The sequence below is a fragment of the Peromyscus leucopus genome, chromosome 2 (assembly GCF_004664715.2).
Source record: "Peromyscus leucopus breed LL Stock chromosome 2, UCI_PerLeu_2.1, whole genome shotgun sequence".
Taxonomy (NCBI): domain Eukaryota; kingdom Metazoa; phylum Chordata; class Mammalia; order Rodentia; family Cricetidae; genus Peromyscus; species Peromyscus leucopus.
In genome coordinates this window covers 135,938,860-136,060,755 of record NC_051064.1, presented here as the reverse complement: position 1 = coordinate 136,060,755, position 121,896 = coordinate 135,938,860, and the positions used below count along the sequence as shown (strand labels likewise).

The 121,896-nt window shown below is 54.2% G+C and overlaps 1 protein-coding gene across 1 annotated transcript; it reads right to left on the bottom strand.

The window, feature by feature from the left end:
• Positions 1-13,210: 13,210 nt before the first annotated feature.
• On the bottom strand, positions 13,211-72,014 carry Runx3 (RUNX family transcription factor 3). Its single transcript, XM_028875252.2, has 6 exons — positions 71,816-72,014; positions 38,885-39,144; positions 36,547-36,703; positions 28,819-28,923; positions 20,032-20,181; positions 13,211-15,841 (listed from the first exon to the last, which is right to left on the bottom strand). The coding sequence occupies exons 1-6, from the start codon at positions 71,871-71,873 to the stop codon at positions 15,309-15,311; spliced, it is 1,263 nt and encodes a 420-aa protein (XP_028731085.1). The 5' UTR covers positions 71,874-72,014; the 3' UTR covers positions 13,211-15,308.
• Positions 72,015-121,896: the final 49,882 nt, after the last annotated feature.

Genomic DNA, 121,896 nt, shown 5'->3' with positions numbered 1-121,896 from the left:
GCACTCTTTTTTTTTTTTTTTTTTTTTTTTCTTTCCGAGACAGGGTTTCTCTGTGTAGCTCTGGCTGTCCTGGAACTTGTTCTGTAGACCAGGCTGGCCTCAAACTTGGAGATCCACTTGCCTCTGCCTCCCAAGTGCTGGGATTAAAGGCGTGCGCCACCACCGCCCGGCCAGAAGCACTCTGGTCTCTAGATGGACAAAGGGACTTAATGCAGAGTTAGTTACTCAGGCTATAGGGGAGCTTAGGCCAAGGAAACGAGGAGACAGTGAGTGGACCTGGAGACGAAACTCTGGGGGGAGTGGCCACCATCATGAGGATGGAAGGACCAGGAGAGGTGATGGGGTTAGCAGAGCCCAGAGTCCTGGCTACTGGGGCCATCAGAGGCTTGCTGGGTGGGAGCTGGGACATAGAGGAGACATGGTCGCTTCTTGGGACCTGCTGAGGCAGGAGGGAAGCGGGACACTCCAGCTTCTCTCTTCATGCCCTCCCCTAGCTCCTTGCCTTGGCAGAACCCACTGGAAAGCAGCTGAGAGCAAGCCAGGGAAAGGCAGCATGCAGGTCAGCCCCCTGCGGTACAGGAGAAACGTAGTCAAGGCTGGAGTCCATCACGGTCACGCTGACTTCCATTTAAGCTTTGGGCATTGGGAAGCTCACTCTCCTAACTCCAAAGGCAGCAGCCAGGGTCCATCAAGTACAGGCCAGGCCAGTAGAGCGTGAGGATTTGGCTGCAGTGGTAGGCAAGCATGGACCTCTATGCAGTCCCCAACGTAAAGCCGGGCTTGCCTTTGGAGCAACGGGTGTCGCCAGCCAGCCACGCCCTGTTCCCCTGCACTCCGCTAACCTTCACCCACCAAAGGAGATGCAGGAAATTTGCAGTGTTCTTTCCCAGCACCAGGCTTTCTTCTTTCCCGCATTCAGGGTGAATTTCCCTCCACAGTGTCCAGCATGGTGCTTAGGGAACTCGACTCTGCCTCCTCACATTTCCACCAGCGGAGGCACCCACCGTGTGTGGGGCTGCTGAGCACCGTGTGAGCGGTGTCTGCTGGAGTTCTCCGGGAACCTGGAAGCAGATGATACCATCCACGCTGCTCACCAGCAGAAGCCAAGCTTCAGGGAGGAGGGTGCAGAGGCAGCGGTGACTAGTGGGGACAGAGGGCTCAGGCCGGAGACGGCCTGGGAAGGCCACATTGCTTCATCACAGGCTCAGTCACGTGGTCTCACCCCCACCCAGCTAGGCAGCAGGGGGAGCTCCCAGGAGCCATTTCCATTTCAGCTGCTGGAGCCTGGTTCTGTGTCCCAGGTCTATGTCAGCCCTTTGAAGACTGGAATCATTCCCACAGCCACTTCTCCATTCTGAATGAGCAAGACGACAGGCCGGGATGGCAGGTCTGACCACAGGGCAGATGTTCCCACATGTGGAAGTGGGCTCCAGCCTGCCACACTGTTCTCAGGGTGTCTCCTACCTCAGCCGTGGGTGACATGTCCAGTCGCTGTCTGGCTGTCCCTTCTGCATCTGCGTCACATGGTCTTTCCACACTGGTGGAGCACTTTTCATTAGCGTGCTTTGAAGGGGGACTGGGGCTGTGACAAGGGCATGTGATCAACCATCCTGCATGTGGCGTCTCACAAAACCTTTACCATAGCCCTGCGGGGCAGAGAATAGTGTGACCTCTATTTTGGAAGTAGGAAAATGGAGTTTCACAGAGGATAACTGATTTGCTTCAAGTCACGCAGCACTACACACCTGGAACCCATCTCTTAGTTTTAACTCCAGGCCTAGCGTTTATCCAGCTCTTGAGAGCACCAAACAAAACAAAACAAAAACAAATAAACAAAACAAAAAACTTAAAGGGATTTATGGTTCTATTTTAATAGGTCTGCAATGTCATTCAAAGTAGACAGACCTCTACTTTACATGCCCTAGGAAGCAAAAACTCTGTCAGTAAAATTATAATTCTCTGTAACTTAGAATTTTTTTTTATCTTATTCCTAAGAGTTCTTTTAGGTTTGTAAGTGATGTGTGTGGAGAGTTTACCCCATGGGAACTGGCAAACATTACAGTTCAGAGTTCTGATATCCGGCTCACCCGTTCATCGGGCTCACCAGTTCATCGTGGAGTCTAACTTCTCCCAAGTCAGGAGGGAGCTGTTGGCTCACAGCAGACAGGCGGACAGAGCTCCATAGCCCATCTTTACTTGGAAAGCTTTTGCTTGTGTTGTTTCTTGTTTTATCCTGTTTGTTCTGTTTTTGAGACCCTGTCTCATGTAGCCCAGGTTGACCTCGAACTCCATATGTAGCTGAGGCTGGCCTTGAACACCTGATTCTCCTGCCTCTTCCTCCCGAGTGCTGGGACAGCAGGCGTGAGGCACCGAGCTGAACTTGGGTGAAGTGCTTTCCGCAGAGTCCTCAGATGGCAGACAGCCGCTGGCAGGAGTTGTGCCATTGTGTGGCCAGGGTCTGTGACTCCCCGGTGAGGAATGCTGCCGAGCCCGCCTGCTTCGCCACCTCCTCCACCCTGTGCCCACAATGATTTGGTTCCTAGGACTTGAAGGAACACTCCCCCATTGTCTCTGAGGGTTCTCCCAAGCCACAGAGTCCCCTACGAATGTGATGTTCAGCTTCGGCAGGCAACGAGAGAGCCCCGCCAGCCGCTGTGGTGGGACACACCCAATTCCAGAAATATTGAAACAGGACAAACCCAGCCTCTCCAAGATGCCCAAACACAGTGTCTCCCCACTGAACACTGTGTTTATAAAACAGGGGTTATGGCCTTTGAGAAGCAGCACATTTCGAAGGCTGAGCCTTACAAAGCGGCCAGGCTCCTCCTGGTTAACGCCTTTCCTGGTCTCTCCTCCCCTCCACCCGCAGAGATGGACCTGTCTGTGCTGCCATTTTGGTTTATGGCAAGAAGACAAGTGATTCAGACTCTCCTCACATCGGGCTGCTACAGGTGGTGTGGTCTGCGCCATGCCTTCTGGGGACCATGCACAGGGAGCTTGGAATGTGGCCTTGACACCCTTCGCAATGACCAGGCCAGAGGTACCTTCACCACCTGGGAGCCCCTACAACTGGGTTTAAATTCCAAACTGTGTCCCCCAAAGCCAAGGATGTCTCAAACAGGTCAAGAGCCAGGCAATGTTTGGAGCCAGGAACACAGGGAGGGTCACTTTCTGTGCTAGTGACGGCAGCTAGAAGCCACCAATGTAACACAGCCTCGAACAAGCTCCATGGAACTCACTGTGAGAGTCTTTAGTTGTTTTAAGTCAGGGTCTGTTCATTTTACCCAGGTAGGCCTTGGACTCATGATCCTCAGCCTTCCTAGTGCTTTGGTTATAGGTGTGGGCTGTCATGCCCAGCTGTGACTGTTTTTAAATGACTCCTTGGGAGACCTCAGAATCATGCCTTCTGTGGCTTGGTTCAGACTGCCCCATCTTGAGTCCACCTGCTGGGACGCAGGCCAGGTTCCCAGGCTGAGTGTATCCTGGCTTCATTTTAATGGCTGTGATAAGATATCCTGATTAAAAAGTAGCTTAGTGGAGAAGGGGTTTATTTCTGCTTACATTTCCAGGTTCCAGTTCATCATTGTAGGGAAGTCAAGTCAGGAATTTAACAGCAGGACACATCTCACCTAGTTGAGAGCCGAGAGTAATGGATGCATGCACGTTCACTTGCTTGCTGGTGCTCAGTCTGATTTTTTTCATTCTCACACAGTTCAGGACCTCCTGACTAGAGAATGGTGCCACCCACAGTGGGCTGGGTCTTCCTACATCCATCAATTTAATTAAGACAATTCCCCACAGACACGCCCACAACCCCCCAAGACAAGACAAGACAGTGCAGACAATCCCTCATTGAAACTCTTTTCCCAGGTGATTTTAGGTTGCGTCAAGTTGACATTTAAAGTTAACAGTCACAGAGTGGGAGGATGTCGGTGTGGGGGGGAGGCACACTTCTTCTCCAGAGAGAGGGGAGAGAGGGAGAATGGCGGAAAGGAGAGAAGTATATCCTGAGCCAGACTGAGTTGAAAGGGTGGGGAGATGGAGACTGGGGTGAGGGCACAGGGCTGGTGCCCTCCCTCCCCCAATTCTGGGACACATCTTCAAACCAGAGTCAGAAGACATGCACTTATGCTCCAGCTCTGCCTTGTCCCACCCTCCTCCCAACTACCAGTAGCCACTGCTTTCACTGAGCCTCAGTTTCCCCAACCGGGGGGCAAGCGCATGGTGGCACACGCCTTTAATCCCAGCACTCAGGAGGCAGAGCCAGGCGGATCTCTGTGAGTTCGAGGCCAGCCTGGGCTACAGAGTGAGTTCCAGGAAAGGCACAAAGCTACACAGAGAAACCCTGTCTCGAAAAAACAAAAGCCAAAAAACCAGTTTCCCCAACCGGAAAACCGAGACAATGGCATACAGGAGTGTCTGGCTGTAGGGCTCAGGGCAGTGTGGCACAGGACCCCGAGTTCCCCTCAGTCTAGGATCAGACTTGGGGTTGTCGGCAAGTGCATTTCTGCAAATGTCAGCACCAGGAAACTTACCAGAAATGCAAATTCCCAGCCTGCACCAGCCGAGTCAGAAGCGTCCCAGAGGTGGCTCATGTTTTAGCACACACTCTTGGAGAGCCTAAGGAAGCCTGTGATCTGAGAGTGGATGGTTAGCTCCCGGTTCCGGTGACAGTCCTGTGAGACAAGGACAGTCACCATGTGGAGAAAATGTGTCTCTCATCCTGCTGGACCCCAGCTTCTGACTTTGAGATAATTTGATTTTAGCTTTTGTTTTGTGGTGGGGGTGGGGTGGGGGTGGGGGTGGGGCATGTGTGTATATTGGTGCCCTCAGAGGCCAGAGGCATCAGATCTGGTAGTTGTGAGCCATCTGGCTTGGGTGCTGGGAACCAAACTCAGCATCAAGCACTCTTGATCACCGAGTCATCTGTCCAAGCCTTTATTATTATTGTTGTTGTTGTTGGGTCTGGGGGGGCGGGGACAGGGTCTCGCGTAGCTCAGACTGATCTTTAACTACCTCTGTAGACCAGGCTGGATTCAAACTCCTGATTCTCCAGCCTCTGCCGCTCAAGGACTAGGACTACAGGTGTGCACCCCCATGCTTAGCTTATGCACTGTTGGGGCTCAAACCCAGGCCTCAGGCAGGCTAGGCAAACAGTCTACCAATGAAGCTACCTCTCCAGCCCCTAATTAACCCACACATTAATTAGTGGCTGGAAATGTGGCTCAGTGTAGAGAGAGCACTTGCTGTCATGCCCACGGTCCGGGGTTTGATACATGCATGCATCGGTAGCATTTATTTATTCAGTAAAAGGTCATCCAACCATCGCCACTAATTGCAGAGTATTTTTGTTGCTCTCCATGGGAATTTAGACCTTTCACAAGCATTCCCCATTCGCTAGTTGCTGGCCACCAGTAGTCTACTTTCCGTGTTTGGAGTTGCCTGTTCTGGGCATGGCCACACCAGGATGGCACAATGCATGTGGTCTTATTATTCACAGAGAGTAACACTTTTAAGGTTTATCTGTATTGTAACATGTGTTGATACATGTGTGGATGATGACACATGCAAGCTACAGTCTGTTTCATTCATTCATTCATTCATTCATTTGTTCATTCATTCATTCTTACTCACTCCAGAGTCAAAAACTTAGACCCCCACAAAAACTTGCCGATGGATGTTTACAGTAGCTTTCATCATAATCCTCAAAACCCAGGAAGAAACCAAAATGTTCTTTAGTGGGTGAATGGATAGAAAAACTGTGGTATACCCAGAAAATGGAATACTATTCAGCACTAAAATGAGCCGAACTGCCAGGCCATGAAAAGAAATAGGAAACTGCCTGTCCCATAGCTCTCTTTCAGTGTGAAAAACAAAGTTTTCTTAAAAAACAAACTGCAGGGTGGGAGCAAGATGTTTCAACAGGTAAAGGCATCTGCTGCCAAGCCTGGTGACCTGAGTTTGATCCAAAGGACCTGCACGATAATAGAAAGAACCAATTCCTGCAAGTTGTCCTCCGACCTGTGCGCACACACACTGAAATCAAAATGTGATTTAAAACGGGAACACTTTAATCCATACTACTAAGTCTAGGAAGGCTAAATAACGTGAGGCATCAGACTATCTGACACTCTAGGAAAGGAAAACTATCCCCAAGATGGGTGGGGTCAGGGGTCAAGGGTTGGGGGCAGGGAGCGGTGAAGTGGAGTGTCTGGCCCACAGAGATGCGACATGTCATTGTGTGCCGTGCCAACCCACAGACGGTCCAGCCAAGAGCAAACTCCAAGGACAGCCACGGAGGGAATGGAACTGCTGTGTCCTCCTGGGTTCCTCAGCAGGGACAGTTTCATGGCTCTGGTGGGGATGCTGCTAAGAGACATGCTGTGTTTGTGTTGGGGAAAGGTGTGTGTGTGTGTAGGGCGGGATTCTGTATATTCCTCTCAATTTTGCTATGCACCTAAAACTGTTCTTTAAAAATCATTGAATTAACATTTTTATTTTAAAAATGGTTAAAAATGACTTCCAACAATCTATGTGTGCTCCAACTTTGCTCTTTCCTGTCAATTATTCTGGGCCATTTGCAAGGCTGTCTAAACATTAGAATCAGTTTGCAGCATCCACAGTAATATTCTAGCATTTTGACTGGGATTGCATTGGATCTATAGTTAGAAAAAAAACTGACATTAAAAAAAATGTTGTTTAATTTTATGTGTGTTTGCCTGCATGAGTGTATGCGCACCATTTGTGTGCAGTGTCCATGGAGGCCAGAAGAGGGCGTCAGATCCCCTGGACCTGAAGTTACGGGTAGTTGTGAGCCAAAGGTGGGTCCTCTGGAGTGCTCTGGACCACTGGGCCATCTCTCTGGGTTGCTCTGGACCACTGGGCCATCTCTCTGGGTTGCTCTGGACCACTGGGCCATCTCTCTGGGGTGCTCTGGACCACTGGGCCATCTCTCTGGGGTGCTCTGGACCACTGGGCCATCTTTCCAGCTCCCTCTAGAACACTGGCAAGCAAACAGAACTGAAGTCATTTTTAAAGACATGCATGTGCTGTATCTGAGGGGTGGCTCAGTGCATGTCTGTAGCGTGCTTGTCTGATGTGTGCAGAGTCCTGGCTTTGGCTCCCAGCACTGCAAATAACAGTACTGATGCAGACTCTGTCGCTTGGACAACTCCTGCTCTAGCTCAGTGTGGCCTCACCCTGACTGAAGGCATCAGCCATGACCCTGTTTCCAAGTCAGGACACTTTCTGAGGTTGCCACAACACAAATTTTGAGAGGCACAACGCAATGCAAAAGACAGTGCCAAGTGTATAACCAGGTGGAAGGTTCAGCTGATGCCTCACACACACAGGCACACATATCTATATACATACATGTACATGAAAACACACGTGTACACAAGTGGGCACACACATATATACAACACTTATAGGCATATTTGCATATAGGCACACATACATATGTGCATACACACATGCATGCATACTCCTGCACCCCTCCCCACACATGCACACAGACACACACGACCAGAAGAACCTGGGTTTTCATGTCACTTGGGACCACCCTAACATGGTGTGTTCCAAGGGGTTTGTCTACAGCAGTGTGAAACCCTGCTCACCAGCCTTAGGGCGGGAATGAACCCTGAAGTATAACTTACACTCCAGAACTGTGTCAATCAGGTTCTAGGGCCTCCCCCACTCCTGTGCATCTGCTTGCTCGGGCATCAGCGTGTCCTAGAACTGATAAGAAATGGTGTCCACAGAGGGCTCGAATACCACCTGGTATGACAGTTAGGCACAAACTTATATTCCGGACAAAACGGGTCCAAAGAGGGACAGTGAGGCTGGAGAGACGGCTCAGTGGTTCACAGCGTTTGTTGCCCAAGCATGAGGGCCTGAGTTCGGGTCCCACCAGCCAGCTGGATGGCTCGCAACTGCCTGGAACTCCAGGGAATCTGATGCTCTCTTCTGGCCTCCAGGGGCATCTGCATGCATGTGCACACATACATACACACATAAATAAATAATAAACTAGATCTTTAAGTCAAAAATGTTGAAAGTTAAAAAAGTGAAATTGTGAAGCTGTGTGGTTACAGTTGGTCATTGTGGGCACTCACTCAGTTTTATTCCTGGTCACCTGAAAAGCCACCTGCCCTTTTCACTTCTTTATTCTTTATTATCATTATTATTATTATTTTGTTTGCTTGATCTTGGTTTCATGTAGCCCAGGCTGGCCTCAAACTTGCTACATAACTGAGGCTTGGGCTGGGATTATGGCATGCACCACCACACCTGGCCTGGCTACTGTCTTTCGATGAAAGGGGTCAAAACCCCAGGTGGCTCAGCAGCGCACCCAAAGTTCCCTGAAGACCTTGAGAGACTTACCGTTCACAAATGCAGATGCACAAAGGGCGTCTCTTCATGTGTGGGGAACGTCTGGGCTTTTATGACATGTACAAAACTTACAAAGTCAGTGTGTCGCTAACTCATTTCCCCAGAGGCACCAGGGCCAGGGGTCTCCAGCTGGTGTTGACTTTAGATGACAGGATTTTAGTGGTACCCACACTCCCGTCCTTCAAGGAGATACAGGCTGTGAGGGCTGGGCCCATTTTACATGGGGAAAAACAAGAAGCAAAAAACAACCAGAGCTCACCAGGCTCTGGAAAGCTTCCACGGTCTGGAAGCAATGGGCCAATCAGAGTCATGGCTGCCGTTATTCCACTAATGAAATCCAACTTCTCAGGTCTCCAGCATTCCCAGGGCTGGGCTGGAAGGTGCTGCTGTTCAAGGTCACTTCTCCACTCCCAGGAGAACTCCAGTTCTAGGATCCATTTTATTTTATTTATTTATTTATTTATTTATTTATTTTTGAGGTTTTTTTTTTTTTTTTTTTTTTTTTTTTCTTTCCAGAGACAGGGTTTCTCTGTGTAGTTTTGGTGCCTGTCCTGGATCAGTAGACCAGGCTGGCCTCGAACTCACAGAGATCTGCCTGGCTCTGTCTCCCGAGTTCCGGGGTTAAAGTTGTGTGCCACCACCACCTGGCTAGGATCCCTTTTATGATGAGATGGACTTTGTTTTTTTTTTTTTTTTTTTGGGGGGGGGGGTTTCTTTCGTTGCTGTTGTTTTTAAATTTTAGGCATAGGTGATTTGAGCCTATTTGAGGCTGGAAAAGGCAGTCATCTTGGTAGAGACTCCCTGTGGGAAGAGGCCTGAACTTAAGGCCAGAGTGTTAGAACAGCTGGGGGTTACCAGGAATTCAGGGGGTGTGAATTTACTTCCAACTTCATGCTTTGTGAAATAAAGATAGACAACTTGTTTTCTAAGGTGGAGAAGGGACTATAAATAGCCTTTTTGCATCTTTATTTATCTTTCTTTCATTATCTATCTACCTATGTATCTATGTATCTATGTATGTATCTATCATCTATCTATCTATCTATCTATCTATCTATCTATCTATCTATCTATCATCTGTCTATCCATCCATCCATCATCTCTCTGTGTCACCTATTTCTATCATTTGTCTTATCCCCATTATCTGTCTGTCTGTCTGTCTAGCTATCTCTTTATCTTCTCTCTTTCTTCTTTACTTTTCTTTTTGGAGACAGGGTCTCATGTAGCCCAGGCTGGTCTCAAACTTACCATGTAGCTGAGACTGACCTTGAACTTCTGAGTCTCCCGCTTCTGCCTCCCAGGTGCTGAAATCACAAGCCTGAGTACCCCTGCTTGGTTTGTGCAGGGGTGGGCATGGAAACCAGGCCCCAAGCATGCTGGGTAAGTGCTCCTCTGTGGAGCCTCATCCCCAGACTCAAGCTGTTCCTGCTTCTGCTTCTAAGAAAGGATGTTTTCTCATCTCTACTTCTTCCTTCTCTGATGATGATGGTTTTTATAGCAAAATTATGTCATGGGAGGCCCAGCACAGGAGAACGACAACTGTCTTGCTTCCCCTCAGGGCTAGTTGCTAACCCCTTAAGGGACTTCCTTCTGACTTTGAGGCCTCACTACATGGGAAACTGGAACTCACTCTGTAGACCAGACTGGCTGCAAACCCACAGAGATCTGCCTGTCTCTGCCTCCTGAGTGCTGAATGTGTGAGCCGCTGTGCCTGGCTCTTTATCTAGTTTTGAAACGACATTGATAGTTCTAGGACAGGCAGGATTGTTGCACAGAGAAATTCTGTCTTGAAAAGCCAAAAAAAAAAAATTGATAAACAATGCACAGTGTAAATGACTAGAAAGATTTATTTCTAAAAAGTATTAATATATTTGATAAAAGACAAAGATCTGAATGTGAGAAAACTCAAAATATTCATAATAGCCACCTTTGGAGGGACTGAAATTATCAGTACATTTCCTTGCATTCCTTTTAGGAATCTGTATTGCTCTATTTTTTTCCTTCCATGATTAAGAATTATTTAATGTCACTTTAAAAAGCATTATTTAGCCAGGAGTGGTTCACACCTGTGATTTCAGAATTTGGGAGGTGGAAGGAAGAGGATCAGGAGTTCAAAGCCAACCTGGGCTACATGAGACCCTGCCTCTTGAAAAAGAAGTATTTAAGATGTAATACATAAACATGGGGACCTGGGACTTGTCTCTCATAACCTCCACATCCTCAGACTCCAGCAGACGGTGGATGGCTGGATCAGACTGAGCTACACAGGACCTTGGTGGTGGTCAGAGGCCTGTGGTGAGGAAACCCACACAGGGATGGGGAAGTCCCAAAAGAGCTAACTGAGTAGGAACAGTGACTACTCCTAAGACCTTGTTCCAATGATTCCGTTTAACACCATTCACCCTGGCCAGGCAAGGTGGTGCACGCCTTTGATCTAAGCATTCTGGAGGCAGAGACAGGTGGATCTCTGTGAGTTTGAGGCCAGGCTGGTCTACGAAGCACGTTCCAGGACAGCCAGGACTACACAATGCTAGCTTGTCCAAACTCGACAACGGTCGTGGCATGGAGTCCTTCTTGTGACGTCAGCACTAGAGGTATCGATGACATCGTCCAGCTCTTCCTGCTCCGATGCTCACGGCTTTTCCCCTTCCTGTGCTCAGACCACTGTGAGACCAGCAAGCACGTTTCTCTCTGTGGCTCTCACTTTCTCCCCCACACCCCTCAGCTTGGCTCCTCTGTGCCCCATGACCAAGGCCAGCCCCCCTTCTCCACTCTCCTCTCCAGCTACCCCAAGCCGATCCCCAGACCTTTACATACAAGGCTATGGATGGAGAAGGCTGTCTGCCCGCCCTATGATCTACTCATCCTCCATCTTGTCTGAGGGGGAGAGACACCTCCTCCTCCTCCGAGCCTTGGTGCTTGTTCCAATCTGCTGTCCCCCTGTCTGTCCTGAGAGGAGCGCTTTGCTTTGCTGTACCTTTGCTCCTCTGCAGATGGGACTTGGGCAGTGACTTCGTAAGCTGTGGCCAAAGCCTTGAAGATACTGTCCCCAGGAGCGGAGCAGGGTTATGTGGCCGATGGCAGCCACCCATCAGAGTACCAAGGAGTCTTGGGCATGTGCAGCATTGGGGCACAGCAGGGAGGTGGCATCGACACCAGGGCCACCCACCCCTCTGCATTCTGGCGGGCTCGGGCAGGCACTCTGTGGTCGATATAAATATATAAAACAAACAGCCCACTCTTCGTCACAAACTAAAAATAGGAAGCTTGGAATCCGGCTTCCCAGACTTCCCTGGCCAGGACCACACAGGTGTAGCAGCGGATATTGGGGGGACACAGCCCTCACTCTGCACAGCCCCCATGGGGAGGAGTCAGGGGAGGTCTGGGTTCCTGCCAGAGAGGGTTGTTCTTACACTCGGCTCCTCTGACAGCTCGTTTCATTTATGACCCTGAGATGAACGGAGCCCACTCAAGTGCTCCGAGCCGGGGTGTGGGGGGGGTGGGGGTGGGGTGGGGGTACAGCGGAGAACTGCCCCTTTCCGGGTCCATGCTGGGGGTCTGGCTGCTTGTGGGAGTGCAGTCTGGGGCAGGGAGGAGTGCTAGTTGAGAAGAGAGGCAGATGTGGGTCTGTGTCAGGTCATGCCACACAGCATCAGCTCCCCCAGACCTGTTTTCCCTGGACAGGATGTACACTTCTCAGGACAAGAGTCAAAGCCATCCCAGGCCTGATGTCCCAGGCTTGGGTCCTTTCTGGGAACTGCCTCTTGGTCTGCCACTAAGCCAGTCACAGATCATCAAGTCAGTGGATCCCTTGGCTCTCATCTGTCAGATGAGACGTGAGGACCTCGGGGTTTCCAGGCCGGCAGCCGACTGATGTCCTCACCTGGGCTGGCTGTGTCAGACCCTTTGATTCTGGAAAGTGCATAAAACTGACTGGGGCTTCAGAGTGGAGCGTTCCTACCCAGAAGTCAGCTCTTCCCTGCAGGTCCCTGTCTTCTGGTGGGAGCTCAGGGCCTGTGACTGTGACATGTGACCAGGAGGGTGTCTCTGAAGGGCTGAGGCAGGAAGCTGCTACTGTCAACTGCCACTGCTGGGTGGGGAAACCTGGGCAGGGCAAGAGCAACTATCCAGAGGCTGAGGAGTTCTTCCTAATATCAGCCCACATTCCTCTCCAAAGCAGGGGGCTGGGGGGAGTGGTGGAGATTTGGTGGAGTCGGGTAAGTGTTGCTCCACTCCTACCGCCACCCAGAGGCTGCAGAGGTAACTGCATGGTGTCTCCCCCACCCCCCACCCCGGGCTCTGCCTCCAGCTGGCCCAGGACTCCTTGGTCTGTTTCCTTTGGACATGTGGGGTACAGGGGACCGGAGTTAAAGTCAGGGGTCTTGTTCTTCAGGTGTAGAGGCCACCTTCAGGTCCACCCTCAGATAAACCAAATAAAAGACTGTGGGCTGGGAAGACACTGCTTCTAACTCAAGGAGAGGTCCTGCTGGGTGACCCACTCAGGGTGTACCTGGGGACAGGTCCTGCGGCAGCGGTGGCCAGAATCCTGTGGGCAGAGGTGCTGCTGGGTAGGAAAGGGTCCAGAGTCCAGGGTAGAAAAACAGGAACTTCCTGCTGGGGATTGATCTTAGGCAAGCTAATACTGTAACAGGGCAGGATCTTGGAACTTGGGCCAGGTCTCTGTAGCTACCCCGATGGAGCCGAATGGAGGACTTCCCACACAGCCAGCTCAACCTTGTCCTACAATCCCCTATCTCCTGCCCAAGAGAAGGCGGTCCCGCCCACCTTCACAACTCCAGAAGCCTGACACAGGTCCTTCAAGGCATCTGTTATATTATTGTAACAAATACAATTTTCATTTTACAGTTAAATAGTACCCAAGATGGGCAGTTGACTGTACAAGCAAGTTGTGCATAAAAAACAAACACACCAAGCAGCCTATAGTGCAAAGCAGGCCCTCCCCTCCCCCTCAACTTGGAGCCCGCTTCAGGAAGACCTGCTCACAGCAGGTAGGATACTTCAGGGTAACAATGTCACAAAGGATCAGTACCCACCCACCCCTCCCAGTGACATTGTATCAACCCCCCCTCAGCTTCCTTGTGCTTTCTTTCTAGCCAGTGCTTTCAAGTAGCACTTTAAAGTAGCCTTGCAAATAAGGAACCATTTTTACCAGCCCAGGCTGCCTGTATTCACTGTGGGACCAGACAACAGACTCAGCTGTCGCTGATAATCAAGATCAAGGATGGGAAAGAGGAGTAATGGTGTGTGTGTGTGTGTGTGTGTGTGTGTGTGTGTGTGTGTGTGTGTGTGATTTCCCATCTCCGCCTGCGTTTGGATGTCAGGAAGGGTAGTCGTCTGGGGTGGCTTGCACAGTGCTGGGCACTAGGATCCTGAAGGTGTCTTCCTTGGTAGTCTGGGCCAGTCTGTACCATGGGCCAGTAGTGAGGCGGGCAGGAGGGTAATGGGCTATAGCTGCTTCCTGAGAAGAGGTGAAGAGGCCCCTCTGGGTGCAGGAGCTGGAAGGCTTACTCAGCTACTTCCAAGAGACAGAAAATGTTTTGGGTTCTCCCCCCCCAACAAGGGTGGGACAAAAGAAATTGTAACAGGAGGTGTCTGCACAGGGTTGTCAGGTCCCCTGGCCTGCCGGAGTGTACATGTATGTGGTTACAGGTGTGGGCAATGGGGAAGGCCGAGCACGACCACAGAGACCATCTCTAAGGAGCCTTCTAGAGGAGAGTTCCAAGGCCACAGAGGTTGTGGCTCACTCAGTTTGAAAACCCACCTGCGGGTCAGCTCTGGTCAGAGCTTTTCAACCTATCCCACTGACAATCTCCCACAGTCCCCATGACCCAAGCCCTAGGCCAAGGCCTCCCTCCCTTCCCACCTGCCAGATCTAAGGGGGGCCTTGTCTAACCTCTGCTTGGACACTGCTCTGCCATGGCACACCTTACCAGAGCCTCCACAAGGCCTCCTGGAGGCCCTGGTCCCCTTCTGGGAGGAATGTGAGGTCCGAGGGTGGCAGGGGTCTGCTGATATCTCACTAGCAGAGGCAGCCTTTCAGATCGGCAAAACTTCACCTGTCACGGACCTTGTTTTAAAAATGCTCGATGAAGTCGCTTTTTTCCTTTGCTTCAAGGTTGTTTGCTTCTAGATACAAACATTAGGGAGTCAGGCTGCAGATTGGGAGGCAAGGCCTGGGCAGGCAAGGCCTGGGCCTGGGGCACAGCTGGGCTGGACCTAGTGAGCCTAGTGAGCAGGGACACTGACCATTCCATTGCTTCCCACCATAACACTTTCTGCCGGGACCTCTCTGCCCCTGAGAACCGAGCTGACCCTGCAGGCTGGAATGTGTTTGGAGGTGTTGAGGCCTTCCTCCCTTTAGGGACCTGCCACCAGGGACTGCTCTGGGGCCTGGTGTCTTTGGATAAGCTAGAACTGGTCAAGAACCGCTTGCCTGGAATAATGGGGAAGTCAAGTTTGGGACTGGTGTGGGTGTGTCCTGGGTCCTCCCTCTCTACAGTGAAGTCATCTCAGGGGTTGGGGTTTCCAGTTTGGCTTGAAGGGGTACCAATGCAGAGGGAAGGCTGGTCCCCAGGGTGCAGGGTGAGAGAGAGAGGAAGTTTGGACATCTCTGAGCCCGAGCTTCTCTTGCCAGCAAAGGCCTCCTTCCTCAGGGGCAGGGGTAGCCTCTGACTCAGGAGATAATCCTAGGCATGGCTGGAGACAACAGAGGTGGGTGTGGGCTGGGGCAGTGTCCTGGGGGAAGTCCCCACATCCTCTGTTCAAACTTGTTGCTGGACAGAGCTCTGGGAGCCGTCGCCAGCTCTGGCCCCTGGGACTAGGCCAAAGTATGTTTCTTGCTGTAGCCTGGAGCTGGAGGGCCGGTCCGGGTGGCCCTCGAGTCCCCAGGGTGCTCAGTAGGGCCGCCACACGGCCTCGTCCATACGGCCCGGCGTGCTCAGGGCTGTGGGCGAGTTGCTATGGCTGCCGTCAGCCTCCACGCCATCGGCCTGGCCCAGGCTGGGGTTCATGAGGTTGCCCGCGGACACCGAGGCGCCGCTGGGGCAGGAGGTCAGCATGCGGGTGGGCGAGCGCTCGCCACCGCCAGCAGCCGCCATGGAGAACTGGTAGGAGCCGGAGGAGGCGCCGTAGAAGAGGTGGTAGGGCGCGGGGTTGGCCTGGAAGGGCCCGCTCTGGCTCTGCGGGGCCCCGGGGTAGGGCGGCGGGAGGTAGGTGTGGTGGAAGCGGCTGCTGGCCGGCATGCCCGCCACGCTCAGGCTGCCCAGGCTGGTGCCCGACGGCGTGGCGCTGTAGGGGAAGGCGGCAGGCATGGCTCCCGGGTAGTGCATCCTGGGGTCCGGGAAGCGGCTCTCCGTGAGGCTTTGCAGCGTAGGGAAGGAGCGGTCAAACTGGCGGGGATCCGAGAAGGGGTTCAGATCTGAGGAGCCTGGGGACAGCAAGAGGGGGGAGGGGTCAGGTGCGCAGGCTAGGACCACCAGGGGACCTCTGCCACTGTGGGGTGACCTTCTTGGGGACCCCTTCCTCTGCCTGGGCTGGGCTGTGCAGGGCTGTGCTCTGGGAACTCTCGCTGCAGATTAGGTTGGGAGTGGAGCTCCGGGCCAAACCAGAGGGGACAGTCCTCCTTCGTCCTGAGTGTCCTTCCCGGCCTGCTAGGGCAGGCACTAGACAGGGCTCCCCACAAGCTCACTCTGAAGAGCAGGCAAGATCAAGGGTATGAATAGGGTCTATCAGGGGCCCAGTGAGACTGGGAGCGGGACCTTCCTCTGAAGAGGAAGAAACTGAGGCAGAGATAAAGGCTGATCTCCTCCCTAATGCACAGAAAGTGCTGGAATGCTCCAGATGGCCTCTATTCTCCATTGGGGTCAGTGTGTGTGTGTGTGTGTGTGTGTGTGTGTGTGTGTGTGTGTGTGATAAACAGCTCCTGTCTGTAAACTGCCCAGTCGAGGGGGTCAGGGCATCAGATGAAGGTCAGGACAGCTCTCAGCGGGACAGTGACACAGACATGGCACCTCTGATCTTGGGGACAGCCATGGGCTAAGTAAGCGAGGCTGGGCAGCAGCACACAGGCATCCCCATGCCCTCTGGATGGGCACACCTGTAGGTAGAGTGGTGTCCTGGCTGGGGAGAGGGCTCTGCCGGTCCTCACCCCCACTTCCTGAGCCTATGTCTTCTAAGGCTGCCCCACAGGCTGGAGCTACCTGGTGGTCATACAACTACATGCATGAAACACTTGCTGGAGGCACTTGGGGGTCCAGACCCCAGCCTGGCAGTCAGACCCCACACAGCAGCACCAGGGGTCTGGGTTTCTCAGTGAGCTCTAAGATGGGGTGTGGCAACCTGTATACCTACTTTTATAATCACAGGTCCCCAATCCCAGCATTCACACGGGCTTTGGGAACAAACCTAACCCCATTGGTGGGAAAACAGGACCCAGGCAGGGAGAGGCATGAGGGTCACGGAGCACACGTCCTGAGTCCCAACACTGGCCTGGTAGGCACTGCCTCTTTGTGGAGACAGCGGGACTTTCCACGGGACCTCTGGAGTCTGTCAATCTTCCTGGCTTTGACTCTCACTCCCTGTGTGCCCTTGGTCAATCACCTAACCTCTCGGTGCATCAATTTCCTGAGGACCTGGATCAAATTTGTTAACACACTTCAAACGCTGAGAACTGAGCCACGTCCAGCAGCCTGTGGTGCTGTGTCTTGTTACGGCCACCGTTACACTCTCTGGTCCTCCGTCCTGATAAGATGAGTCTGGGACCCCGATAAGATGAAACCCTGACCTGGAGCCCTCCTCACATCCTGGCAGCAGTGGGCACGCGACAGACCCAAGTGGTGGCCCAGAGGCTTGGCCTGCCAAGCCTCAGCCTGTTGTCTGCTCTATCATGGACAAAAGACCAGGGGAGGCCCTAGGGGTTGGTGTCCACTCCGAGTGGGCCCTCTGGCCATAACCAGTTGTGCCTGGGGATGGGGAGTTCAGGCCTCCTGCTTCCTGGGCTCTGTCGGCCCAAGGTGTCGGGTGACCTTAGGTATCTGGTACTCCTTGGGTCTCTGGGGTGTGTGCATCAGCATCTCTGGGCCTGGCTATGGATGACCACAGAGGCCTGCCTCTGGCTCCAGGTACAGAGAGAAGACAAGAGTCAGGCAGCTGGAGCTTTCTGAAATGAAAAGTGGGGACGCCCTGGCTGGTCTGGGAGGTCGAGGTACCTGATGTCCATCTACACCCAGGAGTCCTGCCGAGAGGATGTTCAGTGCCAGCAAGATGAGAGGACCCCGCATACTGCTGCCCGCTACCAGGGGACCCTGTTCTCAAAGCAGACTGAACGAGACTTGTGGGGGACAGTGGGACTGTGGCCCTGCAGTGGAGGAGGGACTGGGGTGCATGGGGCTGCCACTGCCCCCTCCTCCCCCTCTCCTCGTTGCTCCAGCTTCTCCTCCGGAGTGGTGGGGAAGTACCTGCCCTAGGAACCCCCTCGGACCCTCGGCAGCTTCCTCGGCCTCCACCTCCCAGCCCCAGGAAATCTGAGCTGCTGGGACCACTGTCAAGCAGCCAACCCAGCAGCGAGAGGAAATGTTTATTTTCTCCAAATTGCCCCAGCTGCTGCGTGCAGCTGAATGAGCCCTTTGAGCTGTGAGAAGCCCCCATTGTGGGCGCCTGCAGCAAGCGCCCCCCTCCCAGCCTTGGCATTGCCTGCAGTGACCAAAGCCAGGGGTCAAAGCTATTAACAGGCACCAAGGAACGCGGTGAGGCTTCCTGGGGGACCTTTGGGACCCGGTCCCATCAGGACGGAGGACCAGAGAGTGTGGTTCTTCGTATCTGAGCACGCCAAAGCCACTCTAACCTCTTTTCACTTGAGAAAACCGAGGCTCAGAGAAGTCAGGCAACTTCCCTAAGGTCACACAGCCAATGCGAGGCAGAGCTAGAACTGGTCAGGTTGACCTGACCACAAAGTACATGGGACCCTCTCCTGAACACCAAAGGCCCATTGGAGTTAACATGGGGTGTAAGAGTCCTATATCAATGTAGTAAGAGAAGGACTAGCCATCCATGCCACACTGGCCAGGTGAGGCCCGGGGCTGTGGGAGGCTGAGTCTGGCTCCTGGAGCATCTAGTCCCAAGGCCACACCCTCTCACTGGAGCAGGGCAACCATGTGCTCTTCTCTCATGGGAACTGATGGTCAGGAAGCACTATCCAGCCCTGTTGGACTTTGGGGTGTCTCTGGCTCCATCCATCCCTTTTATGTCAGGCTCTGTAGGTACCGGCCTGGGGGGTTGGGGCAAGGACAAGCTCCTGGACAGGGCTGGGCATGAGGTAGATGCAGGGCATTTACTGAGGCCAGAAATGAACCTCAAGGGCCCAGGGCTCAAAAGCCGAATCTCAAACCCACAAACCCATGGGCTCAGGCAAACTGGGGGCAGGGCCTTTCCTTACCTTGGGCCAGCTTCCTGATACACTGAGGGCTGACGCCATGCCCTGACACTGTATCATGCCTAGAACACATGGTTAACATCCCCGGCAATGCGTCCTCATGGAAAGACCAGTGTGGAGAAGGGCAGACGGTTGGCCAGAGAGGGGCCAGCATGCAGCCCACTCTGACCCTAATGTTCGGTCCCTTCTCAGACGCTTAGAAGTCCTCACCTAAGGACAGGCCCAGGGAGACACTGGACTCGGTCACCAGAAGGATATGTGGCCTAAGGGTGGCACCAACCCTCTTCAGCTTCAATTCGCTCATCTGCCACCTTGACCCCGAGACAGCACGGGTGATCTGAAGGGACAGGTACCACACAGGGCAGCAGCTAGCCCTCTGGCCTCTGTGGCTCGGCATCTGCTCCTGCCTGACCTGAGACAGCTGCATTCAGCCTCCTGTCCCTGACCCCTAGCAGAAGTACAATGCCGGCCAAGCACCCGTCATGGGATAACAGACCCCAGGGAGATCTGCTTGCAGCCAGGCACTGGGGACAAAGTCCAGCCCTAGTGCTCTCTATTCATGTGACACTGGGTGGAGGGGCTGAGCTAGGCGGTGCTGGCACCTCAGGTCACAGTTTCAGGTGTGAACAGCACCCAGCCCCAGAGAGAGATATCCCCAACACACTGGGTTGTGGTGGTGCATGCCTTCAATCCTAGCACTTGGGAGGCAGAGGCAGGCAGATATCTGTGGGTTCAAGGCCGGCTTGGTCTACAGAGCTAATTCTAGGACAGCCAGGGCTACACACACACACACACACACACACACACACACACACACACACACAAATACCCTGTCTCAGAAGAAAAAAAAAAAAAGAGAGAGAGATATCCCCATGGTATTTCCCCTCACCAGGAGAAGGCTGAGGCAGTGGAGTGTGCCAAGTGGGGGCAGGGAGGCCATGGCTTTATGCATACCACAGGATAACCTCCATGTCCCTAGGGAATAGTGAGCTTCAGAGGGAGGAATGGTCACGTCTGCTCATGCTCATCCCAGGGTCAGGCATGAGTGGACTTGGTAGTCTAGACTGCAGATTGCCCCGGCTGTCCACGAAGAAACAGCCAGGGAGCCATCTTCCCGGAGGACTCTCACACCTTGACTCCTCATCCGCACCCCTGCCTGGCCCCCACAGGTCTCTGCTCTTCCATACCTTGGATTGGGGTCTGGGCCTGGCTGCTGAAGTGGCTTGTGGTGCTGAGCGAGGCGCGGGGACTGGGGGTGCTTGGTGTTACACGCATGCGCAGGTCTCCGAAGCGGTCGGGGAAGGCCTTGGTCTGGTCTTCTATCTTCTGTCGGTGCCCTGTGGAGCACGGGGAGCCCGTCAGCCACTGCAATGCCTTGCCCTGCTGGGAAGTTCTTCCTGGAGTCTAACTTGGGCCTCTGTGGAACTCTCTAATTTTCTGAGCAAAACACGGCTATGTGCCACCTCAGGCTGCCTGACCTCTCCTCAGAATGGTCATTCTTATATCACACCCAGACCTCTGACTGAGCCAGCATGCTGTGATGTTAAACTCTGAACTACCTAAGCCTCCTCAACATGGTCTGACAGAAAAGAACACCAAGGCAATAGGCTTAGAAGAATGGGTCGGGCAGGCGGATTGCCAAGGAGTCAGGAGGAGCCCCCAGGGGCGATACTACCTTCAACCCTGCAGCATGCAGATCCCCACACTCCATGTACCTCCATGAGGGCATGAGGCCACCTAGCCCTGGCCAACCTAGCCACCCTCAAACCCATTTCCCCTTGGGGCCTCAGAAAGGAGGGCAGAGAGAGGCATGGTCATTGAGGGTATACATACAGGTTTCTGGTCCCTGCCCAGACACAGGGCCAAGGGACCATGTACCTGGTGGAGTGTCACTTTTTTTTTCCTTTTTTTTTTTTTGTTTTTCGAGACAGGGTTTCTCTGTGTAGCTTTGCGCCTTTTCCTGGAACTCACTTGGTAGTCCTGGCTGGTGTCGAACTCACAGAGATCCGCCTGGCTCTGCCTCCCGAGTGCTGGGATTAAAGGCGTGCGCCACCACCGCCCGGCCGGAGTGTCACATTTTGGAGACTGCCAGTCCTCTCTACCACCCTCTGAACAGCCACAGCCCACACAGGAGCTGCGGGCTGGCTGTGCACCTGCTGGTGGCTGAGGGACCCCGGGGGTGACACTAAGTGCCACACACACTCTTTCATCACCCATCCTGCATTTCTTAAACAACACACGGAGTTCCCAAAATAAAAAGAGGTGAACTCTGGCCACCAAGGAAGGCCCCTTTGTCACCATGGGCCTGTCCTTACCAACTCTCAAGTTTCTCTTTCCATCCTCTTTTGGGGTTTATGTGCACGGAAAAACAGAGGAGGAAGAGTCCATTCATGGAACTTTCTAGAATGGCCTCAGCCTGGGTATATTCTTCTATCACTCTCTCTTGGCGTGACACTCCTGGGAGCTCACTTTCCTCACCTGTGAAGTAGGGACAGTGACCAGCCTTTCTGAAATGCCCTCCCTGCTGCCGTGGAGAGCTCATGAGTGACAAGAACAGCCATGTCACGGGATGTCCCTTGGCCGTGCCTGTCAGATCCCCTGGAGGTGCAGTTGCCTCCTGCTCCTTTCCTTGACAGAAGCGATTCTGAATGTCTCCTCTGGCACAAGCTCACCTCTCAGAGGTGTGCAGGCTTGTCTGAGGTCAGGATGGCGGGGCTTCCTAAACCTGGGCATGCTAGGAAACTGTCAGAAGAGCGTTTAGCATGAGAAGTTTGCCGAAGTCTTTGTGTCTGGAGTGACAGGGACTTTTCTACATTGACAGAAAGGTGAGTGCTACACTAAGGTGTTTCACTGTCCTGCCTGAGACTGGACAGTGACTCCAGGCTTGAAAAGCATGACCACTGACCACTGCTGGGACGAGGGACCTGAAGAAGCTGTGGGCAGAACCTGATTCATAAAGGTGCCAGGTCCTCATGGATCTCAGAGCTCCCACACATGGCTGCCACAGGTCCAGCTGGACTCAGGAGAGCCTCAGAACTGAGCAGGGGGTCCCAGGTCACCATTAGAAATGGAACCCCGATGTCCTCCCCCATAAGGCCCAACCACAACCAGTGGTACACACAGCAGCAGACGTCACCACCCCAAGGCTCTGGGAAATAAAGGGGAAAGTGTGGCCTGGGGCGCCTTGGAACTGGCGCTCGCTGCAGACTCCAAGGCCCCAGGCCTGGGCAAGAACCTGATGAGACAGGTGGCTGGGGACTGGATAGAAGGCTTGTGCCTCACTGAGGACGACTGGCTGGTATCATGGTGCCCTGGTGTGGTTTCTGGCTCAGTAGAAGTGCCAAAGCCCAGCTCCGAGGCTCCTGGAGGTGGCAGGGATGTGTGGCTGAGCTGGGGACAGTGGATTCCCAGCCATTTCAACAGGCAGGAAGCCCACCGGATAGATGGGAGGTGACGGGTTGACCAGATGACAGCTGGGGTGCTAGGAAATGGGTGGCTCAGTCAGCCACAAGCTCCAGGGCAGCCAATGGGGCCACACAAAGGCTGGTGCAAAACCTCAGGCCTGCCGCTGTCGTCAGTGACGAGCAAAGTCCCCTGGGTCTGAGTCACAGTGTGCTGTGTGTTTACGGCTGCTCCCGTGGCCAGCGGGAGGAGAGCGGGGCTTGGGGACAGCCTGGGTTCAAGGATGGGCCCTAACAGGTGCGGCCTGGGTCCCACTGGTCACACTTCCCTCCACCTTGAGCTACAGGGTCCCTACCACAATGACCACGGGGGAGGCAGATGACAGAGCAGGACACTGGGGCCAGGATGGTGACCAGGAAGACAGCCCAGATCCCTGACTCCGGGCCCAGTGCCCCTTCTGGACGGTTTCCCTTTGGAGCTCCCACGGGTCAGTGGAGACCCTGAGATGTCCCAGCCAGCTGGGACCCGTGGCTTGCCCAGGACAGGCTCCCTGGAAGAGAGGACAGCACAGCACTGCTTCATGTGGCTGTACGATGCTGGAGCCCTTGCCAGGGAGAGGCAGAGGGGAGCCTGCTGACCCCACGTGGCCAGGGCGCCAGAAAGTCTCAGAGCCACGAGGCTGAGGCCCTCATGCTGGGAGCAGAACTGAACGGAAGTGCCTGGCCTGTGCCCGGGGAGGAGGGCTACAGAAAAAGCCTTTTATTCCTTTTCCCACAATGAGAGCATGGAGCTGTCTGGTTGCCTCAGCCCCTTGGGGTCTTGCCCTTCTGTGCTGGCTGCCTCAGTCTCCCCTCCACCCCCACCCACCCACCGCACAGCCTGCTAACCTAGGTCCCCTCCCTTGGAGAATAACTGACTTAAAAATCATAAGAGGGTTAGCATTGGTCCTACGGGCCTCCAGGCCCCAGTGGAAAGAAAGCAGGCGCTTCCTGGACAGCTCTGGCCTCCTGCTGCCACTGGCCTGGCCTCTCTCATACCCTCTGTCCTCTTGGTGCGGGACAGCCTCTGCCAGGAAGGCTCCCTGTCCTCTGGGCCCAACCTAAGAGCCCCGTGAAACAGCCCCGAGGGCAGTCAAGGGCAGGAGACAGCGGAGCCTGCTGGGTACAGGGAGCTTTCTCCACAGCAGGCTCGGAAGGTACACCAGCTGCTGGCCCTCGCGGCCTCATGAGGGAGACCGGACGGACGGACGGACGGACGCGCCCCCCACGGTACAGGTGAAGCAGCAAGGCTGGGCAGAGCCACTGACAGGCTGACAGCTCATAGGAGGGCCACCTCCTCTCTACAGAGCTCATCTCAGGAAGGGGCCTGGCTGTGAAATTCAAGGTGTGACATGGTGTTAGGGCCCGGCCCAGGGTGCGCTCTGTGGGGAGGAACATGGGCAGGGGATACAGCGGGCATCTTAGTTAATTTTCTGTTGCTGAGCTCAAACACGATGACCCGAAGCAGCTTGGGAAGGAAAGGGCTTACGTCATCTTACGTCATCTTACGTCATCTATGTCACCTTACGTCTCTCAGGCCCCGCTCTATCACTGAGGAACAAGCCAGGAAGCAGCTCCCCTCCACGGCCTCTGCATCAGCTCCTGCCTCCAGGTTCCTGCCCTGACTTCCCGCCCTGACTCCCCTCAGAGAGGGAGTGTGACCGAGGGCTGTAGAATGAAACAGACCCATTCCTTCTCAAGTTGCCTGTGGTCGAGACGTTTTATCTCAGCAATAGAAACCCTAACGAGGACTCAGGGGCTCAGTGGAGCCCAGGAGGGTTCTGCCTTGCTCTGAAACTCAGGCTTGAGTCTCAGTCACACAACCACAGCAGCCCAGGTTCCTTTCCTCCGGGCCTCAGTTTCCACACCTGTCAAGTGCTTGTCATCCTACCCCGGGGTAGGTGGATGGGTTTGGTTGGTAAAGGTAGAGCCCTCATGGGAAGAAGGGTGTCTGGGGAAGGGACCCTGACTTGTAGGGTCTTGCTTGCTCTGCCCGCCAGCTCCTGCTGGGGGTCCTTGATCACACTGAGTGTCCGGACCCTGTCTGTGGGAGGGTAGACCTCAGCTAACTCACTCCCCGGCCAGCAGTCCCAGGACCATTGCAGACAGCCAATGGTGGCTCTGGTTGACTCTCACCTGGCCTCCATTGTTTCTTCTGTGAAATGGCGACAAAAGCTTAGAGCCTCCCCTACACTCTTAGGGTGAGGTCAGGTTTGAGAAGCACACAGCCCACAGGCTCTGACCTTCAGGGGAGGTGTCAGCCCTGCTTTGACCTGCCTGGCACTCCTGGGTCAAAGCTCCCAGGCAGCAGAGCTAAGGCGTCAGCCGCCTTCACAGGCCGGTGATACAGGTCAAAGCCCCCGAACTGGGAGACTCCCCAGGGACACACTATGTAGTCCAACTGGGATTCCCCTACTGTCCCCAACCAGGACAGCGTGGGTCCCTTCACCTGCCAGATTCCTGGTGCATTTGCCAGGGTTAACCCCAGCCTCCAGCAGGTCGAGCAGGATGCCCGGCGGTGGCGGTGACGGAGGCGGACCACACATACAACTTCGAGGCCACAACCCTCTGTGAAGCACCCCTGCCCCTCCACCCCCACAGATGGAAAGGAGGAGGCACCAGGCCAAGGTCACAAGGTGATACTAAAACCTGGAATGAGCTGCCTAGCCCACAGAGTTCCTCTGACAGAGGAGAGCTGGGCTCTGCTTGGCAAGAGGCCAGCTCCATGGCTGGCCTCAGTGAGGCAGGAGGTGGGATGCAGGGAGAGGCCAAGTCGGGCAGGACCCTGGGAACAAGGTGAGCCCCAGGCAGCAGGCCCTGGGCTGGTGCAGAGCTTCCCAGCAGCCGGCCTGCAGCCTGCCACTCCGGCAACCCACACACAGCAGCCACTGTGCGCCTGCTGCCGCCTTCCTCTGCGGCCTGTGGGGAGATTTACACCGGATCAGCCGCTCGGATGGCAGGCGGGTGCCGGGCCTGGGGTGGTCTGCTGTGAATTGGCCCCCTGTGAGCAGATGAAAACCAGTGGTGGCTGGGCAGGCAAGCCGGGCCGGCTGGCGGAGGGCCAGTGGCAGGGAGGTAGCTCCCGCCCAGGGCTGCAACTGGGGCTTCCAGGCCTGGGCCTGATTAGGGGAGCTGGGAGGTCTGAGGTTAACCCTTTCTCCTCTGCTGGGTCGGTCCTCCTGGATCTGCCAGGCCTTAGTGGGGTGCTCCCAGGCTCTGGGGTACTGAATGACCAGGTGTGGCTTTCTCTCTAGACTGTCTTTCAGCTCCCCCACATCTGGAGTCCAGGATGACACCACACTTCAGTTTTCTCCAAGGCCCACGTGTATGTCGCACTGGGTCATTTTTCCTGCCCATACCAAGTCCCAAGAGGCCACACTGCTATTGGTCCACTTCCTTCAGGACTGAACCTCACCAGGAAGCACCCCCTGCCCCGCGTGCCAACTGCCCACCCTCTGCCCACTCCAGCTTCCTCCCAGCTTTGCTGAAATGAACACATTATTTACTTAGCTCATTCCTGACCTATTTAAGGAGAACCAACTAAACGGTCGTGTGGGCATCCTCAGGGCCAGGAGCAAGAGGTTGACAAGCAAAAGAAAAGAACCCTGGCAGCGGTGGCACACGTCTTTAATCCCAGCACTCTGGAGGCAGAGCCAGAGTGAGTTCGAGGCCAGCCTGGTCTACAGAGCGAGATCCAGGAGAGGCACCAAAACTACACAGAGAAACCCTGTCTCGAAAAACAAAAAACAAAACAAAACAAAAACCCTGGCGTGGGGGAGCATGCAGATCAGTGTGGAGGCATAACTCTGGCACAGGAGCAGCTGGGCAAAGGCCCCGAGGCAGGAGCGTACCTGGCAGAGGCCAGCAGCTGGAGTGGGGTGAGTTGGGAAAGAGGGTGCAAGAGAGGAAGGAGGGGTCCCCACCAGATTTGGCCTGACCGTGGTCACTGAAAAACCTGTTTCCCCTTCTCTCCTCCGGAATGTGAGGCCCAGGAGGGTAGGAACCAGCAGGTGGGGTTCAGGGTGGTGGCCTCTGCACATGGAACAGTGCTGGAGGAATGGCAGGTGCCTGTGAATTGCTTTGTGTGCATTTAGAGGAAGAGAAGCTTCCAGACCATGCCCTCAGCTTCTGGAAGGGTGAGGAAGCCGGGTCCCACACTGTAGGTCCCAGCACCTGCTGAGCCTGGCGGACGGGGCTAGTTGTTCCTAAACTGTGGTCACCGCCAGTGTGGTCAGGGCCTGAACCACCTCCCATCCCCATGCTGAATCCAGCTCAGCAAACCTGCGTTTGAACCAATCCCCAGTGACTGGGTGGGATGCATCAGAAACCGAGGCCACACAGGCAGGAAGCCACTGAGCCAGCCTCAGCCCCAGTTGGCCACCCGGCTGCAGCCTGGGCACGCTCTGCAAGGCACCAGAGGGGAACGACCTGGCCGCAGAAACCACAGCTGGGCCTCAGGGATGCAGACTCCCGCTCCTGGACTCGGGGCCGGCCCCACCCACCCACAGAAGCTCTGACCTCATGGGGGTCTGGGAGTGGAATAGGGGGAAGGCACAGAAAGCTGAGAGCCAGGAGGCTAGTCAGGTCTCAGAGGGTTGTGACACTTCCTGTGGGTCAATAGTGAAAAGTCAGGAACCGCACAGTCCTCCTAAATCCCACCACCACACTCAGCCTGTGCCTCTGGGAGACCTACTCGGAGTCTGGAGGTGCTAAGGTCACCTCCGGCAATGGCGCTACCTTCCCAGGGTGGGGGATGTCGCTGAGGGTTGGCTCATGGAAAGACTGCATGAGGCTGTGCATACATACAGGGTCACTCGGCTGTGTGGATGGGTGGGTGGGAGGGAAGGGGTACAGGGAAACTGAGTCCAGCCAAGAGTAAGGACAAACATGTTGAGACTAGAGGCTAGGCATTGGAGACCTGATTTCTGGGCCAGGTAGGCCATAGGCAGGAGTAAGCATGTCCCCAGGATGGGGTAGCCTGGAGAACGGCACCAAGGATGGGGTAACTTGATGAACAGCCCCCTCCCCTCTGCTCTGTTGTAACAATGAGCTATAAAGAAGGCCCAGAGAGGGATAATACGTGTCTGAGGCCACACAGCAATCCCAGCCTCTGACCTCAGCTACCTTTTCCTGTTTTGTCTCCTCCCAGGCACCTTATATCAGAAAGGGCCAGCTAAGGTGTGGCGGGTTGGGGAACCAGGAGAAGATAGGCAGGGGGCTCCCAGGGCCCCCAGGGCAGGTTGGGCCACATCCTCATCCACAGGCCCCAGGAAGCACTGAGCTAGCAGATGAGCAGAGATGAACTCTTCGGACCTCGGCATTGTCTGGACCCTCGGGGCCTCTCCATCCTGTCCCTAACTCCCAGACCCACTGTGGGGCGCTGCACCTTCATGCTGAGCCCTGAGCCTGCTCTTGGGACAGGGGGCAGAGCCATGGCCCCCTTAATGAGGCTCCAGGCAGCTGCCCTGCTGCTCCTGAGGGGGATGGGACACCCTCTGATGGTGGAGGTGGGAGTGCAGGGTTAAGGACCAGACACGGGGCGGGGGCGGGGGGAAGGGGGTCATGTCCCTTTCCATCCTTTAAAACCGTTTGTTATGGACAGACTGCCATTGAGTGCCTGTCTCCTGGCTGTACAGTCGCCTGTGTGTGCAAACCCATTCTTCAGTCAAGAAAAATGAGGCTGTAAGTGACCTGCCCAAGACCTACAGTTAAGGGGGATGGGAGGAGGTGACTCTGAGGCAAAGAGACTTCCCCAAGAGCTACCTGCTGGAGCACTAGATGGGAAGTCAAGCTTGACTCCAAGGCCTGAATGGCACTCACCAATGTGAGTGCAAGCCACACTCTTGAGTCTCCTGGGCACTAAGCAGAGGTCCCAGGACCTGGTCTCCTGTTACAAGCCGTAGGGTTCCAGCCTGAGTGGAAGCCTGAGGCAGGAGCATATCCCCGCTGGCATAGGTCAAGGTCCCCACAAGCCCCCAGCCATCGGGCCCGGGCCATCACCTCCCTGGAACAGGGAAACCCTTTGGCTCAGCCGTCATGAGGAGCCCCTGCAGGAAGCATGCTAATTCCACCCCTTGCTGCAGACGCTGACTCTGATGGCCTGAGACTCCCTGACCGCAGTTGGTGCTCAGTGCACACGGCAGACTGCCTTTGTCTGTGTGGATCCTGTAGCCGGTGTGCCTGGGCTCTGAAGAGCCAGGGTTTTCAGAAGGAGATGTGGCTGCATGGCACAGGGGACCAGCTCCAATCTGGGTGGCTGTTCCCCTCCACCCCTCATTACTGCAGAGGCGACTGGGGTGCAGAGAAAACTGGCCTAGTCCCCATCCCAAATGCCACCCCCCATGGTTCCGTCCTTCTTCCAGGCTGTCCCTAGAGAGGCTCAGCCACCCTGGCCTCCTGGCTGACCCTTCAGAGTCTGGGGCTGAGCCGGTTTAAGACGGGGACCCTGTGAGCGCTTGGAGGGGACACAAAGCCATGGGGGCTGCCCCTTCCCCCCTGAACCCTTCGCCCTGGCCAGGGCTCAATGGCACTTACGTCGGGGTTCCCGGGGTCCATCCACGGTGACCTTGATGGCTCGGTGGTAGGTGGCCACTTGGGTAGGGTTGGTGAACACGGTGATTGTGAGCGTGAAACTCTTCCCTGGGGAGATCAAGGCAGGAGTTTGATGCCAGACACATTCCCAGTCCCCCAGCTCCCCATCTGTGCTGTGCTGCCAGAGCCCCTGTCTTTAGTCCCCTTCAAACACAACGAGAAAGCAGGAGGAATGTAGCTCAAGCCGCTGGGCTTGGCATTCAAGGCCCCAGGAGGTGTGGCCCCGGCTGTCCTCCAGTTCGCCGCCCTCTTGGTCACTTTCCCTTACGTGACTATATTTTTGTGATATTCTTTCTAATTAGGGACCCAGACGCTTTTGAGGTAAAGATCACAGATGAGTGTGTGCTTTTTCCTGAAAGTAATTAGTGATTTACTTTCACTAAGTAATTTATTTATCTAAAGAAATTTATACTTTTATAAATTTATAAACTTTATAAAGAAAGTAATTTTCTTTATAGAAAAAAACTGAGAACACAAAACCTATTTAAAGAGAAGAAGAAGAGCCTCCCAGCCCCAGCTCTACCCCCTCCCTCCCCTCTGGGTGTGGGCATACACATTTGCACAGGTGCTGTGGTACCACAATCTATAGCTCCCCCCCCCCCCCCCGGCTTTTTATTTTTTGTTTGTTTTTGAGACAGGGTTTCTCTGTGTAACTCTGGCTGTCTTGGAACCTGATGTGTAGATCAGGCTGGCTTCAAACTCACAGAGATCCTCCTGCTTCTGCCTCCCAAGTGCTGGGACCTGTCTTTTTTTTTTTTTTTAAAATTAAAAAATTTATTTAGCTTATTTGTCTGAGTCTTTTGCCTACATATATGAATAAAAGTGCACCATGGCACTGAATACGGCATCAGATCTCTGGGATTATGGACTGTTGTAAACCATCATGTGGGTGCTGGGAATTGGACCCAGGTCCTCTGCAAGACCAGCCAGTGCGCTAACCACTGAGCCACCCCTCCAACCCTCTGTCTGGCTTTCTTTCCCCGTGACAGCGTTACAAGTTCTCCATAAACTTCAATTTTTAATGGCTGCTAAATATTCCCCTGTGGGACATCTATGCTTTGAGTGGTCCACCTCCTGATGTCGTTGTTAATTTCTTGCTGCTGTGGGCAGCCGGAGCTGCAGGCGGACTGACCGGAGAGCGGCAGACACAACTGTTATTTCCAGAACCCGGTTCTATTTTTAGGTAGACGTTTGGCTCCAACGTCTCCATTCAAAATTCCTGAGAGGGGAAAATCTTTTAAAATAATACTTTTCTGGTTTTTTTTTCTTTTTACCATTTAAAATAAAATGGAAGTGACCTTCCATGTGTCAAAATCTCTGTCCACATCTCTGACTTCCTCCCAGTGAGTACGTCACCTCAGGGGCCCCGGGATGAGTTTGTGGGGGCTGATCTTGGCTCTCTGGGGACACATATCTCATCATGAGTGATGTGAGGCCACACGTCACCCAAGTGCCACTGGCTCGTGTCTATCACATGGAAGATCTCGAATTTCTCTTGATTTTGTTTGCCTTTCTTTTATTACTGAGACTGAAACTTTGTCTCCGGTCACTATCCATCACCAGAATCTGGCGGACGTCACCACCTCCTGTTCTCCAGACTTTCCCGTGGGGGCTTGAAGATCTTTGACGACTGCCCCATCCGAAGCTCCTCCACAGCCAGGGGCTGTCTGGGTGATGGCCGCCGCCACACTCCAATTTCTAACTTCAGCCCTTTCTCACACTTTGTTTCTTTCTCAGTGTTAGACAGGTCTCTCCAGGCAGGGAAAAGATGAAGGTGTGCTTACTTGCAAGGTACTCTGCCGTGAAGGCTCTGTCTGGCCTGCAAGGTGAGGGGATGTCGGAGGGCAAGTCTGTTTTTTTTTTTTTTTTTTTTTTTTTTTTTTTTTAGCATGTTGGTCATTCTGTCACTTTGTACACTGGGCTGCGTCCAGAGCTTTGTGTCTCTGTGGGTCTAGGCTAGGGTAGCACTATGACCATTGAAGATGAGACTGGGGTGAGGCGGGGACTCCACAGATACCCAAGCCTGACTTCCCCTCGACCGGGTTTGCTTCTCTGGAGCTATCTGTCAACCCGAGTTAGAAGCCTGGGAACTCCCCATGGGCAGCCCAAGTCCAGGCATTTGGGCCTCTTCGGAGCGACTCCCAGGAGCCTGCTGGAGACAGGTCTCACTAATGGTGCCCTAAGGGGCGGGCCAGCTTCCACAGGCCTGCTGCAGAAGAGGGCCGAAGCCATCTTAATGTTCTCTTTGCTCAAGGGAAAATTCTAGCCCTGGGAAACAGGAGATGCCTGAGCGTGGCTAAGGCAGCTAGGCCAGCCAGCTGAGCCTCCAAACCCAAGGGCTTCTGGGATTCGGGTGAGTACAGTTGGAGTACCCTGGGGAATAGATCCCTCAGTGGAAGAAGGTCCCGGAGGCAGGCAACAGAGGTCAGGATGCAAACGCTAAGGCATCCATCCTTGGAGGTTTAGTTAGGAAAGCCAGCTTGGCCCTCACCCTCAGGCCAGAGGCCATTTGCTTCATTTCTGGAAAGAGAACTGCACACAGTCTAGGCCAATACAGGGCAGGTGGCCTCAGACTCCTTTCTGCTCCCCTCTGGGACGCTCCTCTCTGGGCCTTCTCATGTTGACGACATTTCTCTCCTAGACTCCTCCAACCAATGGAGTGCCAGGGGGAAGCAGGGCTGGCTCTCTGACCTCATTGCTTCTGGGGCCACAATGAAGGTGGGGGGTAGGCTGGAACCCTGGCTGCCGAGACTAAGTCTGTACTGGAGAGGCACTTTCTCAATGAGGGCTTTCCCTGGCCACTTTATTTAAAGGTGACACTTCAGAGGCGGGGGTGGGGGGTTGGGGGGATGACTCAATGGTGGAAGGTTTGTCCAGAGTGCTTCAGGCCCTGAGTTCCATCCCCAGGGCACAAAACGCCAGACAAACAAAGTGGACATTTTCAATTTAGCCTCTGTGGTTGACCCTTCTTAGCACAGAGCAGGCCAGGGATCTGGGATAGGAAAATTTGCAATAGTATTGTTCCCAGTCCCTAACTGGGAGAGCCTCTCTCAAGCCAGAGTGCAAGCCACAAGCCACAGAAGTTTAATGAGCAGTACCTGTGACCTTGTCACCAACCAGCTACACAGGCATTCAGCGATCACGCGATAGCCCTTACAGATTTTCCCAAACACCCTCAGTGTTCGTCATAAAGTCAACATTATGGTCATCGTCAGACCCGAGGCTAGAGCTTACTACGGAATCTGTTCCACAGAGTGGCAAGCACCACGACCCCTCCCAGGTAGCTGCCCCCTCTGTAGCCCCATGCACCCCCCACCCTGGAACCCTCATGAAGCTTTCTTGCAAAGTTCCCTTCAGAATCCATCTTCAAGCTGGCTTTCTCTCCCTCTCCTAGGTGCTGAGCTCACAGAAGGGTCACCCTATTGCTCCCAGGCCCCAGGAGGCCACCCAGGATGTCATAGAGACTGAATTAACTATTTTAAATGCAGCAGTGTTTCAGATGCAAAGACTGAGGCCCACAGAGGGACCGTGTTTGGTCAGCTCACCCAGTATCCAGGCAAGATCCAGAGTCTGCGGCAGCTGCCCCCTCCCAACGAAACACCTGCTACTCCCCTCCCCTCCTGCCCCAGGGAGCAAACCACACACCGCCCCTGAGGTCACCAGCAGACCTCAACAGTTCCTTGCCTTCTCAGTTACCCACAGAGAGGAAAGGGAATCAGGACATCAGGGTTGAGGCCTAGGAGCATGAGAAACCTTGAGAAACCTGGGCAGGGCAAGCTGCCCTCGGCGCCCAGTTCTCCCCTCTGGTGGTACACAGCAGTGTGAGCATCTCTCTTTTGGAGCAGGAAGTTGATAGGAAGATGGAGGAAGTGCGTGGCTGTGCAGGAGCCCAGCGACCAACCGTGCAGTGGGGCCAGGCCACAGGGCCAGGAGTTGCACTCAAGGAACTTTAAGGGCTGGCCCTAGCTGGAGTGGAGAAGGCTGTACTGTTCGGGTGTATGAAACAAGTACATTCTGTAGCCTCACCCAATAGCAACCTCAAGTGGGGTAGGAAGCATGACTGGGACAAGCTCAGTCTGCAGGGGCTGCCTGGACTCTGGGAGCCACGCCTCAGCTCCTCAGCCTCTCAGCTTCAGCAAGACACCGTCCATCCCTCGTCTAGCGGTCCCATCAGCCTGCACCTACGGCTCTCACCCTAAGTCTTTCTCCACACACCTCTGCTACGTCTTAGCCAGTCAGTGGCATGCTCTGAGTGACTTATCTGTGCCTAGGCCAGCGGTTACTTTGCCTTCTAAAAAACAAGCTGGGGACTGGCCCTGGTGACAAGGCCAAGAGAGCATCAATCCTAGAGGGAGATGTGTGCAAGCTAGAGTTCATGGACATGTGGACAGGTGAGTGTGTGTGTGTAAGTACACACAAGCCCAGTACTGCCTAGGGCCACAAAGAATTAATTTTTCCCAGGAAGGAAAAAATGTGCTTAAAAAAACAAAACAAAACAAAAAACCAACAAACATCTTCCTGAGCCATGAACCTAACTCAGTTTTACCTACACTAAAGCAAATTTTGGGGTTCTTTTAATAACTAGTAAATTTTTCAGAGGATGGGGTCTTGTTTTGTTTTTATCTGAGTGTGTGTGTGTGTGAATATGGCTCAGTCTAATATCTTTTGGCTAGCATGAGTCAGGGCCATGCTTTGATACCTAGCACCGTAAAAACAAAACAAAACAATAACCCCCCACAAAGCACTGTTCATAGCTCTGCAGAGAATTTTCTCATCTTCAGCAAGTCCTGGCACAGAATGACAGCTAGGCCAGGTCACACTCTGAATCCTGTCACCCAGTGTCAAGGGGCTTCTGTGAAGGGCGCACTGCCCATGTTGAAGAGGCGTGGTCTCACAGGGCATTTACATATTCAAATGTGCATCGGCCCTGAATGATTTTTCTTTTCTTTTCCTCACAGCTATGGAGGGACAGAGATTCAGGAACTGGATGACGTCTGAAGAAGCTAAAGTGCAGATTACAGACATTCAGGACAGGGAGGGGGCTGCAGCCCGCAGAGTCTGGCCTGCTCTCATCTGGGTTCACACCTGCAGCGAGAGTTCCAGGGTGCTGCTGGTGCATGCCTGTCTTTTATGGAACGTGGAAAAGTGATCTTTCTGGGATTCAGACAGAAATCAGGAATTCAAACAAGCAAGCAAACAAACAAAAACAAGCTACATAGAAATTTTCATCTAGGATTCTTAGTCCTGGCAGATATCAAAGAACCAGGATTCTGGGGTTCTCTATCCCGACCTAAAGTGGCCCAGATTCTCCGTGTTAATCAGAGGAATGTCCTCAAGGGGAATTTCCCAATTGTTGGGACAGGCATGGCAGAGGTGTGGCCACCCTGCACCCTGGACCTCCACTGCCTTCTCCACATCAGCACCTCCATCCACCTCTCCCACTCAACAGTGCACACCTTCTGGGTTTCCCCCACCCCCGGCCAGCCAAACCACACAGCAATCAGAGAATCAGTGAGTGGCAGTGCCTCAAAGAGACCTCAAAGGCTCTCAGTGCCAACCATTTCAAGAACTAAATCTCTACCGGGTACCCAACTCTCGGTACCTGAGAACCTTCACTAGTCTCGGTGTCCTTAGTCCACCCCATAGCTCATTAAAAAGTGCCATTATCACCCCCTCCCCATTTCACAGAGAAGGAAACAGAGGTGCAGAGAGGTTAAGTCGATTCCCTAAAGCTATCCAGCAAGTCCTTAGCCGGTTTGGAGCTGAGGCCCAGGTCAGCTACCCTAGAGCTCAGACTGGAAGAGCAGGAGCCAAGAGCACTCGGTACAGAGTTCCAGGGGTATGGGGTTGTCTATGCGGCTTCCTCCTCCCTTCCGGGACCACTGAGGCTGGCGAGAGGCTGAACACGAGAACATTTTAACTGAAGCCACTACCCCAGACCCAGCCTCCAAAGATCCACGAGCTGCAGTTCAGTGACACCCTAGAAACATGTCTCTCCCCAAGGGGCCTTCAGAGCCTGGGCCCTCGTCTGTGGGTGGCACAATTTGCTAAGAAATCCTCTGAGGGCTAGGTGTGGCAGACACACCTGCAATCCTAGCACTCGGGAGGCTGAGGCAGTGAAAAAACCTGGGGTTAATCTGGACTACGTAACAAGTCCCTGGCCAGCCTATATTACGGAGACTGTCTCAAAATAAAACAAAAATACTTCTCAGTAGGTAGAGAGGCCACAGTACATCAGAGACTCATCACCTTTTTATTTTCCTGTTACCTCCCGGGAGAGGGAGAGTGTGGAGGGAGAAGGGAGCCCAGAGTGCTTAGTGCCTTGGGGGGGTGGGGCTCCAGGACACCACTTCACTTTCTACCAACTTCCCTAGGGACAAAATGCTACAACGTGCCCCCTCACCTGGGCCCTGTCCCAGTGACCTCCACTCCGGGACAGGGCTTCGATTAAATTGCAAAGGGACCGACCGGGGATGACAAAAGGGGCTTGGAGACTAATTAGGAGCAGCAATGAAAGCTTAATTCATAAAAGCAAACATTTTCCATCCATCAACCTGCAGCCAGTTAAGGACTACGTTTGAAAGAAATCTGTGCATGGGGAAGAGAGCCAACAGGAACAGGAAATGTTCGAAAGAATGTAAACTATTTCAGTTTCATAAAAAGTAACAAGTAAACAGTTATTACATGCAAATAATGCTCTGGTTTTAATTAATGCTGAAAAGTCAAAAAATATGTTTGACATTTGTATGTATATACTGTACGGCTGCAGAGGGCAAAATGGTGCCCAGATGCCCAGTGGGAGCAGGCTGGCGGCTCCCAGGGAACTCCAGCCTTGAGAAGGTCTTGTTTATTGGTGTTGAAAAGTACCATTTTGCTCCAGCCATGGCAGCCGGGAGCCAGCTCACTTCCTAACCCTGGAGGGCTCCCCGAGCTTCGGAAGGTGACTGCGCATCCCCTTCCAGGCGCAGCCGCTTCTCAGCAGGCTAGTCTTAAAGCCGTAGATCCTCCTATCCTCAGGGCATGGGAACAAGGAGGGCCCCTCCACCCCAAAGTTACATGATGACTGGTTTCGGGTCCCAGCAACCTCCCACTCAACAGCCCCTGGCGGCAGCCACTGTGGCGTCTGGTCCTGCCTTCTTGCCACTCCCGGGGTGGATCAGACTGACGGCAGCCACCAGCGTGAGCCTGGGGCTGAGATGGTAGCCTTCAAACTTCTCTTTCCAACATTCATCATCCCACCCTGAATTCTCCTCTTTTTGAAGGTACCCGAAGAAGCCCAGAGCTCTCGGGAGACCACAGGGGGCCTCCTGACCCTGGGGCAATTGGCTGGGGTGCCTCGGCCCCAACCAAAAGACATCCACACCCTGCTTGAGCTTGTGCGCACAGGACCTTCTCCCAACATCTTCTGTGAGATCAGGGATGCAAATGGGAAAAGGCAGCGGCGAGACTTTTAAGAGTTGCTAAACCCTGGAACCTGGGAGAAAACTCTACTAGTAAGGGACCATAAACATATCCACATAAAAGGGCGGTGTAATGCCTGCCTACGGGATGGAGAGTTGCTGTTCAGAAGTGCTGGGCTCGCAGACCTGTTTCTGGGGCTCTTGCTGAGACCTAGAGGCCTCCTTCAATTCCTATCCCCACCTTTACCGTCCCAGGGTCCCTCCTGCTCACCTCGTCCACTCCGACCCACGAAGCGAAGGTCGTTGAACCTGGCCACTTGGTTCTTCATGACCGCAGAAGCATTCCGCAGCTCGGCGGAGTAATTCTCATCATTGCCCGCCATCACTGTCACCACCGTTCCATCAGGTACATCCCCCAGGGCCACCACCTGAGGAAACCGGCAGGAAAGAGGACAGCTTAGAAAGGCCAAAAGGAAGGGGTGCACCCAGCTGCTCCCCTAGATCCCAGGCTCACTGAAGCTCTCTCGGAGGCTGGGGTAGAAGAGGCTTAATGGTGCAGATCCTTCTCCGTAGACAAGACCTAAATGATAAACTCTCTACCCTCCATACCCAAATCCTGGGTCCAGTGGTTAACGTGAGCTCCGAGAAACCATCCTTTTTTATTAAATTGAATCTAAGCTGAAGCCGCCAATCAGCAAGGTCAGCGCTAAGGGCGGGGCGCTAAAGAAGACTACACAATCCTTGCAAAAGCATCAGCAATGATAACATCGGGGGGTATTCCTTGGTTCTCAGTTAATGCATCGCCCTTTAGGGTATGAAATTTGGCCCAGCCATGCGGCCAAGGCCCAGTTAAATAGCCTCAGCAGAGTCTGGATTCGTTATGCAGAGAAAATGCAAAATGCAAAACAAAACTGCTGTTTTGCAAGCTGACCCAGAAAACCCCCGTTTTGATAACTAAGCATGTACCTGCTGGGAACCGCTGGAAGGATGGGTGGAGTTGTCCCCTCAAATGTCATCTCTTCCCCCCTACCCCACCCCACCCATGGCACACCAAGAGGCAGATGCCTTTTGAACCAGACTTTAAACAGAGTCACAGCCATTTAAACGTGGCTGCCGTGTGCAGGGACTGGGGATCCAGATGGTAAAGATTTCAAGGAGAAAATGTTTGGGGTCTGATTAAAAAGGCCAGATTTCCTGTCAACATCCTGTCTTCTTTTAATTTCAAAGATTCCTTTTAAGCTCCAAGTGACAGTAAAACCTCCGATCTGACGATTACAGTCACACGGGCCTCCTCCCCCTCCTCCCCGGGAGATTTCCCCCGCTGGTATTTTAAGATGTCACCCGGGAGACCTCAAAGAGTCAGTAGTCTCCCCCCCCCCTTTTCAATTTGAAGTCTTAATGGGAGCAAGGAGGGCCTCAGCTGCCAGCAGCCGGCGTTTCCAGCCACCTCGGGCACCGCCACCTCCCCAGCCGCCGGCCCTTCCTGCCTTGCCCTTTCTCGCGGCAGCTGCGAGAGGTTTAGGGGAAAACCAAGGCGTTTTCGTTTCATCTGGCTGCCCCCCTTTAAAAAAAAGAAAGAAAGAAAAAGAAAGAAGAAAATGAAACACTTGCCTATCTCTGGCATATTTGAAAAAAAAAAAACAATAATAATAATAAAAAAACTCTCTGAACGAGTCGGGGCTACCAGGATGGCGTCCCAGCCTGTCATTCAGGACGCAGACTTCTGCGGGAGGCAGCCCTTTAGGGAACCGCGCTCCAGGATCGGCCTATGGTCGCCCAGTGCAAAATATCAGCCACCCGAGGTGGAGAGTGTGGGAAGGAAGTGTTTCTGCAGCCGCGCAGGAGGTGCGGCGCCCGCGGGGTAGGCCTGGCCCTCCTCGCCCTCTGTACCCCACACCTCCGGGGGCCTTGCCCAGCTCGGGCGATCCTCTTCCCGGTTACGGGTTAGGCTGTGCCAGAGCAATCTGGAAGTCCCAATCATCCCGTTTCCACGTCGCCATACTACGCAGGGCCAGGTGGAGAGGTATGGCCCCCTCCAAGCTGTTGGTGCATCCGAGAGGGAGCGCCCCAAGACCCCGTGTCCTGTGGGCAGCGAGGCCCCGGTGCACGGATCTCAACGCGGGGTCCCCGGTACCGGCTCCTGCAGTGGGAGCGGCTGGAGGATTCCCCGCCCAGTTCTCCTGGCCGCCCTCCCATATCTTCCCTGACTGAGGCACACCATATTTTTCTGAACCCGGGCTCTTGCAGAGGGGACACCCAGGTTCCCTCCATGTCCTTCCTGGCCTGGGCTCCTGCAGCGTGGGTGACCATGCACCCTTGCGTCCTACTGGCTGGGTGCCTCCTTTCCTCCCAACCCGCATGTCCTCTGGTGGTCTGGGCTCTTATACTGGAGTCGTCTAGGGTCCAGCGGGGTCCATTCCGGGATCCTTCCGGGCCTGGGATCCTGCAGCAGGGGCGCCTGGGCACCCCCATGTCCTGCCAGCTGGGTGTCATCTCCCTCCATGTCCTCCCAGTCTGATGCTCCCCATGTCCTCCCCGGCCTGGGCTCCTGCAATGGGGGAGCCCAGGTTCCTCCGCGTCCTCCCGGCCCGTCCGCCCCCCGCACTCACCTTGAAGGCGACCGGCAGGGTCTTGTTGCAGCGCCAGTGCGAGGGCAGCACCGAGCAGAGGAAGTTGGGGCTGTCGGTGCGCACGAGCTCTCCCGCGTGGTCGGCCAGCACGTCCACCATCGAGCGCACCTCGGGCCGGGTGCGGCCGCCGGGGCCCGCGGCAGCCTGTGCGCTCAGCGCGCCGCTGTTCTCGCCCATCTTACCGCCGCCGCAGGGGAAGGCCGTGGAGGGGGGAGTGAAGCGGCGGCTGGTGCTCGGATCTACGGGAATACGCATACCGCAGCCGTCAGGGCGCGGGCGGCCGCAGCCGCGGGAAGCAGGAGGCGGGAAGGCGGCGGCGCGGGGCCCGGCCAGCTCGGGGGCGGCGCCGGGGGGGGGGACGCCCCGACGGTCGGCCGCGCGCCCGCTAGTCCCGCATCCGCGCGCGCGGCCGCCCCACGGACTCGGCGGCCGCGGCCCAGCCCGGATCCTAGAGAATCAAGTGGCGGCGCCGCGGCCGCCCGCGCGGGGTTAGTACCCGGGGCATCGGGGCGGGGCCGCGCGAGCGACGCGGGGAGCAGCCAATCGCAGCCCCCAGGCTCGGAGTTCGCCGGGGAGGACCGGGCGTCTCGGGCCCGCGCGGGCCTAGCAGGGACCAGGCCCCTCCCCGAAGGGTCTAGACACCCGCGTCCTAGCAAGCCGCGCGGGAGCTGCGATCCCCGGGAGTCTGGAGCAACCGCGGCAACCGAGGCAGAAATCGGTTTCCAGCGTCCTGACTGCGCCTCCGTGCCCCTCCCTCGGGTCGCAGCCTGGCTGCTCCAGCTCTGGCCACCGCAGCCCGGAACCTGCACCCTCAGCTGGTCGCTGCGGTGACACCCAAGGCTGGTTCCTCACTCCCTCCACCCCACAAACGATTTTGACCCTAGAGCTTCCACCCCACGCGGGATTCCACGGTCCCCAGCTCCGCGCGGTCTTGGCCCTCTGTGGCCTCTGTGTCAACCTTCGAGGCAGACAGAATGGGGGTTCCCACACGAATCAGCAGTTGGTTGGGGGTCAACCGCCCTGCTCCTGTCCAATCAAAACTAGTTTCAGGATCGCATAGGCCTCGTGGAGTCGTTCTCTGTCGTGGCGGCCGGTGGCTCTTTGAAAATTACAGTAGGGCCTGCAACATGTGTTTTTTCTGGTGTCACCCCCAATGCGTGCAGCCACCTTCCCGTGTCGTGGAAGGAGACAAGGGTCTGTGGCAGGAAGAAAACTGTCAGTGGCTTGGAGAGGAACCGGACTGCTTTCTCCCTGTGGGTGGTAAGGGGGTCCTCCTAGAGCAGAGCCACGTCTTCTTGGCCCTGGTTGCTGTGATGTACAGCGCTGTCAGGGACCCTGTGGAAAATCGGTCCTGGGGTCTCCATTGTTATTTACGCGGGGTGGCCCAGCCGCTCCTGGACTTCAATGCCAGCACCTCTCCCTTCTCTGGTCTCCAGGCCTAGCTTGGGTGCATAGACAGACAGCTATAGGTCTACAGAGAGGGGCAGAACCGGAGCGACGAAGCCCACAATCACTGGGGGCCACCCCCCCAGGTGCATTCCCTGGACTGCGGGAACGAACGAACGCCTGGGTTTCTCTCGGTGCTTTGGAAATTCGTCCGCATTTTCGTTGCCAGCGGCAGTGGACGCGAATATAACGACCAATTCCAAGCCCCAAGAGCGACACTACCTAGGATCCGACGGCGACATCAAGACTTCATTCTGGATCTCAGCCTAGCAGGCTCCATTTTGTCAAAAACGAAATCAGGCCGTAGGCGCACGACAGTGGGGACAAGCTCTGGCCCCGAATCTGAGGAGCGCCAGGAGAATTGTCCTACACTCCTCTCTGGGCCTCAAGTCAGCGCCTCGGGCTATCAAGAAAGCAAGGGACCGTGAGGGTCGCTTACTGGACATTTTAGAGAACCAATAACTCGGGGTTGCCCATCATTGGGCCGAGGTCCTGGAGCGTGAGAAGCTCGGGCAAAAGCCTCAGGACTAGAGGAAATCCTGGGAGCCTGGCTATGCTACGTGTGCCCTCAGGGGGCTCCCCCAGGAAGGGACCACTGCTCGCCACCAGATAGGGTCCAGACCCGCGACAAGCCACCTGCTCTGCTCTCCGCAACTGTGGGCCGCGACCTGCTGCCTCAGTCGCGTGTAAATTCGATTTATCGAGTGGTTCCAGTTTGCATCTGCCCCATTTACTAGCCTCTCCGCCTAATTTCTCTTTCTGTCCTTCCAGAAAGTTAACAAACGAGTTTCCAGAGAATGAGGCTCTGGGGGGACCCGGCGTCTGACCCCGGATCTGGACTCAGCTACAGCCCTTGGAAGGCGCCAGCCCACTGTGAGCACCAGAATCAAGGGTTGGGGAAGTGGGACGGAATATGCAGCCCGAGGTCGCGGGTGCAGGGTCTCCCGGGCTGAAGCAGTGACCAGAACCTCCCACTAGTTGGCGCTGGCGCCTTGCTAGCTGCTCAGTTGCCCTGCCAGGATCCGAGCACAGATGTGCGCCAGCTGCAGCGCCCGCCTCGGTTTTCCAAGCGGCCGGGTGCCGGGAAAGAGCTGCTTCCAGGATAGTGTTCGTTTGCCCGACTCCTCACAGTATCTGCGGCAAACGGATGGCGTGGTGTTAGTCCGAGGGCTGCCTGCCCTGGCTCTCAGTGTTAGGTGCCCTCCTGGGGTCTCAGACACCGAAGGGCCTGCGACCAGCAGAACTCTCTCCAACAGAGAGAGAACACCGTTTTCCTATTTCTGTTCCGAGACCCATTCTGTGGATAGGACGGAAGGAACAGACTTTCATCCTTAGATCCGCCTGCTACCCACGCCGCTTCCTTCTGCTGCTCTAGACCGACAAACCTAGTCCTATCTCCGCACTGTCGGTTTTCAGACCGGGAGAGCTCCTGCCACCAACCCGGGACTCACTACACCCTCTCCTTTCCCCACCCTGCACGCATGTGATCTCTCCCTTTCTGTCCTACGGATGGACAATAGTGTGCTTTCTCTCAAACGTCCCCATCGTGTCAGGAAGCAGAGATCAGAGCTCCCCTCTCGCGTGTCTGTGCATTGCTGGGTAAAATGGACCCAGCCTGGGTCATCTACAGCAGACTCCTCTCCTGAGAGGGACCCTCACCTAGAGAGGGTTCTAACGGCTTCTTGGCAGCGCAGCGGCTGCCCCTGTCTCCGGGAAGGGCTGAGTGGGACTGATTCCTTGGGAGTCTGGAGCCTGGGGAGGGTGGGTTTTGGAGTACCTGTTTCTGAGCTATGCGTATTTATTTAGGTTTATTACTAAGTCTGTCTTTCTTCATCACTCTGGTCCAGGGACCCTGCATCAAATATCCCTGTAGGGGGGATAACAGCTGCATCTGGGATAATGTGTGAAGTGCTTGGCACAAGCCTGGCACAGAGGGATGCTCTATCATTCCAACCGTCTTTGGCAAGCGCCACACCCTCAACTGTGAAACATCCATCAGGTTTTAGCTTCCACACAGCTTGCTGGGACTCAGAGACCAGGCTATGGCCATGGTCATCTTGCTCCTCCTTCCTCCGAGGCTGGACTGAGGGCTACCTGGGGCCTCAAGACTGTCTGGTGCCTGCCTTTAGACAGAGCCGGCACTGAAGGCAACCTTCGAGGGCTTTCTTGCCTTCCAGGCTCCCAGATTCTCACCACCGCCCTTCCACAAGCAGCCCTGACCTAAGCAGCAAGTGAACTAAGCATCATCAACACCATAGTTCCCCCCACTCCCCCCCCCCAAGGTATCTGTTCCTTTTAGAAACTGAATTTCTCCATTCTGGTCCTGACACCCACGTGCAAGGAACCCAATGTGGATCCTGCCTCCAGCCTAGTCCCTGGAACTCTCAGTAGACTTCGATCTAACGATCTAACGCCCTTTCATTGGAAGGAAGGAAGATACGCAGTTCCGGCTGGGAGGGGAGAAGTCGTGAGCCTCGGAAGGCCGAGAAAGAGAAAGCCCGAAAGAAAGAGCTGTTAGTAAACGGAACTCTGCATCCCGTTTTTCAGATACACGATATAAAATACCAAAATACAAAAGATGTCCTATAACCTGGCTCTGCACACATACTCAACCAATCAGAATCAGTGACGGAAGAGGTAATATAGCTAAATTCCTGGAAGTGGGAACCCCTACTTCAGAGGTTCCAACTCTGGAGTCACCTCTCCTGCGTGACTTGAGGGAAGGATCCAGAATGGGTGGAGGATGGGTGTGTTTTCCAATTGCAGAAGGGATAGCCGGACAGAGGGTCCAGGGAGCCAGGGAGAGCTGGGTGCTGTGATACCATTCCCGGCTCTGTGGGAGTCTGGTCCTCAAATGGGAGTGGCTGAGGCCTGACCAAGGATCAGACAGGGTGCTGGCCTTGAGATACCACTGGGACTGCAGTCCCCTAGAGCAGCGCTCAGCCCCATTCGTTGTAATGGGAATGTGGCTTCAGCAGACCCTTTAAACGCAGAGGACAGAGAAAATACCTCGGAAAGGCTGAGGAAGCGGGGAGGCGCAGCCAGGGCTGAGCGCAGACCCCTGGTGAGAGCTATGCATCAGTGTCCAATGCAGGGGCCAGCCTGCCTTCAGCTGCCTTGCAGCCGGAGGGACGGAGGATGCGACCGACCCCAGCACCCAGGGAAAAGTGGGAAGGGCCAGACTTTCCCTCTGGCCTCGGGTTCCTATCTGAAGGAGGAGAGTGTGCTTCCTAAGTAGTCCTTGGTTCCAGCAGGCTCTCCAACCCCGGGGACACCAGACAGATTTGGTCTATAAGCCTTTCCGCACCCCCAGAGCCGATCACCTTAGAGGATGGGGACCCGCTCCCTCCCCTCTCTCCTATTCGGATGCAGATCAATTCTGAAGAGGCTCCTTGGGTTCTGGGGGTGGGGAGGAAGTCCACTGAAGCCTCCATATCTGGAGGGAGTTGGTCCAGCCCGGCCAGTCGCTGACCCTCCTGGTGGCTGTATAAGCTGAGAGCCTGGGTTCTTGGACCCTCTCTGTGTGCTCAGCTTCCCTGGGCCTCTGCGGGGCAGAGATTTCAGTCTCTGGGTTCCCAGGATGACCTGGGCTCCCAGAAGAATGTGCTTCCCCTGCACTAGACCAACAGTCTCCGTGACGCCTCACCAGCACCCTGTTTGCTGGCTGCACTACAACAAGGACCCCCCACTTTGCACATGGAACCCAAGGGGGTCCTGACCCCCCCAGAACTGTCCTTTCCCCTCAGCTCTGCCAACCATCCCCACACACAGAGGGCGACTGCTGCGGTGGGCAGGGACGGGGAAGAGCTCCTTCCTGTAAGTGGCTGTCACCTCTGTCACGTTCCACACTTCATGCTCACTTATGCCGCCTTAAAACATTTTGGGGGTTGTTGCCAATCATATCCATTTTTACAAGGGAGAAAAACAGAAGCACAGAGAGGTTAAGAAACTTACACAAGTCTGCACAGCAGGGAAACCACAGAGCTGGGAGTCTGTCCAGACAGCGTGACCCCGGAGCCCATGTTCCTGACCGCTCTGCTTGTCTCATGGGGCAGAACCAGATTGGAGAAGTGACAGCCGCCACCATGGGACAGAATTAGAAGCCTGGCAGAGGAGTCCTGGGCTGGCTTCAGAATTCTAGTGTCACAAACGAAGGCCCTAAGATGTGAGTTCAAGACCCCGACTTTGTCAAATGGCAGAACCAAGACCTAGGGCGGGAAGGATCACAGCCTAGACCAGGGTAGAGCCGGGGCACCTCCTGCTGCCTGGGTCCCTGATCTTCTGTCAGTTCTAGGCCCCCCTGTCCCTGAAGCCCACCCAGCAGTGCCTGGGCCACGGGGTCCTATTAGGGACTTTCCACCTCTCTAAAAAGGTCTTAATGCCTGTCAGTCCTTGTGAAACTTTAATTAATCTCAGGGGCTGATGGCTTGAAGGGGAGCAGCCTCGGCCTTACAAGGCTGAGGACGACGGCTCCATTCATGTGGCGAGGAGGAACGCTGCAGACATTCCTGCCAGCAATAAAAGCCACATGGCTTTCCAGCGTCGCCCTTGGAAAAGAAAAAAATGCAGCCCTCTGCGGAAAGAAAGCAGCTATGTACTGTATGCATGGCGTGAGATAAAAACAGGCGTTCCGAGGTGGAGAACAGTCAGGCTTTTATGCCTCCTCCATGACCACCGACAGTGGCAGGCCCTGGCGGTCACCCTCACAGCCACAGGCAGCACAGAGAACAGGGCTGGCCCCAGTGGAAGGCCTTTAGCTGCTAGGGAAAGGCCTCAGCTCCTCCACCTGGGCTGGGTCTCAGCTCCCTGGCTGCCTCTGAGGTGGTGCCAGCTCCCTAGGGTGTCACCCGTGTGGTGTCACGGGGCCCAGTTCTTAGGAAGGGCACGCACTACGTCGAACGCATGCTCCGCCACAAGCAACTTTGAAAGTTTTAGTACCTGTTGAACAAGGACCTGTATTTTTATTTTTCATGGGGTCCCCCAAATCGTGTTGCCATTCCTGGTCGTAGATCTGCCACCGGCCAGGTACCCACCCCATGCCATGGCTTGGCATGCAGGGTGGAAAGGTGTCCTGAGCACACATTGCTTCTTTTGCTTAGTAGCTTAGGTGAATGTCAAAACAACTTGGGGAGTTTACAGAGGCCCAGAGGCATCACATGCCAAGGGAGTCAAGATTTGAACTCAGTTCTCCCGGACTCCAAAAGGAGGTGTGTTTCTTTGTGTGTAGGCACACACATTTGCACATGCGGAGGCCCAAGGTTGACATCGGGAATCTTCCTTGGTTACTTGGTTACTTATTCACTGAGGCAGGATCTCTAACCTGAAGCGAGAGCTCACCGTACAGCTTGCCTGGACAGCCGGTTTGCTCTGGGGACCCCTGCCTCTGACTGGGCTGTCACACTCACTCAGCATTTCCATGCATGCTGGGGATCTGAACTCGGGGCCTTGTGCTTGTGCGGCAAGTTCTTTATCCACCTGAGGAGTTCCCTCCTGAGCTCCAAAGCCAGTGCTCCTCACGGCTCTGCATTATTCTGAAGTACTCCCTACTCGCCCCCGGGCCAGGTGGCCACGCACAGTCCGGCTCCTCCCCTGTTATTACCAAATAATAGAAAGTACAAGATTAAACAACAGCGAGAGTCTGGTTAGTGTGGACCTGGCCTGTGGCCACAGAGCTGGGCTGTGGAGCGGTTCTATGACAGTTGGTGACATTTACTAACCTCTGTGTGGGTCATTGGCCGGAGCCTGGGATGTAGAACAGCTCCGGCAGCCATCGGGTCCTATGGCCCGGCTTGAGCCGGAGGCTCGTCGACCTGGCTGTCCATGTGACTCGAGAGGGACCACACTTGTGGTGCCACAGGTGAGTCAGAGCAGTCCCTTCCTCCCCTGGGCCTCGGGCTCTCTTTCAGGGACACAGTGGCTTGGCTCCTGCCTCATCCCTAAGACACCTAGAATTTACTCACCTACAGTAGATCCGCTCATTTTCCATCCCGTGGCTGGAGAAACTGAGAGCTAGGCAAGGTCACTGAATTACCCAGGTTGCACAGGGTGCTGGCAGGGCCCCGCCTCTGGCTCTGGGCACCATTCAAGTGGCTCCATTTGCTTTCATCCCATGTCCCTAGCCACACTGGCCTGTGAGGAACCTCCAGTGCCCAGCGTGGAAGTCACAGCCATACTTCCTGGCAGGTGTTACGGATCCCCACTGGCCTGCATGGCCCCATTTCACTGCAGAGACTTCCTCCTTACTGCGGCCTTAGGACTGAGGTAAGGTCTCTGGAAGGGGTTTACACCAGAGCTGTGGGCATCAGCAGCCAATGGACTGGTGTCTCGTAAAGCGGTGGGGAGCAGCCGAGGCTCTTTCTGCCCTCTGCTACTGTTCTGGAGACCAGGTGCCATCTTGGAAGCAGAGCGATGCCTGCCTCACCAGCTCTGCGGTGTCTTGGTCTCGGAGTTGCTCTTTTTGGAGTGGGAAGAATAAGTGACCCCGGCTCGTTAGGACAACATGAGTGGACGGAGACATTCTACACCTCCTTCCTCACCAGTGTTGACAGCATGGGCTTCCGGAGCAAGGGCCCCATCTCAGGGCCGTGCCACCACTGGGTGACAGGAGGGGAAGAGCAGATGGTGGACCTGGCGGGCAGGTGGAGTGGGAGGAGATCCTTGCCCCACACCACACCTGACTTTCACACCTCCCCCAGAGTGTCCCAGGGCCAGAGGAGCCCATCTGCCTGGTGCAAAGAAAGCTGACGCTGCCTGGGAGGAGGACCCCCTCTCCCCATCTGCACCCTCCCCACCCCTGCACCTCCAGTTCTGGAGGGCAGATTATTAGCCTGGGCTGGACACTGAGTTCCTGCTTAGAGCGACACATCCCCCCTCTCGGCTACAGCTCCCTCACCTGAAAGAGGGGAACATTCTTGTGCTCAGAATGGAGTGTGGGTCTCTGGCACATAGCGGGCTGGAGACCACAGCTCCTATAGCCTGTACCCCCATGAAGGGGAATCGCTGAACCCCTTGGTTAAGGCCCTGTGACACCCCCAGGGACCTTGGTGTGGAGGAGATTGCCGTGAGAGTCCCCCAAGTTGAGAGCAGGACATTAGTGAGTTCAGCTGTCAAGGGGGGGCAGGAGGTTCCATCAGGCAGGGTCAGCTAACGGTAAAGGTTTATTGAACAAATGAGAGAGACGCTCTGGGGCTGCATTCTGACCCCGCTGAGTTCCAGCCTTGGAACCCCATCTCTGCCTCAGGCTGTGAGGCAGGAGTTCCCTGAGGCTGATTGCTCACCCTTTGCATGGGGAGAATGAGCCACCTTCTGAGGACTCTCCTCAGCCTCACTCCCTCAGGTCCCCAGGGTTGGTCTGCACTTCTACCAAGCTCCTGTTCTCCCAAGTCTACACAGCCAGGCTGGTGAGATGGTTCAGCTGGCAAAGGCGCTTGCCGCTAAGCCTTCATGGTCTGAGTTCGATCTCTGGGGACCCACATGGTCGCAGGAGAGGACCAGTTCCTGCAAGTTGTCCTCTGATCTCCAAGTATGAGCTGTGGCCCATGTGCACCCCCCATAAGTAAATAAATATAATAGAAATTAGTTTAGAAAGAGCACAGTATACACAGGGATCCCCACCCTCACCATGGAGGGTGCAAGGAGGGGTGTGGCTGGAGAGAGGCTCCTTGGGGTAGGGGTGGGGTCCGGTCATCACTTCAGTCATTTAAGCAGTCAAGTCTGAAGTGGGCACAGAGGCCTGCTTTGTCAATGTCCTTTCATCTTTCAACAAGACTCATATTTCATATATACTTCTTTACTTAAAACTTTACAATCATTTCTGTTGTTTGTTTTTGTTTTTTTGAGACAGGGTTTCTCTGTGTAGCCCTGGCTATCCTGGAACTTGCTCTGTAGACCAGGCTAACCTTGAACTCATGGGAGATCCATCTGCCTCTGCCTCCCAAGTGCTGGGATTAAAAGTTGTGCACCACCACTGCTTGGCTTACAATAAAATATTTTAAAGGTAAGCAAAATATTAAAAAAAATTAAGCCAACTAGGTATAGTTGAGTCTGCCTTTAATCCCAGCACTCAGGAGGTAGAGGCAGGTGAGTCTTTGTCAGTTCAAGGGCAGCCTGGTCTACATAGAGAATTCCAGGATAGCCAGAGCTACATAATAGATCATGCTTCAAAAACATTTTTTTTAAACCAAAATATAGTGATTTACTATATGTATGCCTATAATTCCAGTACTTGAAATACAGAGCAGGAAGATCAGGAGTTTAAGATTATCCTCTGCTACATACTGAGTTTGAGGCTATCTGGGTTACATGAGATCCTGTCAATAAATAAATATATAGAAAAAGTCTTAAAAGGTTCTCTGTCTTCCAGACCTCTGGGAGAAAAAAAAAAAACAGATTAAAAAACTTACATTTAGGCACACACCTTTAATCATAGCACTCAGGAGGTAGAGGCAGGGGGATCTCTGTGAGTCCGAGGCCAGCCTGGTCTACATAGTGGGGTTCAGGGCACCTGGGGCTACATAGTCAGACCCTGTCTCAACAACAACAACCACAAAAACCCAGCTAACAAAAGCTTACATTGCATTGCCACATGACTGTCCATGGTGCATCAACTGGGCCTGCTTATCCTTTGAGTTTCTGTTTCTGTATTTATTTTGGTGCCTGGGATTGAACCCAGGGCCTCGCACGTCCCAGGCAAGTGATGCTTCACTGAGCCACTGTCCCCAGCCCCAGCTGCGTCCCTTCATTCTTGGCCAAATCCCTGTTTCAACGACATTGCCGATCCACCACCTAGCTCTCGACACAATCGCCTGGTAGTTCTTGAAGCCATCTCATGGCAGCAGGCTCACTCATGGCATCTCCTGGTACCCAGCAGGTGCCCAGTGCCCACTGAGCATGCTCCCTGGGGCCTCCTCCAATACCAACAACGCTCCAGGTCCCTGCCATGGTTCACTTCCCAGGTGAGAGTGGGTTCAGCCTAGGGGTTCAGCCTCCAGCCTGGGGCGCGGAAGAGTGCTCTGGGTGTTGACACTGTGTTGTTATGTGCAGCAGCTGCACCCCCACTTCCACCCATGAACCCTCTTTCCTAACAGTATACGCCAGATATATTTTTTCCAGGCAGGGTTCATGTACTTGGCTCAGCTGCCTTAAATGTCAGGCCCCTCCATCATCCCCCTCTTCTCACAGGAGGAAGCTGAGGTAAAGCTGGTGACTGGTCCAAGTTCACAACGACCCCCCTCCCCCCAGAGTGTCAGAGCCAAGCAGACCCGTGGCCTTGGCTCCACAGGGGGCCCCAGGGATGGAGGCCAGCAGGGGTGAATGGCAAGGTCTGCTCAGGAAGATTCTCAGCTAAGCAGTGAGTGGCTGGCTGTCCTTCTCAGCCTGTCTGTGGTCCTCCGGGAGGGAGATGTTGAGGATGTGAGCAGCTGACCCTGGGCTGGAGTGGGCTCATCAACCCTGCCCCACCATCCTGGCCAGAGGCTCAGACAGGGGTGCTCTTTGTCATTTGTTGGGGAGTTTCTTACTGTTGAGAATGTGGCATGTCCCGCTTTCACATGCTCACAAATGTCCTCAGGCCCAGGGTCTCTCTCCCAGCCCATCTCAGAAGCTCAGTCAGAGCCTTGAGCTTAAAGACCTACTCTGTCCTCACCCCAGCCTGGTCCCCAGGGCCAGGTTTACAGTCCTGGGATCGAGAGTTGTGTGCTTCTGTGGGAAGGTAGAGATAAAGGAAAACAGAGATGAGGTGGGGGGTACCAAATTCCACGTCCTCTTACATCCGGCTCACGCAAAATGCTAAGGGTGCTGAGGATGCGGCAAGGAGCCTGGCAGCTGGTAGGGAAGACAGAAGACTTGACTGAAGAGAGATTGGTGCTGAGGGATGGCCACTGATGCCTCAGAGCAGCCAGGGCCTCCTGGAGGAGGTGGCCTGAGGGCTGGGGAGGATTAAAGAGCCAGCAGCTGGTAGCAGGGCTTCCTTCCCCACAGGCTCCTGTCACCCTGTCTGCACATCCTCTGTCTTTCTTCTGTTTCCGCGCATTAGCCCTGAGAACGAACCAGAGGCCGCAGATTCAGCGAGGAAACTGAGGCTGAAGAGGGTAGCGATCCAGCCCAAGCCCGGTGTCTGCGGCTCTCCGGCAGGTCACCGGCTGCGCCTGGGAGGACCAGGGCTGGCGCTGGGCATGGTCCCCAGCGGAAGGCGCCCGGCCCTGATTGGAACAAGGTGGCGACGCCCCGCCGGCCGCATTGATCTCGCCCGGTGTTCCAGCCGCGGGGCGGGGCCGCGCTGGGCGCTCTGCCGGCTTTCCCAGGTGTGGGGACACCCCGGGGAAATGGCTTTTCATGTGGTTGTGGCAAAGCCTTGCCACCCAGCACGTGGGGGAGGCCGGGGAGTCGGGGGTTACGCTGGCAGTGGGGAGGGGGGTCTGGAGGCTGGAGACCCACAGTCAGCCAGCCACACCCTGGAGAGGGTCAGGAGAGGGGGCTTCCGGGTACGGGAAGGCTGTGGGATATTGTGTTCCCTTACTGTCCTTCTATTCTCTGTGTGCCACATAGGTTTGGGACCCCCCACCCCTCACTTACACATGGGGACCCTGCTGCTCCTCAAAGTTAAGGGATCTGCCCAAATCAGAGGTTCTTTGTCCTAGATCTGGACTGCGGATGTAGCTCAGCTGGTGAGGACATTGCCTAGCACCAGGAAGTCCTGAACTCAACCTCCAAAAATTAGAGATGGTGGCGCAGGCTTATAATCTCAGCACAGGGGAGGTGGACCTGGAGGATCAGACGTTCGAGGCCATTCTCTGCTACCTGAGACCTTCCCTCAAAAAATACAAAAGACCCCAAGATCCCCAGGATCAGGTTTTAGATGTGAGACTCACAGCTGGTCCACACTGTGGGTTTGGACAGAATATCCTCGTGTCCATCGTGCCTTGCTGGAGGCACAGGTCCGGAGAAGGGAGAGAGTATGCTGAAGCGACAGGATGCTGAGTGGCCACATTGGAGACCGCGGAGGGCTACGACATGCTACTAACCTTAATGGGCAGTTTCCTTCTAGTTAAAACAAAATTGAATTGCATTTATTTATCAGTGTGCATGCTCTGTCTGGCATGTGTGGAGGTCAGAGGACAACCTTTGGGGGCTGGTTCTCTCCCTCCGTTATATAGGTCTTGGGGATCGAACTCAGGTCCTCAGGCTTGGCAGCAAACACCTTTACCCGCTGAGCCATCTTGTCCAACCCAGGTGGTTTTTTTTTTTTTTTTGTTTGTTTTTTTTTGTTTTTTTTTTTTAACTTCTAACTCAATTCCTCATGCTTCAGAGAACCCTCTCTTATCTGGGACTAGCTTTAAGAAGTCTGGCCCTTGAGGTCAGTAAACCCTGCTTGTTCCCTGGTGCTATGGCTACAGCATTCTCTTAAATATGCTCTTCCCTGACTGTCACTGTGGTCGATACTACAGCTTGCTTTCTGTCTGTCTTCCTTTCCTTCTTTCCTTCTTTCCTTCCTTCCTTCCTTCCTTCCTCCCTCCCTCCCTCCCCCCCCTCTCTCTTTCTTTCTTTCTTTCTTTCTTTTTCTGAGACAAGGTTTCTCTGTGTAGTTTTGGTGCCTGTCCTGGATCTCGCTCTGTAGACCAGGCTGGCCTTGAACTCACAGAGATCCACCTGGCTCTGCCTCCTGAGTGCTGGGATTAAAGGCGCGCACCACCGCTGCCTGGCTGATACTACAGCTTTCTATTAACCTGTGAAGTGAGTACTCACAGAGTGGATAGCAACTGAGGACAATGGGGTGGTACTGGGGACAGGGGTGGGGGCAGTGGAGGACAAGGAGGGGCGGGGGTGTCACTGATCATCTGTTCCCTTCTGACTGGCCTCCGTGGGATTGTGTGTGGCTTGCAGCCTTCTATGGCTCTGTCTTGGTCTCTTTCTACACTGTCCCCCCCAATCTGCCCACCGTGGTCTTCAACATGCCTCTCTTGCTCCCTGACACAGGGCCCCTGCCTGTCCTCTGTCCGTCTGCATTAGTCATCTCAGCTCTGCCTGATACTCCCTCCTTCTCTGAGCCCCTTTTGCAGGCAGAATCATAGTCCCAGGACATGATGTCCATGTCCTTATCCCAAGATCGGTGATAGCTGGATGCTGTGATGGTAAAGGCTTGGAAACTACCCTGGGCTGTGCAGGCGGGTGGGGAGTAGATGATGGAGAAAATCAGAGAGACATAGGGGACAGGCTAGAGAACCGTGGGGACAGCACAGAAGCTGGCATTGTGAGAAGACCTGACCCATCAGCACGGGATGGCAAAATGGACAGAGGCCAGGAGCAAAGGACATGGGTACCAGGGGCGGGGAGCAGGCCAGGACCCAGTGAAGACGGTGGTGGCCCCACAGCATCAGAGTAGAGCTCCACCCTGCCCTGATCCTCACTGGGGTCTCCAGAGGCAGTGTCGGTTTGTGTCACCAGGATAGCGGACCTCCTGGGTCCCGGCTCCTCTGTAGACATCAGTGCCTCCGCAATGGTACATCTTGCGTCCCTGGCCTCTTTTCCCCAGAGAATGCTTGCTGCAGAGGTACAAGAGATTCACTTTGACTGGAATCTCCCTGACAGAGCAGATGGAAAAGCTATAAACCTGGCCCCAGTACAGCCGAGCTTCCTTGTGTACCCTGGGTGCCCCTCTGTCCCATCCCCTCATCCGAGGCAAGTCCTGGTTACAGGCCCAGAGCTCAGCACATGCCTACCTAACGGGTGGCGTGAGTGGATGGACGCTGTAGTGATCACCCTACCTCCAGTGACCCCTCGGCTCCCAGGCCACTGGCAGGATGAAGCGTGATGAAAGGAGTAGCCTGGTGCTTGGGAGATGGAGGCAGGAGGATTGTTGCAAGTTTGAGGCCAACCTGGTCTACAAGGTGAATTCTAGGCCAGTAAGAAAAAGAAAAACCAAACCCTCCTCATGCCAAGAGCGGTTCTGAGCTCTCTCTAATGCTCCACTAATCCAGTGATATCGTTAACCCATTTTCCAGAGGACAAAACCAAGGCCCAGGAGGTGACTCAGCCAGGGTGCTAGAGCTGGGCAATGCCAAATGCTCAGAGGAGCAGGGTGTCCCAGCTCTGTCTCCCTCCTCACCCTCTTCTCATAGCAGAGTCTTTGTCTATTGGCCCATGGTGTCTTCATTTTCTGACTGCCAAACTCCTAATCATACACCAAAGCCCCATCTCCATGCCCCGCTTTGTGAAGCTTTCTCCTACATCCCCCTGGCTCCCGATCCTGCTGTGCTGTAAGGACTTGCTGGTGGCCCTCTCCTTCCCAGGACTGTGACACCCTGAGGTCACGCCAGCTCTCTGGCCAAGGAACAGAGGGTTCCTGGTGGAGCTTTTCGGAATGGGCACACGAGTGAAGCCTGTCTTTCCCACTCCGGGCCTTGGTTTTAGAGTCCAGAGTCCACAAGAGGAGAGAAGAGGATCCTCCACCCCCTCGGCTCTTAAAACAAAACACATATTTTTCTGGGTATGAAAATAATACCTATTCATTAAGGAAAAATTGGAAAATAATAGAATTATGAAGAAGAAAATTAAAACCACCCCAAGCCTGCCACCCAGAACCGTTGCTGGCGTCTGCCCTTTGGCCGCTACTCTTCTTCCTCTGTGTGCTTTTCCTGCCCTCCCCCCCCACCCCTCCCCCCGCCCCTCTGCATCTTCGTAGACTGCCGAGAACACACAGCACACGCTCTTTGAAACAACCCGCCGTGCTGTGTGTTCCTGGTGTCACCTGAGTTCCCTCCATGATGGCAGCAACCAGAGGCTGCTGAGCTGGGGGCCCCAGGTTGGACCACCATCGTGTGCCCTCGGGCCAACAGCCCAGCCGCCTGGGGTGTCACTGTGAGGGACACTCCTTGGATGGGGGTCTGTCACATCCCTGACCCCCACCGCCCTCAGGACAAATTCCGGGACAGGGATGGCTGAGACAGGAATGAGTGACCTGCACACTAGGCCTCCAGCTGTTTCTCCAGGGTCCCCTGCCAGAACCTCAAAGTCGCTGCCAGGCAGGAAGCTCGGAGCACAGTCCCTTCTCTTCCCAAGGAAAACCCTTCCACACCCAAGGCCTCCCGGTTCCAGCCAAGGGTGAGGACACCCATTATCTGGTACTCCATCCAAGCCATGTCCAAGGCCTGTCATCAGTCTCTGAGTCGTTCAGCTCCAAGTGGACAGTCATAGGTCACCCCAGTCTTAGGGTGCTGTGACCTCAGGCTGAACGCACCTCATACTTTGAATAACCCACAAGCTGACCGACCAGGCACCAGATCCTGGAGATCTGTGTTCTAGGAGGTAGGCGTGGTTGTCTACTGCCCTACCGAAGAAAAGACAGACAGAAGGTCCTGGAAACCCTGTGGCTGGGCCTCATCCACAGTGAATTTGTTGATTCTTTACCACAGGCTGCTGTTACAGGGAGCTGAGGGACCCAGGCCTTGTGGTCTGGATGGCTGAGTTACTGCTGTGTGACACCCGCAGCTAGCTGTTGGTGGCCACAGTCCTATCATTGTGAGGTGAAACTTTGGCCTGACAGTAGGTAGCCAGATCCTGCCTGGAGTCCCCCTCTCAATTTCCTGGGAGGTTCTTCCACCTCACCGTCTCCATTGCAGAGCTCATTGCAGGGGCTCAGGTACCACGGAGGCCTTTCAAACGGCCTCATCCCTGCTGAACTGGGAGGGTCTCTGACACCCCAGAATGAAGCTCTCACAATGCCTGGTGGTAGATGGGTTCTTTTTTAGGCTGCCTCACAGGAAGAAGGGGCCAAAAATGAACTCTGGGGTTGCCCAGGGCCCTGGGGACACTTCCTATTTGCATGGTCTTTCCCCGCCTCCCCGAGAGCCCTGTGGATCCACCACTCCCGAGAGGCTTCCCAGCTCTGGCACAGGGGACTGTGAGGGGCGCTGGGAAGGTCCCTGATGGGCCCCTGTGTGAGGCCTGAAGAGCTCAAAGCCCAGAAGGGCATCACCAGCTTCCTTGTAGCCCTCCTGCTCTTCCAAGTGTCCCCTTCACTGCCACATGAGTGCTTAGATGGAGCTGGGGCCTCTAAGAATGGGAGACATTTCCTGCTTAGAAAAGCAGGTCCAGGGCTTGGGGATTTAGCTCAGTGGTTGAGCACTTGCCTAGCAAGCACAAGGCCCTGGGTTAGGCCCTCAGCTCTGGAAAAAAAGAAAAGAAAAGAAAAGAAGAGCAGGTCCAGTGTGGCGCCCCCCACCCCGCGCCCCACATAGCTTCTCTGGGACCCCCAGGTGGGGTTCCTATTGTGGTGAGCTTGACTGAGGAAGTGAGTGTGTCTGTATGAGGCTGTGTGCACATACACCACACAGTTGGCAGGCACAGGGTCCAAGGCCCAAGGCCCAGGGCCCAGGCGCAGACGGCATGAGGTAGCTATGGGGTCAACTTTTGGTTGTTGTGTTGACCTCGTACAAAGGGGGGCACAGGTGGAGAAGATTTCAGGAGGGCCAGTTCCACATAGGAACGGGGTGCACCTTGGGGGCTGCGGAGGATGGGAATGGCTGAATCCTGTGCTGTCAGGGCCTGGGGCAGCTGGAGCTGGGGGGTGCTTGCCGGGGGAATTGCCTTGCTTGGCCTCTCTTATTTATTGTCTGTTTAAACAATGGGGTTAATATGGAGCATTAATTGAGCTGCCATCCTACCCACCCTGGGACACAAATCACCAGAGTACAGTGAGAAACTGGGAAGTACAGCAAAATGAGTAAAAATGTCAAAGCTGGAGATCCCATCATCGGAGAGAATGGGTGTGTGTGTGTGTGTGTGTGTGTGTGTGTGTGTGTGCGCACTTGTGCACGTGGTGTGTATGTGTGGGGGGACGGGTAGGAGGGCATCCCAGGGACAAGGCTGGGCTCAGCAGAGCAACAGTGACCGAGCTGGTCACCAGGCTCTGTGTCCTTTGCAGGATCCCCGTGGCCCTCAGCCTTCTCTCTGTTGATACTGACAGCCTGGAGGTAGATGCTGTTCTCCCCTAGCGCAGAGATCAAAACCTGACCAAAGGAGGTTGGGTGCTGCCCTCTGGGTGGAGGTGCTAGAGCTGAGATGAAATTTGGAATCTGGGGTTGGTGAACTTGAAAGTGAATCTACCTGAAGTCCTGCACTGGCCGAACTGCTCACAGAGTCCACCCTTTGTGGTATGTACCATGAACAGGACATTCATGTCCCTGACATGAAACCCAGGATGCCACAAACCAGGCCCCAACCATGATCTTAGCTTGGTTCCTTGTCTAGTGTCCCTGACCTCAGCCCTAGCCCCGGTCACTGACCGAGCTACAGTCCCACTGCTCTTGTTCATCAAGGCCTCTTAGAAGCTTCCAGAAGTCCAAAAGGCTTTATCACCAGCCCCACTGTCCACACAGACAGGCAGGAAGGGTGTGGTTCTTCCTGCCCCCCAGGTCTACTACTCCAGGCCAGTCTCTGGGGCTCTGGGTGGCCTTGGGCCTGGCCAGGCTGGGGAGGTCACAGGGCCACACTCAGAGCTTGGGATGTCCATGCCTGGTCTGTAGGGTGGTCTCAGGGTACCCACCATGGGCTCCCATGTTCCCACATCCTCACACTCGGCTCTCTCTTTCCTGCCTGAACCCCAGGCAGGGGCTTGGTGTGGACCTGGGGTTGATCCGAGGTCCGAAGGATTCTGCAGGTCCTTCAGCTCTGGTTGAGTCCCCTCTCTCTCCCACTTCTGTCCTTGTGGAGATGATGGCCCAGTGCCTTCTGAGCGTCCACAGCCAGGTTCCATGGCCTCATCCTCTGGGCCCTCAGACCCATCCCTCTGGGGACACAACCAAACCAGAGCCATTATTAATGAGTTCTGCAAGAAAGCACACTGGCCCCTACCCCTACATCCCGCTTCCTTTCTAGAGTTGTTTGGGACCACGTGACCTGGGCTCGTGGATGTGTGGTAGAAGGGGGGCCGTGGAGCCAAAGAGTGTTCCTTGACGTAGGGAAACCCAGATTTCTGTTCAGCTGCCCTGTTGCAGTGAGGTGTGACTTCTCCCATGCAGGCTGCCTGGGTTTGAACCCAGGGTAGGTGATCTCGGGCATGAGCACCAACCTCTTTGGGCCTTAGCTTCTGCATTTATTAAATGGGTTTCATACTAGCATCTGTGGGGCTCATTGAGCAAAGGCAGGAAAACACCCAGTGCGTGAATCCTGTGACTATTTAAAAGTCGAATCATCATCATTCATATTTTCTAGAGAGTCAGTTTGCAACCGCCCTGGCAGGAATGAAGGTACTCTAAAGAGACACCCATGTCCCTTTCAGAAACAATGGTTTCTAAGGAATCAGAAGGTCCCCAGGAGTCTCAAACTGAGAGAAGGGAAAGGCTGAAGACTGGTGCTGGAGAAGAGATTCCCACTGTCAGATTCCCAACGTCAGATCTCCTTGCGGGAGAGACTGGAAGCCAGACCATGATGGGTGGGTGATGGGCAGGACAGACACTTGACCAGGACTGCTTAGCTGCCCACCTCTTGTTCTCTATTTAAACCTAAACCTCATGTCAGGACCTGAAGATGGACTTTTGGGGTCACTAGTTCTTTATTTGTTCCCCTTCCTAATGTGCCCCTCCCCTATTTTACCCTTCTCTTTCATTGGACTGGACTCGGCTGGTTGCAGCTGTCATGGCCCAGGCTTTGACCCTAACAACTTCTGGCCCACAGTGTGGATTTCTAAACTGCTGTACTTTCTCCTCTAACATGCTCCTGTAAAGTCTCCTACAGTTAAATCATCCCCTGGCCTGGTGGTGCTGGTGCAGACCTTGAGCGGCTTTCCCTGAAACAGCCTATCCCAAGGTGGTCTAGGGTGAACTTTCTAAAGGCCATATTCCCCAGCATATCAAAGGCTCTGAAAAGCCTGCAACACAGCCCTGTGTGATATAGCATCCCCAGTTGCTAGCTTTGAGCCCTCTGACACTCTGTTCAGCACCTGATACCTCTGCTGAGCACTCACGGGGACACCCCACCATCTTCCGGTCGCTAGGAAACAGGACAGGAGTTATCTCTTAGAGGCACAGCAGCTCAGGATGAGGAAAGGGTTGGTCCCCACTCACAAACATCATCCAGAGTCCTCCTCAACCTCCTCCGTTATCTGACTCAGCCCCGTATCAGCCAGCTCCCACCCCAAGAGGCACTTCTGAACATCTCCGGCATTTTTCCTTTCTGGAATGTCTGATGTATTAAACACAGGGTCACCAGGAGCTGATTTCCAAACCATAAAAGCACCATGCGTGAGACATCCTGTGGTCCGAGAGAGAATGCCTGAAACAGGTGGGCATGCTTTTAGAATAATTAGAATGAAATTAATAGGGGCTTGGAGAGATGTTTCAGTGGTTAGAAGCACTTGCTGCTTTTCCAGAGGACCCACATTCTGTTCCCAGCCCTGTGCCAGGCCGCTCGTAGCTGTCTATAGCCAGCTCCAGGGGATCCAGGAGCTCCTGTGATCGTGGGTACACACTTTCACTCACAGACTCAGTCACACCCCTGTGCACACACTCAGAGACTCACACACCTACACATAACTAAAATAAATGATAAAAGCAAATCTTTAAAATGCAGTGAACAGCCTGGCCTGTGACACAGGCATCCCAGGTACTCGGGAGGGTGAAGGCAAAGGATCACAAATTCAAAGGACAGCCTGGGCTATACATGCAGACTGACATCACAAGGCCAGCCTGGGCAACTTAAGACCCTGTTTTAAAATAAAGAGTGAAAAGGAGGCCGAGGCTGTCGCTCAGTGGTAGCACGCCTGCCCAGCATGTATGAGGCACTGGGTTCAATTCTTAACCCTGCACCAACAAATAAATGAACGAATAAATAAAGATTAAACCTCTGGTGTCTTGTTGTGCCAGGCTAGCTATCACGTGTTCAGTGTTCGTATGTGACAGTGGTCACTGGGTGGGATGACTTGTGTGCACAGGCGGGAACATGTATGTTCATGTGTATACACTTGTATGTGCATGTGTGTGGAGGCCAGAAGCTGACGCTGTGTTTTCAATTTCCCTCCACCTCCGATTCTCCTATCCAAGTACTAACCAGGCCTGACCTCGCTTAACTTCTGGAATCAGCCAGGCAGTGGTGGCGCACGCCTTTAATCCCAGCACTCGGGAGGCAGAGCCAGGCGGATCTCTATGAGTTCGAGGCCAGCCTGGGCTACCAAGTGAGTTCCAGGAAAGGCGCAAAGCTACACAAAGAAACCCTGTCTCGAAAAATAAATAAATAAATAAATAAATAAATAAATAAATAAATAAATAAATAAATAAATAAACTTCTAGAATCAGATAAAATCGGGTGAGTCCAGGGAGGTATGGCAGGAGACCACCTTAGTTTCTGAGACAGGGTGAATTCAAGCTCCCAGTGAATCTAGAGCTTGCCAGTTGGGTTAGACTGTCCAGGAATCCCCCGTCTCTCCCTCCTCAGTGCTGGGGTTACAGGTGTACACCGCCATATCCAGCTTTCCTGTGGCGTCTGGGAATCCAGGCGTAGCTTCTCATGTTTCCATGACAGGCATTTTACCAACCAAGTGTCCTCCCAGCCCCATTCAGTCATTCATTATTCAGCGGGGGACAGCGGGGACCGTGAGGCTGGATGACGGGCAGCGACAGGGAAGTGAAAGTAGGCAGGTTTGTTTTCAGGCCCACGGTCCCTTAAAAGAAGGGCTCTGGCCCTGGCTTCATGCTCTGATGACGTCTGTTCTGAAAGTCTGTTGTTGTTTTCTTTTTACTTTAAATTTATTTTAAAAGTGTGTGTGTGTGTGTGTGTGTGTGTGTGTGTGTGTGTGCGCGCGCGCAGAGACTAGAGGTGCTGGATGCCTCGGAGCTGCAGTTCCAGGTGCTGGGATTTGAACTTGGATCCTCTGGAAAGAGCAGTAGGTACTCTTAACCACTGAGCCATGTCTCCCCATTCTTGCTGTTTTATGGTAGGGTCTTGTGTAGGTCAGGCTAGCTTTGAAATCTTGATCTTCCTGCCTTTACTTCCAGAGTGTGGGATCACAGGCCTGTGCCACCATGAGTGGCAGACCTGAAATTTTTTTCTTATTCTCTCTCTCTTCCTGACTCTCTGTAGGTGTGTGTGTGTGTGTGTGTGTGTGTGTGTGTGTGTGTGTGTGTGTGTGTGTGTGTAGGACAACCTAGGTGGTCCTCGGTCACTTAGTTTGAGACAAGGTCTTGTTCTGCTGTGAGGCCAGGCTAGGTAGCCTGTGAGGCCCAGCATTTTCTTTTCTCTGCTTCCACCGTGCTGTAGAGGCTCTGACCTTACAGACGTGCACAAGTGTGCCTGGCTTTGTGGGCTCTGGGGATCCGAACTCAGAGCCTTACGTGAGAGTCTGTAGCAGGTACTCCGTTACTGAGCCATCTCCACATCCCTATCCCAAAACACATAATGAACTTTGAACTTGTGTCCCACGTCTTCATTTTGCACTGTGCCCTGAAAATACCACTACCTGCCCAGGTCCTTGGGGTGTCCCTGAGATAGGCCTCACGTTGACTGATCTGAATCCCCGCCCTTGTCCTGGACAGAACACAGACTCGGGCATCCCTGGCACAGTCTTTGTATCAGAGCAGCGGTGTGCTTTGGCTATATGTCTGTGTGTCTAGAGAGGGATAAAAATAGCCTTGCAAGCGGCCCAGGAGGCCTGTGGTCTCACCACACTCATGCACACATGCACGTACAGGAACCTGTCTTCACTGCGTGCGTGCGTCTGCACTGGCCTGTTTCACGGAGCTGCCTGGGTGTCATGGGATGTGGGGCAGCCATCTCTGCCCAGCCTGCACTCTGCCTGGATTCCACCTGCCTTGAAGTCATGCCCGACTCTCATGCCTGGCTGTCTCTTCCCATGCTCCTCTCTTGTGTCCCCTCCACAGGACACACAAGCCCCCCATCTCCAGGAACCCCTCTGCACGATCCTTTTATTCTGTTGACTCCCCCATGTGCCAACAGCATTCTTTATTCCCCAAATGTGCCTATGGCGGATCCAGTTCAGACTCCACCTTCCTCAGGAACATTCTGGAAGTCTTTGAACAGGGCTGGGGACATTCAGGGAGAATTCTGAAGAGGTGGTGCATTTGAGCCTCAAGGAAGAGGAGACATGCTCCAGGTAGGAGGTGGCTTTGATATCACACAGACCTTGACGTTTACCAAGCACCGACCTCTTGCTGAGCCTCAGTTTTGCCGACTGTAAAATGGTGATAGAAACAGCAATGCTGTCCACTGCATGGAGAACAGTGGGAATGAGACCTGACTGCAACAGGACCATCACAGTGCCTGGCACACAGGAAGTCGCCAACAGCTGCAACTCCAGTCTCCTTCACTCTTTTCTTCTCCAGCTTTGCTTGGAGCAGGCCCCTCGACTCCCTGCGTCTGGATGCGTTTTCACTTCAGCAGTGGAACGCGTGATGCCTACCCCACCGCAGTGTAGACTCAGTGTGCTCATAAACATCTACAGAGGCACCGGGAGGCCGATTCAGGGCCGTAGGTGGCCTAAGTGGGGCTGTAGCGGGTTCTCAGGGTCCCAGAACTCCTGAACTGTGGGGCTTGGGTGAGGACTGCCTCCATTCGGGGCCTCACTTCTCTATAAACTGGGTGTATGTGTGTGTGTGCGCGCGTGCGTGTGCGTGTGTGCGTGTGCGTGTGTGTGTGTGCGTGTGCGTGTGCGTGTGCGTGTGTGTGTGTGTGTGTGTGTGTTGGATATCAGGCCCAGGAGGCAAACACAGTCGCCTGCTGTGTTGACTCTTACAGGCTTATATGCAGTAGGTCAGTGGTTCTCAACCCGTGGGCCATGACCCTTTTAGGAGTCGTATATCAGATCTCCTCCTGCATATCAGATATTTATATTATGATTCATAACAGTAGCAAAATTAGTTATGAAGTAGCAACAAAATAATTTTATGGTTGGGGGTCTGCACAGTCTGGGGAACTGTATTAAGGGGCTGAAGCATTAGGAAGGCTGAGGAGCATTGCAGTAGATGCTCAATAAATGTCCACCAGAGGGGCCAGTAGTACTCACATAGAGGAGAGAGAGAGCCTGCTGGGAAACCAGGCTGCCTCTCCCAGGGAGCTACAGGGCCCATGCATCAGATACAAGCATGGCCCCAGAATCAAGCGCGGCCTCCGATGTAAGCACGGCCTGAGCGTCTGCTGTATGCAAGGCTCCACCTAAAACCCAGGGAGAGCCTGTCTCCACGACCCAACAGGCCAGAACCGAGGTGGTAAAGACAGAATGGAGGGGAGAGACAGAGGGTGGGTTTCCTTCAGCCCCTGCTCCCGAGAGGGCAAAGCTCCTCTTCTTTGAAGAGACAAAACAGTTTTTTCTTCCTACATCTGTAAGTACCACAGGCTCCATGTTGAGAGATCTGAAAAGTGCGAGCATTGAGAGAATTTCCCATAAAGCCTCTGGGCCCCTCTGGCTCCACTCACTCCCGTGGCCTGAGCTACAGTTGGCATTTTATTTCCTTACTCTTTGCCTGAAGATGTCCTTGTCTGGCTTCACGTAGGGAACCCAGGCAGAGGGGTGTCAGGGTTTGCTGAGGGCCCCACTAACCCACCCGGAACTCTGCTCCCACCTGCCCAGGACCTGCACCTCTTGCTAAGATACCCAGGATCTGGAGCCCTGGTCACAACTCAGCAGGTCCTGAGGCCTCCAGGGCTGGGTGGGCAAGGCCAGCCCCTGACGGAGACCTGGAGGAGGTCCTCAGAGGGGCAATTCTTGGGCAGCTACCTGCACTCCCCCAGGTGAGGTGGGTTTGGGGCACAGGTGTGACACTAAGGAAGCTCTCCTCTCCTCTGCCCCTTCCCTTCATCTCCTTCCCCTTCAGGGTCTCCAAGGGCCTCCAACACCACTGCCCCTATTACTGGCCACTTAGCAGAAGCAAAGGGTCCAGATGACCCACAGATGTGCAGGTGGGAGACAAGAAGAAACCCATTTACAGTCCCACAGCAGTGGCGCCCTGGTGGGGGTCAAGACTCCCGTGGACTCTTTGGACTCTCCCCTGGAAGGTGTTTGGGTGGGTGGGGCTGGCCATGGCAATCTCGAAAATCGTAACGCATGCGAATCTACCCTCTCCGCCCACACGTAAGTCTGAGCCTTGTGCCAAAAATGCCTTTCCCAGACTTAAAAGAAAACCCCAAAGAGGAACCTAAACCTCTGAGCTGCCAGCGCCCATAGGCTGGGAGAGCTCTGGCCTGGCGTTCAGAGAAAAACCAGCCAGCCTAGGGGAAGTGAAGAGGTACGGAAACCTGCACAGAACGGCAGCGCCAGATCACCCTCCCTCAGTCACCATCCGTCAGGACTTTGTAGCGAGGGACACTGGACGTCACTTGGGAGCCCACACCCACTACTTGGAAGTCTCTTGGGATGCTTCAATAGTGAGGGTGTGACGACAGCAGGCACCCCAGTTCCTGGGAAAAGAGGCTCTTGCGAGGCAGCGGCCTTGAAGCTGGGTCTTGAGAAGCAGGGCCCCTACTTTCTATCAGCTCGGAGTCACACTTTTTTTCTTTCCCACTGACTGGAAGAGGAAGAATATATGTCCATAATACTTTCTGATACTGATGAAGGGCTTGACTGTGTGAGTCCTGGTATTAACCTCATCTGATCCCAAGGCCATCCAAACAGCCTCCGGTGGGTACTGTTAATTCTTCCCATTTTTACAGAGGAGAGATAAGCACAGAGAGGTGGCATGCTTCTCTCCAGGATGCAGATCGAAGAAGTGGTAGGGCCTGGATATAGCTTAGGCATAAACAGCTAAACTTTGGGCTCTGTTCCCTCCCCAGGGCTCCATGTGCAGAGGGTCTTGTCTTTCTGAGCTCCCTGCACAGCTCTCTCTGACACTGAGAAAGAGGGGGCCATATACTGGTGAACGTCAGCAAGCTTTGGACAGGAGGCCAGTCTGTGTGGCATACACACTCTGAGCCTGTGTGTTTCCTCTTTGAAATTCCTCTTGTTACCCCATTCTCTCTCTCTCTCTCTCTCTCTCTCTCTCTCTCTCTCTCTCTCTCTCTCTCTCTCTCTTCCTCCTCCTCCTCCTCCTCTCTCTCTACATATATATACATGCATATATATAATATTTTTTAAGGCAGAGTCTTAAGTATCCCGAGCTGACTTTGAAACTCGACATTGTAGAGAGGAAGGATGACCTTGAACTTCTCATTCTCATCTTCCTGCCTCCATCTCCCGACTGTTAAGAATTACTCTGCTTGCTGCTGTGCTGAGATCCAACCCAGGGCCTCATACACACTAAGCAAGCCCTCTACCAACCGAGCCACGTGCCCAGTCCCAGCCCCCACTTATACAATTGCCGTTCATGGGGCCAAGAGATTAACATGCAAGAGATTAACATGCCGGAGTGCCAGCAGCCAAGCAGCTTCACACCGTGCCTGAGCCCTGAACTAAGGGCAGCGTGGGCAGTGACTCCTGGGTGTCGAGAAAGCAAAGCTGCTTCTCCTGGAGCTGAATTGGAGGGGCAGTCTCTTCCTGTCCACTCCACCTTTCTCTGGACCGACTTGTTATTCACGTGATGTTCCCGGTTCTCGTCCTGACTTCAGCAGGTGAGACCAAGTCGGTCCTGCCCTCATCTCCCAACTCCACCGTGAGGAGTGCCCAGGGCTCCCCACTCCCCAGAGTTGCTGTTTCAAGGCTTGTGATGGGGTCCAGATATGGATTCCAGGCACTGAAGGCCTTCCTTTCCCTTTTTTCCTTTTTTCCTCCCTCCCTTCTCTGGAAATGACCCTGGAAGTCCCAAAGCTGGCTCTGGAACTGAGGCTGAAGCTCAAAGTTCCCGGTCTGTTGCAGATGATCTCGGAATGACCCCTGGCAGGGTGGGTGATGGAGATGAAGGCCGGGCTGAGAATGTAGCTCAATAGTAGCACACTTGCCTAGAATGCCCAGGGCTCTGGGTCTGATCCCCAGTAACACACACACACACACACATACACACACACACACACACACACACACACACACACACACACACACACACGGTATGACTCACCAACTACTGGTAGTAGCTACAGGTCTGCAGGTGGCACAAAACCAGACATGTAGATCAATCAGTTAGAACAGAGGAGCATATGTAACGCACACAGCTATGGCCCTCTGACTTTTGATGAGCATGTCAAAAATGCACGTTGTATAAAGACAGCATCTTCAACAAAGAATTCCAGGAAGACTGGGTACCCAGAGGACGAAGACCAAAGAAAGATGTGTTCCTCCCACCCTTCAGGGAAAGAACTCCAAATAAGTCAAAGATATTTAGTTTTTAGGGTTTGCTTGTTTTTATTTTATATGTGTAAGTGTTTGCCTGTAGGGACGTATGTGCACCACATTCATGTTGTGTCCGTAGAGGTCAGAAGAGGGCATTGGACGCCCTAGAATTGGAGTTTTAGATGATTGTGAGTCACCACGTGGGTTCTGGGAATCAAGGCTGGGTCCTCTGGAAGGGCAGCCAGTGCTCTTAACCTCTGAGTCATCTCTCCAGCCTTGGGTCAAAGATCTTATCGTCAGACCTGAGACTCTGACATTGTCGGAAGAAAAAGCAAAGGAAACACTTCCATACATAGATAGGGAGACCTTCCCAAGTTGGACTCTCATTGGGGCAGCTCAGGCCAACAATTGACAAATAGGACCTCATAGAATCAGATCAGTCGAAGCAACAGCTTACAGAATGGCAGAAACCCTTTGCTTGCTATGTACCTGACAGATTAGTGTCTGGAATATACAAGGAACTAAAAAAAACAAAAAACAAAAAAAAAAAACCAATAACAAGAACTCAAACGATCCAGTCAATAAAGAGGCTAAGGAGATGAACAGACAGCACTCCAAAGATGAAATACAATTGAACAATTGGCCTTTCAAAAACCAGCTTCCCCAACAGGAGAGAATCAAAACCACACTGGGAGTCCATCTCATCCCAGTCAGAGCGGCGGTCATCAAGAAAACAAGAAGAGACCTTGGCGAGGCGAACGGGGCCCTGCTCCACAGCCGGCGGCAGCGGGGTAGAAGCTAATCCGGCCACAGTGGAAGCCAGTTAGAGGTTTCTCAGGAACCTAGAAACAGCTGGGTGTGGCGGCTCACACCTTCACTCCCGGGACTGGGAGGCAGAGGCAGGAGATATCTTCAATTTGAGGCCAGCCCCATCTACATAGTGAGTTCCAGGTCAGTCATGGCTGTATAATGAGACCCTGTCTCATACAACAAACAACCCTAGAATTTCCACACGATCCAGCTATACCTACTCCTGGGTAAGTCACTCAAAGGACTCCCAGCACAACAACAGAGGCCTATGTAAGGAAACGTGTATGTGTGTGTGCGTGTGTGTGTGTGTGTGTGTGTATGGTGGATCTATCTATCTATCTATCTATCTATCTATCTATCTATCTATCTAATTTATCTATCATCTATCTATCTATCTATCTATCATCTATCATCTATCTATCTATCTATCATCTATCTATCTATCATCTATCATCTATCTATCTATCTATCTATCTATCTATCTATGGTGGAATTTTTGCATTCATAAATAATGAAGTCATGTCATGTGCAGGAAAATTTAGTAGCCACAGATAATCACATTGAGCAAATTAAGTCAGCTTCAGAAAGAAGTTTTCTACCACTTGTGGGTCCTAGATTTCATACAGACACCTAAAATCCTGTATGCATATATAACAAGAAAGTAGATGTGACAGTGTCACGGGGACAAAGGACTAAATGGAGGGGAGGGGACAAGTCACAAGAGGGTAGCGAGCCAAGGAGGAGAATGCTCCCCATATAACATGTACATTCATCGATTTAAAAAACGGAATTAATTTAGGAAACTTTGGAATTTTTTAAAAGTTAAAAAAGAGAGCCTGTACACGGCAGGTCCCTAGGAGACGGGATTAAGACACGGCGCTCTGGATGCCATACCGAACCCCAAGTTCAGGGCTGTCTCCCCACCTCTCAGAAGCCCAGGTCTGCCGACACTAGACTTTCTTTTCAGCCATTACTCTCTTCTGGTCTCCCAGAGTCTTCTGGAAGGTCATGTTTTCAGGCCCCTCCCCTTCAGGTAACCAGGAAAGCCTCAGCTTTGATGTGGCCACCTCAAGGCGCTGCCGTCAATGGGCCCACTATCTGACCTGCAGGGCCACCAGGGGCCGCCGGTTGGCTGTCGTGGGTGCGGATGAGGCCTGGACACACAGTCCCACTGTGTGGGGCCGGTTCACACCCACCCAGACCCTGTGGGCAGTGGGGGGCTCCTAGGAACTCCTTTCCAGCCTGGGGGTGGGGCGACACAGACTGGGTGGTTTGGGGAGATGATGTTTGCAGGGCGGCTCAGGAGCCGCCATCAAAGGGCCCTGGTAGACGAGGCGCCATAATGGGCAAGGAAAGACAGATGGTCACTCATCTCCCGCCAGGGCCAGTGGAGGAGGAGGCCACGGGGTCATCTACTCAGGGTGACCAACCTCGACGGCAGCCTGTGACTGGGGGGGCCTCCCTGTTGCTAGCCACAACCTGAAGCTTAGGAAAGGACATCGTTTTCTCTCCTTCCTCCCTATCCAGTGACATCCAAATCAGGTGATTTAGGCTAGACATACCCGAAGCCATGTTGTCAGGCCCTTGCCATCAAGTACGCCCCATGCCTGAGAGTCCAGTTCCAATTTCTCCCAGATGTCTGGGAGGTAAGGTCTGCGCGGCCCACTGACCCCAGCTAAGAGAACGGAGGCTAAACGTCACACGCCTGGCCTGTGCAGGGGGTCCTGTGTGCATGGCTGTCCCCAGGACCACCAGGGCATCTTCCTGCAATCCCGTCCTTGGCATCTTGAGATCTCTGGATCTCACGCTGTTGTCTTCTCCTTGGTCACCTCCTTACCCTTTAAGACTTGGTACCGTCAACTCCCACATTCCCCATCTTAACCACAGGTCCGTCGCATCCCTGCCCATGCCGTTACCCATCTCTTTCTCTACCAGCTTTTGCTCCCAGGATGGAGACTCTCACCCTACCCTCCTGAAGCAGCTCCCGGCAGGCGGCCAGCCTGTGACATGGGTAGGGCAGTGGCCCTAGCCCCAGGAGACTGGCGCTGCTACAGAAGGGGAAGTTGAGGCACAGGGAGGTGAAGAGACTTGCCTGTGTTATCTAGGAACAGGCAACACACAGGCATGCGGCCGAGTTCACCTCCAGAGCCGGAGCCTGGCAAGCTTTTGTGGAATGGCTGAATTAGCAAGTCGAAGCTATCGCTGTACATCGTACCCCTAAATCTGCATGCAGGTAGCACAGCCCACTTCCTCAGATGGCCCCCCACAAAGTCCTCTCCCCCTCTGTCTTTGGGAGTGAGACTCTGCTGGTGAAGGAGCAATGTTGAGTGCTGCGGGGGAGGGGCGGGAGACCTGCTGGTTAGAGGCTCCTTGGTGCCAAGGAGGGCCTCAGGTAGACTTAGGGTGATGTTGCCAGCCCCCAACAGAGCTAAAGATGCCCTCTTGGGTCCTCCATCCTCTCCTTGGCCTTTGCTGCAGGGTGGGGTCCTTTCCTTGCCCCCTTTCCTCCCGGGGAAAGCCAGGGATACACTGGGCCCAGCGAAGGACCTGGTTCAAGGGCAGGACTGAGAAAGCATGAGGGGTGGGCTGGGCAGCTTCTGGAAGGTTCTACACAAGCCCTGACGAGGAGGCGCCCAGGGGAGTCTGTCCCCTGTTGCTTCCAGAGGCCCCAGATGTCTGTTGTGCACTGACGCCCAGGGGCAAGGCATGGAAACACAGATGCCAGTAAAAACATAGACGGAGCTGTTCTCTTCTGGTCCATGGGGACTCCGAGTCGGCACAGCGTCACGACAGAGCAGAGGACCCACCCTGGGTTGGGGCAGGGACAGACAGGGATTGGAGGCAGCCTGAGGAGTTATCAACACTAACGGACACGTCCCCTTTACTAATGAAAGAACGGCACTCAGAGATGTCAAGCAGCTTGCTTGGAGTCACACAGCACATGAACATTGGAGGCAGGCAGCGGACTGGACCCTCTGCAGCACCGCCCAAGTCAGCTTCCATGAATCTCCAGACCTAGACTCAACGCACGCCGATTCCACAATCTGAGACGGGAATCTGGAACCCGGCATTTTCAAGGGCTCTAGGAGAGTGGCTGAGGGTCTTGCTGAGGCAGTGAGGAGGGTCAGCATTTGGGGAGGGCAGGGCAGGGGAAGTGGACACTGTGGGAGAACAAGGATGGGGCTCCCATCTGTGACTCCCACAGGTGGATCCCGAGGGTCAGAGTGTGAGAACGCAGCGACTCTAGGGTTCTTGACCTGAGCAGAAATCCAGGGGGTCCATGACCCCGGCTGGAAATAATGAATTTTCCTTTCTGTTAGCAACCTTGAAACAAAATTTAGCATCTTTTTCCACCATGATGGTGTCACCAATGGAAACCACAAATCGTTTTCGATCTCAAGAAGGTGGTGGCAGATGACCCTTCACAATCTGTAGTCAGCACTCGTCTCCCAGAGTTCCGCTGGGTTTGAACGAACACGGAAAGCAGCTATCACTCAATGTCTCCAGAGAGAGCCGAGGTCACAGTCCGCAAACGGGCCTTTATGTCTTGGAAACTGTTTCCCTTGCTCTGGGGCCCTCCCAAAGTCCTTTGGAGTTTGTTTTCTGTCTTTAATAGTGCAATTTGAGAAGTCACAGGCTTCCTGAGGGGCCAGGATGGTGTGTGGCTACAAGGGGACCCTGAGGCTGGAGCTGTGAGGGCTCTGAATTAAGGAGCTGAGCCCAAGTGGGCAGGTTTAAAGGAGAGAGGTGAGGCAAGGGCAGGGTATCTTCTTCTTGGGGTCTCCGAGCTGCCCGGTGACCCCGACACCTTCCACCCTGCTGACCAGGGACCAGCCGCTGGGTCCAGTGACTCTCTCCTGTCCCCATGTGTCGGGCCAGAGCTGCTGCAGTCCGCTCTCTGTCCTCCCGCCTCCAGCAGCCACATCTAGGGCTTTGTGTCAGGAGTTCATCTAAGGCAGCCGGCGCTAGCCCTGTCTTCTAAGGTTTCTTTGTTTTAAGCTCAACTTCTCCATCTTGCTCAGGGAGGGAGAAATACGGATTATGAAGATCCAGCAACTGGTTTTTATAAAATTCTTATTTTCTTGCCCAGTAGCTGCCTTTAATTAACACCGAAGACTACAAAGGGTGCCTAGGACAACAGCGGTGGCTGCAAGGGACAGCACCCGGGGCCACCATTTGTCACCAGCCACAGTTTGGAGGGAGCGTCCCTTCTCCCGTGGGTCAATCACCATCTGAGCACACAACCTGCCTCGGCCTCCCCAGGTCACCAGGAAAGAGATACGCCGTACTCTTCGGCAAATTCTTATCACACAGACCCGCAGGTGTCCAGGCCCTCTGGAACCCAGTGCTGTGGTCAAAGCTAGTCGGAGCCGGGCAGGCAGACCTCTACGTCTCATTTGGCCACCTCGACTCAAAAAAGGCAACGTCTCCCAACCCTGGAATTCTAGAACGTTCTGCCCCTCTTCAGCAGAGAAGCTAGTCCCTTAAGCAGCCCAGAAGTATTGCCCCATGCACAGCTCAGATAACAGAACGCCACAGCTAGAGGAGACACCATCAGGAGCAGAGAGGTAAAGTGACCTGTATCAGGTCACTCATCAAGGTTGGTACAGCCTGGGGCTGAAGTTCGGGGACCACAGTCCCCTGGTCTCAGGTGCTACAGCCCCATGGGTTACTGCAAAGAAGCAGGAAGGTGGCCGAGGTGTCTGAAACCAGGGTACCTCAAAGGCCAGAGGCAGGGCTTGTCTTCCCGGGATTCAGCCTAAGTCAGAGGCTCCACATCAGATACCCTGGTCCCTACCCTTGCTGAAGGACACACCCCAGAACTCTGGGTCCTTCTGGGCCATGAATAGAAACAGAAGCTACCCCCAAACACCTTTGTTTGTGACCAAGCCTTTAGACCTTCCAGGGATAGGGTCTTCCATAGTATCCACCAGTGCTGAGCAGATTCTCAGAGAGGCCTGTGGCTCCTTTCTCTTCCCTCTGTCCTCACTGTTCAGAGTACACAGAGAATGCCCAGGACAGTCCTCAAGACCTGTGGGTCCAGGCACAGCCCTGGCCCTGCTTGCCTCCCATGGCCCTCCCGGACACATCTGACCTCAGTCCATCTGAGCCCTGATCTGGGCAGACAGGCCCCAGTGCCCTGTGGGGGAGGCAGGAAGCGGAGGGCCACAGCCTCACCTTGTTCTCTCCATCCCAGGACCCTCTGAGGTCTCTAGCCTTTTGAGGTTCATAGGGAGCCATTGCCCCGTCACACACTCCACCAGCGGAGAAGCAAAGTCACACAGTGATGCTCATGCCAGGAGACCACGGAGGCCACCAATCCCTCTCCCCACTTAGCTTCTCAGAAGCCAGCCACTGGGGTGGCTAGAGCCGTGGGCTGGAGGGTCATGGTCTAAGGCCGTCACCGCTCCCCACCCGGGAGAGCCAAGCAGAGTCCCACCGTTGGTACTCACCTCGTATGAAGGTCGGTGTATAGTTGGGAAAGGAGTCGAAGATGCTGTTGGAGGCCATACCCCACACTGATAGAGGCAAGGACGCGGCCTCAGGGGGCTGGGTCCGGGCCGGCTTGGTTGGCTGCTGTTTTGTTATATATATTTTTTTCAAGCTGCTTTTGAAAATAAAAGGGGGAGGTGTTGCTTTTTCGTTTGTTTTTTTGGTTTGGTTTCTTTTTTTTTTCTCCCCCTGCTGCTACGAAAAAGAAAAAGAAGAAAAAAAGAAAGAAGAAAAAAAAAGGAAAGAACGCGAGAGTATCTGTGGGCGAGAGAGAAGAAAATCTCCAAGGAAAGAAAGTTTCGGTTTGTACCCAAGAATTTGGCTTCCCGGTCCCACAGGAATGTCTAGCCACAAATTTTCAACAGCACTATGTGCAGAGTATCATTAAATGGTGGGAAGGGGCCCTGGGCAGCCAGGGCGGAGGAGCCCGGGGCTGCAGCAGTGAGGCAAGGCTCAGCAGCGGGAATGAATGAATGAATGAACGAGGCTCACCCTCCACGGAGCCCAGGCTGCGGTGGGGGCCAGGACGGCCAGGGGGTGGGGACGCCAGGAGCCAACCAGCTCCTCGCAGGGCCCTGGAGGCGGCGAGGGCCTGGCCTTGTGGTTCTGTGGTTGGGGGACCAGGCCTTCCCAGTGTCAACCCAACCTCACATCACAGGATGCAAGAAGCCAGCTCGCGGCCTAGGCCCATTGGCTAGGCCACTGTCACCTGGGCCGTGATGTCACAGCCCCTTAGAAGATCTTGTGGCTACTGCCCCCCCCCCCCCCCCCCCCCCCCCGCTCCCCACTTCTTTGGAGGCTGAAAGGAAAAGAATAAAGAGAGAGAGAGAAAAGGTAGGGTTTCTGTTTGTGGGTCTGGCCTCATCATACAACCCAGGAAACAGAGCTGGGAGCCACGGAGTAGGCAGCAGGCTGTGGTTTGCAATGGCCTAGGAGACCCTTTCCCAATGAAGGGCAGTGGTGGCCTGGCTGCTCTTCCCCAGGAGCCAAAGCCTGGTTCCACCAGAGGGTGGAGGACCCCTCACTGTTACTGTCACTGCCCTGGGCTGTGGCTGACACCCTGCCATCCGTCACCACACTGCCAGGCAGAGGCGTCCACATATGCGGCTGGGTGGCACTTCAGGGGGTTTTATGGGAGTTGGGATTTATGTACAAATGGGAAACACATGAGGCGGCTGCTGCGGCCTGCCCACCAAGAAAGGCCTTGCTTGGGAAAGCTGTGGCATGGCCGTGCTGGGACGGCCCCTGCCCTCTGCTGGAGCCGGCAGCCTGAACTCACGGGTCCAGGGCCTTTGCGATGCCCTTAAGGTGTTGCAGCCAGAGAGACTCTGAGCTTCCTGCCTCAGGGCCTTTGCATCGGACAGGCCCTCTGTCCACCTTTTTTAACCTCTCCCGTGACAGGGTTCAGAAAGGTTCAAAAGGCAGGGACAATGTCCTGCTCTGTCCTCATCTTCTGAGAACTCGGTCAGGTGTGGGGCGTGGGAAGCGTGGCTTTTCCTGTTTGCCTCAAGAGCTCTTCCCTGGCAGTTCACAGGCCACGTCACAGAGGCCCAGGACCATGACTACACATGCCGAAGATCTCACAGCCTTTTAGAACGGGATTAGAACTCCCACCCTCAGCTCTCCTACCCAGGCCTCAATCATGACACCACAACAGCCTCAGCTGTCCTTTAAGCTCTCTAGACTTCAGACAGGGCACCATGCCAGCTCTCACCAGTGTCCAGGCCAGGGGCTAGGCCCCAGTACCAGCCTTGACTCAGGTCTAACATTAGGGAGGAGGGGATTATTTAAGGCTGTGGACTTTTTTTGCCTCTCAGCTACACTGGAGTTCCTATCAGGAAGAAGCCCCTAAACATGTCCATCAGATCCTTAGGTTCAGTCCTCTGCCCCACAGACGAGGTCAGTACTGCCGAGGTTGGAGGGAATTTCAGTTCCAGCTGAAGGGCTCTGGAGACACTTTTGTGGGTCTTGAAAAGGCTAGACCCTGGTGCCTTCCACTTCCCTTCCCTGGGCCTCAGTTTGCACTCCTGTGAAATGGGGATGACACCTTGGTTGGAGGGACCTTGCTGGTTGAGGGCCTGGCACACGCTGGTTTCCTTGGTGGAGTCTCCATGACGCAACAGGGTGCCATTATGAGTAAGCCAGACAGGGGACCAGCACAGCTGTGTAAGGAGAACACCTCGTTCCCACCAGCACTGTGAATGTGTCAGCTGCCTGGCCTGGCCTGGGCTGCTGGGGGTCAGTGGTGGAGGTGGCGCCTCCCGGGGGGGGGGTGGACGACGGACAGACGGACGGACTTTGGAGCAGTTTGGAGCTGCATTGTGAAATACAGCAGAAAATGATGCGGTGGGAAGACCGCTTTTTTCTAGAGATGGAAACTGAGTCCCATCCCCCATCCCCAGGTAGGCAGACTCATCCAAGCACCCCGAGTGAGTCAGTGGGACCCACTGCTCCGCTCCCAGCCAGAGGCTCTTTCCATCCTGCGACACCTCCCCCTCCGCTTTCTAGCTTCTCACCCCACCTCGCTGGTTTTTCCACACCTACGAGTGCCCCCCAAGCTCCCATAACTTGCTCATCCTCAGGGGGCTCTCCCTTTCTAGAAACTGAGTCTAGGCCCAGGAACTGGAGGGAAGTCCAAGAGGCTTATGTAGGGGCCAGGAGCACATCCTAAGCCTGGTACCGAGCGGGTGTTCTCAGCAGCAACTGGGGAATGCCAGGCAGGGTCCTCATCCTCCTTTCCCCCTGAGAGACTTCTAATTTCCACATGCAGGCTGCCTTGGGCATGGGGGTGGGGGGATGCAGAGGCTAGAACCAGCTGTACCTGAAGCCTGCATTCAGTTCGAAGTTGCTGTAAGATTGTGCCGGCCTCACTCTCCTGAGCCTGTTTTCCTGGACTCCGAGGCCAATTGTACTTATCCTAGATCGTAAGAGGAGTCAGTGTGAAAATAACGAGGATTAGAGTTGGCTCATTGTCAGAGCTGAGTTCCTAGCCTCTTTTCCTCCCTCCCTCCCTCCCTCCCTCCCTCCCTCCCTCCCTCCCTCCCTCCCTCCCTCTCCTCCTTTCCTTCCTTCCTCCCTTCCTTTTTACCATTGTGTGTATTTGTAGGTATGTAGGTCTGTGTATAAGCTTGTGTGCACTCTGTGTGTGTATGTGTGTGTGCACTCGTGGGCACACAGAGGACAGAGGTTACCTCAGGTGCTCTTTCTCTGGGCCGGGAGCGCATCAAGTAATCTAGACTGGCTGGCTAGTGGGGCCCAGGGACCTCCTGTCTGCGCCTGCCCAGCATCAGGATTATAGACGAGTGCCCCTACGCCCAGCTTTTTATTTTCTTAGCATGGGTTCTAGAAATGGAATTCAGGCCCTGGTTCCCTCAAGCAAACGCTACCAACTAAGCCACCTCTGACGGTCGGTCATTCTCCAGGCATGTACGGCACAGCTTGTCTTCTCTTATAGTGTGCTAAACAAGACTAGAGGGGTTCAATAATAAAAATAAAGAGAACCATAAAAACGTTACCTACAAATAAAAGCAATTATAAAATAGTATCTTAAAGCCTTTAATTTCATCGGGTTATTTACTTATTTTTGTTTTGGTCTGTATTGTCTAGCTTTGTTTTTGAGACAAAAGTTTCACTCACTGGCTCAGGCTGGTCTTCAATGTATAACTCCCCTGCTTCAGCCTCTTGAATAACGGGGATTCCAGGCCTATGCCACCAGGCCAAGGTTCATTTTTTTTTTTTCTTAGCAGCTTGCCTTCACCTAGTCTTTTGAAAGTTTCTGCATGATTTTCCTAAAATCAGAGTCCAGTCTCAGGCATCGGACCACCAGGGCTCACGGCACCCCTTAGAGTCCAGTCCAGGGAAAGAGGAGGCTGAGAGGGGAGCAGGAGAGGGCCGTCCCCTGGATCAAAGGGGGAAGAGCCGGGCAGGTGACAATGTGGGTATCAGGACGACACTCAGGGGAGGCGGTAATGACAGACCATTCTCTGGGAGGCAGTACTCTGGCGGACTCAGGGCTGACTAGGAGGGATGACGGGGAGAACACCCAGACAGCCATGATGGCCTGACTCAGCCACTCTGGAGATGTCTCTTGTGACAAAGCTTGGCCTGAGGACCAGGTGGAGTGGGACCTGCAGCTCAGCCGGTGACGCTCTGTCACCACGGTGTCGGATACACCCGCCCCACACTCGGCGATGGCTGGGAGTGAGCGTGGAAGCACAAGTGCATCCCAGCAGCAGGGTACCTGAGACTGGAAATGAAATCGGTCCTTAGCCACGCGCGAGCAGAGCTGGGGCCACGACCTCGACCCTGGGCTACTGTGACTAGGGAATCCTGTCACTCGGGAGCTTTGGCAGCAATTCCCAAAGGCAGCCCCTCCTGAGCTCTTGGCTGCTCCCCGTCCCCCAGCCCGCAGCATCTGGCCTCACTTTCAGGCCGAAAAAGAGGAATCAGAAACCAAAGCCATGTCTTGGCCTCCTGTCCTTTGCGCAGCAGCTGGAGCCAGACAGCCATGGATTTGGGCTGAGCCTTGAACTTGAGTTCAGATTCTTTTGCCACAGAAAGCCCTGTGCAGGGGAAGAAGGGGCTGAGTGATGTTTCATAGCAAGCTGGCCACGGGGCTCTGCTCCAGGAGGCCTGCAGGGAGATGAGAAGCGTCCAGTGTCCAGGGCAGATCCTTGCCTTCTCCCGAGGTGGCTGGTGAGGTCCCTTGCAGCGTTCAGCCCTCCCGGGGACCAGGGTAGCCAGGCCCGGCTGAGAGACAGGGAGCTGAGGATCCTGTGCAGTGTGGGGTGCGTATCTAGAGATTTTTCTCGTAGGATCTCTGAGAGGGACTCTGAGGACACCTCCCTCCACTGCCAAGAGGCTTTCTTGTCATTTGTCCTTACTGCTGCTTTCCAGGGAGCGTGAAAGGTGAAGAGCAATGTCAAAGGTCACCCATCTTGCAGGTGAAGGTTGCAGGTGAAGGTCCCACCCCAGCAAGCACCACCCGCGTTCTGGGTTTTTGTTCCCCACCCTTTGCCTCTCTTTCCTGTTGTTCTGAAAAGCTGTCTGTCTGTGTTGCCCCCTCAAAGCCGAGCCCGCCCCTCCCCCACCTTCCTGCCTTGAGAGACCCTTCACTGCCATCCCAGGGGAGCCGGTTTGTCACCTGTGACAGCTCAGAGGGTGACAGTGAGGATATACTTCGGGGTATCTCTCAAGGACCCCAAAGGCCTCTCTCGCCCTGAAGACCTTTTGGTCACAGGTCTCAGCCGAAAGCCCTGATCCAACAGTGGTAGCATCAGTGTTCTCTGAGGAGCCCGACAGCCAGGGACTGGCACAGGCTGAGCCACATTGGTCCTCCACAGCCAGGCAAGGGTATAGTGGGTGCTGGACGCTGTGTCCCACCTACAGACCCAGGTCCCCCGGCATGAACATTCCATCACTTGCATCTAGAGCATTCCATCTAGAGCAGGCTGACGGTGTCAGGCCGTCACCCCTCATACAGGGAGTAAGCCAAAGCTCACAGAGGTGAGAGCTCTGTGCACACCCCGTGGGAGCTCTGTGCACACCCAGTGGGAGCTGTGTGCACACCCAGTGGGAGCTGTGTGCACACCCAGTGGGAGCTCTGTGCACACCCAGTGGGAGCTGTGTGCACACCCAGTGGGAGCTGTGTGCACACCCAGTGAGAGCTCTGTGCACACCCAGTGAGAGCTCTGTGCACACCCAGTGGGAGCTCTGTGCACACCCAATGAGAGCTCTGTGCACACCCAGTGAGAGCTCTGTGCACACCCAGTGGGAGCTCTGTGCACACCCAATGAGAGCTCTGTGCACACCCAGTGGGAGCTGTGTGCATACCCAGTTAACAGGGGTTCAACCCCAGTCTATGGCCACCTCCCCTCCCCGCCTTGTCCCCAAGTGACTCCTCAATTCATCTTTCCCTAAAGTCCCCACAAAGAAGCTGAGGAACCCGGACTGTGTCAGAAGAACATTCTGCCCCCAGCTCTGTGCTGCCCATGCAGCAGCTGTTGGTAAGCTCGTCAGGTCAGTGTCCTCGTACCCAGGGCACAGCAAATGTCTCACCTAGGTCTTGAAGGCTGGGGAGGTGAGGCACTCGAAGAAGAGAATACGGTGGGTACTGGGCCAGGCTGGCCCCCTGCTCAGGACCGGCCGGAGAGCTAGGGCACGTGTATCCATGCATTCTATAGCGGAAGGGAGGTAGGAGAGCAGACACCTCACACACTTCTCTTCCCCACAGCCCCTCAAGTCCCCGCGGTCACAATCCCTAAGCTCCCCTAGACACCAGAGGCTGCTCTAGGAAGATCTGGGAGCTAGAGGGGCCAGCCTGGACTCAGGGCTTCATCCCCGACATGCTGGTCAGTGAGAACCTTCCCCTGTGCCCCCCCCCCCAAGGCCTGAAAGGTCAGTTCAGAGCACTTTGCTTGCTTGGATGCTCTAGAAGGAAGAAGGAAACCTCAGACATCAGCCCTTCTTTGTCTGTAACCTGGCCTTCCTCTAGGTCTTTGGGTAGAGCGATGAATGTATTTTTAGCATCAGTGCACTCTGCTGGGGCCTTCAGCTGCCGAAGGGTGGCCCTTAAGGAGGCCACCCTTGGTTTGAAGTGGGCAAAGAAGGCAACTCTTAATCACGGGGGTGGTGACGGGGAAGGGCCTACCTTCATGAGGGGCCTACCCTACAGGCTCCAGGCCATAGTCCCTCCCTCTCCCTGAACTTCGGTTTGGGGCTGGGATATGTTCTTACCATGAAGCTAAAGTAAGAACAAACATGAATCATGGCCTTGCACTTGAATCATATTTTCCACGAGCCTGCTGAGCTTCTAAGGGCCCCACAGAAATCAGCTCCCTAGATCTCATAGTATTCCCACCACAGATAAGGGGACTGAGCGTCAGAAGCTAAGTCACAGGTCCCGGACCAGTGCAGCATTCGAGCCCAGAGAATCCACGGCACTGTTATCTGATTTATTTGACAGCAGAGGAACGAGGCTCGGGGAAGCTGGCAAATTAATTCTGCACAGTTGGATAAGAAGTGGGTCGCTCAGATCCATGGGAGTGTCCTAGGATGCCTGTGCCTGTGGGTACTTCGGGGGGCTGTTAACTGCAGCTGATTCTAACAAATGTGTATGGGGGTGTGTGTGACCACCCCCTCGCCCATTTTACTGGGAAGGAAAGCTCAGGGACATAATGAAACTGGTCAGTTCTACCGCACAGCTGAGAGGTGGTAAAGTCGGTATCGGGACCTTAGCCACCCCTCCCCACGCACCCACGCTTTTCTGGAAGCTCCATCCCCAGCTCCCAGCCCCGACTGCCTTGCCATTTGAGGGTCTGGGCCTGAGGAGAAGTCTTCTTCCTCTCTCTTCCTCTTTCCCCTTCAGTCATAATAGCCTGGTTTGCAGGGGTGCGCTGGCCAGCAAATTTGCTGACCCAGGCAAAAGGCGAGGGGCTGTCATTATGTGGTTGGGAAATGGCGGGGCATCGCGCATGCCACTGAGCTAGCATCCCAGGAATCCCAGCGGCACTCCACACTCCACGAGAGGATCCTCTCCCAGCCAGGCCTGCGGCTTCCCTATCCCTGTGTGTGCTCATTTACTTGGACGCTTGGAGCCTGTGTCAGGGAAAGGCAGCACTGTGGGACCAGAGGGCCTGGCCAGTGAGGATACAGGTGTGGCTGACATTCAGGGGAGCCCAGCACAGAGCAGGGTAGAATTTTCCTTAGGTCACCCAGCTAAAGTTAACACCCACAAATGACTTGCTGGGTGCACTCACTCAGGGCAGGGCCATTGCCTTAGTTTGTATCTCCTTAAAAGTAAGTCTCAGAAGTAAGATATGTAAGGAATATGTCTAGGAGGTGTCTCAGGAAGCAGCCGGCTGGGGGTGGAGGTCAGGATGAAATGGGGGGGGGCACAGGCCAGGGAAGGCAGCTAGCTTTGCCACCTGGGACTCATCCAGGTGGGGAATGTGGTGATATTGTGTTCCCCAAAATATTGTGTATCTTAATAAACTTATCTGGGGTCAGAGAACAGAAAAGCCACTAGTTAGGCAGTGATAGCACACACCTTTAATCCTAGCATTCCAGAGGCAGAAATCCCTCTGGATCTCTGTGAGTTCAAGGCCACATTGGAAACAGCCAGGCATGGTGACTCACGCCTTTAATCCCAGGAAGCAAGCTTTTAATCCTAGGGAGTGATGGTAGAAAGCAGAAAGGTATAGAAGGCGTGAGGACCAGAAACTAGAAGCATTTGGCTAGTTAAGCATTTTGGCCTGGTTAAGCATTTGGCTGGTTAAGCTTCAGGCTTTCTAGCAGCAGTTCAGCTGAAGGCTATTGGGATGAGGACACAGAAGCTTCCAGTCTGAGGAAACAAGACCAGCTGAGAAGTTGACCAGGTGAGGTTAGCTGTGGCTTGTTCTCTGATCTTCCAGTTCACCCCAATACCTGGCTCCAGGTTTGATTTTATTAGTAAGAACTTTTAAGATTCCTGCTACATGGGGACCTCATGGAAACCAACACAGAGCTGCTCTCTGGTGGTGAGGGAGTGAGGCATGTACCCACTCTTTCCCAGTGTCATCAGTGGGCATTCCTGGGGAACGGGTACACAGCCCGACAGCCTCCCCAAGACAGCCCAGGGTGCCTCCATGTGTGATGAGCAGGAATTCCATGTGTCACATGCACCTTCATTGGTACCCTTCTGTCTCCCTTCCAGGTGCCACACTGTCAGGGAAGCCATGCATTGGTGCTCCTGGTGGAGAACAAGAGCCTCCCTCACTACTGGGTCCAATGTCAGGTGAGGTGGCTCACTCCTTTAATCTCAACACTTGGGAGGCAGAAGCAGGCAAATCTCAGTGAGTTTAAAACTAGCCTGGTCTACATAGTGAGTCCCAGTCCAGCCAGGGCTACATAGTGAGACCCTTAAAAATACAAAACAGACAAACAAGCAAAAACTACTGGGGGCAGCACCTGAGAGTCTCCAGTCCAATTTGCAAGACACAGCCTGGCTTACAGGCGCCGGGATTTTGTGGACTGGAGGGGACTCTGTGTGTGTGTGTGTGTGTGTGTGTGTGTGTGTGTGTGTGTGTCTGTGTGTTTTCCAGAATATTACTTAGAAACAGTACAAAGGAGCTAGATTTACACCATCTTCCTGGATAGTTTAGCTGGGTATAGAAATAATGATTGAAGTCGTTTTTCTTCGTGCTTTGAGGCATTTCTCCACTGCCTTCTCTGTTCCTACACTGTGGTGGCGAGTCTGGAGACATTTTGATTCTTCTGTCTTGAGAGGCTAAATGAGGAATAACCAGGATGTGTGGAGATGCCAAATCCTCTCTTCAGAGGTCTGTTAGGTAAGCAAGAGCCTCAGCTCCCAAAATGCCTCTACTGACTGTCTCCTGTGGGTGGCCCCGCCTGCCCCCTGGCCCAAGTCAGGTGCCAGCTCTCCTTCCACGCTCTGCTTCCTGCTGGTGACACCTTCCAAATCACTCGGATGTGGCCTCTTTCTTGCTTTTTGACGCTGGGGATGGTACCCAGGGCCTGGAGCATGCTGAGCATGCGCTCTATAATGGAGTCACATCCCACCCTCACAATGTCACCTCTTACCCACAATGTGAGCAATCTATTCTTTGCTTCTTATTCAGGTAGGTGGAGTCAGTCAGAGCCTGCCTCAGTTTCTACAAAATCCTGTTTCCTGCAGAAAGGCCTGGATTTCCCTTACTGGCACAACTGGCTCCAGGTCCAGATAGTATGAGGCATGCAGTACCCTAGACTGACTCAACAACATGGTCTTGCCCTTGTGGTCATCTCCATGGGTGGCCTGCCACCACCCAGCACCTGCTCCTTGTCTATGGAGAGGTCACTGGCTCTCGGAAACTTTCTTCATCTGGGCTCTTCAACCCTTCCTTATTTTTCAGTTTCTCTGATTCCTGTATCTGGCCTTCTCAACCAATCTGTGGGTTTTCTGAGGACCAAAAGTGCGTCCCTAGCTCCCTGCACAGGGCTTGGTACAAAGCAGGCATGCACAGGGGTTTGTTGAATGAATATGTAATTGAAGGACCCAAGAAGGAAGATCTAATGAGCATCTTGATTTACTGCAACCCCAACAAAGAGGTTCATTGTTCATTCTATTCCTGCTACAGGGCTGTGTGAGGACTTGGGCTCCCTGGTGGGCTGTAGAAATAACACACAGCACATCACCTCCCCCCAAGCAGGACTGACGGTATTATAATGGGAGAAACCAGAGCCCAGCAGGTAACTTCACAGATTACAATTCAACTTGAGTCATGAATGCTCCTTGGATGACGTGATATCTATAGATTCAGAAGTGGTAGGGATCCAGGTGTTGGGGGCAGGCTTGTGAAGGGCAGATGAGGGACAGAGGGTGTGGGCAAATGTCTGGGAAAAGAGAGAGACATGCGTCAGCTGGGGCCAGGAAGAGGTCCTTGTAGGGGCTGAAGAAGTGGGAAACGCTCCTACATTTGTGGGGGGTGTGGTCCCAGGGCAGGGCAGAGCAGGGCAGGTACAAGACCAAGTGGGCTGTCAGAAGGTCCCCCATTTCCCCCAGCAGGTCATCCCTAGGGGACTGTGGGGCAGGAGCACTGGTTACAGTCACTCTGAGCCCAGAGACACCCTGATTCTGCAGATGGAAATAGGAATGTGTCCTGGGTGGTGCCAAAATGCCATCAGCTGTTCCTCTGAAGAGGCGATGTAGCTGGCCACTCTCTTCCGCCTGGCACCTGTCTGGGTCTGGGTCGGAAGATGGAAAGTGTTGCTGCTGTTCTAAGTGCTACATTTGCACTTAGATGGGGGGACGGGGAGCCGTGGCTGGGGACTCAGCGGAGGAGGGTGAGCTTTGATGTCACTTTTCTGGGAGGCGGGTTTGGAGTGATAGAAGGACAGGTGACAGGGAGGCGGCCAGGCTCTCCGTGTCATCTAGGAGTGAGCAGTGAGGCATCCAGGGGAGGCGATGTTCACCTCTGGGAGACTGTGGACTCTGGTGCTCACCACCTGCATGGGTGAGAGGGGAGGGGCCGCTGCCTCAGCCCGTGAGGGGGTAGCTGACGGAGCTCAGAGGGTGACCCAGTACAGTGCCTCGGAGAGAGTCTAGGAGGAGGGTGACACCAAAGGACCCATTGTCAGTGAGTGGCCAGGGTGTGTGGATGACTGACTGCAGACAGTTTGGGGATGGGACACAGGACAGGGCATGGGAGCCAGACCATCTCCACTTATAGTCCCTTCACTCACAGCCTTTCCAGGACTGGGGACCCTCCAGGAATAAGGGGGTGTGGCCAGGGGACCAGGAACAACACTGGGCAACAGATGGCCCCCAGGAGTGGAGGCTCACATCTGGGAGTCTGTAAGATACTGCATGGTGGATGTGGCAGGGGGCAGCTGTGCCTGGAGGGCTACAGGAAGGCAGTGTTCCTGGAGAGCAGATCCATATAGATGGAATAGGGAAGGAAATTCCCCCCCAAACCTTGGACCTTCAGCCAGCCGGTGGCAAGGTGTGATATGAGGAACAGAGAGGGCTTGAATATCAAACACTAACACCAGCAGGGAACTTCTTGTTTATTTTAATTGGGTTTCACATAGCCCAGGCTGGCCTCAAACTTGCTACATAGCCAAGGATGACCTTGAACTCCTGACCCTATGGCCTCTACCTCCCCAGTGTTAGGATGATAGGTGTGCCCAACCACACAGTTCACAGGGTTCTGGGGATTGAACCCGAGCTTTGTGCACACAACACAAGCATCCAGCCCCAGTGCCCCAGAATCTCTTGGCTTCAGATATCCCAGGGCCCCACCTGTCTGTCACCTATACCCCCAAGGCTGCTTGCAGACCAACAACAGTGGGTTTCTTATCAAGCGGATAGACCACAGAGCCACCAGGTCCCACCCATAACGGGAACATGCACCCAGCAGGCCTCAGGCCAGGGAGGCAGCCATGCTGGGGGTGTCCGGTGTGGGAGCGGAGGGGGCAGACAGACCCGTCCAGCATTGCATGTCATTCAGCGGCTGCAGTGGTGCTTAACCCCCCCCCCCCGAGACCTTGCCATTCTTGGTGGCCTGAAAATGATAGCTGAGCGACATGCCCCCAGCCCCACAAGGCTACAGAGGCCGTTCCTAGGCAGAGCAGCCAGAAGCCAGAAAGAAATCAAGATACCTTCCTCGCCTCTCTGCAGCCTGCACCCAAAGGTAACTAGAGAAGCTTCCTCTCTTGTATGTGGTTAAGGTGTCAGACGGGCTGGTTGCTGGCTGCCTCTCTCAAGGGTTCTCATTGCTCAGCTTGGCCTCCTCTGGGAAGCCTGGGGAAGGCGTGGGCAGAGCCCACTCATTCATGGAGCCTGGACTAGATGGGATCACAAGTCCCAGCAATGTCTGGTCCTCGAATCAGAAGCCCCAGGAGTTTGCAAAACGCCCGGTCCTCTCCTGGTCTACAGTCTCCCATGGCTCCCTGGGACCCAGAGCGTCACCTCCACACCCCTCAGCCTTGTGCTCAAGGCCTTCCTGGTTTTTAATGGTCTTCCCTGTTTGTATTTAACTTGGGTGGACCCCGCTTGTCAAGACTCCACAGTGACATGCTGATGCGGTGCCCTACCTCCATTCTCCATGTTTAGTGTCTTAAGCACAGAGAGGTCAAGGGGCATCCCTTAGTCACACAGCCAGAACGTGTCAGAATCAGTGGGACCATTCCAGAGCTGAAACTTGGGTCTTCTTGGCACACTGCTGTCCTTCCCAATGGATGCTCTAGGCAGACAGGTTCACACTGGTTTCGATTTCTGTTAACTTTCTTCTATTTCCTTAAAAAGTATATATGTATGAGCCACAGCACACACATGAAGGTCAAAGGACTTGGAGGAGTCAACTCTCTTCTTCCATCATATGGGTCCTGGGAGCCAAGCTCTAGTGGTCTGGCGGCAAACGCCCCTACCCACTAAGCTCTCCGGCCAGCCCCTATGTCTTCTCTTATAATAAACAAACAAAAAATCCAGCAGGCTTTCTCTGCTGCCTCAGCTCCAGATAGAATCCCTGAGCCCGAGGAGGCAGGAAGGTGGCCTGCCCATGCCCTGCCTGCAGGCAGCTGACCTAATGAGTTAGGGCCATACTGGCTATTCTAAGTGACAACACCCAGCTATGATGGGTGACTTGAAGTGTCAATCAAGCTAAGCCAGAGTGCCCAGGCCCACAGGATGCTTGTCTGGAGGTTGCTGGGAGGGCATTCTCAGATGAGACAAACACCAATCAACATAGGCTGAGTGGCCAGGCTAGGCCTCCGTTGTGTGGATGGTCCTCACCAAATCAGTTAAAGGCGTGTGTGACTTCTGCCTGCCGACAACCCAGGCACATGTGCAGAAATTTCAAAACCTCCCTGGGTCTCCATTCTGAAGCCTGCTGCAGATATGGGTTCAGCCTCTGCAACAGAGGCAGCCGGTTCCTCAGAGGCTCCTCTGTGGGTCTACTGTGTTGTGTGTCCACTTCTTGAACAGGATCTTCATGATGTGGAGATTAGGCGACCCAGAGTCTGAGTCACGGCCTTGGCCGAGCGAGCCTTGGGACAGATGGGCTCAAATGGTTCCGGTTCTGGTGAAAGGTTAGGGGTAACCCTCAGTGACCTCGCTTAGTGTGGGGGGTGACTGGGAACCTGCTGCTCTGACTGTGACCAGCCAGGGGCAAGCACTCTGCATGCAGCTCAGGTACTTATGTCACTATGGATCCCAAGGCTCCAGTCAGCTGAAAAGGGAAAGAGTGGGTCTCAATAGAGAGCATTTCAGTGGGGTGGAACCCAGGGACTCATGGGAGTGGGGGGGGGGCAAATTAAATGTCATCTACAGGGATCAGGCAACAGAACCCAGAGTCTCTGAGGAACTAGCTGCCCATCAGCCCCCACCCTATGGAAGTCTATTGGTTCCTGATTCTGATTGACAGCTGAAGCTCTCCATCCAGTTCCCCTGGAGAGGCACACACCTGCTCTAACGGGAGCTCACCGCCTGTCCAGGCAGCCTGTGCCTCTTTTGACTTGCTCACTGGTAGACAGTCTCCCCCAGGGAGCTGTGGCCTGCTTTTGCAGCCCCCAACCTCCAGTCCTGAGTCTGCCCCTTCTCATCCCCCTTTTTCCCCCTCTGCTCTGATCACACTGTGGTCCTCGGGCTTCCGGGTCAGTGCTGGGCAGGCACACAACTCACGGGACCCCACAGCTTCCTCTCTGAGGTGGTGATACCATGGCGTCCACTTCACAAAGGAGGGGATGGGGTCCTGGGACAGGAAGCCAATCCTACCCAGGACAGCACAGGAGGCCTCTGGGATCCCAAAGCCCGTGTGCCCCTGGCTCTAGGCTGTACTGTCCTGTAGCTGTCCCTCAGAAGTGGCTTTGCTACCCCCACCCCCTTGCTCTCCCAAAAGCCTTCTCCTGGTCACGACCCAGTAGGCGACAGCTTTGTCAAGTGGCGTGAAGGACACAGACGGCAACAGCCAGAACTCTTCTGCTCCATGCCGTGGAGAGCCCCTCACCCTGGCTCGTAGAATAGAAAATTCCAGGAGCAGACGGCTTCAGGCATGGTTAGTTCCAGAGGCAGGAGCGATTCCTGACTGCTCCCCCTTCTCCACCTCACCACGATGCCCCTGACCAGGCCTCCCTTTCATCACCTTCAGCAACTGAAGTTTGACCCTTGAAGTTCACTGATCCCAGGGGAAGGGTGTCCTGTTCCCGCACACCCAGGGCTGGCTCTGTTTCCACGCGACGTGGGTCCTGGGCTCCTCTTAAACCGCTGACTATATTCAAGATCTGGCTCTCAGGCTGGCCAGGCCTGGGTCGTGTGCTTGGAGCAGGGGAGGAATGCCATTCTGACCAGACGCACGTGGACTAGATGCGTGTGAGTGGTGGACGTGCAGAGGGCCAGCAGGATGCTGCTTCTGCAAGCCGACACGCTGGTCTGCCCTGAGTCCATCTTCCCTCTGCTGAAGGCTGGTGTGTGCTGCACTCCCCAGCTGAAAATTACTTTCCGTCTTTTCTGGGAAAACCTACCTTGGTTAGTGCAACCAAGAATCCCAGGGCCTCCTAGGGCCAGCTGCCTGATGCTCCCCGTATACCACAGCTCAGCCCAGCCACCTCCTACTGTATCTTGTACCTCAGTCCAGTGTGTGTGTGTGTGTGTGTGTGTGTGTGTGTGTGTGTGTGTGTGTGTTATTGTTGTTGCTGTTTTTCTTTTGCTCTTTACTCTTTTGTCTTTTGGGGGCCCGCCACCCAGCTCCCAAATACATCACACATGGAGGCTTATTCTTAATTATAAATGCCCAGCCTTAGCTTGACTTGTTTCTTGCCAGCTTTTCTTAACTTAAATTATCCCTCCTATCTTTTACCTCTGGGCTTTTTCCTTTCCTTACGTCGGGATATCTTACTTTCACTCTTACTCCGTGGCTGGCTGGGTGGCTGGGTGGCTGGGTGGCTGGGTGGCTGGCCCCTGGAGTCCTCCTCTCCTTGTTCTCTTGCTCTTTCTCTTTCCTCCCAGATTTCTCCTCCTATTTATTCTCTCTGCCTGCCAGCTCTGCCTATCCTTTCTCCTGCCTTGCTATTGGCCGTTCAGCTCTTTATTAGACCATCAGGTGTTTTAGACAGGCACAGTAACACAGCTTCACAGAGTTAAGCAAATGCAACATAAACAAAAGTTAACACCTTAAAATAATATTCTGTGTGTGTTTTCCCGGCACTTGTTAACACCCAAGCTAAGTTTCACAAAAATGGACTTTGCCTATTTTGATCCCTAACATCTCAAAAAAAAAAAAAAAAAAAAATGCAAGTACCAGGAAAGGCCCAAAGCTATGCAGAGAAACCCTGTCTCGAGGAAAAAATAAAAATAAAACAACAAAAAATGCCTAGTACACGTTCAGGTATGTTTGTTGAATGAATGAATGAGACCACGGTCAGCCTACTGACACACCTTATCCAGTTGCATCTACCACACTCTGAGACCGTGAGTCAGATGCTTCTCTAGTGATGGACACTCCACAGCTGCAGGCCAGCCTCCACCACCCTTCATAGCCCTTCCTGGGCTCAGAAGGGTAAGATAAGTCCCACCAAGGTCACACAGTCAGGCTGCGCAAAGCTCAGCTGTAACTTACTTGGGGGAATGAGACTGGCATCCTACCCCAAACGGCTGCCAGGAATGGTCATGGCAGACACACCCTGGGCACCACCAGGCCTCAGGTTTCCTCTCCATCATCTCCATTAACTGGGGAAGAAACCGAGATCCAGAAACTTTATGCGATGTGCCCAAGTGCTGAGCTGGGGTTTGAGGCCAGGCTTGCTCCCAGTTGCCCCTGGGCTGAGGATACCCTGTGCGCTGTCCTAGGTGCTGGGGATTCAGCCGAACAGACCAGAAAGACCCTGGTCTCACACCCCCCCCCCCACCACCACACACCTTCACAGAGCAGTGCACCCATAGGTAGATCAGAGGACTGCCAGACCACAAAGCACAAACAAATGTGAGGCCTGTCAGAAGACAAGGAATATGTAAAAGGAGCCTGAGAGTCGCTTGTGTATGAGGACCGACCCCTGGGACGAGGGGACATTTGAGCTGAACGAAATGAGTGCCCATGAACCAATGCATTTTTTTTTTTTTTGTCACAGGAAGAGCACATGCAAAGGCCCTGTGGTAGGAGCGGCCTTGGCACATTCCAGGATCAGTAAGAAGGCCAGCACACCTGACGTCAGCAGGTGAGGTAGAGGAGAGAGGCAAGAAACAGGCCAGACTGTGTGGGACCCGAAGCCCGTGATGAATTTCGCCTCCTCTTCACTGGGCACTGAGAGCCACTGGAGACTTTAGCAGCAGAGCGTCATGGTCTGACTCACGACCAGCCCCGGATGCTGTCAAGGACTATCCGTGGCCAGTGTGAACATGGAGATCCTAAAGGGACTCTGACAGTATCCGAGTTAGAGATGCTGGGGCCAGTCGATGGCAGCTCTGGGTCGGGGGTGCCGAGGATAAAGTTGGCACAGCCATGGGGAAACTGAGCCCCAGAAAGGCCAGGTGGCTTCTCTGAGTCCAGGTCTGAGTGAAAAGCAAAGGGCATTGGTGAAGTATTGGGGTGCTGTTCCGTCAGGGTAAGTGGTAACTGACTGGTGAGCCTTCTCTCAAAGTGCCTTAAACCAACGGAAGTAAAACAAGTAGGCAGTAAGTGCTGTATCAGTCTGAAGAGATACTAAGTCTAGAAGTAGGGTCTGCCTCGGGTATGGACAGATCGAGGGGTTCCAGTGACGTCATCAGATAGCCACCTGCCTGTCATTCCGTGCTGAGCTCATCTGGTTTCTCCATTTTCTCAGCAGGATTTCTGGCTCGAGGCTGAGGTGGCCCCATGCCCTTAGCTTTTGTCCTGCTGGCTTTTTGCGAGTGGCAGAACGTGACAGAGATCCCAGGCCCAGCTCTCCCTGTACAGCCTCAGTGACGGCCCGCAGCTCAGCTGAGTTATGAGTCCACCCCCCGGAGCCTGAGAGGAATCTGTGTTCCCAAAGCCACATGGAGGGGTCTGAGAGGCTGGAAATTCCTACTAGAAACTCTTGATGCTATTTTCAAAATCAGATAGAGGCTGAGGGTGTCCACACGCTGAGGTGCCCCGCAGAAAGGACCCTGGCTGGTTCTGCTGAGGACAACTAGGGACTCCCCTCCATTTCTGTCTACCTGAAACCACCTTGCTGGGCACAGCAGTCCCGTCCCGTCCCAAGCACTGGAGATTTTTGCTTTCCAGCCTAACCTCCAGCCCCCATGCCGCTCTGCTGGCCCTGCCTCAGCTCTGCCCACTCCCTCCAGCCCCCCGGGCTTTCGCTTCCACCAGCTCTTCCTGGAAGCCCTCCCTCCATCCTGTGGCAAGGAGACCACACTGCGTGGACCAGGTTTCTGTGGGTATAGCCTCCCGCCTGGGAGCTAGAGAGTGAGGTACCTGTTGCTTTTCTGGGTCCTCATCCTCCAGTCTACACAGGTGGTGGGAGGTCCCGGAGAATGAATGGATGATGAACGAAGACATCACAAAAGACGGGAGGGAGGGAGAGAGGACATTCGCACCACGGAAACTGGCCGGCACTGCGGATCGGGGCACACACTCTCTGCATCCCACTGCCTGGGGCCCACTTCTAACCGTGTCTCTTAGTGACTGTGTGTCCTTACTCAAGGGGACAACACAGCTCCCCCAGTTTACCCAGTCCGTGTGCTACCCACCCCGGAAGCCTCTCCCAAGTCTCACATTGATGCCAGATGAGATTTACGTTTTCACACCTGCCTCGCCCTCTGTTTCTCCGATTCCAGGAAACACCCAGCTCCCCTACCCTCCCTCCCTGGTCCCCATCCTTTCTGTGGCTCGAGATCCCCAGAGGCTTAGGAACCGTGAGTGAAAGGATTAAAGGTCTCTGAAGCACACTTGTGGCCTCCCCACCCGAAACCCCAGTTAGGGCACAAGGACAAGGCTCAGATCAGCTCTTCTCTAGGGGGCAACACCAGACTGAGGTAGACAGAATTCGGGGTTCTCCAGGGAAGGAGGGAACATTTGTGGGGTGCCTGTGCGTACAGGTGCCTCAGACACACTCGGAGTTTATTTTTCCAAAAGCTGGATAAGTAGTTGTCTAATCTTTAGCATAGGTGAGAAAACAGGTTCAGAGAGGTGAAGTAACAGGAGCAAGGTCACACAGCAATTAGAAATGGCAGAGAGAGAGACAGAGAGACAGAGACCTGATTCGCCAGTGTCTGCCAATTTCTGTGGCGTAAATATCCCCACCAAAGCTGTCTACAAACTGCCACAAATAAATAGGTCTCAACACTTTAGCACACTGTACAGCAACAATAGTCACGAGCCTAGGGCCCCGGAGCTCCTGTGAATGCTTGTCTGCCCCCAGCACAGCCTGGGGGAGCGAGGGGCAGGCGGATGTTGCCCGGCTCTGCACCGTGGAGCCACATCTCTGTGGGGCCAGCGCCCTTGGCCTTCTCTGTGTCCCCAGGGCTGGGCGTCATGTCCCCTCCAGCCTCTCCCTGAAGGCCTCTCTCTAGAACACTCCCTCCGTCTTGTCTTAGGGAACTTTTCAAAGACAGCTGGTTGAAAAACAACTCACTCTGACTCTACAGGGTATTTTTTTTTTTTCCTCCTCACTCTTCTAGAGAACAGGACGTGAGCCGGCCAGGGTGAAGCTTCCTGTGTGAGATGACGTGTGGCTTTCTGAGCAAAACAAGGGCCAGGCTGTGGTCCTGAAGGAACCGAGGCCACAGTCACCTGGAATAGAGCCTCGGGCAGCTCCTGCCCTCCCTGGGGACAGGTTTTCTGCCTGGGCACAGAATGTTCCCCACACACACCGCAGTTGCGCCCCATTTATTGAGACGTTGGCCACACAGGCCACCCTGACCCTACTCAGTCCTGGCCCGTGTGGCCTCTTTCCACAGTGGGTGGGTGACCTGAGAATCCCTGGCCCCATCATTGGGAGCCTCAGTTTCCTTATCTCGGAAGTGGGGATGACAAAGAAGACTTCAGGGTCTCGCCTGTGGACCTGCATGTCAGTGGCACACCCCACAGGAAGTCCGGCAGGTGGGAAGTGGTGAGGTGACATCGGTGGCCAGTCTGGTATGAACACTAGCTGACGTCTATTCGGGTGATGATGGCCGGTGACTCACGGAGGCTCTCTGAAAGGAAATTTTCAAATATTAGCTGAGGGGGCCTTCGGCAACTTACCTAAGCTATTTGTGCCTCAGTTTCCCAATCTGTAAATCTGACCCCGGAATCATGGGGTAAAGTGCTCAGAACCACACCTGTCCTGTGGCACTTAATCAGTACCAGCTAGCCTTGTTACCACTGATTTGAGGGCACCTGACTGCCGCTCACCAGAACGCATGGCTTTGTTATTAACTTTGGGCATGCCTCTGATGGGACAGTCCACAATGCCTTTTCCTGGAGGCTTCGTCATCCAGGCCCCTAGCGGCTCCCACCTCTGTGTCTATGACTTGGGCTAAAACAGGCCCCACGTGGCAGGCCAACTGCAAACATCACCTATAGTCCTTAGAGAGGATGGAGGTCAACCCCTCAAGGGGCTCAGAGGCCACCTGTCAGGGATGGGTGCCACCCCCACAGGTCCACTCTATCCCCAGCTCCGGCGGACTTAGCCACGCTTCCATGTGGACAGCACCTAACCCAGGCTTGTCACTCGGGACTTCCTGAGCCCTGGCCACAGTGATTGGGCTGGCTCTTGCAGCTGGGTCTGTGGCCCACCCTGGGCCAGTGAAGGTAGGACTCTGACTCTTACTGACCGTTTGTATACGTCCAATGTGGCATGCACAGGATCTTCACAGCTTGCTTCCCACCTACTACAGATGTGAAATAAGAAGTTGCCTTTGGACCCTGGTTCTGGGATTGGTCATTCACCACCACCCCCACCCCGCCACACACACACACACACACACACACACACACACACACACACAAACACACACACACACACACCACGATTGCCTTGGGGAGCCTCCCCTATGATAACAGACACTTGTCACATGCCTGGTGTCGGGTGCTCATTCTACCTGAGAGAATTGCTCCTAGAACCATCTTACGGGTTGGAAAACTGAGAAAAAAAGGTTCACACAGCGAATGCTGGTGTGCTGTATTGTTGCCATGCTTGTGATACTAACACTACCGCCCTATTGAACGGGGATGCTTTCCTCTCCCCCTCAGAGAGGGTGTCGTGTGGGGGGAATCCTGGCCGGCCTTGTCCACTTCCTGGTTGATTCTGGTTTTAAGGAGAGAGAATGGGCCCCTGTCTCAGGTCAGCTCTGACCTCACTCACATGTGCCCCTGCGTAGGTCTTGGCTTCTCCTCTCCCAGCCTCAGTTTCTCTAGTTCTGAATAGATGCTTTCTGTTGTCTCATGCTCTTTCCGTCCAGGGGGTCCTCCTGGTGTCCCCCTTCCTCTCCACAAAGCCTCCTCCTTCTCAGAGCCCGTGGGATGGTGTCTCCTGGACTTCCTCCTCTAACCAGGATGGCGGGTGCCAGAGCAGGCAGGATGGGAAGGTCTGGGGTTGATAGAGAGAGACAGTTCCAGCTGTCAGACCTGTCTGACCTGATGAGGGGAGGGGGGTTTCTATTGATCCAGGGGGTCGGTTGTGGGAAGCAGCTGCTTTTCTCCAAATCTGACATTGACGGGACAGAGTCCTGCAGACTGGGGTGGGACCTACGGAGCCAGGAAGCAATGCCCTCGATTCTCAGCTCAGCTCCTGACGGAGCAGACATCTTGTTCTCAGTCACGGACCAGCTGGCAAGGTGGGCTGCAGGGCTTGCTGGGAAAAGGTGCGGGCCATTGAAAGCTTCCAGGCTCTGGACCCTGGACTCCAGGAGTGGCCTGATGCTGCTGATCTGACAGCCCTCAGCCCCTTCTCCTCAAGTTACTGCTGCACAAGCGTCCACTGCAGTTTCCCTCAGAGTCAAAGTGGAAGGCTAAACCAGTCATCAGTTGGTAGTCTTGCTATGCCCCTAAGGAAACTGGTGGCTGTCACCTCCTGCCAGGTCTGGGTATCCCCCAAGATGGCTTTAAGGGCAGGCATGAGTCTCCACCTGGGCCCTGCTATCCCCAAATATCAATTATAATCCTTTCCACATATTCCTTCTCACTTCTGCAAGTTCTCCTGACCCCCTTCATCCCCCAGCCTCAGGGCCCCGTCTCCCCAGAAGGCTTTAGCTCGCCAAGGAGTCAGAAGCAGAAGTTCTAAAGCTCTGGCTTCAGCAGTGGGGCCGGGCCCCTGGAATGGGCTGCAGCATGTCCTGGAAACAGTGGGCTGGGAGCCAGGCTGGGCCCTGAGCCTTGGGCCGACCTGATTTCTAGCCCTTGTTACCCACCTGTGAAGGGGACCCACCAAGCCAGGCAGAGCTTAAACTCTTGCAGTCTATCTGGTGCAGCCATGGCCACCTGACTCAGACCCTCCCCTGCTCAGTGTCTCACTCCTTTTCCCCGAGACTCAGATCCAGTCCCAGGCGGCAGCCAGGGTCCTTGCTCATCCATCCTGCTGTGGTTTGGATAACGAAGCATCCTCAAGAGGCATTTGTGTGGAAGGTTTGGTCCCATCATAGAAGCCGGGGGTGGGTCTAGTCCGTGGAAGGCTCTACCCAGGTGGCATTGTGGGAAAGGGTGGGAGGAAGTGGCCACTGGAGTGTTTTACAGGGAACATCTGTCTCCTGCCCCTTCCTCTCTCTGCTTCCTGGTTGCTGTTGTGGGAACAGGGGGACAACTTTCCTTCAGCGTGCTCTCCATCATAATGTTGCTGCTTCTCCACAGCCATGGAGCCAGCCAGCCAAGGACTGAGCCAGCCAAGGACTGAGACCTCTGATAAACCAGAACAAACCATCCTTCTTGACGTCCAGTTCTCGGCCATCTTGTCACAGTCGTGAAAGTCTGCCTGGCACCCCTCCTCTCCCATTGGGCTTCCAGCTCTCAGCCACGGCAAACTGCCGCCATTGCCACGGCTAAGCCTTGGCACTGTGTGCCTCCCACCCAAACTTCTGTCGTTCCTCATGATGTGCGTCATGCCCGCCATGGAGCTGGGTCCCCCTCCAGAGTTCCCTCAGCCCTGACTTTGCCTTTCCTACGCTGCTAGTCTAAGTTAGATTCAAGGTGGCCCTGTGACCGAGAGTCTGTGGAGGCTGGCATCACTGCCTAGGGGCTGGGACTTCCTCATGGCTTCCCTCAGGGGTGCAGTCAACCCTAAAGAAGGTGGCGGCGCCATCGGAGGGAAGGCCTGGCTAGCTTGTTGACAACATGCTGGATTGGGAAGGGTGGCCCTATACCTGGGGGCTGAGGTTGGCTTAGAAGGGCCCAGCCTCTGGCTAGGTTAGGCTTGGTCACCTGGGTAAGAGGGGTTCACTGGGCTCACCAGTGGGTGGGGCTGAGGTGGGTTGGTGGTCTTGTAGTAGGGTTGACGCGACTGTGGAGTAGGGTGAGGTGATCTTGGGTTTGGGTTGTTATGTGGTGGGGTGGGGCGTTCGTGTTGGTGGGGTAGGATGGGTCATGGGGTAGGGTGGGGTGTTTGTGGTGGTGGGGCTGAGCGGTCGTGTGGTATGATGGGGTGGGATAGGTTGGCCATGTTGTGAGGTAGGGTGGTCATGTTGGGGTCAGGTGGTTGTGTGCTGGGGTGGGGGTGTTTATGTGGGTCGGGTACAATGGCTTGTGTGGTGAAACTGTGGATTATCCAGATTGAGAATCTGGTTGGCCTACACTGGGTTAGTTGAGTTGTAGGGCTCGCCGAATAGAATTACTTAGGTGGCTAGGGGTTGGGATGGTTCTTTTGGGATGGGGTTGCCTGGTTTGTGGCTTTCGGGAAAGGCCTGTCCACCCTGCTGCTGACTGAGCTGGGTGGCAGACTTGGCTGGGGCTGTATTGGCGGCCTCAGTGGCATGAGTGGGCTGACTGGCTGAGTTAAGCTTGGTTAGACTGGTTAAACTCATTATCCAGGCTAGGTCAGTTGGCTGGGTGATGGCTTTGGGCTCTTTTGAGCAGGGTCAGCTGGGTACCGCCAGTGGGACAGGTTGGGTCACTTGAGCTTCTAGAATTGGGCTAGCTTTGATGGCTTGGGCAGGTTGGTTGTGAGACATGGGGATGGGTTATGAGCTGGTCTGGTCTGGCCGTCTTGAGGACAGCCACAGTGCTGACTTCTGCTCAGTCCCCACCTCTGAGCCAGGGCCGTGGTGGGTGGTGGGCGCCTTGGCCACAAATAGCTGTGGGGAACACAAACAGTTTGGTCTTCAAAGCCCTTGGTGGCGGCGGCTGTAACTTTCCATAGAGCCCCAGTGAGCGCGACTCTGGGCCTTGTGTGCTTCCTCTTCGGCTAACCACAGTGTGGGGGGCGGGAGCGTGGGGAGCTGGGGGCTCAGAGGCCCCTCTGTAGGAGCCAGTGGGCCCCCCAGAAACCCCCACCCAGGGTCCAGGGGCTCTGTACCTGGGCAGAGGGACTGATCCTAGGTAGGAGAGCTTTCTGGGGCCCGTGGCTCTCCTGGCACAGTGACAGTGCCGGGCCTGGCAGGGTGACGAGAGCCTGGGGGTTGGGGGGGCCCAGGAACCAGGTCTAGAGCTGGAGGATGGTTAGACCACAGGCTGGACCTTGGTTTCTTGCAGCTGGAGTGGAGACTGGCCACACATTTGACTGTCCTTTCATACCCAAACCATTCTTGATCTCTCACTATGGACAAGGACCTCGTCAGAGGGAGAGGTAGCCCTGGCCACAAAGACAGGCTTCTTAGGGGCAGTGTGTCCCAGCCCCTCCCGGTTGTCTCGGCCCTGTTCAGAATTCCTTTGAAGGCTCCTGCTGCGGGTAGCTCTGAGCCCACTGCGCCCGGAAGAGGTATGGCTGTGGTCAGAGACACAAGGGTGGCTAAGCCCAGACAGCAGGGCGGGCCCTTGAGGCCCGGCTCCCCTTCCCCTCAGCTCCCTTGCCTCTGGGCCTGGCCACATGTTACCTCCCCACCATGCCAGTAGGGCTGACCCTCCCTGGCTCTGGAAAGGCAGACGTTGTCAGACTTAAGCCAGCAGTTTTGGGATGGGAAGTGGGGTGGAGTCGGGAGGGTCTTGACTGAGACACAGCAGATTGGAGGCAAACTCAAGCACCCTGTCCAGACGTCCTGCTGCTGGTTATACCATAAGCAGCCGTATGGCTCAGTGGAAGTCCTGTGGATGACCAGACCAGTCCTAAGCTTGCCATTTGGCCTTGGGCATGTGTCTTAGTCACTCAGCCTCAGTTTCCTCAAAGGCACCGGCTCTTTTGCCATCTGGAGGGACACTTGTCACCATCCCAAGAGTGCAATAATGTTCCCTGGGTGCCACCTAGAACTGAGGAACACCTACGGCGCAGGGGATGATAGGCCTCACACTGGGGCTTCTCGGGTCCCGGGTGTCAGCAGGCTGAACTGTCCACAGGACCAGTCTTCCCAGCTTGCTTGGGATGGAGGAGCTTCTTGGGACATGAGGCGTCCAGGCCAACCAGGATGGTTAGCCACAGCAGCTCTCTCTGCAGAATGGGACAAATGTGACCTTCCCCAGCCTGTCTTGAGCTAGTCAAGAGTCGGTATGTGCAGGACTTGACCAACACTGCCAGCGTGGGTCTCACCTCTCAGTGACTTCCCTTGATGGTTCTTCCCTCTTGTGGGTCTGGAACTTTCTTGGTGGGCTCTGCACTTTCTCCTATGCACTCAGACCCTCCTCTTTAAGTTCCCACCCCCACACCCTGCACCCCAGGATGCTGCTCTGGACTCATGCAGACTTCTCCCTCTTTGGATTTCCTGAGGCCAAATCTTCCTAATGGTTCTAGTCAGTCTCCTGAAACCAGCTGGATCCTGTTCCTGTCCCCGCTGGCCTGAGACACCGTAGGTTCGGGGCCAGAGCAGGTGCACATCTGTGTCTCAACATCCAGCTTTGCCCTGGCACAAAGGAGGCAAGAGCAGACAGCCACTTGGGTAAACATCCAAGCCCTGCCAGGTGCCAGCTCAGCTCTCCGCAGATGCTGGAGGCTGCGTCTTTGCTGTCACGCCTCACGTGGCTTTTGACACAGACCTCGAAGCCTTGAGCCACCCAGGTCTAAGAATGATGGGAGGGAACAGGTTGACTAGAACTGCGGGTGGGTAGGAGCGTACCCCAGGAAGCATGGCCTTTGATGGCTCGAAGTGAGTAGTGGCTCATGAGGGCAGCGGTGGCTGGGGTTGGCCGTGGCTGGTGTACACCACTTCCTTGATGTCTGATGCCGAACCTGCTTTGAGGCCCTCTGGGTCTCAGTGTCTGTACATGGAGGCATGGTAAGAGAACCGCTTTCCCGGGTCTTCTGGGCGGTGGAGAATCTGGGAACCTGATGGAGTAGCACCAGGAAGAGCCCCTTACAGACTGTACTCAGTGGGTGCCCTGCCGTGTGGCTTGTTAAAATCCAGAAGCTGTAGAAGCAATGAGTTCTCTCCCCTCCCATCCCCCAACTCCCACCCCCAGCTCCCTTAGCCCAGGCTTTCCCCCAACATAGAGTCTCCCATCCCAGCTCACACGTGAACACGTGTACCACCCGGAACCTTGTTCTGTGGGCTTGTCCTAGGCCCCTAGAAGAAGCCATGTTACCTCTACATCTGATAGACATTCTGTGCCCCTTGTGGACTCCTGCCCAACATGCCATCGGACAACAGGTTTGGCCTTGCTACCCTCCGTGGTGAGAACGCAGATACATGCTCATGTTTGCTGTGTGAGTTTGCCCTGACCTGGTGTTGGGCTGACATGCCTTTCAACCACCCCACCTGGGCCTCTCCGCCCTTGCCACAAGCTCCCTCCACAGAGGCTTCCTAGCCACAGAAATGAAACCCAGGCGCTCCAAGGCCCCCCAGGTTCTTCCTCAGTAGGGAACTGGCATTTACGGGCCACTGGCTCAGGCCAGGATGTCCTCTGGGCCAGTTGGGAGGCCGCAGACTACACACTGGTCAGCTGCTCGGGGCTCTGCAGCAGCTGGAGCTGCACACAGCTGCTCTCTACGCCCACTGCTCTGCCCACAGTTGGAGACAGGCCCCCAAGCTTGGCTGGCAAGTCAGGGCTGGCCAGTGACCTGTCTTAAACTCCCTGCCTTTGGCTTGATGACTCAGGAAGAAATGGAGCCCCACCCCATGATCTTGGGCATAGGGCCCTCTGTGGTGGACTTGCCTCCCCAAAATGTTTTCTTTCCAAATTTTTGGTCATTCCAGTAATAGCGTCAACGAGTCTCTAGCCCTAAATTCGTCTTGAATGTATTTCTTAATATATTTTTCAAATGCATTCATTCTTTTCACTGAAGTAAGTTTAATGTTTTTCTTTTAAAAATTATTTATGTATTTATCACTTTGTGGGAGTATGGGAGGGTATGCGGAAGTAAGGACGCTCACTGAAGTTGGCTCTTCTCTTCCACCACACAGATCCCAGCATCAAACTCAGCTCTTCAGGCTTGGAGGCATCTTAACGAATTTAATTTCTTAAGATTACTCAAGTAGCCCAGTGTGGTGGCACACACCTTTAATCCCAGTACTTGGGAGGCAGAAGCAGGCAGATCTCTATGAGTTCAAGGCTCAGCCTGGTCTAGATAGGGAGTTCCAGGACAGTCAAGGCTATGCATAGAAAGAGACCTATGTCAATTAATTAATTATTGAATTAATTAACTTAAGAAATCTTACTTCTGATAATCACAAGCTTGACTTATTACTTCAGTACTGGAGATCAAACCCAGAGCCCTTCACACACAAGGAAAGTGCTCCGCTTCTGAGCAACACCCCAGCTGACTGTGACTTTTCCTCAAAGCATATTAACCATGAACAAGGCAGGTGCTATGGGTGAGCCATCCATCATGTTTTCCTAGGAAGACAATTAAAAAATAACCTATATGGAAACTCCCAAGCCCTTGCCTCTCAAAGCTCTGAGATGGCACAGCCCGATCCTGTCTGAGCCACCCTAGCTACAAGAACACCAGAGCCTTCATGATCAAGAGCGTTAATGGGGATCCGGGCTCTGACTGCCTTGCAATTTATGAAGACCCAGAGGTCCCCATTTATGCTTTCCCAGAGTGTCTTCCTCAGGAGCAGAGTTAAAAGTCAAGGTTAACAACCACACACATCAGCCAGCACTTTATGGCTGTGGTGTCCATGCTCAAGCCTAGGTCTGAGGCCATGTGAGTACAAAGAACGGCAAGAGAGTGATGTTCAGAGCCTCAGAATACCCAGAGAGACTCTGGTCTCATGCTTCACAGGGCCTGGGCTCTGAGGAAACCCAGGCAGCCTCAGTGAGGACTGGCACTAAGAGGGGGTGGAGTGCCCTTTCCCACCACCGGTCATCAGGGCTGAGGTCCGTGGTGCCAGGGTCTTCTTCTCTTGTATACTGGCTGACTTCTGCAGATGAGGTCTGCACTTGAAGGTTTGGGAAGCTGGCAGAGCCCAGCTGGCATTTCAGAACCGTTGTGACAGGCCATGAAGTGGCCCCTTGGCCCCTTGGGCATGAACAAGACTTGGTAAAGGTAACCTTGAACCCAAAGGAAGTTTACCTTGATGACCTGTGACAGTGAATCTCAATTGTTAACTTGATGAGATTCAGAAGCTCCTGGGAGATGAGCCCAAGTGATTAGGTTAATTGAGGTGTGAAGACCTGCCCAGGTGGGAGGCTCTATTCCCTGGGCGGGATTCTGGAGTGTTCAAAAAGAAAGGGGGCTGAATACAAACATCCGCTGCTCTCTTTTTCTTGACTGAGGATGGGATGTGACCAGCTGCCTTACCTTCCTGCTGCCAGGGCTTCTCTGGGACGATGATGGACTGTTCCCTGGAAATGAGAGTCAAAATAAATCCTCTCTGCTTTAAATTGACTTTGTCAGAATATTTTACCACAGCAACAGGAACTGTAACTAAGAGAAAAAAAAAATAGTTACTGAGAAGTTTGGCCATTCTTGCCATAATCCCAACCATGTGGTTCTTGAGCCTTTGGAACTGTTTTGTGGTGGCAATGTGGGAGAGTTTGGGCTAACAAAGTAGTAAACTGCTGGAAGCAGATATTGGTGGGGTGTTCCGATGGGTGCTTAGAAGGCAAGAATGCTGAGGGAAGTGTGCATGCTGGAGGCATGGACTCCTGAGGCTTGAGAGGGAAGGGAGGGTTCTGTGAGGAACTGGACGAAGGGGGGTCTCATGATATTTTGGCCAAGAATCTGACTTTATTCTGCTTATGTCCTGAGAATTTGAGTGAAACCGAATTTAAAAGTAATCGACTAATCTGTTTGACAGAAGAAAATCTGAGGGAGGAACACGTCCCTGCCGGTGCTGAGGAAGCAGCTGTCACTGTTAAGAGAGGCCATCAGCTCTGAGGAGCAAGTCCCCTGCACCACACTGGGACAGGATAGGCATCCTCAGGGGGGAAAACCATCCAAGGGAGGCTCTATCTTGTTTATATCCAAATTCATTTAAATCAAGAAAGCCTAAACAAGGGGTTCCCTGTCCCTCAAAGGCATCTGCCTAGGGAAGTGTTCCCCCAGGGTCAGCACACAGAAGTGGATACTGCTGTGGTCCAGGGAGAGCCTGGCTACATCTCTGTCTGGCCACAGAGTCTGGCGGTGTCTGCCTTGTGGTACTGGTTTTGGAGGCATGAAAAAATCAAGATGAGGTGATTGTGGAGAGCAGCTGAGGCCAGGCAATATGTGACAGGGCCAGGGTACCTGCAAGGAGGCCCCGAGAGGCCAAGGGCAGAGCCAAAAAGGAGACCCCAGGACACTGAGGATGCCATGACTATGAGATGTCCACCAAGGAAAGTGGGAGGTATGCGGAGGGCCAGTCTAGGAGGGAGGCTCTGTGTGCTGCACGCAGCAGAACCAGAGGAATGGGATCACACCCAAGCCCTCCGGAGTCCCGCCACATTTATCTGGACTCCCCAGATGTTAGACAAAGAGCTACAGGATTTGTCTTGCTTTGGTCTGAAAAGTCCTCACTATACGCCAAATGCTCCCCCATCTCCTTTTTTCTTTTTTTAAAAAAACAAACAAACAAACAAACAAACAAACAAACAGGGTCTCACGATGTAGTTCTGACTGTCTTGGAACTTGCTCTGTAGACCAAGCTGGCCTTGACGTCTGCCTCTGCCTCCTGAGTGCTAGGATTAAAGGCGTGCGCCACCCCGCCTGGCTAATGCTTCCCTTTTGAAATAAGGAATGTTTACTCTGCCGTCATTATGTTAGAAATATGTAACTTGTTATTTATTATTATTATTATTATTATTATTATTATTATCATTATTAGTGTGTGTGTGTGTGTGTGTGTGTGTGTGTGTGTGTGTGTGTGTGTGTGATATGCAGAGGAGTGCATATCGCCGTACCTGTGTGGAGATCAGAGGACAGCTCTGTAAAGATGGTTCTCTCCTTCAGTCTTCACGTGGGCTCCCAGGATCAAACGCAGGATGTCAGGCTTTGTCCAGTGTTGCCTTTAACTGCAGCTCCATCTTAAAGATTTCTTGTTTTATTTATATTAGTCTGATAGGAGTTCGCATTTAAAGATTGCTTCGGGTCTGAGAGAAGACACAGACTTTAAAACTGTTGGACATGTTAGAGACAATAGAGACTTGACTGTATTTTGCATTCTGAGATAAACATGAGAATTTGGGGGCAATGGGAGGAAAATTATGGTTAAATTGATGTGTCTGGGTGTTAACTTGACAAGGAGTGGAGTTGGAATGGCAAGTCTCAGTTTTCAAGTTGCAATCTAGAATTATCTGGGAGACCGGCTTCTGGGCATGCCTGTGGGAGGTTATCTTACTTAGACTGAGTGAGATGGGAAGACCTGCCTACAGTGGGCATCACCATTCCCTAGGACTGGGTTCTGATCCCTATGAAAGGGAGAAAGCTAGTCGAGCATCAGGATTCATGGCTTCCTAACGGTGGACACAACGTGACAGGCTGCTTCAAGGCCATGCCACCTTCACTTCCTCACTGTGATGGACTGTACCCTGAGACAAAATAACCCCTCAAGCTGCTTTTGTCAAAGACTTCATCATAGCAATAGTAACTAACACAGCCTGACCTCACCACAAGAACTTTCAAGTGGAGGTGGGGGTCAGGCACTGTGCTCTGCTGTCTTAGGGGTTATGAAAGGCCTGTGCATGGTCACATGGTGGGGGACTCTGGGTGGCCTTCAGGAGCCTGATAACAGCTGGATGAGCTAGAGACTGTCACCCTGCTCCAACCAACTCCAGACACTGACCAGCATTTAGAAGGGACGCAGGAGTGGGACGAAAGGTTAACTCAGTTGACACAGTACTTACAGCCTGAAGACACCCAAGCCTATTCATGGGGGTGTGCTTCCCAGTCCACCCGTGCTGTGAGGTCTGTTGGCGTGGATGGCATGGTCACTTTCCACCTGAGGCAGGAGGGGCCTGAGAGTTCTGCTCCCCTTATGTAAATGGTCCTCTGATTACAAGGGGCTGCTCAGAGCTGACAGGCTCCCACCGCCTCCCCCAGCCCTCCGGAGGTGTGTATTCCCACCGCCACACCCAGATCTCACCTCAGCGCAGGCAGGCAGAACGGTTGGTGTGCGTCCCTTGTGAGTGTGGGGCCAACCAGAAGCTGAGTTTGCTGCCACTGCTTATCACCAGGAGAGAAGATCAGAGTCAGGTGTGGTGGTATGGGCCTGAAATACCAGCATTAGGGAGGTAGAAACAGTAGGGTCAAGGCAATCCTCAGCACCATAGAAAGTTTGAAGCCAGCCTGGGCTACATGAGATAAATCTCAAAAGAAGTAAGAGGAGGAGGAGGAACTCTTTACTACAGAGATATATAAGGCTGGCTCTGTACTCACTCTGTAGCCCAGGCTGGCCTTGAGCTTTTGTTCCTCTGCCTCAGTCTCCCAAGTTGCTGGGATTATAAGTGTGTGCCACTAGGCATAGTTTCCTTAAGAATTTTAAGTCAAACTAGTTCAATTAATAAAAGAATTAGTGTGAAGTGTTTTTAAAGATGGTTCCAATTCTCTGACCTCACCAGGAGGCAGGCCTCCTTACCTCCTCCCAGTGGGACCGGGGTAGCCCTTGTCATGTGAGGACACGATGTGACCTCCATGGTAGGTCATAAAATGCTGAATGGCTGAAAACTGTGCACGTGGGACACTCACACTGGAGAAGTCACTGCCACATAAGGCCACCACCCGAGAGGACATGTGTAGGCACTCCAGCAGCTGGCCCAGCTGAGCTCCTAGTGGCCAGCTGGCACGAGGCGCCAGCATGGCCATGCAGCCCATTCAGGTCTCCAGATGGACACGGCCCAGCCGGCTCTGACCACAATGGCACAAGAGACCCCAAGCGAAAAGAAGCATGGTGCCACGCCCTTGCCTTTCTCCGGGTCCCAATCATAGCGGCTCTGCAGAGTGAATGGCAGCTTTCAGCTGTGGTGCTTCTGGGTCCTTGGGCAGCAGCCATAGCAGCCAGGACAATTAATGACACAGCCATGTGGTTCCCAATCTGTAAATGTCCAGACTGGTTTGGGACCCACTGTAGAGGAAGTCTGTCCAGAGACTTGGCTCCCATGAGCTTCCTCGAGTTTCTGCTCCAGCTCCTCTGCCTCGTGTCCTCACTAGTGGCACAACTGCTGAGCTCCTGCTGTATACCTTGCCTGGTAGGCAACTCCCACCTTACTGAGAGATATCGCAGAGACGGGGAAAGGACATGGATGAAGCTAATCAGGCCCAACCGGGGTACACAGCAGGCGCTCAATTCATGCTTCTACAATGAACCAGACTCCAAGGCAGCAGTGCTGGGTTCTCATTTGTTCAAAATCCTGGTGTTAGGCTCTTTTGTCCCGTGTCCTCGGAACAGGACAGACATATGGTTTCCAGTATGTGCAGGGAGCCTACACGGGCACACTGTCTGGGAAGCTTTTACAGATCTTATAATGATAGAAATTATGCACTTAGTGTATACCAGAGAGTGTCCTAAGCGCTTGAGAGCCACATCTCAAAGCCTGGGGCTGATGTGGCTGTGATCTCAGGGGCCAAAATCAGCTGCAGGAGGGAGAGGAAACGGTACTAGGACCTGGACTGTGGGAACCCAGAATCTTCAGCTTCCTCACCACCCTCTCCTGCTTCCTGGGATATCAGGACCCAGCAGAGGGGAGGATGCTACTGAGGGGGCCACTGTAGGAGCCAAGGCAGGGAGGCAAGATGCTGCCTCCTGGACTAGAGCATCACATGGGCAAGGTGAGGAGAAGGGGAATCAAGAGGAGGTGGGGAGGGGAGAGGAAGAGGAGGGAGATTACAGGGAGGACTAGAGGGAGGAGGGGAAGAGGAGGACATGGAGAGGAAAGGGAGAAGGAAGGAATGGAGGGAGAAGAGGAGGGGCGAGGGAAGAGGGGGAGGTATCACCTTTAGTGGAAGGTAACCCCCTTCAAAGGGCTAAACACATTGCAGAGGACTAGCTTAGCTGCTGCGGCCTGGGCAGGCTTTGGTGACAGCAGGATTATACAACATAAACTCTGCGGTTGCCTGAGACAGGAGATCCACCTTAATTAAGCATGAGGTTCACAAGTCCCTTGGAATAGGGTACAGGAGGAACCCTGCTGCACCCAGAGGCAGTCCCCTGCCTGTGCCCTCCTGGGGACTCAGCTGAGCCTCCTCTGCTAGGGCTGAAGCACCCTCTTAAATGAGGCCTAAGAAGACCTTTGCCCTTCCTGGAAGAGCAAATTAGAGATGGCAGTTCCTTCGTCTGGTACCTACCATTCCTTCCAAATGTGTGTCCACAGCAGACATCACTAGCTGATCCTTGCTCTTGCCCCTGCCAGACTCTACCAATCGAATAGCACAGGCCTGGAGGGTGGTGCTAATTAGAAGTGATGATCAAGGCACCAACCCTCTTCCCTGCACAGAAGAGCTCATATCCCATTTGCCTGGAGTCTGCTCACCACTCCAGGCATCCATTGCTGACTGCAGTCCTCCGAGGAGGGAAACTGAGGTCCAACCCCTCCCAGGCTTATGCACCAGCACTCAGGGCCTGACACCCCTTCTCAGTTGAATCTCAGCGCCCTCCAGTCCAGTGAAGGAGGTGGGGGCACATCCAGTCTTGCCACCGTCCCTGAAGCCGCAGGGGGCTTCCCTCCTGCCCCTGGCCACAGCCCTGGTGGTCCCAGACGCAGAGCGCAAGAAGCTTTGGGAATTGTTGGCACAGGACAGACGCCCAGTTAGTTAGAAAAACATGTGGCTCACTCTTCCCTCTCCTGCCCCTCCAGCCGCCACCACCTTCTAATTCAATTTCCCTTGAAAAACAATGGTTTCAATGAAGGGGGAAACAAGATTTTCCGAAACTTCGTAAAGTTTTGCAAAATAATTACCCCCCAAACTGGCAGCCTTCCTCCCTTTCCTGCTCAAATGAATGTCTCTGGGACATTTCACAGGCTTTCAGTCCCTGCTGGACATGCCCCTGTCTCCAAGCTGCCCACCCAGATCCCAGGCTGGCCATGGTCAGAGGCCCCAGGTCAGCACCTTTGGCTGGGTGGCCCTCCTATGATTTTAGGAAGGTCTGGGTAAGGGAAAGGAAGTGGGGGAGAGCCTGACTGACCCTCAGGCCAGCTGACTGGATGTCCCCTGAGCGGGCTCTGAGCATGGCCCCCTGGAGCTGAGAGTCGGAGGAGCCAGGTGAGCTTGGAGTCTTAGCCCGGTACAGCAGGGTAAACAAAGGCAGGGCTGACCTGGACCCCAGACTCTCGCTTTCAGCTGCCCCTTCTGGAAGCTTTGGGTTGGAGGCCCCAGGAATGTTGGGGTTAGTTTGTCTCAGCAGGGCAAAGCCCTCTGCATGCCACGTGACCTCTCTGCAGCATCTCACCTAGTTCGTGGTGGTCTCCGGAACTCTCAGCAGGGACAACCTCCTAATTCCTCCCCTCACTGTCCCCTCAGGATCCTGTGAAGTTACCCCATGGCTGTTCCTGGAGAACCCTCTCCAACTGCTCCCCACTGGAGACCACTACCAGGTGCTCTGCTTGGTCTATGCTCTTTACAGCCTTGGCTCCTGTCCACTAGATTATACTCCAAATCCTATCCTTTATTATGGCCTGAAGATGAACTAATTCATACTAAGACTAACCAGTCTCACTGTCTCAGAGAGCAGCATGGTTCTGAGCTCAGATTCTGGTGTGGGGAAGCCATGTCAAGTGCTTCAGGGAGACTTGAAAGCAGAGCCATCTACCCAGGCCCCTGCCTGTAAAACTCCTGCAAGCAGGTGATTAGAAATGATCTTTGGCCAGGGGGCACCTGAAGGCACTCCTGTGTGCTGTGTGCTGCAGCCTAGGCCTCCGGCTGGAAGGAACAGAGATACCCAGTTTGGGGAGCCAGTCTCTGAGAGGGCTTGTCCCCACCACCTGCTGGTATTCTCATCCCTTGTGAAAGCCCAGCCCACCCGGGGCAGGGCTGATTTAGCCAACTGAATAATGCAGAAATGATAGCCTCTGTATATCTGTAATCCCAGCACTCAGGAGACAGAGGCAGGAGGGTCCTGGGTTCTAGGCCAGCCTGGGCTACAAAGTGAGACCCTGCCAGAAAGAAGAAGTGAGAAGGGGCTAACTTCTGAGGCTGAATCCTTAAGGACATGAATGTTCTTGCATCGCACCCTTTCTCGGCCCCATCCCTTGCTCTGAGAGAAGCTGTCTGCCCTGTTATAAGTACACAGTCAAGCAATCTACACAGGGGCCTGGTGACTAGGGCTCCTGGTAGTCCATACAGACTCATCAGCCATGCCAATGAGCCCCCTGGGAGCCAGCCTCTGGCATCTGGGGCCAAGCCTTTAGATGGTTGGGCACCATTCTGATTGCAGGCCCATACCCTCACAGAGAGCCCAAGCTAAGGCTGCTCCCAAATCCCAGCCTCCAGAAGTGACAGCACAGTGATTAATTGTTCATTGTTTTAAGCCACCAAGGGTCTTCTGGAAGAGCATAAAAAATAACAAAATATGGGTGCAGGAGTGTGGGGCAGTTGGTCACGTTGCATTCACAGTCAGGAAGCAGAGAGAAGTGAACGCTGGTGCTCAGCTCACTGTCTCCTTCGTATGCAGTCCAGAACCCCAACCTAGGGAATGAAGCCACCCATAGTGGACATCTTCTTACTTCAGTTAACCTAATCAAGAGAGAATTCCAGTACAGGCAGGTCCTGAGGCTCATCACGCAGGTGATTCCAGATTGCATCGAGCTGACAATTAGATTAAGCTTCATATAATGAATGTAAACATGCGTTCTCTTGGGTCTGTTCCTGCTTTCTGCACTGGCCCAGGGGACTGTCCCTTTGACTCAGTGTGTGCCATTAAAAGGCTTCTAGAAGTTGTGTGCTCAAATGTGGATTTCTGTCCCGTAGAAAGTCTCTGTGTGGTTCCTCTTGGTCAACCTGACCGGGTTGAGACGTGCCTGAGACATTTGTAAGAAGGTTCACCCTGAATAGGAGAGGGACATTGTCCCAAAGGCTGGGGACCTGATGGAATAAAAGGAGAGAAAAGAGAAAGCCTACACTCAGGCTTCTCCCCACTGCTCCCTGCCATGATGTGAGCCGCCTGCCGCACGTCCCTACCCCAGTGGATTGAAGGCTTGGAGACAGGGAGCCAAAACAAACCTTCCCTCCACCCGTGGAATGCTGGGATAGGCAGTGTGGGCCTTCTCTGCTGTACACCAGGTTGTGGCTCACATCTACCTTGTCCTGCATTCTGTCTCCAGGACTCAATGCTGGGCACGGCAAGACACAGGCACACAGAGTCTAGGATGCAGGGCCACCCTGAGGAAGCAGCAGGGGGATTTGCCGAGTGACCGAAGGAGGGTGTCATGATGAGAGGTACAAGGCGGCAGGTCCACAGTTAAGCTGCCAGGCTCAAGGGACCGGGCCTCTTGGGCCACCCCAAATACAGGGACAAGTGTTTCCCGCTTCCCTGGCCACGTGCAGCCCTATGCTGTGACCTGGGTAACATGCAAGACTAACAAATCAAACAGGGCAGTTTGCAAGCAGGGGAGGCTTCCACACACCCAACCATACCCGCCTCAGTCAAGTTTTCGCCCTCAAAATTGCATGTCCTGGCCTGGAAGAATGTTGATAGAGCGCTGGCCTACCACACATGAAGCCACAGGTTCAATCCTAGCACCACATGAATAGGACATGGGATACACACACACACACACACACACACACACACACACACACACACACACCTATGATCCTAGCACCACGTGAGGCAGTTGATCACATCCCGCTACAGCCAGGAAACAGAGATGAATGCAAGCACGTGTGCCCAGCTCACTTTCTCTATTTCACAGTTCAGGGTCCCCTGACCAGAGAACGGTCCCGCCCACAATTAAGACGGGTTTTCCCACATCGATTAACACATTCAAGACAATTCCTCACAGGCATGGTGGGAGAAGTCTCCCAGAGCTTCTAGATCCTGTCAGGTTGACAATTAGCACTCACATTCCACCTGGCAGAAGTATAAACTAGAAAACACTGGTGAGACCCAGCAAGGGCAAAGGTCATGTCCTACTGTCCCCTTCTGCCACCCACGTTACCAGCCACACATGTCACATGACCATCTGATTCCAGCAATGCCTCTACGGGGCTGACTTGGGGCCAGGCCACCTTACATAGCAACCATCACAAGAGCCCCATAAGGAAGACGTTCAGTTTCTACTCACATTTCAGAAACGGGGAAACTGAGACTCACAGGAAGGAGGACTACACTGCTGGAGGTTGTAGACTCATGAATGGCAGAGCTGGGATTTGAACCTGGACAACGGGTTCAACAGTCCTCCTGTTGCCTTGGGAACTAGGGCTTGGGAAGCAGGAAACTGAGGCTCACAGAGGCATTTGATAAAGAAGGCTGGGTGCCCCCGTCAGCTGGTTCTGTGGTGTGCCCCTCTCCCAGTCCCATCAGAGTGAGGCGGGGTCCTCTGTAGCCTTGTGGTCGTGACAGGGACATGGAATGACTGGAGAGACAACATCCGCAGCTCCTGAGAGTGAGAGGCCTGGACCTGGTCAGAAGGATCCTGGGAGCACAGAACTTGGCGTCACAGCAGTGGCCGGGGTGTGGAACTACTCAGCCCACCTGCCCCACAGTCTACAGGTCTGCCCGAGTCACCTGCTGAGGGGCCCAGTGTCGGATACCCACCCGGAAGCAGGAGATTGCTGCCCTGGGGTACTACTGGAGTCACAGTACCTGGGGCTGTGGCACCTCCCCTGTCTGGCGGGAAAGCTACTCACACCGCAGCGTCCCTGTCCCAGCTGATGCCCTAGGCTGCCATCACTGAGGTCAGAGCTTTACCAGCTCTCACCCCCCACAGATTCCTCAGCAGCTAGCCCTTCCTCAGCCAGTGACAGAGTTTCACAGACCTGGGCCACCGTTTTCTTAGAATTCCATGCAGGAGAGGCTAGGATAAGCCACGGGTGGAGAAACTGAGGCACGGGACAGGGAAGAAGCATACTAAGGTACTTATTTGGAGAGATCACCAGTGTAGCCATGGATGGACTCACTACTAAAGCCAAGTGTCTCGTTTTATGTGTGTGGTGTCAGTGACTCAGAGAAGGCAAACAACTTGTTTAAGGTCATACAGCAAGTATCCCTCTGACCTCTGACCCTTTTCAAAGTGGATACCGAAGGAGCCAATGGCATTTGGCCCAGAAAAGTGCTGCCATACCAACTCCTGCGCCTCTGCCACCGCAGCCCCCGGCTGCCCAGTCCCAGCCTGGTCCTTCCCAGCTGGCTCTTCAGTATTTGGTGGTTGAGGGGAAATCCACCAGGGAAAACAGTGGCAGGTGTAGGACTTCCTCACCTGGGCCTGTGGCTTTTCCTTCCTCTTAGGGTTCCTGAGACGGCCCGGGGTGCAGGGACCAGGGTCCTTGTAGACTCCAATACTCTGCAGTGACCACGGGGCAGAGGCTATCAGGCCCGAGCTGGAGTGAGAAAGGTGTGGTGGGGCCCTCTGCTCGGCCCTGGCTGGCTCGGGTCATCCTTCTTCCCGGTGAGGTGGGGTGAGCATGGCCTGAGCCCCCACCCAGTAACAACTCCCCGTCCCCATCAGCCTGGGTGTCCGATGTCCTGGCTGGATCAGCTGAGAAGGCACAAGAGGGGGTACAGTCTACAGGGGTCACTGAAGTCCTCTTGTTTTCTGTTCCTTTGCTTTGGAGACAAGCCTCAGGTAGCCCAGGCTGACCTCATACTCACTATGGAGCTGAGGCCGGCCTTGAGGCCTGATTCTTCTGTGACCCACTCCCGAGTACTCATATGAGAGCTAGGGGTCACCATGCTTGGCTTTTTAACAGTTTAGAGACCCCTGTGGGGGACACTGCCCAGTATGACCCTTGACCCCCGTGCTCCCTGTGAAACGAGGGAAGCATCATTTCTGGGGTCCTTTTCAGTCCAGCTGCTGGCGGAATTTTTTGGTTTTGTCCGTCTGTTTTCTATGAGGGTTTGGGGACCACAAGGTCAGGGCAGAGAAAGTCAAGAATGGCGTGACACTGGGCACAGGACAGCCAGCGTTTCCACAGTCCTCCTGCTCCTGACCGGCATGGCGTGGCGGGGACTCGCTGGCTGGCTCTTGCTTTGAGTCTCCCATCAACCAGGCTGAAGATGGCCCCTCTGAGTTGACCTCCGACCGTGTGCACAGGGCCTTGGGTGACAGGAGTCGTGACAGGCGCTGACAACCCTCTGCACACAGCCAGAGGCAGGCTGTGGTGTCGAAGAGAGTTCACGAGCCAAGCAGACAGCCTGTCTCTGGAGGGAGCTTCCACCCCGACCCGGCCTGTCACTGGCACCTGCGACCCCACCAGGGACAACACTGATCTGCACGGGCGGAAGGCTCTCTGTTTGCCACAACTGAGTTACTGCATTCAACTCCTTCACCTTGACCCTGACCACAGCCAAACCTGATTCCTGACTGCTCGGAGCCCTGGCTCTGGATATAGATGGTTATGTGAGGCCGGTGTAGGGGCGACAGTCTGGGGCCAGGCAGGCAGAGGTGGTCACCCCATAGATCAAAGTCATCTGGCCCTTTAACCCTCAGGAGATGCGGCTGTAGCCAGGCCTGGACCAGTCTGGGAATCTTAGTGCCCTTTGCTTCCTCACCAGGGCAGGACTGTCCCACTTCCCAGTAGGTGGCTTTGGAGCCCTGGTACCACCTGTGTGCTTCCAGGTGGCCCCTGTTTTCACTGCCTTGGCCCCAGCTGCTCAGAGTGACGCTCCCACCCCAGGAACAGCCCCCAGAGACCCAGAAGTCGGGGTTGATGATCCAGATGACACTGCCCCCAGGCCAGGGGTCTTTTGTGGTTTCTCACACAAGTCTTGGTCTGTCAGTCTGTGGTATGGGGACCATGGTGTACTGATGCTCTTGACCCAGGGCCTGTCATGGACCTCAGGGACCATCCACGGGATTCCTGGGCTCTGCTCTAGTGACGACGGAAGATACTGCTTCATCTTTTCCCCTTTCCCAGCAGGGAAACTGAGGCCACGGTTCCCTGCAAACTGAACAAAGGCTGCAGAGTCTCTGCCCTTCTCCTTCACATGCTTCACAGAAGCAGGTCCCGGCCCTCTCAGACTCAGTCTCCTGACTGCAGGAGCGAGCCGCCATGCCACTGCAGGAGGAGAGGGCCGCCATGTCACGGCAGGAGGAGAGGGCCGCCATGCCATGGCAGGAGGAGAGGGCCGCCATGTCACAGCAGGAGGAGAGGGTCACCATGCCACGGCAGGAGGAGAGGGCCGCCATGCCATGGTAGGAGAAGAGGGCCGCCATGCCATGGCAGGAGGAGAGGGCCGCCATGCCATGGTAGGAGAAGAGGGCCGCCATGCCATGGCAGGAGGAGAGGGCCGCCATGCCACGGCAGGAGGAGAGGGTCACCATGCCACGGCAGGAGGGGAGGGTCACCATGCCATGGCAGGAGGGGAGGGCAGCCATGTCACAGGAGGAGAGGGCAGCCATGTCACAGGAGGTGAGCGCAGCCATGCCATGGCAGAAGGTGAGAGACATCCAGAATGCTTTGGAACACGAGTGGAAAGTTAGTGCCCACTTTTACAAGGTTCCTCCCCCATCTTTCTCATGACGTTGTACCAACTGTTTCTTTCCTTAATCCAAACCACTGTTTTTCCAGGGTGAAACCGAAATGAAAGCCACATGGTCCCCACTACACACACCCTCACCAAACAGAAGCAAGTTCCGGGCAAAATGTAATGAGCATGTGGAGGGGCTTCTACTCTCCACGGGGTCACCAGGCAGAGGCTGTCTGGCCATGGAGACACTTAGGACTTCCTGGTGGCCAAACTCGAGTGGGCTTAGAGGTATCAGACTGACAGGGCTGAGTTAAAGACCCTCTGTTAGGGGAACAGGAGCCCAGTTCTGCCGACGGGGCTGGGGAGACGGCTCAGTGGTCAAGAGCACATGTTGCTCTTCCAGACGACCCAAGTTCAGTTCCCAGCACCCACATCAGATGCCTCACACCCACCTGTAACTCCAGTTCTCGGGGAATCTGACTCTTCGGTCCTTTGTGGGAATTTGCACTTACATGCACATACCTATACACATGTACTTGCACATACCTATACACATGTACACATAATTAGAAATACAAGAATAATTTTTAAAAAGTATGCTGCTGGCAAGGCAGGTGGGGTACCAAGCGCTGGGACATGGTAAAGACCTCAAAAGCAACTTCTGACACCTGTGCAGAGCGAAGGGGCCCCAGAGAGGAAGAGGGGCACCAGGCATGATGTGAGAGAGGAAGCTGAGAAGGTGGGGTAGAGGGCAGGGAAATCTGGGTGCAGGTTGTGGTCCTGGGCACCTGAGGAGCTCCTGTGTGGAAGGCATGGGATTTCGAAAGGGGCAGGCTGCTTTAGTGAATGAATGGAGGGCACACCTGGGAAGAGAGGGGGCCTAGATGTCCCCAGAAGGGACTTTCTAAGGTTCTCCCCAAGTCTTGTCCCCTGAGAGGTACATGCACGCGCACACACGCGTGTGCACACACACACACACACACACGCATGCACGCACATGCGTGTGCACACATAGGTTCATGTATACACAGCCCCCACACACAAGCCCATGCACACGTAGGTCCATGCACTTGGCTGATGTGTGCCTGTAAGAGCCACATACAAAAAGTAGGCTCAGAGAGGCTCCCTCCAGAGACACAGCCACAGCAGCCAGACCACAGCCAGAATGCACAGTATGGAAATGCAATATGCAGGCACATATCCATGCCTGCCCATGCATGCTTACACATGCATGCCTACACACTCAGCCTCACACATGTGCATATGCATGTATGTCTGCACACATGTACACATGCAGACATGCATGCTGAGCACAGGTGGCAGAGGTCTCCCAGTCCAAGTTTAGGATGATAGCTGACCCTGAGCCTGCCAGCTGATCCACACACACATAATGTCAGGCCCCAGCCTGAAGCTCCCAACCTTGGAAGAAGGTCACAGTGTGTTTGTTAAAATCACGGTGCCTCCTCATAGGAGTCCTCACTATGACTCTCCTGAGTCAAGGTGTCTCTTGCAGACGAAGAGTGGGTTTGTGAAGGCCAGCGTGCTCTGCTTCCATCCCAGAGCCAGGCAGGGCACAGCCGCTCACTTGCAGGTGCGGGAACAGACTCTCTGCTCCTGTCCTCTTGGCCCCCCAGCAGGCCAGCGGGGCGCCTCCCCTGGAGACTGGCAGAGTCTGGGATGTTCCCACTAGCTGACTGTGACCCTGCCCAGCCCCCACCCCACCCATTCTCAGCCCCTCCCTCTGCACCTGCCGCCCCTTGTACAGGAGGCTGGACAAAATCTCCGAAGACAGTGGCCCCTGTTGCCACCAGTCAGAGCCGGAGGGCGCAGCCCCTGCCGGACCAGGGCTTTGGCACCCTGAGGTACCAGGTGATCTGTCAGCCAGTCCCCAAAGCCTGTTTTCAGCTGGATAATGCACTGTGCACACAGGCAGCCCAGCCTGTGAGCTCCATGTTGTTTCCCACATGATCTAGAAGGATGTCACCAAGTACTCCCGGGCCCCAAGATAGCCAGGGTCTTGAGTGGGGAACACAGAGAGAGAGACCTGGGAGGCTGTAGCACTGAATACCTCCCCTCTGCCCTGCAGTAACCAGGCTTCCTTCCCATTTACAGCCTGCAGCCTGTGCAGACCCGGCTCCACCGGCCTGAACCACAGGGACGCCACACAGTGCCACACAATGCCCTGGGCACCAGAGAGTCGCCACAGTGTCACAAGGGCTCAGTGGTGGCTCAGCAGATGACCACGGCGCTCCCATCCTGTGGGACATGGAGAGGTGTAGATATCGCCCACCCTCCCTCAGCCATGTACCACCTCTGCAGGCTCTCCGTGCTCGGCCCTGCAGAGGGACGGGGGCAGCGAGAGAGCAGGTGTCCCTGAGCTGCAGCCCTCGACAGCCGCAACTCCTCAGAGCTGCCAGAGGACCTGAGGAACCGGGTAAGATGAGGACCCTGGGCCCTTCCTATCGAGACTGTCCTTCCAAACAGAGGCCCAGATAGGTAAACAGCACAAGAACCTGGGCCGCAGCCTGGCTTCAGGTGAGAAATATACATATAGTTAATATTATTATATTATTAAGTATATTAATATACAAACATAAATATGTTATATACTACTATGTAGAATTTTATATATTTAATATACTATATTGATATAACATTATAATATATAACTCATTATTTTATATATAATTGACATATATTATAATATCACAATCATATAATAATATATTATTAAATTTATGTTATAATATAATGTAATAATATATTAAATTTATAAATGTTTAATATAATACAAATATATAAATTATATGTTAAATATATGATTTCTATATTAATATATGTAATAATATATAAATATATAATATATATATACTAATCTCTCAGCTATGATAATATCTTATTAATCTAGAGTCTGTCACCCACCAAAGAATTCAGTATGTTTGTTGAGTGAATGTTTGACGTCTGTGGACTGATCAGGATGTGGAATCACACAGTGGTCTACCTGGATCCCCAGTGGCATGCTGTATGACTGGGCAAGTCATGGCATGCTGTGGGTGTGAACACAGCTGGTCACCAAAGCCTGAACCGCTGAGTCGCTGACAGTCTTGAAGGGTTTTGTGGACCTAGGGAGGTGACCTCCCTCACCTGGGAGGGCACATGGCTGTCGCCCACGTATCTGAGGGCCTGTCCGTTTGTCCTCCGAGTGATAGATCCAGGTCTTAGAGATGTGATAACCCCAGCTGCTGGGACACTGAAGGGATTTGTCCACACCCACAGGGAAGGGCTTTATGCCAGCCTGAGGTGGCCCCCGCCCCCAGCCAGGGTAGAGGGAGGAACTGGAGAAAAGCTCCACCCAGCACTGTGGATGAGGGGCTGGGTACTCTGCTCCCACTTCTTAGAAGCCTGTGCAGCTGGGGTGAGCTCATTTACGGGAAAGGGAGATGGGGGGCTCCATTCACACCCAGCCCTGCTGGGGGGCGGCAAGTGCGTCAACAGCCCAGCTCCCAGCCTGCCTCCGGAAACCGCCCAGGGAGCAGTCACGAATGAGCTGGGTGAGGGGGGCAGCCGAGCACCAGGGGGGTCAGGTGATAGCCAGGAGGCCCAGCAAGGCCTGAAGGCTGCTTAGGGTGCACCAAGAGGTCAACTTCCCCCTTTCCGGCGTCACCCCACTGCCGCGGCTGGCTGGAGATCTGTCCAGCTGTCTGTGTGTCCAGCTGTTGTATCCAGGTTTCTGCGTGTCTGCAGGGGTCCCAGGAGGTTGAGTTCCAATCCACACGGCTTCAGTTGGGCTTCTATGTCAAGGCCCGGTCTGGAGTGGGGATCCCGGCGGACTGGCTAGGGCCCTGGCTCTCCACCCCTCCCCACCACCTCCTCCAAGCTTAGATGCAGCTATTTAAAGCCGGTGGCGGCCCGTGGGAAACTTCTTCAGATGTGTGGTTTTGTCTTCTCGAGCTAGTGCAAGGGCTGCTCTCGAGGCTGGTGACTCACTCCGGGTGAGAAAGGCCTTTTTGTTGTGTGATGCCTGCTGGAGGCTCAGCTGCCTGAGAACCCAGCCTGCTGGGGCCTTCCCCTGCTGGGACTCCTGGAAGGCTTGGCGAGCTGCTCCTTTGTCCCTTGGGGGTCCTGGTCCTCAAGGGCCTGAATGCTCTGCCCAAGCTGGGACCACTGGCTGTCAGGGCAGAGGCATCCTCAAACCTCACTTCAGCCACTGGCACCTCCAGAAAGGCACCCTCAACTCCTCCAGGACTTCAGTCCGTCTCCACTTTCCTGCTTAATCCCCTGACCCCCTGTCTTCTCTCCAGTGACATGGCATTGGGTTCGGGTGTGGGGGTCATCTGCTAGCACCTGACACACTGATGGTGCTCAATAAAAGCTTTCAGGATTAGAGAGACAAATGAGATTTAATGCATGTTTACTCTGTAAAAAAAAAAAAAAAAAAGCGCTTCACGTGAATAATCCCACTGAGGGGCTGTGGGTGAAGCTCTGCGGTAGACCAGTTGCCTAGTGTACATAGGGCCTTGGGTTCCATCTACAGCACTACAAAACAAAACAAACAAATAAACAAAAAACCCCAAACTTCCTGCCTGTGAACAGTCCCACTGAAGCCTTCTGACAGTTCCATGGACAGTCTTAGACATCTGTTTTGTACTTGTGGAGACTGAGGCACGAGGGGGTGGTGTGGTTACGTATATTTTCTCATAGCAAGGAAGGAGCAAAGCAAGACTCGAACCCAGGACATGCGGTCTAAAGCCCCTGTGCCACTAACCACAGCGTTAGGCTGTCCCCAGTATTTGGTGATGGTGGCTGACAACTGGTCCCCGAGAGAGCGAGAAAGGAATGGCTCTGTGCTCGGAGTCTCGTACGAGCCCCCCACCCCGCCCCCCAGCCGGCCTCTGCCCTCCTCACCTGCCTATCCCCAGCCTTGAGACCTCAGGAAGTCACTTCTTCTTGGAGGCGCCTGCACCTGTCTGCACCCTCACCACTCCGGCACAGGCCGTACATTTCTGCCTGTGTCCCTGTCCCGACAGGAATGTCTTCGGGGTAGAAACCAGCGTGGCCCCCAGTGCCCCAGCCCCCGGGGAAACACACACAGTAAGTACCCAAGCTTTGTAGGCTGCACGGGCCCACTCGAGCAGCAACCAGAGGTGGTCTCCAGAGACATCGTCCAGAAACTTCTCTGTCACAATACAGAAACCCCTGTGGTCACCTTCAAGGGAATCAGGACTTTGGGTCTGCTGACTGGTAAGGATTTGAAGAGGGCAGCCAAGTCCCAGAGGAGCTGCTTCCCTGGACAGCAGGGGATCACCCCTCTATGGACGCTATGTGTTGTAGCCCCAGAGCATCAAGGGAATATTGGGGGGGAGGGAGGGAACCCTGGGCTCTGCTGTGCTTAGCCACTGGCAATGGCTAGAGCCCCCTGAGAAAGGTTTACTGAGCTCAAGAGGTCAAGAGGTCACCAGGGCCAGAGCAGGACAGTGCTCATCCCAGGGTGATAGGGGAGTCAGGGGGAGGTTCCGGGGTGGAGGTGACCTGCTGAATCTTGGGCCCTTGAGTGATGGATGGAAAATGAGGCTGGCCTGTCTCTGGGAGGAGCAGCATGTCCAGAGATTGCCAGCAGGTGCCTGGAATTCTGCCACCAGTTCAGACAGTCACCCAAGTGCCACCAGCTGCAGACCAACATATGATCCCATGAGGGACATTCCGCACTCACAGGCAAACATTCCCCCCCTGGTCCCATAGGCTTAGGGGCGTCTCAGAATGCAAAATGCACCCAGTCCAGCGTCTACCACCTCAGAGCTGTCACCGACCCAACGCCACTCAAACGACCACAGACTTGTTGATGCACACAGATCAATATGCTCCCAGCATCTGGGAGGCTGAGGCAGCGAGGCCGCCAAGTCTAAAACCACTTCTGAGACGCACACTTAGCCGTGAGCCCCTGCAAAATCAAGAAGCAAGTTATAGGGCCTGGAGAAACGGCTCAGAGGTTAAGAGCACTTGTTCTTGCAAAAAAAAAAAAAAAAAAAAAAAACCGGGCTTGGTTCCCAGCAGCCACATGGTGGTTCACAACCAGCCGTAACTCCAGGTACGTTCCAGTGAATCTGGTGCTCCCTTCTGACCTCTCTGGGCACCAGACACACACGTGGTGTACATATATACCTGTAGGTAAACCACTCATGCACATAAAATTAAATAAATATATCTAATTTTTTAAAAAAAGGTGTGTGCCAGCAGGACGGCTCAGCAGGTAAAGGTGCCCACTGCCCATGCCTGGCAACCTAAGTTTGATTCCCCCAAACCCATGTAAAGTTTGAAGGAGAAAACCAACTCCATAAAGTCACCTGACCACCACACACACTGTGACGTGCATCCCTTCCCAAACAATAATATTAAGCAAAAAAGGTAAAAATAAAAAAAAAATTAAATCATGTGCTTCCGGTATGCAATGGCACTCCTTTCCAAAAGGGAGGCATGGGAAGGGAAAGACCATACAAGTCCCCCCGTCAGGAAGGCCAACGCCAAACTCTAATTCTGTGTCTAGCGTCTGGGGCACATGGTGGCAGTGTGCAGGCTCCCACAGACTTAGCGGCTCTGCCCTTGGGGCACTTGTGGTCGGTCCTTCAAGTACCGCCACACAGAACTGGTTCAAGCTGCCTGTGACGTGCAGACCTGCCCGCCACATGGCTTCCTGCTGTGACTACTGAGCCTCTGGGTCAGCTTGCCAGACTGAAGCACCAGGGCACCTCATCAAACAGCCTCCAGGAGAGGCCTGGAGAGGCTTCAGGTCGAAGCTGAGTCAGGCCAGAGCTGAGAGCACTGCTCTCCAGACATTTCTGCCCATGGACGACAATTCATCAAAGTTCATCCTCCAGACTCGACAGTCATGTAGCAAAGATGTTTCCTTGGAGATGGCCCAGCATCCTCCCTGGAGCCAGAGTGAGAACAAGTTAGAAGCCAGAGACACCTGCTTTACTGAGGAAAATGCCACAGTACATGTGTTGACATATTTTCCAACATGTGTGGGTGCTGTGGGGGTGGGGATACATGGGGGGAGCCTCCCTGAGACACTAGAAGATGTTTCATAGGGATGCTGGAGCCGTGAGGGGCAGGCATGGGAGAGGATGAGAGACCTGTCCAAGACACACAGTGCTTGCGCAGGAAGTCGCTGCCAAGTCTGCCTCCCTCAGCAGCTCTCCGCTCTAATCAAGCTCACTCGTGACATGAGGACGGTCCCTGCAAGTGAGTCTGGGGGACCCTGGCCACAGTCAGAAGATCCAAGCCAAGCAAGGGGAACCCCAGCGCCAGACAGCTGTGGGAACCAAGTGCCTTTTGCCTATGACAGAGCGTCTGACCTAGGGCCCTGGCTGGATCCGAGTCCGGCCCGGAACCTAAAATTTCCCCTGTGGTTAGGAATGGGTTGTAGCCATCACTTCCTGTGAGGGGTGAGAAAGGGACGGGGCCCACAAAGGGACTGGCCCTGCTGTCGGGGGTTGGGGGGGCTTGGCATGAGCGACTTCTGCTGAGGATCCAGTCCTGACCAGGACATTGACTGACCATGACATGTGACTTCTCCTCTATCCCGTCCTCTGAAATGAATGTTGCCAAGGTTCATGTCCCCTTCTGGGGTCTCTGATATTAAACACTTTGCTGTAACAGAGGATCAGAAAAGGCACCGGGGAGGCTGTAGGGAGGGATGGGGATTGAAGAGGCGGGGCTTTGAAAGAGATAGATCTAAAGATCAGATTCTAGCTCGACCACTTAGTTGCTGTGTGATCTCAGGCAACTAGCTTCACCTCTCTGAGTCTTCATGTCTGCATCAATAATACCAATAATCACGATTTCCCTCTTTACTTTCTGCCAGACATTGTTCCAGCTGATGCCTCTCAGACACTGCCCAACCCTCCTCCTGGGGACAGGGGTGTTATGACTCTGCTGGGAGATGAGGGAGAGGACTAACTCCACAGCCTGGCTCTCGGTTCCATGGTCTTTGCTGCCTGCCAGAGGACAACGATCAGTGTGAGTGAGATTGGAGGTCATTTGAGAAGAGTCACTCAGAGCTCAGCACTGAACCCCATTGTCCCGTCATTATCGCACTCCATCAGCTTCCACCACCTCCCCCATGTCCAAACACTGTCCCTCCACTCACTGGTGGAGTGTCTCCCTTCACTCTGGCCCCTGGTGCCACCAGCATTCAGGGCTGTGGATTGGAGGGGTTTCTGGAGGCATTTGACCCACGGGGGATAGGCCACATCCCAGGGCCACACAGCACACAGGTCCCTTCTCACCCCACTTCCTGCATCCTTTCCTCTGCGCCCTCCCTCCGTCTCTTGCCATGCTGGGTCTCTGGGGACTGCCGGGTAGAATCTTTGTTTAACACATACCCCCGGTGGTCTTTATCATGGTAGCGAGAAGTCGCTGCCTATCCAGTAGGCATTCGCTCTGCTGGAAGGTGGCCATCTTCTCACACCAGCTGTGACCCATCCTAACTCAAGCTCAGTGCCACGTGACGCCAGCTCTTGGCCATTGCTCTTTTTGCTCAATCCCCAGCGGTCTTTGGCGTTTGGACTTTGGGTTGCAAGTTGACTAGGGGGTTGGGGTCTGAGCCCCCTGCTGTGAGGCAGTCCTGACAGGGTTAGGATCCAGTTCAGCCAGTCCCAGGTGCCGCTTCCGGACTCCAGACTCCATTGTTTCCACTACCGGCGCTGTCTCTGCCGCTGCCGTGCTGATAGCATGAAGATCAGAGATATCCTCGAGCCCTGAAACCACATGGCTACTTGGTAAGGCTCTAATCCGGTGGTTCTCAACCTGTGGGTTGTGAACCCACTTGGGGGTCGCATATCAGATCTCCTGCATGTCAGATATTTACATTACGATTCATAACAGTAGAAAACTACAGTTATGAAGTACTGACGAAAATAATTTTATGGTTGGGGGTCACCAAAACATGAACTGTATCAAAGAGTCACAGCATTAGGAAGGTTGAGAACCACGGCTTAATCCCTCCTGATCCAGGGCCTCTCCCTCTCCACCCCACCCACCCAGCGAGGCTCAGGACCCTGGAAACTGAGGGACCCCTGGAAACTGAGGGACCCCTGGAAACCTAGGGACGCAGGCCTCTCCTTCTGCCTTTCTGTCTGAGTCAGCTTCAGGGCACCCAGGAGGTGACTCAGAGGAGACAAAGCCCAGAGCCACACTCTACTCACAGTATGTAGAGATCCTCACAGACCAGGTTTCCAGGGCTGGCTGCCCTCGCTCGCACAGCCTCTCAGTGTCCCCCGGAAGAAGGAGGAATGGAGAGGAGGAAGAAGAGCAGGCAGGGCTCTGCGACAGAGCAGAGCCCCCGGTGTCTGAGAGGCCTGGAGAAACACACTTCTGGCCGGTTTCAAAGCCAGAAGGCTGAAAGGGCTGTCCCTGATAGACATCTCCATCCTGCAGTCGGTTCAACCCAAAGACACGCGAGGAAGCTCTCTCTATGCCTGGTTCCAGCTGGGGCTCAGGGTTCTGAGAGGAATCAGGCCTGCTCCCCAGGGACTCCTTGACAAATAGCTAGACACGAGCAAAAGTCTAGGCATA

Coding starts and splice junctions, on each gene's coding strand:
- Runx3 (XM_028875252.2), bottom strand. CDS start 71,873: ATGGCCTCCAACAGCATCTTCGACTCCTTTCCCAACTATACACCGACC. Junction 20,182..28,818: donor TGGACCCCGGGAACCCCGAC/GTAAGTGCCATT, acceptor CGTGCTCCACAG/GGCACCGACAGAAGATAGAA. Junction 15,842..20,031: donor GGCCCAGACCCCAATCCAAG/GTATGGAAGAGC, acceptor TGCTGTCCCCAG/GCTCCTCAGATCTGAACCCC.